The sequence below is a fragment of the Zalophus californianus genome, chromosome 16 (assembly GCF_009762305.2).
Source record: "Zalophus californianus isolate mZalCal1 chromosome 16, mZalCal1.pri.v2, whole genome shotgun sequence".
Taxonomy (NCBI): domain Eukaryota; kingdom Metazoa; phylum Chordata; class Mammalia; order Carnivora; family Otariidae; genus Zalophus; species Zalophus californianus.
The window spans coordinates 11,363,715-11,466,730 of record NC_045610.1 but is presented as its reverse complement, the minus strand read 5'-3'; the positions used below and the strand labels follow the sequence as shown (position 1 = coordinate 11,466,730).

At 55.7% G+C, this 103,016-nt stretch overlaps 3 protein-coding genes across 3 annotated transcripts; 1 reads left to right on the top strand and 2 right to left on the bottom strand.

The window, feature by feature from the left end:
* Positions 1 to 8,629: 8,629 nt before the first annotated feature.
* SLC5A10 (solute carrier family 5 member 10) lies at positions 8,630 to 66,313 on the top strand. Its single transcript, XM_027625020.2, is given in 16 exon segments — positions 8,630 to 8,761; positions 13,298 to 13,369; positions 13,634 to 13,738; positions 14,118 to 14,177; positions 14,699 to 14,803; positions 20,189 to 20,294; positions 20,567 to 20,647; positions 21,959 to 22,164; positions 25,763 to 25,898; positions 58,604 to 58,711; positions 61,106 to 61,256; positions 64,976 to 65,144; positions 65,335 to 65,550; positions 65,775 to 65,832; positions 65,945 to 66,013; positions 66,016 to 66,313. Coding segments are annotated over 16 exon segments (1,791 nt in total). The 5' UTR covers positions 8,630 to 8,647; the 3' UTR covers positions 66,051 to 66,313.
* Positions 22,185 to 49,971, bottom strand: FAM83G (family with sequence similarity 83 member G). Its single transcript, XM_027625019.2, is given in 8 exon segments — positions 22,185 to 22,360; positions 22,362 to 22,745; positions 26,486 to 27,115; positions 27,117 to 27,732; positions 28,435 to 28,559; positions 36,114 to 36,281; positions 48,742 to 49,404; positions 49,877 to 49,971. Coding segments are annotated over 7 exon segments (2,469 nt in total). The 5' UTR covers positions 49,264 to 49,404; positions 49,877 to 49,971; the 3' UTR covers positions 22,185 to 22,336.
* Positions 66,314 to 67,410: 1,097 nt separating the features above from the next.
* LOC113939256 (GRB2 related adaptor protein) lies at positions 67,411 to 87,197 on the bottom strand. Its single transcript, XM_027625021.2, has 5 exons — positions 87,001 to 87,197; positions 80,590 to 80,687; positions 76,017 to 76,139; positions 69,528 to 69,696; positions 67,411 to 67,747 (listed from the first exon to the last, which is right to left on the bottom strand). Exons 1-5 carry the CDS (start codon positions 87,076 to 87,078, stop codon positions 67,562 to 67,564), a joined length of 654 nt encoding a protein of 217 aa, XP_027480822.1. The 5' UTR covers positions 87,079 to 87,197; the 3' UTR covers positions 67,411 to 67,561.
* Positions 87,198 to 103,016: the final 15,819 nt, after the last annotated feature.

Sequence of the window (103,016 nt, the reverse complement as noted above, 5' to 3'; positions counted from 1 at the left end):
ATGAATCACAATTCCTGCCAAGAAAAGGTGTTTGGGGTGCCTGGGTGGCTCAGTTGGTTAAGTGTCCGACTTGATTTCAGTTCAGGTCACGATCTTAGGGTCTTGAGATTGAGCCCTGAGTCAGGCTCCATGCTTGGTGTAGAGCCTGCTTGGGATTCTCTCTTCCTCTCCCTCTGCCCCTCCCCCTCTGCTCTCTCTCTCTCAAAAGAAAAGAAAAGAAAAGCTGCTTATAAATGTAAATGAAATCATATTTAAAACAAACTGTCTCTGACACAAAATAAAAAATAATAAAGAAAGAAAGATCTAAAAATATACTACTGTTAACTTAAAAATGCTCTATAACATAAAGTCTTTAAAAAAAAAACCCCCACAACAACCATTTAGACTGGTTTGACCAAAAACTGGGTACCTAGCCAAGTCGACTCATAAAATAACCATGACATTAGGATATTAATTGTAATCCCCAGGGCAACCACTAAGAAAATAGGTAAAAATACATAACAAAAGGAGGAAGGGGATCAAAATGGTAGACTAGAATATATCTATGCGACACAAAAGAAGGGAGTAGTGAAGAAATTGTGGTTCAAAAAAGATATGACATAGAAAAACAATAGCACATTGGCAGAAGTGCTTCCTTATCAGTAATTATGGATTAAACTCTGCAATCAAAATACAGAGAGATTTGGAGACTGGATTTAAAAAAACATGATCCAATTATATGCTGTCTACAAAAGAATTACTTTATCTCCAAAGACACAAATAGGTTGGAAGCGAAAGGATGGAAAAAGATATTTGATACAAAGAGTAGCCAAAATAATTGGATGGTTTATACAAATATCAGACAAAATAGACTCTAAGATAAAAATTGCTGCAAGACAAAGACGGACATTACATGATTATAAAAGGGTCAATCCATTAAGAAGATATAATAATTGTAAATATATCTGCACCTGACAACAAAGCCTCAATATATTGAAGGAGAAACTGACAGAATTGAAGGGAGAAATAGACAATTCAACAGTAATAGTTGGAGATTTCAGCACCCACTTTAATAATGGATAGAACAACTAGATAAAAGATCAGTAAGGAAATAGAGGATTTGAACAACTCTATAAACCAATTAGACTTACTGAATATATACAAGACACACCACCCAACAACAGTGGAATATACATCCTTTTCAAGTGCACATAGAACATTGTCCAAGACAGACCATATGAGAGACCACAAAACAAGTCTCTAAATTTAAAGTGATTGAAATCATACAAATACCTTCTCTGACCATAACATAATAAAATAGAAATCAGTAACAGAAGGAAATCCAGAAAATTCATAAATACATGGAAATCTTAAAAACATTTTAAAGAGGATCACTGGGCCAATGAAGAAATGAGAAGGTGAATTAGAAAAAACTTTGAGATGAATAAAAATGAAAACACAATAGCAAAGGTTATATGATATAGTGAAAACACTTCAGAAAGACATTTATAGCTATAAATGGCTATATTAAAAAAGAAGAAAGAGCTCATATAAATAACTTCATTGAACACTTTAAGACGCTAGAAAAAGAAGAACAAACTAAATTGAAAGCTAGCAGGATGGAAATAATCAAGCTTAGATTAGAGATAAGCAAAAGAGAAAAGAGAAAAACAATGGAGAAAATAAATGAAACCAAAGTTGGCTCTTTGAAAATGTCAACACAACTGACAAATTTCTAGCTGGATTGATTAAGAAAAAAACAGCAAAGACTAAAATTACTGAAATCAGAAATTAAAGTGGGAACATTACTACTGACTTTACAAAAGCAAGAAGGATTGATTATAAGAGAGCACTCAGAGTACACCAACAAACTGGATAACCTATATGAAATGGACAGTTCTTAGAAACACACAGACTACAAAACTGACTCAAGAAGAAATAGAAAATTTGAATAGACCTATAACAACTAAGGAGATTGAATCAATATCCAAAAAACTCCAACAAAGAGAAGCCCAGTACCAAATGGCTTCCCTGGTGAATTCTATGAAACATTTAAAGGAGAATTAACACCAATTCTTCCCAAACTCTTCCAAAAAATTAAAGAGGAGTGGTATGGGTTGAATATTTGAGTCCTCCCGAAATTAATGTATTGAAGCCACAACCCCCACATATGACTGTATTTGGAGATAAGGCCTTGTGGAGGTAATTAAGGTTGAATGAGGTCATATGTTGGGGTCCTGATCCAGTAAATTAGTGTCCTTATAAGAAGAGACAGAATCTCTCTCTCTCTCTCCCTCTTTTTCTCTCTCTCCCTTCCGTGTGAGGACATAGTAAGAAGGTGGCCATCCGCAAGTCAGCAAGAGAGCTCTTGCCAGGGACAGAAACAGCTGAACATTTTGATCTGGGACTTCTAGCCTCCAGCACTGTGAGAAAATAAATTTCTGTTGTTTAAGCTACCCACTCTATGATATTTTGTCAGGGCAGCCTGAACTAACTAAGACAAGGAGGGGACACTTCTTAACTCATTCTATGAGGCCAGCATTACCCTGATACTACAGCCAGACAAAGATTTCACACAAAAAGGAAACTATAGACTAATATATTTTATTGAATATTAATGGAAAAATTCTCAACAGAAAACTAGCAAACCAAATCCAGTACTATATTGAAAGGATTATACACATGATCAAATGGGATTTATTCCAGGAATGCAAGGGTAGATCAACATACAGAACTCAATCAATGTCATATACCATGGTGATAGAATAAAGGGGAAAACGCCACACATGATCATCTCAATGGGTGCAGGAAACATTTGAAAAAATCCAACACCCTTTCATGATAAAAATATTCAACAAACTAGGAATAGTAAGGAAGTTTCTCAACCTGAAAAAGGGTATATATGAAAAGCCCACAGCTAAGGTACTTAATGGTGAAAGACTGGAGTTTTACCCTAAAATCAAGACCAAGATAAGATGTCCTCTTTCACCACTCCTATTCAACATTGTACTGAAAGTTCTAGGAAGAGAAATTAGGCAAGAAATAAAATAAAAGTCATACAACTAGGAAAGGAAGACGTAAAACTAACTCCATTTGCAGATGACCTAATATCATATATAGAAAATCCTAAAGAATCCCAATTAAGGCTAATAAACAAGTTCATCAAAGCTGCAGGATGTAAGACCAACAACAAAAAAATCAGTTGTGTTTCTATACACTAGAAGTAGTCCTTGTAATCAAGAGTCTCTTCTGCCTCCCAGCTCCTATATGCCTTCTACACCCCTTAAATAAGGCCCCTGTGGGGCTTACCAAAACCCTACCATTTATTTGTATCTTCTTCAGTTTCTTTCACCAATGTTTTAATTTTCAGAGTAGAGCCCTTTCACCTCCTTGGCTAAGTTTATTCCTAAGTATTTTATTGTATTTGATGTTATTGTGAATGGATTGTTTTTTAAAATTTCTTTTTCAGATAATTTATTGTTAACATATGGAAATTCTACTGATTTTTGTATGTTAATTTTGTATCCTGCAGCTTTACTGAATTTGTTGATTAGATCTAACCATTTTTTGATGGAGTCTTTAGGATTTTCTATATATAAAATCATGTCATCTGCAAAAACAGACAATTTTACTTCTTCCTTTCCAATGCTGATGACTTTTATTTCTTTTTCTTGCCTGACTGCTCTGGCAAGGATTTCTAGTACTATGGTGAATAAGATTGGTGAGAGTGGGCACCGTTGTCTTGTTCCTGATCTTAGAGGAAAGGCTTTCAAACTTTCATCATTGTATCTAATGTTAACTGTAGGCTTATCATATATGGCCTTTATTATGTTGAGGAAGTTCATTATGTCTCTAATTTGTTAAGAGTTTTTATCATAAATGGATGTTGAATTTTGTCAAATATTTTTTCTGTATCTACTAAAATGGTCATAGGATTTTTTCTTTTTCTTTTTTTTTTAAAGATTTTATTTATTTATTTGAGAGAGAGAGAGAATGAGAGATAGAAAGCACGAAGGGAAGAGGGCCAGAGGGAGAAGCAGACTCCCTGCTGAGCAGGAAGCCCGATGTGGGACTCGATCCCGGGACTCCAGGATCATGACCTGAGCCGAAGGCAGTCGCTTAACCAACTGAGCCACCCAGGCGCCCCAGGATTTTTTTTTCTTTTGTTCTATTAATGTGATGTATCACATTGATTGATTTGCCTATGTTGAACCATCCTTGCATTCCATGTGTAAATCCCACTTGATCATGGTGAATGATCCTTTTAATTGCTCCTAAATTCTGTTTGCTAATATTTTATTGAGAATTTTTCTGACTATATTCATCAGTGATATTGGTCTGTAGTTTTCTTTTCTGGTAGTGTCTTTTTTGGGCTTTGAAATCAGAATGTTGGCCTAATAAAATGAGTTTGGGAGTATTTCCTCCTCCTTTTTTGGAAGGGTTTGAGAAGGATTGGTGCTAATTCTTTAAAAGTTTGGTAAAATTCATCAGTAAAGCCATCTGGTCCTGGGTTTTTCTTCATTTGGAGCTTTTCAATTACTGATTCAATCTCCTCACCAGTGATTGGTTTATTCAGACTTTCTATGTCTTCCTGATTCAGTCATGGTAGTTTGTATATTTCTAAGAATATCTTTTTCATTTTCTTCTAGGTTGTCCAGTTTGTTGGTGTATAATTTTTCATAGTAGCCTCTTATGATCCTTTGTATTTCTGTGGCATCAGTTGGTTGTACTGTCTCATTTTTCATTTATTATTTTGTTGGTTTGGGTCTCCTCTATTATTTTCCCTAGTTAGTCTAGTTAAAGGTTCATCAGTTTTGTTTATATTTTCATAACCAACTCTTAGTTTAATCTTTTCTGTTGTTTTTCTGTTTTCTATTTCATTTATTTCTCCTCTAACCTTTATAATTTCATTCCTCCTGCTAAATTTGGGGTCAATTTGTTCTTCCTTTTCTAGTTCCTTGAGACATAGTGTTAGGTTGTTTATTTGGGAATCTTTCTCACCTTTTTTTTTTTTTTTAAAGATTATTTATTTATTTATTTGAGATAGAGAGAGCACGAGCAGGGGAGAGGGACAGAGGGAGAGGAAGAAGCAGACTCCCCGCTGAGCAGCAAGCCCAATGTGGGGCTCAATCCCAAGACCCTGAGATCATAACCTGAACCGAAGGCAGACACTTAACTGACTGAACCACCCAGGCACCCCCTTACTTCTTTTTTAAAAGTTTATATTTTAATTCCAGTTAGTTAACATACAGTGTTATATTAGTTTCCGGCGTACAATATAGTGACTCAACAATTCCTTATATCATCTGGTGCTCATCATTTTTTTTTTAAGATTTTATTTATTTATTTTGACAGAGGGAGAGAGACAGAGAGAGAGAGGGAACACAAGCAGGGGGAGTGGAAGAGGGAGAAGCAGACTCCCTGCTGAGCAGGGAACCTGACGTGGGGCTGGATCCCAGGACCCTGGGATCATGACCTGAGCCGAAGGCAGATGCTTAACAACTGAGCCACCCAGGCGCCCCCATTCTTACTTCTTAATGTAGGCATTTGTTGCTATGAAGTTCCCTCTTAAAACTGCTTTTACTGTTTTGGTATGTTGTGTTTCCATTGTCATTTGTTTCAAGATACCTTTTTATTTCCCCTTTAATTTCTTCTTTGATCCATTGTTGTTCAGGAAAGTGTTGTTTAATTTCCATGTATTCATGAATTTTTCGGTATTCATCTCATTACTGATTTCTAGTTTCATACCATTGTGGTCAGAGAATATACTTGGTATGAATTCAATTTTCTTGAATTTGCTAAGACTTGTTTTGTCTAACATATGTTTGGCTTAACATATGATCTATCCTAGAAAATGTTCCATGTGCCCTTGAGAAGAATATGTATTCTATTGTTGTTGAATATAATGTTCTGTGTATGTTAGGTCCATTTGGTCTATAGTATTGTTCAAATCTGCTGTTTCCTTATTGATTCTCTGTCTGGATGATCTATCCATTGTTGGGAGTTGGGCATTAAAGTCCCAACTATTATTGTATTGCTGTTTATTTGAAGAGGAACTTCTAAATGGATACAGGATTTTACCTTGGCTCAGCACATCTATACATACTATCAAGACCTCTAAAGCCTTTTAAATCCCAGAAATCTATTTTTATCAAGGTAAGATGTACATAACATAAAGTTCACCATTTTAAACATTTTAAAGTATACAATTCAGTGGCCCTTAGAGAGCTTCCGGATGGGAACTGGACACCAGAAAGACCAAGGCATGATGAGAGGGTTGGAACTTTTAGCCTTGAGTTAATCATCAGTGGCCAGTGATTTAATCCATCCTTCCTAGGTGATGAAATCTATGTAAAAACCCCTACATGATGAATAGCATTCAGAGAGCTTCCAGGTTGGTGAATATGCCCATGTCCTGGGACCCTTTTGGACCTCACTCTATGTACTTCTCCATCTGGCTGTTCACCTGTATCCTTTATAATAATCTGTATCATCTACTGATAACGACCAGTTTCCCTGAGTTCTGTGAGCCATCTAGCAAATGATGAAATCTGAGAAGGGGATCATGGGAACTTCCAACAATTATAGATGGTCAGTCAGAAGTACAGGAGGCTTGATTTGCACCTGAAGGGGGGCAGTTTGGTCAGACTAAGCGCCTAAACTGTGGGGTCTGTGCTCAGGTCATTAATGACAGAACTGAGTCAAATTTTAGGACACCCAGTTGGCATCCAGAGAGATGGAGAATTCACTGGTGTGGGGGAAAAAGCCCCCACACATCTGGCATCAGCAGTGGTGTTGGAAAACACGACATAGGGGCTTCCCCTTGGGACGGATGCAGCTTGCAGTGTGTGGTATGGCTGGCTTCTTGGCTGGACAGGTCTTGTCATTCCTGTCCTGGGTGTGTTGGGCCAGAAGAGTTTGATCCGAGTGTGGGTCATGTTGGATATGGAATGGGGATAACTATGGATAGGGAATATGGAATGTGATTGGGCTTAAGTGTGGAATTTCTCATGTCCTTCACAGCCACACTCTCCCTGTACCACCCATCCGCTCCTTGTGACTTCTTTTCCCCAGAATTTATATCAGAAGGAAGGAAGGGTTTTTTTTTTCCCTGATGGTTTATTTTCTCCTGAGAGGCAGACTGAGGCAAGGGGACCCAATACTGTTTTCCAACCACTTTATCCTTAGGAGACTGGTTTAATAAATCCGGATGGTCTCCAGTTGGGTCATTCCAACTGGTATAAGACCATCTTTTGATTCACTATATGCGTCTAGCAATGGCTTGGAAAGTGACCACCATCAGCGAGGCTAAGTGGCTGAAGGTGAGGGTAGTTGGGGAGGGGGCAATCTGAGCCTGCCTGAATTGACTAGAAACAGTGACTTAATTGTTCTTCTCCTTCTAGTTTTGCATGTAATCTTTAAACAGCCTACCTCGGGTTACCGAGTAACAAGCACGGTTGCTTTTTGCAGGTCAGTGTGTTCCCAGGGGTGGCAGCTCACTCATTAACACTTCTGTAAAAGCTGCGTGTCCCGGTTAAACTCCAAGTGCTTTGCAAAGCCACAGGCCTTGTTGGAGACATCCACCAGGCTGTGCGTAATGATTTCGTTAGCGAGGACGCATCTAAGACCCTATGGGCTCCAATGGAAACAGAACCATTACTGTCACCAGTGGGGAGCGTCTGGGGTCAGATCTGGAGCGGAATCCCAGCTCTGCCCCTTACAGGGCCAGACAACAGATGGCTCAGCCTCCTGGCTTCCATTCCTTGACTGTGATACAATATCACCTACTCTGAGTGAGCGCAAAATGGGACAGCGTGCAGAAAGGCTAAACATTGTCCTCAGCTCCTGGCGGGCACCTACTAGATGTGTCCTTCCGTGGATGTCCTGAGGAGACCACGGGGACCCGAACAGATGGTCAAACGAGGGGCTTGGGATTGTTTCAACTGGTTTAGAAAAAGAAAGCAGAACATTTGGCAACAGACCTTATGGTCCAATACTGGGATGTTCTGGGGCTGGGACAGTCGTGGCTGGAAGTGAGCCACGTGAGGCAAGAGCCACTGTCCCAAGTCCCTCTCGGTCCACTCATGGCTCGATGGCCACAAGACATGGTTGCTCGCCACAGTGGTGTCCCCAGAAGTGAGGCATCTGTCCCCAACCCTCCATGCTTCTTATACAAATTAAATATAGGTCGAGCCACACATCAGGTAACTGAGCCCTTTCTGGGACTATTCTGGTTGTCTTTGGACGCATGCAACTCCTTTTATTTATGATATTATTGGTTTATTTAAAGTAGGCTCCACACCCAACGTGGGGCTCAAACTCGCAACCCTGAGATCAAGAGTTGCATGTTCTACCGACTGAGCCAGCCAGGCGCCCCCTAAACTCCTTTTATTTTTCCCAAACCTCCTCTGAGTTTAGGGAGGTTGCCCTCCTCCAAGCCCCTTCCAGCTCTGCCCCCATCCTCACGGCCAGGATTTGCTTCCCCCTGGGGGGGTGGGGGACACCCGAGCTGCCCTTGGAAGCCGTTGCCCTGCACGCGGCCACCTTGTGGGCTGGAGATGCCACCATCGCGCTCGGTTTAATGATCAATTTATGGTCTGCCAGGAAGCCCTTTCCGACCTGGTTCGGCCCTCAGTTCCTCTTGCTCAGAGCCGGTGCCTGCTGCAGGATGGTGGCGGACAACTCCACCGGCGACCCCCACGCTCCCGGGCCGCAGCTGAGCGTGACCGACATCATCATCATCACTGTGTATTTCGCCCTGAACGTGGCCGTGGGCATATGGGTGAGAGGCCCGCGGTGGGTGGCCAGCCGGGATGGGCACTGGGGTGTGGGAACCGGGCTGCCCTGTTTCGTCTCCCCTGGAGGGAGGCCCGATGTCCGCTGGGGTCCTCCTCCCAGCCCTGGGGTGGATTTGTCCGAGACCTTGACCAAGCCCCTTTGTCTTTGGGCAGTAGCTGCTCAGGCTACAAAGGAGGAAGAAGAAGACCTCTCTAATGGGCAGGACTGGGGGGAAGCTCACTGGGCTTTTGCGCGGCCGACAAGCTGGGGGCCCAGCGCGGCTCATCTTCTTCCTGGCCTCTGTCTCCTCCGTGTCAGATGGGCTCGCGGGGTGAACATCTGCCCAGCTGCCCCCAACACCTGCTGGGTCAGAATCCGGAGAAGAGGGGTGCACACAGAGCCCGGGGATCTTTATTTTGCAAAGCTCCTTGTCCGCCCGCCTCTGCCTAGTTCCTAAGCCAGTTTCTCTCACTTTGGATAAGAAAAAGACGCGATTTAGGCTGTCACAGACTCCAGCGGCAGTGAGGTCCCTCCTAGGCAGGCCCTGTGCTCATCACCTGGCCCCCATAGCCACAGGGCAGAGGCCAGTCCCGTTTACGGATGAACCCCAGTGCTCTGCGGGCTGGGACTTCTGCAGTGAACCCTGGGTCCCTGCCCACAGGGGAGGCGTTCCTCCCGTCTACTCATAATGCTAACCTCGGAGGCCTTCCTGGTAGGGAGGTGAGCAGAAAAGCCAGCTTTGGGTTTGCAGAGGTCAGGCTCCTCCGCCTTGTCCCCAGAGGTCCCCGGAACAGCATCCCTGAGACGTGATACATAGAGGGCTCCATCTACTGGGGGAGAATGAGTATCCTGATATAAGCCCCCAGGGCCAGAGGCAGGAGACTGGTCACATTCCCAGCTCTGGCATTCTAGGAAGTCGCTCAGCATTCTAGGCCTTGGGGCTCTCGATCTATAAGGCAGACACACCACCTACTTCATCCCAAGCCCCGAGTGCCTGAGTCAGAGGCGTTCTCCTCCCTGAGGTGCCCACACGGGGCACGGACCCTGCCGCTGCTCTTGGTTCCATAGCAGGAATGGGTCGAGTGGTCCTGGTGTTGGTGGGGGTGCTGGGGGTTTGCTGATGCTGGTGGGAGTGGGGGGTGCTGGGGTTGCTGGGGGTGCGGGTGGCAGCAACAACAGTAATTGGAATTGATTCTTCGGTGATGGAATCGTAAACCACAAGCCGTTCAGAGCTGGTCCCCACTCTGTGGACTTGGAGTAAGTCACTTAACCTCTCTGGGCATGGCTCCTCAAACACACAACGCGGATCTGGGCAGCCCACTGCTCCTGGCGGTTCCAAGGAGCACAGGAGGCCCGTGGGTGTGAAAATCTGTTGCCAACCGTAGCACGTTTCTGGGAGAGTTGCTGGCTGGGAAGTCAGAGGAGGGGACACCCGCAATGGAGGCTTTCTGGGTGAGGTGAGGTGAGAGCCAGAGGCTGGAGGTCAGCAAGATCTGAAGAGGGAAGAGGAGCAGGTGGGGGATTTCGTTGGAAGCGCGCATCTAAGAAACTGTTTTGGCCACCCGAGGCCAGGCCACCCGGTGACTGGGGCCCGTTAGCCTCGCTGCCCGGGACTCACCTCTCCCAGCTTACCCTTTCCTTGCAGTCTGGTGCTGCGGGCAGGGGGTTTGTGGGAGTTCTGGCCTGGCCCTCCAAGCAGGCCATGCTGGCCCAGCACGATGCTGATGGCCGGATGGCTGTGAGTGTAGGCAGCAAAGAACAGAGCCAGACGAGGAGTGTGCTGGAGCTGGATCGCACAGGGATCAGATTCAGCTGTTCATCCCCCAAATGCAGACGGGACAAGCTGGGTTGGACAGGTGCACCTGCAAAGGTGTTCTGACAGTGGGGTTAGGAGAACCCAGGGGAGGGCCTTTAAGGAGGTGTTCCTGGACGAAGGACCTTGAGCTGAGCCTTTGCATCTATTAGGGTATCTGTTAACAAGTGACAGAAAACCTAGATCAGATGAGCTCGAACAATGAAGGAAATGTAATGACATCCGTCCTGAACGGTCCAACAATAGAGAAGGCTTCAGGTACAGTTGGATCCAGGGGTTCACAGTGTCATCAAGGCTATCGGTGCGAATTTACTTTGGCTTTCTCAGCCTCCACCCCTGTGTGGCATTGTCCTGAGCCCAGTTTCCCACATGGAGGTGAGATGCCCTGATTAGCCTGGGTTCAAATCCTGACTCCATCACTTACTAGCCACTTTCATCTCTGGAAGCCTTGGTTTCCTCATTGGTAATATGAGGATGATCATAGTACCTACTTCATGGGGCTAAACACTTCATACAGGTAAAGCACTTGGAACCAACTCTGCTGCCGAGCGGCCCTCAGTAAATATTAACTAGGTGCACATGGCTGCCAGTGTCCCGAGAACCCTGGCTTCCTCCTCACCTCCTGGGAGGCCAGGAGTGATCCCAGCCTAAGTCCACGACTGCCCTGAACCAGGTGTGACAGCTAAAGAATGTGATAGCCTCCGTGGCTTAGGTGGGTCAGGACTCCTGGAGCGGGAGACCCCGTCGGGACCACTCAAGCCACTTGCTAGGAAAGATGAGACCCCTTGAGGAAGGGAAAGGGCAAGAAGGAGGCAATTGGCAATGCCTACCATATCCTCAAAAGATGAGAAGACATGTTAGGAAAAACCACAGGGTAAGAACAGAGCTGCTCTGGAAGTTGCACAGTGCACAGCCTACACAGCTGGATGTGGCCATCCTGGCCAAGACCATGAGAGCTTTCAGACAGTACTGCATTCAATGTTGGCTGGATCACAGCTCACAGAAAGGGTTGGGAACTCAGGCAGGAGAGGCAAGCAGGACTCATATCAAAAGCTTTGGGTGGCAGATCCAGACATTTTCAGGTGAATCATCTTGAATATGATGGTGTGTGTGTGTGTGTGTGTGTGTGTGTGTGTGTGTGTGTGTGTGTGTATGAAATTAAAGTCAGGTAGAAAGAGGCCTATGTATTGATTGAGATCGTGTGATCCAGCCTTATGTTAGGATGTGTATGTTGCGAAAAAGGAATACAAAATATATATCTGAATACACCTGCTGTGTCCTTCTTTTCAAATTTCTCCTGCTTTCAAGGTCACGTCTTTTCATTTTCTCCTGTCCAGACAGCACTAAGTGAGGTCTTGAAAAATCCATATAATCAAAAAAAAATCCATATAATCATTGACCCTTATCAGACACGTACTAGGTACCAGGCACTTTGTCAGAGTGTTATGCGTATTAACTCATTAAACTTCACAGAAGCCTGTGAGGGACTTTTCTTAGGCCCACATCATAGATGAGGAAACCAAGGTACATTGGCGAAGTAACTTGCCCAAGGTCACATGGCTAGGAAACAGAGGAGCCAGGATTTGCCCCCAGGCATTTTGATTTCAGATTTTTAAAATTATATTACAGAGCACAAAATTCCATTCTCCCCCCAAAACAAAACGTATGCAGGAATACTTGAGTGATAGTTCTTGGAAATGTATCAGAGATTAAAATATTCAAAGTAAGAGGGGCACCTGGGTGGCTCAGTTGGCTAAGCCTCTGGCTCTTGATTTTGGCTCAAGTCATGATCTCAGCGTCGTGGGATCGAGCCCCAGGTCGGGCTCTATGCTCAGCGGGGAGTTTGCTTGGGATTCTCTCTCTCACTCTGCCTCTGCCCCTCCCCACCTCAAATAAATAAATAAAATCTTTAAAATATGAGAAGAAATCAAAGGTCAAAGCGTTCTCAGAATCCTTGGCTCAAAGTCCTCACCAAGAGGCAAAAATCTCCGCTTAGGGGCGCCTGGCTGGCTCAGTCAGTAGAACCTGCGACTCTTGATCTCAGGGTCGTGAGTTCAAGCCCCACGTTGGACAGGGAGCCTACTTAAGCCATGTTAAAGTGTATAATTCAGTGGTATTTAGTACATTCACAGTGTCGTGCAACCATTACCTTTATCTGGTTCCAAAACCTTTCATCATCCCAAAAGGAACCCCATACCTATTAATAGTCCTTCCTCCTACCCCCCTCTCCCCAGCCCCTAGAAACCACTACTGTACTTTCCGCCTCTATGGATTCACCTGTTCTGGACATTTCATATCCATGGACTCATACAATATGTGGCCTTTTGTGTCTGACTCCTTTCACTTAGCAGAATGTTCCCCAGAGCCACCCGTGTCATAGCAAGTGTCAGAACCTCATTCCATCCTGTGGTTGGGTAATCCTCCGTTGTGTGGATAGACCCCATTTTGTCCATTTGTCCGGTGCTGGGTATCTGGGCTGTTTCCACCACTGGGCTGCTGGGAACAGTGTTGCTCTTAGCTTCCAGGGACAAGCCTTGTTTTGAACACCTGTTTCCAGTTCTCCGGGAGGTTGGAGTGGAATGCTGGGTCATCGCGTAGGGGACTGAACGTTGAACGTGGAAGTCTTCGAGGGGCCCGAAGACTGTTTTCCACCGTGGGGGAGGGGGGCACCATTTTATGTTCCCTGCAGTGTGTGCGAGGTTCCAATTTCTGCCTCTGCTCTTGCAGTCCTCATGCCGGGCGAGCAGGAACACGGTGAGAGGCTACTTCCTGGCGGGCCGGGACATGACCTGGTGGCCGGTGAGTGCTGACACCCCCGGCTCCTCCTTCTGTGGGTGGTGGGGGGGGAGCTGCGTCTGACCCCCGGCGCAGGTGCCGGCTCGGGGCTCATCCCTGAGGATGAGGGATGCCCCAGGCAGGCAGTGAGGGGGCAGGGTGAGGCTGGAAGGGCGTCCCCAAGTTGGGACTGTCGGGACGGGGTGCTGGGAATTGCGTGAAGGGTGGGGGCTTTGGAGTCTGGCAGGGGGAGCCTGCCGCTGATCCCTTTTCCTCTCTGTCCTCCAGATTGGAGCCTCTCTCTTCGCCAGCAGCGAGGGCTCGGGCCTCTTTATTGGACTGGCGGGCTCGGGTGCGGCCGGGGGCCTGGCCGTAGCGGGCTTCGAGTGGAATGTGAGCTGCCGGCGGGCAGGGGCGGGTGAGGCTGCGGGAGGGTGCAGCAGGCCTTACAGGAGCTGGGTGGGCCTCCACTGGAGTCTGCCCTCGGCCCAAGGGGCAGCTCTCAGCAACTCTGGGCGGCCAGTGTCTAGATGGGTGGTATTCCTGGGAAAGGTTGGTCTCCAGAATGCCAAAGCGCTGGATAGGCCAGCAGGAGGAGAACTGTTAGCCTTGGCCAGGGGCCATCAGTGTACAGACGCGCAGAGAGGGCATGAGGCCACTTCAGCTTCTCCTGGCAAGCCGGGCCTCCAGACCGCTGGTCCCGGCTATGTCTCTAGGGCGGGGTTGGGGGGAGCTGCACCTGCTGTCCTCACTCAGCCTCTGTCCCCCTCAGGCTACGTATGTGCTGCTGGCCCTGGCTTGGGTGTTCGTGCCCATCTACATCTCCTCGGAGGTGAGTCCACTCCCGGGGCCCCAGGGTGGCCTCACCTGGGCCAGGGCCTTGGTCCGGCTTGGTGGTGCTGATGAGCGGGAACCCCGCCTTTGCTCACAAGTTGGTGAGCGAACCCACCACTCTCTGGGCTGGGTTATTCGTCCGACTAGTGTGCCTATAACTCATGAAGACAGGTCCCCAGGGACCTCGGCCTGGGGGCTTTGCTGGTCTCTACTGCCCCTGCCTGCTGCATCTGGGGGATGATGCTCCGTCTACTCAGGCACATGGGCAGCACACCTGGGCGATGCTGTCCCCGACTCTGCCCACTCCCTCGGGCCCAGCTGGGCAGTCACGACCCCCCAGTGACTCCCACTTGCTGGATCTCTCTCCGACCATCTCGGCCACCTTCCCCATTCAGCTGCGTCAATGGCTCATCCAAACTTGTCCCTCTCTCCCTAGTCACAGTCCTAGGTTCTGGGACGGTAATAAGTGGGCGTGGCCTTGTCCTTGAGCAGCTCCGGGTGCCCCCGTGTCTCCCCCAGATTGTCACCATGCCTGAATACATTCAGAAGCGCTACGGAGGCCAGCGGATTCGCACGTACCTGTCTGTCCTGTCCCTGATGCTGTCTGTCTTCACCAAGATATCGGTGAGTTGCGCGCCCCCCCCGCCCCACTCCCAGCGTCCAGCCAGCACAGCCTGGAATCATCCCTGCTCTGGGGGCCCCTCACACAGACCTGTTATCCTGTCGTCTGTCTCTTGTTCAACAGCTGGGGAAACTGAGGCCCAGAGAGGGACAATCATTGCTCACACGGTGAACCTGGGGTAGCTGGACCAGGGCTTCCAGAATGTCGGTTTGGCAGCTGGCATCGTTGGGGCCTAGATATGAGGGTGTTAGGGGTTCTCGCTATGAGAGGTCACCGGTGGGGGTGGGGGTCAGCCTGGCTGTCTTTCTGGGCCAGCGCGGAGGTGAGCCACGAATGCCCACTAGGGGGCGCTGAGAACCTGCACGGTCACTGGTGGTTCAGAAGCCACTGGGAGCCCATCCTGTGGCTGGTCAGCTCCTTCGCAAAGCTGACCCCTGGCGGCACCCTCCTGTTATTGGGGTGCCGACCTCGTGGGCGCTCCAGGCCTCTTTCCCTTGGGGGCCTGGGCTTGGTCCCCCTGGGAGGGTAAGAGCAGAAAGCACCCCTCGAATGTCAGTCAAGCCTCTCTTAGGGCTCATCTTGTCAGAGCCCCTGATTTCACAGGGAAACTGAGGCCCAGGGCGGGGAAGTAACTTGTCCCAAGCTTCCTGGTGACTTCTTGGCAATACCAGGTCTTCTGGCTCTCACTCCTGAGCCCATGGGCACCCTGCCCTTGACCCCCGAGGCCATCCAGCCCACTTCAGCCCCAGCTTCTGGAGGGACTCGGGAGGTGGGGACCAGGGCCCGAGTCCTACATCGGCCTGCTTCTGGCTGGGTGCACCCCGACAAGACCCGGAGCCTCCGTTTCCTTGTTCGTAAAGAGGGCAGGTCATCTGTGAGGGGGCGGTGAGGCTGTGGAAGCGCTCTTGGGCTGCTAGTTTCCCACTCCTGGCCTCGAGGGCTGCAGTGGGGGATGAGGCTGCCGGGTTCTGATCATAAGGGGCCGAAGGACCCAAGGGACCCTAGGGGCTCGAAGCAGGGGACTGACACAGATAGCTCTGCGTTTGTACCTCTGGCACCTCTCAGTGGGTGGACTGGAGGGGAGAGAAGCAGAGTGGGGAGTGCCCGGTGGGGCCCCACGGGGCCAACCTGTGTGCACGGGGGTGGGGTTCTCCTACCCGCCCCCCCCCAGCTTCATGCTGCTATATGTCTGCAGTAGAGTCGCATCTCACTCAGGGGTGGGGTGGGTAGGACTCCAGAAGGACTGAGCCTTAGGAGGCGACGTCCTAACAGAGATCTCATCCTGCAAGCCCAGTTTACAGATGAGACAATCGAGACCTAGAGAGCGACCTTGACTTGCTCAGGTGGAGAGCACGGTTAGAACCCAGGCCTCTGCCTCCCCGCCCGGGGCCGCAACCTCGGCTCTGTTGCACTGAAACAGCCGGGACTTGACATTGCAAACTCCTCACTGTGTTAGAGGATGACTCGACTGACCCTCCTATAAAATGGAAACCAGCCCACTGACATCACGGCTGGGGCTCCGGAGCCAAGACCGGGTCGCCGGAGGAAGCCAAGAGGAACGCTAATTGCTTGGCTTGGTTTGGGCAGGACTGGGGCCGCCCTGGCTGATGGCTTTGGGCTGGGACTCTTTGAAGTGCGTGAGCCCAGCTGGCCCCCAGAGGCCCTGACCGCACCGGGCCGAGCACTGGGAATGCCCCGGCTGTCTGCACATTCAGCACCCGTCCCAGTTGCAGTCTGTCCGGACAGAGACCACTGGGCTCACCTGCTCCCATCCCTCAGGCGGGGACACTGGTGTGCCGAGAGAACATTCGATGGCAGGGTGCAGACGCTACCGCCCTGACCCTCAGATGGGGACAGGGGCCACTGAGCCTCATTACTACGTGGCTCTGGGCTAGTCATTTAACCTCTGGAAAATAGGGAAACGTGGCACAATACCCTAGGTCACGTGGAACGAAGGCCAACTGTGGCCTACAAGATCCTCCAAGATGTGGCCCCTACCACCTTGCCAACCTCTCCCGTACCTCTCCTCTTGTCACACACATCATTCCAGCCACACTGGCCCCCTTGCACATCCATGAACATACCAGGCGTGATCCTGCCCCAGGGCCTTTGCACTTGCTCTGTTCTCTTCCTGGAACTTTTTCCCCCAGATATTCACATGGTTCACACCCTCATCTCTGTCAAGTCTTTCAGATTTCACCTTCTCAGTGAGGCCTGCCCCTCCCTGCTTTCCCTCTTTTTCATACTTGCACTATCTTCCGGTATGCTGAATAATTTACTTAGAATGTCTGTTGTCTCTCTCCCCCGTTTCTTCTCTCTCCTCATTGATGTGTCTACGGCACTCCTATGTGCCTGGCATACCTCATGGGACTGAAGGAAAAAACATGCCAGGGGCCAGCTAATTCCTTCTGGGAAGGGCCAGAAAGTCAGTATTTGGGGCTTTGCAGGAGACATAGCCGTTACTCGACTTTGCTGCTGGAGTGAGAAACACAATACCAATGCGTGTGACTGGATTTGGTCTGTGGGCTCTGCTGTGCCAAGCCCTGGTATACTTATGTAAACGTAGCTATTTGAGCACCTACTGTGTGCCAGGCCCTGGGCGAGCCCTGGGTGATAAACACATTCCTCACTTGCAGGGAGTGTAATGTTCCAGACAGAGAAGTACACAGGCCAATAAAGTCATAGTAGCAAAGTGTGGTGAAAGAGGCAAAGGCGGGGCTGAATTCTGGAATGATGACAGCAAGAGCAGAGATCAGCCTCCCTTCGGAGAGAGTGGTCTGCGTTGAAAATGCCAGGTTTGCAGCAGCAGAAGGAAGGGGTGAGGCTAGAGTGCAGGGAGCTGCATAGCTCGGAGAGGGGTGAGTGTGGAAGGGGATGGGAGGGGGCTGCCTGCCGGGTGGCACAGGGCCTGTGGACCTGGCTCGCTGGATCTTATTCTGTGTGCTGTGGAAATGCAGAGAACTTGATTTTCCTCTGGACAAGCCGGGTGCAGGAGGGGCCAGTGAGGGGCTTCCAAAGGGATGGGGCAGGGGGTGGGGACAGCGGACGTGGGAGTATTTTGGAGACAGCCCTGGCCAGTGGGTCAGGTGCAGCGAGTGTGGCAAAGGTGAGAAGTTTCTGGAGCCCTGAAGGGACAGTGATGGCCTCGACGGAGATGGGCAAGGTTTGGGGGCAGGACAGGCTCCCTTGGAGGTCCTGCCCGCCCTTCCCCCCCACCTCCCCGAGGGCAGGGGGATGGAGGAGGCTGGGCCTGCAACCGTGCCCTGTCTCTCCGCACCCACTTCCCCATTTTCCAGATGAGGGCCCCTGAGGCTCAGGAGGTGAGGTGACCCGCTCAAAGCCACGTGGCCAGGACACAGCCGAACAGGGACACAGACCCGGCCCGTGTGGCTCTGGGTTTAGGGCTCTTAGCTTGTACCAGGCCGCAGCTCTCCTGAGCCCACAGAAGCTAGGGCTCCGGCTGTAGGAGAGGTCAGACTGGGTGCCGTCGCAAGTTCCTCGCTGGGACTCCCCGGGAGCCTGCAGGCAACCTCATCTTCGCTGCAGCGGCAAATCTTTCCTGCACGCTCCGCAAGGTTCTGGAGGGAAGAGTGCAGCCCAAGTTCCACGTCCACACCTTTGCCTGTGCTGCTCCTGACACCGGTCTAAGTCCTCGTCCCTCCTTGGGGCCCACTGCCATGGAAGGAAGTCCCCGAGGAGGAGAGGTTAGGGGAGCAGCATCCGGGAAGACATTTCTGGAAGATGGGGCGTGCAGACAGGGCAGCTCCAGGGCACGGGGACCTGGCCAGCCAAGGCCCAGAGGCAGCGAAGTGCGGGGTGTGCAAAGGAGACCAGGCTGGTGTGACCAGAGTCACCTGGGCGGGGAGAGATGGGTGGCCGGGGCCTGAAGGCCAGCCACGCAGATCAGGGCTGAGCTCTGAGGACAGCCTCGGTCCAGGGAGGGGTCCTGAGTGCCGGCTGGAGGAGGAGCGGGCCGGGGGAGGGGCTGCTTCCTTCCAGAGACTTCCTGTTCCTCTTCTCCTGGCAGCTCCAATCTCTGATACCCGTGGAGGCCTGGCCTCAGGGAAGTCCCTCGCCTCCCCGGGCCTGTTTCTCCTCTGGTCTGATGGGGCAGGGGGCTTGAAGAGTCCTTCCTGCTCTGACGTTCAGAACCCTGGGCTTCTCTCCTTGGGCCGGAGGTAGACACACTCTCCCCAACACACTCACGTGCATACGCGCGCGCGCACACACACACACACAGACACACACACTCTCACACACACTCATACCACCAAAGCCAACAGCTAGAGTGAGGGGCCGCTGTTCTCCTGAAGGCACCTTGTCAGAGTCCACACTGGCTGATCTCTCCAAGAGAGGGTAAAGGGGGAGCCTGGAGGGAGAGGTACAGGGAATGCAGGCTTTGGAATCAGGGGGTTCACAAGCCGACTGAGCAGTGCTGCTCGGCTCTATGGTGGGCCAGGCGCTGTAGCTTGAAGGGGCCTGTGCCCCCTGGGCCTTGTGCTGAGCGGTCCCCCATATACACAGGCTCGGCTGACCCACTGGCCTTGCCCAGCCTTGTCAGGAGCCCATCAGCCCCAAAGGCTGTATTTCATTCAGGTCATCTCCCCTCCACTGAGCAGGCCCAGAAAGGCAGATCGGGAAACTCAGCAGGGTGGAGCCCCTCGTCCGGCCCCTAGGTCCCACAGGACAGAGTCCTGCCCTCCTTCCCTGGGCTCCCACAATACAGGTGGGGGTGGTGTTAGAATTAGGGTTGTTAAGGCTCACCCCAGGACGAGGACTCCAGCCCCATATGCCGCCCCGGGGTCTGGGATGACAGCTGCTGGATCCAGTCCAGCCCCTGGGGACCAGCCTGGGCCTGAGACATGGTCCTTGCTTCGGGTGCAGCCCCACCGGAGGGCAGTAAGCAAGACTGCCTGTCTGTTCCCCAGCCTGCACCCCCACCCAGAACACATCTGGTCTCTTTTCAGGGCCCCCTGTCTAATGGGGAGCAGAGAATAGGGGGCACACCCAGACGGATACTGGACTGCAGACCTGTTTCCTGAGGCCCATTGGTCTTCTTGAGCCTCCCTCAGGAAGCCCTCCTGGACCCCTCCTTTCCCATCCCTCCCCCCACCCCCCCAGCAGGGGCCAGACTCAATGACAACACTGCTCCTCGGTGGACATGGGCCACTTAGGACTTTATTAACATTAGCAACATCCCCTGCACACCGCTTGTCCACATCCAGGACCTCCTCCCACCCTCACGACAGTGCCGGCGGGGGTGGGGGGGGCGGGGGCGTCTCTCCCGCCTTGTCCACGGGGCACCGAGGCCACACAGCGCACGAGCGGTGCCCTGGCTCCTGCGGTTCCCCTCGAGCCTCCGCACAAGTTCCTCTCCCATTGCCCAGATCGACCTGTACGCGGGGGCACTCTTCGTGCACATTTGCCTGGGTTGGAACTTCTACCTCTCCACCATCCTCATGCTCGTCATCACGGCCCTGTACACCATCGCAGGTACGGCGCCCCGGGGGACCCCGCACACAGGGGACCTGACCGCCAGCCGGCCCGGCCATCCCTGCGGCGGGGCAGATGCGTGGGGGGCCGGGGGGGGGCGTGAGCGGGAGGCGGGGGCCCCCTCCCCCCACAGCCTGGCCAGTGGAGCCGTGGAGCTGGCGCTGCCGACCCAGCCGATTGGCCCCACAGCTGACGCACCTGAGAGGGCAGGGGGACACGTGTCGTGGAGCTGCTGCCCCTCCCCGCTCGAGCTCCGTGGTTTCTACCCGCAGGGGGTCTGGCTGCTGTGATCTACACGGACGCCCTGCAAACGCTCATCATGGTGGTGGGGGCTGTCATCCTGACCATCAAAGGTGAGCGGGGGGGTGGGGGGGGCTGCACTGCCAGGACCCAGGTGCCAGCATTGGGTGGGGGTGGGCTCACGAGGTCAAGCCACTCGGCAGTCGGCACCCCCCGCGGCGGCAGCCTCCCGTCGGCGGCCCAGCTGAGCGTGTCGCCCACCCTGGGCCGGCTCGGGGCTTGATGGAGAGTGGGCGCACCATCAGCGGACCACAGAGCCGCCCGGGCCTCTGGCCCAATTGTTCAAAATCCCTTGCATAATGGCAGAAGCGCCGCAACAGCCCGCTGGCTGGGGCTGGGGAGGAGGGGAGAGGGTTGAGACGGGTCAGTGATCCTGGCCTGGGAACCTGGACGAGGCTCCGAGGGCGGCCCCATTGGGGGCCAGCAGGATCCCACAGGGGTAAACCGAGGCTCAGACTGGAGGATCCCGTGGCCCGGCAATTTCCAGCCTTTGAATAGCGTTCGCACACCTGCTCGGAGTACTCGGCCCGGCCTGGGCTTGGGGCGGCAGCGAGGCTGGGGCCAGAGTCCCGGCGGCAGGCTCCCAGCCTGGCAAAGGCAGAGGAGAGGGGCGAGGAGCAGGCAGATGAGACAGCGTCCCCCGTATTCACACTTCTGTGTGTCTGCCTCCTTTCAGACAGGGGCCCATGTCCCTGGAACCCACTGCAGGGGAGGGAGCCAGGCAGCCAGGCCCAGGCTGGATGGGGGGCAGTGACTGCGGACACAGCAGAAGCCACAGATGGGCCGGGGCTTGGCCACGCAGGGCCCTGACCCTGAGGTAGACGGGGACAGTGAGGGAGCGCAAGGAGGGAAATGACTGCTGGCCCGAGCCCCAGCCGGCTGGCCACATGGCCTCGGTCACTCCCGTGCCCCCTCTGGGACTCGTTCTGTTCTCAGTGCTACATGACTGCCGGGCATCCTCAGCTCTGCTGAAGTCACATCCTTCAGAAGCCCCAGGTCAGGGCTTTAACACTTTAGACTCCTCGGGAAGGTCCTCGAATGCCAAGAAAAAGTACTTTTGCTCCCTTGAGTCGACAGTCTGACGCCTGGCAGAGAACCCCTCGCCTGAGGCCAACAGGCATCCAGGAGCGAAGAGGACACTGTGGTGTCCACGTGCAAAATGCTCATTTAATAGTCTTATTTTAAATACAAATAAAACAGTCATTTGAATCTCCCACCCCTTGCTTTTTAAACCCTCTACCCTCCATACCTTTCCAGACACCGGGAAAGGTGAATGGGAAAAAGTCAAGTTGGATGCATTGGGAAGTGGGGGCCTCGAGTCAGGGCCACCAGCCAGCAACCCGTCCCTGCCCCGCCCTCTCCAGCTTTCGACCAGATCGGTGGGTATGAGCAACTGGCGGCTGCCTATGCCCAGGCCATCCCACGCCGGACCATCGCCAACACGACCTGCCACCTGCCGCGGGCAGACGCTATGCACATGTTTCGAGACCCCTATACAGGGGACCTCCCGTGGACCGGGATGACCTTTGGTCTGACCATCATGGCCACCTGGTACTGGTGCACTGACCAGGTGAGTGTCAGTGTCGCCGGCCACCCCACCTTCCTGCCTTCCGGGCTGGGCTCTGGACGGTCCGGGCGGCCCGTCTGCCAGTCCCTGGCACAGCCCCATGGACACCTGCTTGGTGAGTCTGGGCTGGGGCGGAGACCACGGACCGCACGGCTCCAGGCCCGGGGATGGGGTGCTAGGGGTCCTTGCGGTCCCGGGGGGGCCTGAGCCCTCCGTTTAGAATCAGAGGAGGCCCACTGGCCACTGCCCGTCCTGGCCTTCAGGTGCTTCGACTGGGACAGTTTGGAGTACGGGATTCCGAAAGGACTTGGCTGCGCTTCAGGGCGCCTGCCATCGGCCTGGGGGCTGGTGTTTCGGGCCGGCCTTGGGGTCGCGGGATCGGCCAGAGTGCGGGGCCCGGGGCCCTCCTTGACCTGCCAGGGGTATGGGCCTGCCACGGCCGGGCCCGCTTTCCTGGCAGAGCTCTGGGTGCCATCAGCAGCAGGGCGGTACCGTGGGGGTCCCGAGGTCCTCATCGGCCGCAGGAAGGCATCTTTCTCCCTGGTCCCTGAGGCAGGGACCCTATAGTGGGGTTTGGGCTGGCCCTAGAAGAGAAAGAGCAGAGACAGTGAACCCCCCAAGGGCTGGGGGCAGGCCACAGCTAGCACACCTGGGTTTGCCTCCTGGCCTGGCCACTCACCCGCTGGTGGTCCTAGACAAGTCTGTTTCACTACTTTGTGCCTCAGTTTCCCCGAGTCCTATGGGAATAATCCTGCCTTTTGTGGTTATGATAAGGCAAGTTCCTGCTGTGCCCGCCCCAGCCTCCTCCATCCGTAAAGAGGGCTGGATGGGTTTGTTGGAGGGAGCACCTCGATGCGGGCCGGGAAAGTTCTGATGAGCGCAGGGGCTGGGTCTTCTTCTGGAGTCTGACTCTCGCTCTCCCTGGGCTGTGAACACACCAGGGGACTGTGGGCAGCTCCAGGCGGCCGCCTGGTGGCAGAAGGTCTTGTGAAGCAAGAGACGACCATCTTGCCTCTGCACCTGGCTCCTCAAGGGCCCCACCATGGGGCTGAGGCAGCGAGGCCCACGAGCCACCCCAGCCAGCCACTAGGGGATGAGTGAGGAGAGCCTTCCCTGCAAGAGAGGCCTGGCCAACCCCAGTCCCAGGCCACAGCCCCGAGGCCTAGAAGGTAGACCTGGGATCCACACCCAGAATAGAGTGACCTCCCCTGTGGCCATAGCTCCCGCCCATGAGGGGAGTGTTCAGCGGGCTCAGCCTTGGCTCTCCCTCTCCCAGGCAGCAGGAACTCAGTGTGTGTTCGCTTAAGGACCGTCTCTGGGCTGTGTCAATGGGAAGTAATCCAGGATAGGAGGCTTCAGGAACCTTGGGAGGCTGGGCCTCCGTTTCCCCAGCTGTAACACGATTCTGGCCTCACACGCGGGCCTCTGGGGCACACACTGAGCTGACAACGGGTGTCTGCCCAGCACCCCGGGAGAGCGGAGGGCCCGCCCATGCCCCTTCACCCCAGGACACCTGTCATTTCCTCCCTGGCACGACACTGGCATTTCTGGGCGGGGTATCAGTCAGATTTTCCCATGAAGGCCAAGTGAGTCAGCCCCCTGCCAGGCCACAAGGTCAGGGCTGGATGCACCTTCCTGCCTGGATACCGAGGCAGTACGCTGCTGACCCCAAGGTGTTCCCGGGCACCACTGACATTGGAGCCTCACGGCCTGGCCTGACTTCCCTGTCATACTTTGGCTCAGGCTGGGTCTGCCCAGGGGTACGGCCAGGCCTTGGCCCAGAACCTCACAATACAGGTGCCTTTGCACTGAACCCCACGTGGCTGGCCCTACTCCGCCATGACTCTCAGCAGCGAGCGGGGGCTTTGCAGGGTGCCAACCGGCCACCGGGCCAGGGCAGCCCTCCGAGACGCCCGGTCTGGTCAGCACCAGGAGGCGGCTCTGCGCGCTGCGACCCCGGGGCTTTTCACCGGCTTTGGACTTTTCACTACCTCCTGGCTCGTCCGTAATGTGTAGCTGACGCTCTCAAACTCAGGAACAAAGCAAACCCAGGCCCAGGAGGCAAAAGGCCCCAGGGGCAGCGAGCTCGGCCACGCCCCTCCCTGACCTCGGTGGCCCTGTCTGAGCACCATTTTTTTTTTTTTAAAGATTTTATTTATTTATTTGAGAGAGAGAGAATGAGAGATAGAGAGCACGAGAGGGAGGAGGGTCAGAGGGAGAAGCAGACTCCCTGCCGAGCAGGGAGCCCGATGTGGGACTCGATCCCGGGACTCCAGGATCATGACCTGAGCTGAAGGCGACTAGTCGCTCAACCAACTGAGCCACCCAGGAGCCCCTGAGCACCATTTTTTGACAACCAGGCCAGCTCAGGACCTGCCCAGAGAGCGGCAGCAGGGTCCCTGCGCTTGCCGGCCAGCCCTGCACCGTGGCTGACCCTGAAGATGCTCCCCAAGGAAGTCTGAACTCAGGGAACCTGTGAGCAGCCAGGCACAGGTTCGGTCCTCTACACAGTGCCTCACTCAGTCCTGCTGGCAACGCTGTGGGTCAGTGGTAGTACCCCATCTTGCAGACGAGGTCCCATAGCCTCGGGGAGCTTCAGTGGCTGGGCCTGGGGAGTGAGTGTCAGCTTGGGGCCGAGCCCGTGCTGAGACGTACTGGGGAGGCGGGTGCCCGCTGAGCCCGCAGGGAAGGTCCCGGCCTTGCTGCCCAATGCTCGCTCTGCTGGGGGGGAGGGGTGAGCCTCAGCTTCTCCAGCTGCAGAATGGGGGGACGGCAGCTGCCCCCCCGCCTCCCAGGGCTGGCCACCGTGAGCACAGAATAAAATGATGAGAGTTGATGTGCGGGGTTTTAGGGAAATGCTTTCTCTCTCCCATGAGGAGTGCAGCCCCGGGCTCTGGCAACCACAGGACATCAGAGGGGAAGGATCTACGGAGAACTGCGTCTAACCCCCTCCTTGTCCAGACAGGGAAACTGAGGCCCAAAGTGAGGCAAGGACTTGTCCCCAGTCAGAGGCAGCTGTTGGAGAAGCAGGATGGAAGTCAGCCTGTCCTGCACACTCGGGGTCACCACTCCGGCACCCTATAATGATTGTTCTACCAAGAGCCATGTCTTAGAGGGAAATGCGGGGAGCTCTGCATGCAGCTTGCATGTTTGGAAAATAAGTTAAAACCACAGATTCTTACTTCTGAACTGCAGCTGGTGATTTCAACTGCAGAACACCAAACACAAACTACTTAAAAGTTGCAGATCGTCTAACCCTGTGAATGTACTAAAAACCACTGAATTGTACCATTTGTGTGGCTGAACTACACATGAATTCTATCTCCGTGAAGCTCTTTAAAGTTACACTTAAAAAAAAAAAAAGAAACAAACAAACAAAAGGAAATCATGTCAGAGCTGGGAGGAATCTCAGATGCCATTGGTTCCAACAGAAGCTTCCGGTTGGAATGCTGTCAGGAATCAGGCTCAGTTCTCTCAAGCAGCTCAAGGGCTAGAGGGATGGCACCCTATCTCCTGCCGCTCCCTGAGGCACAGCAAGGAGAAAGCCCCCCACAGGCGCCCCTGAAGGGGCCTGGGACTCACCCCCTCCTTGTGCCCCTAGGTCATTGTGCAGCGGTCGCTGTCGGCCCGGGACCTGAACCACGCCAAGGCAGGCTCCATCCTGGCCAGCTACCTCAAGATGCTGCCCATGGGCCTGATGATCATGCCAGGCATGATCAGCCGCGTGCTGTTCCCAGGTAGGACAGGCACAGGGGGCTGGGCCGGGGCTGCGGGGGGCCCGAGCTTCTGGGTCCTGGACCTGTAGTGGTCACCAGGAGGAGAGGCAATGATGAATGTGAGCTAGGGGAGAGGGGAGGAGAGTGGTCCCCGGGGCCCTCATCAAAGGGACTGACATAGAGGTGGCTTGACATGAGGTCCAGACAGGGACCACTTACTACTGGGTGACCTTGGGGGGTATAAAGGACATATCTGTGCTGTCAGCAAATAAGGGAGTGGACCACCCACACGGCAGGGCAGAGTCAACTCCTTGTAACTCCAGTGCCTGAAATCTCTGGGTACTTTGAGCACGTTTCCTTTCGGCTCCCAGTAGCTGGCTTCGGTTGTCTTTATGGGGCATAGGGGCTATGGGTCCCCAGCATCAGTAGGGACCAGCCACATGTGTGGCCCTGCATTGTTGCTACCTGCCCCCTGCCTCCGTTCTTCAGTTTCCCCATCTGTAGCATGCAAAGCCATCTGATCTGGGGAGCCGGTACCCTAGCAGACGACCACTCCGGCTGCTCAGGCCTGGGGGAGGGACCCCTCACGGGCAGGGACCCCGACTCACCTGTGTCTCCTTGTCCGTGGAATTCGGAGCCTGCGTTCTCCTCGGAGTACCCGTCTCTTCTCTCTCCCAACCCGGGGCCCACGGTGAGCCACCCGGGGGTCCACCAAAGGTCCCGTGGGTCACGTGGGGGGCACTCAGCTGTCGGTGGGGGGGCTGGGCCAGCCCGTTGGCTACCTGCTCTGAGTGGCGCCTCTGGAGAGGGGCTGAGCGCCCCCTCACCTCAAAATACTCGTCTGACACAGAAGACGAGGCCACCGAGGGCCGCCGGGGGCCAGGGCCATGGCCAGAGCTGCCTGAGAGGCTGTCCTGGTCACTGAGGGTCACGTAGTCATCATCATCTTCTTCCTCCTCCGCATCTAGCCCATTGGGGACCACTGCTCCCTGGCCGTCAGGGTCATCCTGGGTCACAGACAGCTGCCGCTGGAGCGGGGCGTGGCCTGCGCCCAGTGTCCTGGGCGGTGCTCCCTCTGTCCCATTCTGGGGCGTCTCATCTTCTGGGGTCTCCAGGGCCCAGTCAATACCGCCGCTGTCCCGGGCGAGCAGCTCTGCCACAGGGACTGTCCGGGGCTTGGGCACAGGGGGCTGAGGCTCGGGGTCCCCCTGCGGAAGGCCGTTCTCTGCTGGGCCCCCCATCCTGGGGGGCACTGGGCCCGGGGCTGGGAATGCAGTCCTGGCTCTGCCTCCACAGTTGGGTGCTAGCTTGGGACGTGTCTCGGATCTTGATGCGGTTCATCTGGCTGGGCTGGGGGTTCCAGATGTTGGGGTCGATGATATTGATGTAGCCCAGGATGTCACTGCCAGGCTCTGGGTCCGGCTCCACCCACGTGGGCAGGTACTCGAACATGTTGGCCCGCTCCAGGTTGAGCAGGCCGGGGTGGACAGGCGGGGGCGCCTCCGGGGCGTCTCCGGGCCGCTCGGCCAGGGTGGCGCCCCGCAGTCCGGGGGGTTTCTTGACCTCCTGCTTCTCCGAGGACGTCTTGGCAATTTCGTCGGCGCTCTTGGCCTTGACCAGCGCGTACTTGGGGTTGACAAGCTTCTTGGCTACGGTGCCTGAGGGCACCAGTGGTACCACGGAGGGCAGCACGATGGGCTCGGGCTCGGGCTCCTTCTCCATGGGGATGCCCTTGAGGCTGACGCCGTGGGACATGAGGTACAGCTCCTGGAACTGCCGGTCGAACATCTCCACCACCTGGCCCGACAGCACGGAGATCATGTTCCGGTCCGTCCTTGCGGCTGACCACGTGAAGCTGCAGCACAGGGAGACAGGGCAGCCCAGTCAGGCACAGGGAGGCCTGCCTCCTCCCTCCAGCCTCGGGTCCCCAGTCTAGGGAGTCTCCAGCCACACCAGCGGGCGTCTGAGCAAGGCCCCGAGCACCCAGAGGCTGGCGCTCATCAGACTGGCTACGGGGGCCTGGATGGACTCGAGAAGTGAGCACAAGCCTCAGGGTCAGGCCTGAGTCTGGGACAGGTCACTTGCACCGGGGCTGCTCCCACCTGTGTAAAATAGCACAGTGTGGTGCTCCTGCAGGCTGTTAGAGGGCCCCGTAGGCCGCTCATGGGATGCACAGTACAGCGCTGTCCAGCACACAGGGGCTGGCTTGGCTGCGTGGACGGGCGTGGGGTTTGCAGACCTGGGCCACGGCCGTCCCCGTCCTGGCCCATCCTTGAAGTTGGCTCTCTGAGTGACCGCCCCATGTGCTTGGCCCACCCCCACCCCCAGGCCGGTGACACCTCTAGGTTGGCACAACAGTCTTGAGGACAGGAGCCCTCCCCTGACTGTTTCCGGAGACAGGCGGCGTGCAGGCGTGCCCCAGCCCCGCTCACACCTCAGCAGTTTTGGGACCCACGAACCGGAATAACCAGGGTGTCATAAGGCAGGATTAAGGGCAGAAGCCAGCTGGGAACAGGAGCCACCTCTGTCCCCGGCCCCCAGAGAGCTGGAGAGTCACCTGTAGGAGCCACAGATGGCCCGGTCTCCATCCACGAACATGAACTTCTGGGCCAGGGCACCCTTGAACTTGGTGGCCGACCGTGTGAAGAACTCCGTTCCCCCGCTGCTCCGCACCCTGAGATTCTGTGTTGGGGGAGAGGACGCAGAGTTACATGACCACAGCCCTGACCACACTGGCGGGGGGGGGGGGGTGGGTGCCAACCTCTGCCCAGGCCTCAGGCAGGGCTTCGGGGAGGGGACGCGGGGCAGTCTGGAGGCACGGGGTGGTGTGTGTGAGGACCACGGGGTGCCGGCCAAGGCGGAAAGCGGTGGGAAGACAGAAAGGAGGGTGGGGCTCGTGACAAAGGGCGCGGCGCAGCATGGCCTGGGCGTGGCCTGAAGGATGTCCACGGAGCCGACGTGGGCAGGACCAGACCCGCGAGGCCAGGCCAGCATGGGACAAGCTGTCGCAGGTGGTGGGAGGCCGTTGCAGGGTCTTGGGCAGGAGGGGCGTGCAGACACGTTTTAGAAAAGTCCCACAGGGGCTGTGCAGCTGGGGAGGAGCGAGGCCGGCCTTCGGGGATCGGGGTATTGCTGCCAGGCAAGCGTGTGGCCTTCCCAGGGCGAGTGGCCGGCCGGGCCTCTCCCCCTGCCTTCCCTGCACACAGCTGCCTCACTGTCCCTGCTGAGCCCTGCTCACTGAGGACCAGGCTCACAGCACACTCTCCTACTTTCTCACGGGCCAGGTCGCTGCCTGCCACCCAGCAGTGGTTCAGTAAATGGTCAAACCCCACTCCTCACTGGGCTGGTCGTGTGGCTCAGGGCAAGCCAGAAAGGGTCCCTGCGCAGGTGTGAAAAGCCAGGGTTAGGGCACGGCAGGCCCTGGGAAGGGGAAAGAGACCCAGGAGTGGAGGGGACCCCAAAGTAGAGCCTCAAGATAGGAAAGACACTTGGGCTCATTGGTGCAAGTATTGCCCCGGCAGTGTGTTAGAACCCAGGCTCCCGGGCCCCTGCCCCCTCCCCCGGAGACGGCTGGCCTCTGGAGGACTGGCGGCAGGCCTGCGAGTTTCAGGTTTACGGCAAGCCCCAGTGAATCTGACACCTGCCCAGGGCAGAAACTCCCTCGGCAGCATCCTGCCAGTCCGTCTGCAGGTCCGTGATGGGAGTCACCTCCCCTCCAGAGGGGATCTGTTGCCGACTTCACTCACTCCTCGACCCCTGCCCAGGCCCCAGCTGCAGACCGAAGGGATGGTGACGAAGACCCTGCCCTGGAGGTGGGGGAGGAGGCAGAGTAGTAAGAACCCCAGCTCTGGGGGAGGGGCTGGGGAGGCTCCCAGGTAGGCTGACGTCTGGAAGGCAGGGATGAGTGGGTCGGTGGGAAAAGGGTGCAGCATTCCAAATGTGGGAGCACAAAGGCCTGGCAACAGGAGCAGCATCTAAGACCTGCGAGGACTTCCTTGGCGGGAGGACGGTGGGCGATGGAGCCTGCAGAGCGGGCTCAGCCACATGCCGATGAAAGACCCTACCCCTGCTCAAGGGCTGGCTCTACCCCGGGGGCAGTAGGGAGCCATGGAAGGATTCAGAGTAGGGAGTGATGGAGTTGGAGCTGCCCCTCCAGCATAGCGCCAGTCCTGGCATCCAGCGGGAGGGTGAATGAAGTGAACAGGGGGTGCTGGGGGGGGCAGGAGGTGGACAGGGAGGGGGTTTCTGTGAGTGACGGGGTGCACGGCCTGAGTCAGGGCAGGGGCGATAGGGAGGAGGGAATGGGTCTGAGACAGCCGGAGCCCGCCCTCCACTCGGGCCCCAAGCCCAAGGGTGCTCCTGTGTCTGTTCCTTCTGTGACAGGTCCCAGACCCCTCTCTGCTGGGCAGCCCCAGGGCGGTAACCAGATGTTACCCGGCCGGCATGGAGGCCCACCTGGCCGTGGGGTGAATAATCGTCTGTTGTTGGGCCCAGCCCAGTAGGTAGATAAGCCTCTACTCCCAGGGCCGGCTCCCCTGCCCCCCAGGCTGCCTGTCGGTACACAGCCAGCTCAGCAGGAAGCTGGCCATAACCCAGGACAATTAGTGCCCATGCCTTTGTACCCAACACAGAGCACGCTCGGGGACCAGAAGCTGGAACAAAGATCCTGGAGGCGGTTTGAGGCCTTCCCCTGTCACCTGTGCCCGACCACAGCCCAGCTCTGTGGCTTCTGTGGCTCCCGGCCCAGAGCTCTGCCTGCTGGGGCCTCAGGCCTCTCCTTGGCCTTGAAGAGCAGCCACAAGCCTCAGTACCCCTCTCACCAGTGTCTGCCCCCACCCACCCCAAAGCCTGTCCCCGTGAAGGGCTCAGAAGGTCACCACCTACATATCAGAGACTCAACTCCAAGTGAGAGGCCTTGGCTCCCCAGATTTGTTGTGTGACGCTGAGCAGGTCTCTGGGCCTTCATTTCCCTGTCTGCGCGCTACACAGATGGCCTCGGACTCTAAAGCCCATCCGATCCGGGGGCCAGCAGCAGCAGGTGGGGGCTTGCACCCCCCGTTCCCATCATGGCAGCTCCCCTGCCTGTTTGTTCCTAGGTGGGCCCCGCCCCATGGGGCCTGGCCCAGATGAGGTCACGTCTCAGGACTCAGGGCTTGGGTGCGCAGAGGTAGGGGATCCCACAAAGCCGCATTGTCTCTGAGCCCTGGGGCACCCCCAGCAGAGCATGTAGCAGGCAGGGTGGAGGACACCCAGGCTGGCTCCCGTGGGGCGCCTGGGGCAAGGCCCTGGACTCTGGCATCTCAGCTTCCTCAGGCACAAAAGAGAGGCAGAGATCAGTCCCTGCGAGGACCTCAGGGGAGGTCAGCTGGGCAGTGCTCCGTCCGCTCCAAGAGTGGCTTTTGCCGCAACCATTGTGTGGCACAATGGGGTGGGCACTAGGCCGGGGCAGACCTGCAGGTGCCCTGGCTGCGCCCCCCACTGGGCCTCCTATGCTCACACAGAGGCCACCTGACCCCGTACCAAGCTGCCCAGCGCCCCACGTGGGCCGGGGGTAGGCGAAGGGGACAAGCCCAGCCCCCCGCTGGAGCAGGGTGGGTCACTCGGGCTCTGGTCAAACATGGCTCCAGTCCCAGCTGGGCCTCCCTGTGCCTCAGCTTTCTCACCTGTGAAGTGGGCCCACCGAGCCTTCTGCTTCAGGGCTGCTGTGAAGCCGGACTAGAGCCACAATGCAGGGGGGTGAGAACCAGCAAGGTGCCCGGCGCTCGACGGGTGCTCCACGAATGGGAGGTGACAAAGGATGTGACAGCTCGTGTTGCGCGACAGGGATGTGACCCCTTCTGCTTGTGGGGGGAAAGAGGGGACCGACATGGAGGAGCAGAAAATACCTAGAATGTCGTGGGTCAGGCCCAGGGAGGCCAGGACCGCCAGCCATATGTGATGGTCGTCGGGGGCTCAGTGAGGGGGAGGGACCGGCCCACAGTCTCCCAGTCGGCGGGCTCCAGCCCCCCACCTGTCCCGTGGGGGCTCTCTGCAGGGCCCTGCTGGCATCTCCTGGGCCCAACGAGGAGTCGGGAGGCCCAGAGGCCCTGACCAAGCCTGGCTGGTGACAGCGAGATCAGGCCAGCTGTGCGGGCTGCAGGGGACAGAGAGCCCATGTCCCTGTGTCCTGGGCAGCCAGCCAGCGTCCGCGCGCCTCTAAAGGGCCTGTTTCACTCTCTGTGATGGGGGACTGGGAGCCACACTCTCCCTGGCCTCCCCGTGCCATCACGAAGCTGGGATGAGGAGGGGACGGGGCAGCGCTGAGCCTGCCCAGCTCCAGGGCCTTGACGTCTGAGGGGCTCCTGGCTCCTCCCCCAGGCTGGGTTGCTCAGCCCCAGCACAGCTGATATTCTGGGCCGGGTGATGCCCTGTTGTGGGGGCTGTGCACTGCACACGGCACGTTTAACGGTGTCTCTGGCTTCTACCCACCAGACGCCAATAGTCCCCTCCCAGTCGCAAACCATCAAAAATCCTCGGAACGTTGCCAAGTGGCCCAAGCCAGGCAAACCCCGCTTGGTCGAGAAGCACTGGCCCATTACAGAGCCAGGCCAGGATCAGAGACGGCAGGACAGCAGTGGGAGAAGCCCCAGGCACCGGGACGGGGCCAAGGCATGGAACCTGCGCCACAGGCTGAATCCCTGCATCCTCACCAGGGTGGCTGGAGTTCCCTCGTTCATCAGACAGAGGTCCGGCCTTAGCCCAGTGGCTGCTGGTTTTTCCAGTTTGGCAGCACCAAGCCGACTATCTTTTCAGACCAGTCAGGCATCTCGCTGCTCCGGTCCTGTCTCAGCTATGAGGCTCGGTCCCGTGTCAGCTATGAGGCTCAAGGCCCAGCCTAGCTTCCCCTAGCTCCCCCTGCCACTGGGGCATCCGTCAGCCCTCAGTCTCACCCCGAATGTGACCAGGTCACCTGGTGTGGCGCTGGGCCCCATGGGGACCAGAGGGCTGGGTCCTCTTCTCCGGGCCTATTCTCTGTAATACAGGGCGCTCATTCCCACACTCCCTGCCCGAAGGAGTCAGGGGCCAGCTAAGCCAGCAGGCTGGGGTACTTGGGGACGGCTGGGACCCTCACACCCGGGGAAGGTGCTGGTGCATGGCCTGCCACCTCCCCTAGGAAGCAGGAGTGGGCTTGACCCAAGCAATGCAGCAGCTGTTTGCAGAGCTCAGGGCTCAGGAGGCACGAGGCTGGGGTGGGGGTGGCAGGCTGCCTGGAGGTGAGCGCGTGAGGGTGGCCCCCAGACAGAACACAGCTGGAAGGAGGAGGGAAGCTCTTAGACCAGAGCTGGGGTCTCATGAGGAGGGCTCAAGGACAGGTCAGGGAGAGAGTTCATTACTGAGTGCCCTGCCCCCACATGGCTTCCTTTACTCTTCAGAGCAGCCCTGCCTAATAAATGGGGCAAATTCCCATTTCTCAGACAAGGAAACTGAGGCCGACAAAGATTCAGAATCTTTGCCCAGGGTCATGGTGCAGGTGGCAGAGCTAGGGCTCAGGCCTGGCTCCCGGCACTGCCCAGACCAGTGCCTGACACCCCCATGGTCACAAGGATGACCCCACCAGGCACAGGCTACCCCGGGCCCGTAGGAGCTGAGGGCAGGTCACTGCAGAGCCGGGCAGGGGCAGCGGTGGCTGAGGGCGGGCCCGGGGATTACCGGCAAAGGAAGTGCTCCTGAGACAGGCCCGGGCCCAGCCGGCCCGCAGGCAGTCAGGTAGGCGGAACAGGCAGGCCCTCGACAAGGTGACACTTGGCCAGGGCCGGGCTCACAGGAGCTTCTGGCCACCTGCCCAGGCTGTGGAGGGGATGGGCCCAACAGCAAGAATGAGGTCAGGGTCACCCATTCTTTCCCATGAAGGGGACCGACCCTCTGTGGCGTCCGGCTCCTGGGCACATCGCTGCAGGGAGGGGGTGAGCAGGGACCCCTGGTGCGAGCTGCCCTGCCCCTGCTTCGGGCTATGGCCTCATTTCAGCCTAAAGTGTGGGGGGAGGCCGCACACCGCACCCTCCCCTGCCCGGGGCCTGGGGTTTATAATTCCTTAGAGCCAGCAGCTGGGTAACTGCCCTTACTTAGCACGCGGAACGCTTTTATAACCATTGTCTCCTCTAATTTCATCCTCAAACAACCCTATGAGGCATCATTATGGCCACGAGGCGCTGGAGGCTCAGGCAGGTGGAGCCACGTGCCCCAGTCCCAAAGTGGGTCGGCACGGTGAGCCCCCGTGGGCAGCACTGGGGCCGCCCCAATGGCAGGTGCGGCCTCAGCCAGGGGCGTCAGGCACCGAGGATCGTGCCCTCCTGGTCCGTGCCAACCTCTCATTTCTGGCGGTCAGGCTCAGCCGCTGACTTGGCAGCATGCCTTTGGGCAAGCCACAGCCTCCCTGAGGCCTCAGTCTCCCCATCTGCCGCGTGGGAGCCTAGGCCGGGGGGGCCCTCAAGCCCAGCTTGGGCATTCCAGGCCCCTAGGAAGCTGCGGGGCTGCAGCAGATTCTGAGCCCCATCCCCCATCACACCAGGGAAGAGAGGGCAGGGTAGGTGGGCGGGCAGTGAGGGCCAGGAGCCAACCTCCCAGGGAGGGAGCCGAGCAGCCCCTGGGGCCACGTTCTCCACCCTGTCCGGCCTGCCTCCCACTTCCCAGGAGCTCCGAAAGCTCAGAGCAGGCTTAACACTTGAGACTTCCCTACCGAGAAGACACACCGGACAGGGGTGAGGCCAGTCCCAGGTTCAGATCCCGCTCGGCATGGACAAGCCCACTCCCTGCGTCTTCATCCCACACGAGGCACGCGTGCGGGGGCTGAGCCACGTGACGTGTGTAAAGCACCCACTGGGCTCACGGCAGGATGCGGGGGTGGGGGGCATAGGTTCTCTGATCTGCTGCCCATGGGGCAGAGGCTTCTGCAAGTCACCTTTCAAAAGACGCCTTTTCTACACTCCGGACCTCTCCAGCATGAGCTGTCTGTCCCAGGAGTCCATTCTCCGTGCTAATTACACGGCGGGCAGCGTGCGGGGTGAGCGTGGGGCTTGGGGTCAACCCACCAGGGAGACCACATAAAAATGCCCCAACAGCCACAGACTCGCCGCCCGGAGAGCTCATACCCACTTGAAAGGGCTCAGCTGGGATGGGTGGGCATACCTGACGAATACCAACAAATTACAGGCGCAGGAGCCCAGCCCCTTGTTAACCAGCCTGGCGTCGCCCCTTCTCCCGCGATCGTGTTCAGATCACAGGCCGGAAGCCCAGGGAAATCTGACCCGTCACCCACTCCCCTTATGCCTAACTTACTGGCAGTGAGTGATACCTGGACAAATTACCCAGTCAAGTGCCCGGGATGGGGCTGACCCAAGCCAAATTCTGTGAAAGTATTCGCTCTTGTCGTGCATACTGCTTCGTACTCTCTGGGGACCGTGCTGCACACAGCAGGGGCCGAGCGACAGCTGGGTGGAAGGAGGGCTCTTCCTGCCCCCAAACACGGGATCAGATGCAGGCTGAGTGCACAGCCACAGTGGCCCACCCGCCCCTCTTCGGGACCAGAGAGATCCTGGAGCCCAGAGACAGGCGGTGATGAGCTCAAGGACACACAGCAAAGCGGTGCTAAGAACCCAGGTTCATCCTGATCCCTCCACCCGTGCTCCATGGTGTCCTTCCCTAGAAAGCCCTTTCTACCCTGATCTGCCTCCTCAAATTTATTTCAAGTCCATAGCCGTCAAGGCAGCCTTCCCTGACCTCAGCCCGAGGAAGCTGCCTCTGCCAGAGCCAGATCCTAAAATCGGCGGGTAGAACATCATACAGAGAAAGATTCTGGCTTAAGCCCAAGAGGTAACTTCCTGGGAGTCAGAGCTCTCCAGATAGGATGTGAGCCGCGGGAGCCTGCGTGGTGAGCACCCTGTCACTGGAGGTGTGGAAGCAAAGACGGGGAATCAACATGGCCTGGGCTGCTCGGAAATCACTGGTGATACAGCACCTTGCATCGGCTCCAGCACAGGATTAGCCCTTAACCAGCGTTTATCTTATCTCTGACGGTCAGAGGTGGTGTCCTGGCCCTCTGGGCAGTCAGGCAGAGGTCAGGCGACCGCTTGGCAGGAGGCTCTAGGATGACTGAACTCTCTGTGCCCGGCATAGGGCTCCATCCCTAGGAGGCAGGTGCTGCAAGTGTTTGTGGACCCACCGAATGACCGCTCAGTCATTCCGGACCAGCCAGCTCACCTTGAGGTGCCCCAGGTGCATGCGGGCCCGCTCACACATGTGCAGGAAGTACTTGACGTTACTCTCGTCCACGATGATGTACACGGCCACCTTCCTCTTAAAGCCGGCATCCAGCAGGTCCTTGAAGATGTCCACGTCGGTGAACATGTCCATGACCACGGCTATCACCTGCGAGTGGGAAGAGACCAGGGCTGTTGAGCGGCGTGGCAGCGGGGACTGGTGCTCGGCAGGACGCACAGCCTTCCCACACCCACTGCCCTCTCTGGGCGCCCCTGCTAGCCCTGTCCCACCCCCAGCCTCAGCACCGGGACTGGGCAGCGATGGGCTGGGGGCCTCTCCGGTCCCGAAGTTCTAGGGCTCAACGCTTAGGGTACAAGATTCTCCATCGGTGGCCCAGACTGGACTTCCCGGAGCTGCGAGCCTGGAGAAGCACATTCGGCAGGCCCTCTATCTCTGTAGTACAAGACGGCAGAAAACAAAGCCTCGTATCCTGGCCAGTGAAGCCCGTGGAGGGAGGAGAGAATGCCTGGGAGCCAGGCAGGGTCTGCATCCTGAGGTTGGGAGCGTGCCAGGGCCAGCCCCCAGGGCAGCCTGCCTTCCTCGTGGGTATCAGAGCTCAGCACAGGGGCGCCCTGTTTTGGTCCCTTCCCGGCTTGCATTCCTGAGCCAGAGCAGCCCACACCTTCCCCTGCCACCGGCCACCCTGGGATGCTGGGGTGGACCAGATGTGTCAATAGCCAGGAGGGCAGCAGCTGGTACAGGTGTTCTTGAGGTCACGTGCGCGTCCCCGGGCTGGCGTGGACTTGGCCAGGCTTCCCGCTACCACCTCTCCTGTCTGTCTGAACGGAGCCCAAACCAGCAGGTGTGCTCTATTATGTGACAACAGCTGACCTCCAGCCTCCTGGACCTGGCGCAGGGTGGGGCCCCAGAGGTCAGAGTGCGTCCAGCCCAAGCCCTAGCCCCACGTGGGCAGTGACAGGCAGAGGAGAAGAACAGGGTGGTTGGGATGAGCTCACCTGCCTTGGGGGTAGTCAGCAGATGCCTGGGATGGCTGGGGCTCAGTGACCATCTCTGGCCCTCTCTCTCGTCCCCCGCTCCCCGTCCAACTGGGCAGCCAAGGGGAGCATCTGGGGGGGGCCTGGGCCCGAGGCTGACAACCAACACAGACATCCAGCCCCTCCAGCCCTTCGAGACCGGCGCCCCTGCCCTACCCAGGGCCTGAGAACCTTCTGGAGAAGACTTAAGAGGCCAGGGACTTGGCCTTACAATGAGCTGGGAGTGGTCAGGCTAGAACATACCCAGGCCCACTAGGGAGCCAAGTTCACCCCCCACCCCCACCGTGAGGGTGGCCCGACGGGCTCCCCTCACTGGGATCTGTAGGCACAGGGTGAAGGACAGGCAGCCTGGGGCCTGCTGGGGATGAGTCTGCACCCTCCGGTGAGCTCACCCAGCTGGCCTCTGCAGGCCCATGTGGGCTCCGCCCTGCCCTGCCCTGCCCTGGACACGATCTGTGTGACCCTGAGCAAGACACCTAGCTTCTCTGGGCCTAGCTCTCTCTGTGGTCCAGCGGGGGCAGGGGAGCTGCAGGACCAGCCGGGCTCCATCATGGCGGAGGCCCCGGATTCACTCCATTCTCTGGGGGACAACCGCTCGCTGGCTTTGGGTCCCTGAAGGGCTGTTTCAGGTGGGCAGAGGGCTCGGGTACAGGCTAGGCAGGGGCTTGGACAAGCAAGGGGAAGCCAACAGAGGCAGACGTTGGTGCCAGTTGAGGAGGCACTTTCTGACCCAAAGTGAGGCAGGGGTCTTGATAGGGAGTGAGCTCCCCATCCCAGGAGGTGTTTAAGGAAAGGCCAGAGATGGCTTAGCAAGGAGGTGGCTGAGGTGACAGATGAGAAACAAGGATGGCTGGGTGGGCTCACGATGGCCTTAGATTTCACCAGTTGAACGTGAGACCTTGAGGTGGCTGGGGTGGTAGCGGGGACTCCCTCACCTGGGCCCCCCCAGCCCCAGAGCCAGCCCTGGGAACCTGTTGGATAAGGCACTCCTGGAGGCAAACAGCTTCGCGAGCCACCCCGGGAAGGGCGCAGCCGACACGTCTCTCCTCGGAGGCAGACATCACCTCACCCCTTGCTCCCTTGTCACCGCCGTCCCCCACCAGATTGGTCGGGTCCGCTTCCAGGCCCCACCTGCCGCGGCAGATGGGGACTTGCCCTGGGCCTGGGCTGGGGGACGTGCCCCAGCAGGACCCACTCCTCCTGTGTCCTTCCCCATGTCTCCCTCCAGCAGGTAGCGGCCCAGATCCAGGGACCGTCTGCTGTTGGGCTGGATCTGTTGGGGCCTGCCCCCCATGGCGGGTCCCTTCCATGGGGTCCCGGGGCTGAGCGCCGGCTCTCCCGGGGCACTGGGTTCGGTGCCAGGGGGCGGTCAGAGGAGGGCTTGTAACAGGAGCCAACAGATGCTGGGAGCGGGGAGGGGTGCTTGGCGCTCCCTAGGCACTGGGATGACGCTGGGGGAGGGGGCCTGGTGCACCCCATGGAGGCCCCCGCAGCTTGTCCAGTCTGAGCCACAGAGGTTTCTTGGAAGCCCCCCATCATGCATGCTGTTCCCCGTTCTGTACAGGGGAGAGCTGGGGCTGGACGCACGAGGCTGGAACCCGGGTCCCGCGCTGCGGGATGGTGTAACGTTCAGTCCTCAAACACGTGGTGAGGCAGCGGTCGCTGTTCCCATTTCACAGATGAGGAAACTGAGGCGCGGAGGGATTCACTCCCTTGCCTAATTATCTTGGGTGGCCCAGCTGGCCCGTGACACTGTGACTTCATCCAGAGCAGAGCCCCCATTCACAGCCAGCATGGGGCCTGGTCTACAGGGGGCCTTGGGGGGCTGCTGTCAGCTGAGAATGTGACCAAATGGTCTGAGTCACGGGAATGAGGGAGGCCTGGGACAAGCCACGGCCCCTCTCGGGCCCTCGGTTTCGGCATCTGCCCAACGGGGCTGTCAGCCTGGCTCACTGCTACGGTCTCTCCCGCCCACACATCGTGGCCGGAGCACAAAGCTGCCGGCCAGGGGGGTGCTACAGCAGCTGCCCCCTGCAGCCCCATCTCGCACAGACCCCGCAGGGGTCCCGGGCGAGGCCAGGGCCAAAGCCGTGCAGACGATGAAGGGGAGGCTGGAATCTGGAGACTACCTTTGCCCCGCCGTGTGTTAAGAGACTGCATTGGGCAAGAGGCAGGTGGCCTGGGTCCCCGCTTTGAAGCTCACACCTCATGACCACAGGAACCGGTGTGTCCGTGTGAGCAGCAGGACAAACTGCCCAGTTGCCAGGGGGTGGGGTCGGCAGGCACGTGCACATCCTGTATCCCCAGCCGGGTGCACTGGGGAACCGATGGGGCAGCGCCAGCCCAATACAGAATCGGCACAGAATGCACAGGCCAGCTCCCAAGGGAAGGTCGGTCTCCAGGGGTCCCCATGCGTCTTACGGATGGGAAAGTCCTTGCTTGAAGAAAGGCACAGAACCAGGAGGGGCCAGACACCCGTGACAACCATCCTGTTTCTCAGCCCCAAAGGGCAGCGCAGTGGGGTCTGGATGATACCTAGGGGGAGCCAGAGGATGGCTGTGCCCCAGAGGGGGGCCAGCTACACAGTATCGAAGTGGGTGAAGCTGCAGCAGAGGGGAACATGGCAGGATCAATATAGGCACTGGGCTTGAGCGCGCTTTAGACCCAAATGACCCCTTGGTTCTCTGGGGGCGGGGGGCGGCGGCAGTATATGCAAGCTCCCAGAATACGTCCCTCCAGTGGTTCCCCACACCCCCTTTTCCCACACCCTCCCCATCCAATCTCTGGCACGGCCTCCCATGCCCCCAGCACGAGCACTTCCATTGTTCAGGTGGGTACTTGGGGGGACTTGTAAAAGAGGGGGGGGCAGCGTCTGAGCCACACTCCCAGCTGCTCCCTGCCATTCGGGCATGCACCATGTCTGTATTTCTGGAAATGCCGCGGCAAACCGACCGAGTGGCACGTGTCTCCTGAAGGCCTGGACTCTCAGAGCCAGGTCAGGGTCCAGCAGGTTCCCACCTGGAGCTCCCTCTCTAACACCTTCCCCACCCTCCCTGGCCTCAGAGCTGCGTGGAGGAGGCTCAGAGGGAGGCAGCCCCGGTCTCTCCCTTCAAAGTGCTCCAGAGCAGACAGGGGAGACAGACAAGCCCCATCCACCCTGCAGCCCAGAAGCAGCCACGGAAACAGGGCACTGCAAGCACACAAGTCCCTGACCCTCCATGGGCCTCGTGTCACCACCTGCAAAGTGACGGAGGTGAAGAGAATCTCAGAGCTCTGGGTCTGTGCCACTAAGGCCCTGATGGACACCCCAGTGGTGGTGGCATGGGCTGCAGAGTGTCCTGGGAAGATGTGTGACCTCGGGCAAGACCCTTAGTCTCCTCAGGGGGCAGTAAAATGCCCACCTGCACAGATGAGATCAGCCCCAGGATTGCCTCAGCTACCTCCGAGTCCAGCAGTCTCCCTGAGTCGAGGAGACAGGGTGTGCTCAGAGCACAGCTGCCAGAATTTTCAGGACAGAATACTGGAGGAGAGAGGGCTGCAGGGAGCGAACACCAGACACCTACACAGGGTGTCCCCCTGAGCCTTCAGCTGGTGACTGAGCATCACATGCATGGAGGAGACCATGCAGGCTGGGACAAAACTGCTGGAAAAAGGCAGCTGGAACAGTCATCGGTGCTCACGCAGGATTTAGGAGTCATTTACAATCCCCCCACCCCACCCCCACCCCGCTAGAGTGCAGACCCCTCTAAAACTCAGGGCCCGCGGGAGAGTCCTCAGAAGGGTATTACCTGAGTAGTGGGCAAATAAGCCCTAGACCAGAGGCCAACAAACCTTCTGTAAAGGCCACGTGGTAAATACTTCAGGCTTTGCAGGCCACATGGCTCTGACACACTCAACTCTGCCGTGACAGCATGTGGTCCATGGTCCAACTCTGACCCTGGGCTAAACCTGCTCTGGTCCCACCTAATAAAGCTTCAAAAACACCAAACTGAACCTCAAGATGTGAAACTAGTCAACAATTAAGATGAAAAATACACCGGATGGGATGAATACCAGATTAGACACCGTAGAAGAAAAGATGAGTGAACTGGAAGACACATCAGTAGAAATGATCCAACATGACCCATGGAAAGGGACTGACAAACCAGGACCGGCTCAGAGCATCAGTGAATGGGGGCGGGGGGGGGAGTCCACCTAGAGGATCTAGGATACACATAATTGGAGTCTCAAAAGGTGCCGAGGTGGAGAAGGGGTGGGGAAGACAGAAAAAGGAAAAGAATAATGTCCATCATTTTTCCACATTTGAAGAAAACTATCCATCCATGGTCGGGGAAGTTCAGTGAGTTCCAGGCAGAAGAGACAGGAAGAAAACCTCACCGAGGGACATCAAAATCACATCTGAAAAGCAGCCAGAGAGAAAAAGACCTTCACATAACGAGGAACAGAGATAAGTAGACTTCTCCGCAGAATCACTGCAAGCCGGGGAACACGGGAGCAACATCTTTAAGGCCCTAAATGCAAAAACAGTTACCCTAGAATTCTCTGCCCCAGGAAAATAGCTTTCCAAACCAAAAATGAAATAAGGACTTTTTCAGACCTACAGATGCTGAGAGAATGCATCCCTGGGCATTCCCCGTGCACAGAAGTGATTACCAGCCCCGCACAGACATGGAGGGACTGAGACTCCAGAGGACTACAGTTGTCTCCCTGGTGGAGGCACAGGCCCCCGTCCCTCACTGGAAGGGCAGAGTTACTCCCCTACCCGCCCCCACCACATACCCCCACACCCCTGCCTCCTGGCTGCAGTGTCCCTGTCTCCCATGTCCTCGACATGGCCCTGCACCCCTTCCGTCCCCTGGTGCCAGCAGGGTTAAGGAGACGGCAAGGCCTAGAAGGTTCTCCAGGCACTGGGGAAGACTCCTGGGAGCCCCTGGCCCCACCGTGGGGGGCACTGCTCCTGACTTCTGACACTCTCCAAACCACTTTGCCCATCCTCTGGGTTCCAAAGGCCTGTCCCTGAGGGAACAGCCTGGTCCTGCCTCCCAGGGAGGGAGTCTGCGTAGGTCATTACACCTGCTGACCCAAGCCAGGGTCAGGATAACCAGGCCAGCTTTCTGACACTCATGCAGGTGTCCCTTTTCCAGGGACTAAGGATGGGCAGCAGTGACCACTCCCATTTTCCAGAGAGGGAGTCCCTGTCCCAGAGCCGCACGGTCAGCCAGTGGCAGAGGCCTCCTGCTTAGGGCTCTTCCCTTGGTAGGGGAATCCTGTGTACATCCTGGCTGACTCCACCCGCTGACCCCCAGAGCCCACCCTGGGTCCTGAAACAGACTCTTGATCATCAGCTCTGCCTGGAAGGTAAATACCCCAGGGCCTCCTGGCTCTTCCACTCCTTCCCAGGGTGGCCCAGGGCACAGCCTCAGCTTCCCTTCTCGGTAACATGAGGGGGTGCAATGGATAACCCGAGTCTCTCCCCTCTGACATTCATCAACCCTGGCGCCTTCCCCACCCTCTGGACTATTAAAACAGAAGCCTCATTAAGGCCAATTAAAGGAGGCTCGGGCCTCCTGAGTGCCAAATGGCTGCAACAGGATGGGGTCAAGAGGCGCATACTGGTCACGCCCAGAGCCCTCTGTCCAGGGGCCCAGCCCAGGCCAGCCCAGCAGCGTGGGCCGGGCCCTGAGTCTCCAGCCTTCCCCAGATAGACATTGGCCCCCTCACCAAGGCTCAGCAAAGCTGCAAGGGAAAGGGGCCCTGCAGAGTGTAGGGGAGGGCTGTCAGGTGACCGGGGCTGTGCCCATGATGAGCCGGGAGGACAGGCCTAGCCCCCTTCCCCTGCGAACTTCCAGACCTGCAGGCATAAGGTCCAGCCAACCAGACCCCCCCAGAGTCATCAGTGAATGGCACCAGCTGAGGATTTTCACATCGGAAAATTCGAAAACCTGTAAAACCTCAGTTTCCCTAAGGTCCAGGAGGGACAGACACTGTGGTGTCATTGAGTAGCCTAATCCCCCAGGAAGACTGGCATGGAAAGGGCTTGCCCAAGGTCACACAGCAAGCCAGAGAAGGCCTGATGCCCCTGGGCCACCTGATGCCCACTCGTCTCTACTGCATTCCAGCAAGCCCCTGCTTGAACTCCTCCAGGACAGGGAGCTCACCACTTTGCAACCCAGACTGTTCTCAAAGCGAGGCTGTCAGGAGAGAGGGGAGGGTGAAGGAAGAGAGGGGGGAACTCGCGTTTACGAAACGCCGGCTCGGTGCCAGACACCACACTGCACTCTCTCCACAACTTTGAGGCGGGTATTGGCAACACCGTGGCAATGAGGAGGCAGGAACAGAGCATGAGAGGGGCGAAGTGACTATCCTGGGGCAGCACGGCAAGGTAACAGCAGAGCTGAGGCTTGGCCACGGGTCTGCATGGTCTGGAAGTCCCTCTTCCCACCGCCCTGCACTGCCTTTAGCCTGGGAACACACCTAAGCCTGGAGAGCACCCAGAAGCCAAAAGGAGCCAGGCCAGAGCCTGCCAGGATGTAGGGCAGGGTCCTGGAGTGGAGGGGCGGCCCTGCCCCGCACTCAGCATCCTCGGATCACTCGGGAGCTCGTGGGTGCTCACCACTGTTACTGTTGCAAGACAAGTGTCCAATCCCCATTTTGCAGACAAAGAAACTGGGGCCCGAGGCCATGCAGCAAGGGGGTGGCTGAGCCGGACAGGAGAACCAGGGGACTGTGAGAGGACCGGCCCCTTTCTGCTGGCCCAGCCGGGAGGACTCTCGGCCTCAGGATGAGCCTGCTGAACCCGGGAGACCAGGAGTGCCATGCAGGCCCGCCAGACCAGAGACCCTCAGGTGAAGCCTAGCAGGTCCTGCAGGTCTTAGTGCCCTAACCTCAGTATCCTCATCTGGGACATGAATACGACAGGGTCCCGGGAGGGAGGGTGGCTGCAGGAGGCTGGCAGCGTGCGCCAGGCCCCGAGGTGCCCGCCCTCCTTCCTGGCAGCTGCTCCTGGCTCTCCTCAAACTCTCAATTAGATGCAAACACCATTGGGTAGAAAGCCTTTGGAGAGGATGGAGCTGACACCTGGGATTATGTTATCAGATCGTTCCCCACCTGGCGGGTGAGGGCCCCGGGCCTGGGCTGGGAATTCCTGGAGCAGGCAGGATGCACCTCCGTCGCTTCGCGGCCTGAGCCTGGGCCCGGCCCCTGCTCCTTCCGGGCTCCAGCACGCGCCACATGCGCTTTGGGAACAGCTCAATGGGCCATCCCTGGGGCCTCTAGAGGACAGCCTTGGTGCCACCGAGCTCAGGGGAAATGAGAGCCCTCCCTCCTGCTCCAGAGGGACCTGCAGGGGTCTCAGCCTCCAGTCGCCCTGTTCTCCCTAGTCCCGGTGTGGTCATACCTCTACCGGCCACCCCACTGCCCTCCCCGCCCCGGTCGGGAGAGCCCAGTGTTTGGGAGCCTGATGGGGACAAGGAGCCTCATGAAAGGGCTTTTACTGTCCTGAGTCAAGCTGGGGGCAGCAACCAGGCGCCAATGCTCCCATTAGCGGCAGGGCCCCAGAGAGTAGAGCCAGGATGCTGCTTCCCCTGGGGACAGGAGGCTCAGAGCCTGCAGACCTCGGTTCTGGGCCCAGTTCCTCCAAGACGTCTGCCGGCTCTGAGCTCCACCAAGCCTCGGGCTCCTCATCTGCACTGAGGAGGCAACACCTCCTTTATGCAGTTGCTGGGAGGGTTCCAGTGTAGGTAAAGTGCCCGCTCAGCACCTGGCATATACCTGGCATTTAATGAGCACCTCATTAAGCTGCTTTTATTCTCCGGGAGCCAAGCCGTGAGCCAGGACGTCAGCGTGTGAAGGCAGGGGGCTGACAGGAAAGACTGTGAGGTTAATCAGGCATCAGGAAACCTGGTTCCAGTCTCTTCCTGCTGTGTAGCCCGAGGCAAGAAACTGAACCTCTCTGGGTCTCCGTTCCCAAGCCCGGACCCGGTAGGCACGAGAAGTGGGTTCTAGTCCAGCCTTGCACACTCACGCTCCCTCAGTGTCCTCACCTGTACACGATTCACCCCTGCCCCTGGGAGCTTCCCCGGACTGTCTGGGGTTGGCAAAGCGATACCACTAGGGTCCTGCTGGGGGCACTCCGCCCCCCCCCCCAGCCCCCTCCAGGACCCAGCTCAGCCTCACCCCTCTCTCTCAGAGGCTGCAGTCAAGCAAGGCTGGGGCTCATCCCTCCTAGGCATGATGCTACAGGCCCGACCTCTGGTATGCAGTTGGAACCCCGAAGCAGGTTTTTCCCCAGGTAAATCACTGGTTCCGGGGAGGAGGGCGGGGGGGGGGGGGGGCTCTGTCTCAAACACTTAGAGCCCACTGGGGCTGGAAGACAGCTCACAGAGCACAGGCTGCCTGCTCAGCGCCATACAGCCAGTACAGTTAGACCCAGGACCCAATCTTCGATGCCCGTACCCATTTTACAGATGAGATGACTGGGGCTCCAAGAAGAGCTGGGGCTCATCCTGGGTCCCCCAGCAGTGGAGGAAGAGCAGGGACTCTGGGCTCCTCGTACTGTGGCCCACTAGTTTCGTTCTAGTGTTTTGGGAAAGGGGGGAGTTCAGCAGCCTCGCCGGGAACACAGCCGCTCCCTGGTGGCCACGCTGGGACGGGCTGTGTGCTGTGTCATTTCCCTGCCCCAGGGTCTGCCTGCCGTGCTGACGGGCCAGGCAGAGGAGGAGGAGGTGGTGGGCCGGGCCACCCTGAGTCAGCACCAGCAGCCCCAGCCCAGGTGCCCCGGTGGGAGAGGGGGTCAGTGTTCGGGCCAAGCAACCGGACAGCGGGCCCCCCATGCCAGGCCTGGGGAGGGGGGCGTGTTCTCACATTGCTGCTGGGGTGGCAGGGAGGAGAAGACACGGGGGCGAAGGGAAAGAAGTGATTCACGGGGAGACATAAGGCAGGGAGAGCTCCCGGGGGCGGCGGGCGGGCAGGCCAGGCAAAGCACCTCGTCAGCATCCGCCGTCAGCATCCGTCAGCGGCTCGGCCCAGTGCTGGAGCCTGGGAAGCCGCAGGAGCAGGGCAGATGGGAGGGTTGCAGGCTGTGTGGCTGAGCTGCCCCTCCCTGCCCTGCCTGTCACTGTGTTCTGTCAAGGCCAGGATGGGCAGGGGACCCGTCCTGGAGTCTAAGGACAACACAGGCCTGGTCCCCACCCCTCCACCCAAGAACTAGCTAGGTGACATCGGCAGGGACGAACCAGTCCGGCCTCAGTTTCTACATCTGGAAAACAGGCAGATCCCACTAGCTGAAATTATAAAGCGCCTCGCGCTCAAAAACCAGTAGCTAGTGTCATTACACCCGCCCCCCCACACACACACCACGCTGGCCTCTGGTCCCTAGATGATGTGACAGGGAAGCACAAAGGATGGAAAGCAGAGGTGTGGCTCACCATGGCGCTTGGGGTGTGAACAAGCTCCTGTTCTCCGTGCTCTCATCTGAAAGACCCCAGATCCTCCTGCTGGGCCCGAGGGTAGCGGGCAGTCTCAGCAGTGGGCCCCCATTCTCAGAGGGGTCAGACGGCAATGCCAGCTGGTCAGGGGGCCCCGCCGACGGTGGTACCACACAGACCGGGGTTCTAACCCGAGATGGACCTCACCCTGGCCATGTCACCTTAGACAGGCGACGCCAACAGCCTGGTGGGGCTTTTGTGGGGAGCAAATGATGTTACAAGAGGTCCATGGGACTGCATGGGGTGGCTGGGTCTCAGCCCTGGCCATAGACACGTGGGGAGGATGCCCTGCTGCCCAGCCTGGCCCCGGGTGCCCCTATCTGGCCCCATCACTGGGCCAGGCCATCAGTCTTCCTGTCTGGGGCAGATTAGACTTGCTGGCCGTTCCCATGCCGAGCAGGGATCTGGTGCCGGTCTCCTTCCTACTCCTGGTGGGGAGGAGAGGGGTGGAGGAGGCAGAACCCTGGCACAGCAGGTCAAGACCCACCCTGGGCCTCAGTTTCCCCATGTTTAAAAAAGGGGTCATGGGATCCCAACAGGCCCTCCCAGAGGACTGGGTTCCACGACCTCAAGTCAGACATGACGTCAGCCGCGCCTGCCTACCCCCTAGCAGGTGTGGGGCGGATTATTCAGCCCAAGAGCTATGAAGGCCCCTTCTTCCTCCCGCTTTCCCTCCTCTTCCTGCAACTCTTCCTCACTCTGGTCACCCGATTCCATCTTCACAACGGCCAAAGATGCAGCTCCATCCTCACGGCCGCTTTACACACCGGAAACCCAAGCCCCAAAGCTGCCTGGGATCAGGCCGAGAGGCAGGCTCCGAGACACAGGCTCTCCGACTCTGCCAGCCCTCTCAGAGGACAGGCACTCCATCTTTCTAGAAACCTAACCCATGGCCACCTTGTCAGCTCCTGACCCACTTCTGGTTCCTCAGCCTAAGAGTTTCCCCAGGCTCTGTCAGCCAGGATGGTCCCCAAAGCCAGCGTTCTGGGCTCGTGCGCTCTGCTGCCCCACTCTGGGCCTGGCAAAGGGTTAGACTCTGCTAGAAATACCTCCGCCAGCACAGACGTTGCTAATCACTCACCACCCTCTACTGAGCTCAGACCTGGCCTCGGAATCTTTCTCAACACAGCTCACTTGGGCAGGCTTTATCAATCAGGTCGGGATGTGCTCTGAAACCACGGGAAGGCACTTCCCCTCGGCAGGAAGATACACCAGCTCATGGCCTGGCTCAGCGAGGCAAGTGGTGAGCACCCCTTCTCAGGATGTGTGTCAGTGTGTCGCCTGAGAATGACTACCCACACCAGGGATGCCGCCCGTCGCGGCCGGGGTAGAGGAGAAGCAACCCTTGAGGTCCTTTCACCGGCAGAATTCAACCCAGGTGGGCAACCCTCAGCTGACTTCACTGCGCTTCCACCCAAGGACCATCCCCGCCCCCTACATCCCAGCCTGGGAAGATTCTGCATTACAAAGCTCACAAAGAGGCTCAGAGAGGGTGAGCAAGTCACTCTCCGTTGCCCAGCGCAGCCAGGAAATAGACATATTTGAACTTGGACCTCCAGGCCAGCCTCAGAGGGACCCAGGCTACTTTTTAGTCTCCGTGCCTCCTCCACCACTCCCGACTCTCTCCACCACCCAAGAAAAGCAACAAGTGTTTCACGGTGTGCGTGAGAGCTTCCTGCCTCGCAGGAATGAATCAGAGTCGTGTGGAGGGACAGTGAGAGAAAACCCCGAGATTCCTCCCTGCCCCACCCCATCACAGCACTTTCTTCTGGAGAAGCTGCTTGCCTGCCGGGTCTGGGGAAGTCAGAATGCATGCCCCTCCCCCCAACAACGCACAAGGGCCCTTTGAGATGGGGCAGCCCATGGTCACCCGCCAGAGGACCCAGGTACCCTATCCCTGTGCAAAGACACTGAGGAATCCCAAGAGGGCAGGGGAGGAGGCTGTGAGGCAGCACAGAGAAGCACGGGGGGACGGTGTTGCGGTCTCCGTACTGGTGCTGTGAGTGAACGCGCACTGAATTGGCAGGGATGCTGGGGGCCGGCTTCCCCTCGGGGGACACCCCCCCCCCACCTCGGCAGCTGGCTCACCTTCTGGGCCTGGCTGATCATCTTTCGCACCACCTCTTTGATGTGGGCCTGCCCATCGATGGGGGGCTGCATGTAGACACTGGCCCGGGTCACACCTCGGTAGGCAATGGTGTCGGGCCAGCCCAGGTCCAGCTGGGGGATGGATCGGTCGGACTTCTGGGGCCAGTACTCCAGAGAGGGCAGTGGCTCGGCCTCAGTGGGGTCCCCACCGGCCCTGCTGGCCTCCTCGCTGTCGCCAACGCCATCGTCCTCAGGACCCCGGGGTCGGCCGGCACCCCTCGGATCCTCGGAGCCTGGGTCATACACCTCAATGGTCTCCAGGATGCGCTGGAGCTCCAGCTCCGACAGGAAGTCCCGAATGTTCTCCCGCTTCAGCACGTCGTAGAAAGCCTCCCTGCCGCGCGCCACCAGGGCCTCCAGGGCCAGCCGCTGCTCCTCGCTGTAGAAGAACTCGGGCTTGGACTCACTGGAGCGCCAGTTGACGTGGCTGTCGTCCAGACACTGCACCTGGGAGAAGGCCATGTTGCCACTGCCCCGACGCCTGTGCCGGGGTGGGCGGGCGACAGAGCACTCGGCAAGGTCAGGCTCCGAATTCCGGCCCGACGTCGGCAGGGCGCACTCTGGGGCTCCACCAGTGCCTCAGCAGCTCTGCCCATAAGGAGCCTGCGGGAGAGCCCAAGTGAACGCAGAGGTCAGGTCAGGGTGCGGGCGGGACCGGGGAGGGGCGACGGGGCGACAGGGCGGGGGTGGGGCGGCAGTGGGCGAGACGGCGGGGCGAGACCCACGCCTGGGCGCGGAGTGCCTCTATCAGTAGGGGCCGGGGTCGGGGGGGGGGACCCACATCCCAGAGGAACTGTGGGGCTGCCTAAAGTCCTAGGCAACTTCTGGGAGGAACCAGGGCAGGCAGGGAACTTCCCAGAAGTTTCCAAGAGTGGGGGAGGCAGGGCACAACTCGGATGGCCGCTGGCCCAGCTCGGCGGCGCCCCGCATTCCGACGGCTTCCGGGAAGGGCGCGGGGGTCTTAAAATCTGCGGGCGCCACGACCCCGCAACCCGAGAGGCCTGCCCGGAGGAGGCTCGGGGAAGCGCAGCTGGCGGGCCCGGGATCCGGGGGCCGCCACCCGGGACTCGCTTACCGGGCGGGCGCGGGTGCGGGGCAGAGCCGGCAAGAAGAGCCGCGCGGGCGGAGCGGAGCGCACCCGCGGCGGCTACCGGCTGGTGACTAATGCCGCCCCGCCCACCCCGCCGCCGCCACCTGCGGTCACGTGCCGCCCGGGGGGCGGGGCCGGAAGCTGATTCACCACCCCTCCCCCCAAACCCCCGAGGGACATCGGCGCGGGGTGCCTGTGCACCGCGTTTCCTCCGCTGCTTCCCGCGCCGGGTGGCGGAATTCTGGAAAGCCCAGGGACCAAAATCCAACAGCTCCTGGAACATTGCAGCCCAGAGAGGGACAGTGTTCTTACTGAGAACACACAGCAAGTCAACAACATTTGCACCGCCCCTCCCCCTGACCGCGGGGCCTGTTGGTAAACTTGGTCCAACCCTACCAGTATCCAGTTTCCGAGGTGGGACGGGGAGTCTGTGCAGGTACCCAGCTGTCGGGTTGTGGAAGTAGAGTTGGGGTACTGGACTCGGAGAGGCCCCACGGCAAGGATAGGGCACCGTCTGACCCATACTCAGGATGGAGCCTTTACAGAGCCTGGTGTGCAGAGAGCAGATAGATACCCAGTTCTTAGTCACTAGCCCTGCTCCCTGCTGGGAGGGGTAACCCCCCAGGACTGGTCCCACATGATGAGCAGCGCCCTCCTGAACCCTGGGATGGGGAGAGCCAGAGAGGGCTGCTGTGGGCTGGAGTCAGGCCCAACTCTTGCGCACACACCTCCATCTTCCCCACCCCACTCAGCCACAGAGAAGAGGCAGGCGGTCCCAGGCGGCCAGCGCTGCTTTTGGGGTCCTGAAGCCTGATTTATATAGCCTCACTGCCAAGGATCCAGAACGAGAGTTTCCGGGCCTCAGCTTCTCCTTTTGCTCTTCTGACTGCACGTAGGCCCTGGGGCTCATGAAGGGAATCCTGGCTCTCAGGGCTGAAAGGCATGAAGCCCTCCAACCTTGCAGTTACGTGACCGAATTTACAGATGCACAGGAAGTTGTTAACAACACCACCACCACCACCACACCAACAGAGAGGTCGCAGGGATCCTTCTCCCAGTTTCTCCCTGTGGTATCATCTTGTAGAACTCTAGTACAATAATACAATAGCCAGAAAATTGACATCGGTGCAATCCAGAACTTGTTCAGATTTCAGCAGTTTACAAGTGTTCTTGTGTGTGTGTGTGTGTGTGTGTGTGTGTGTGTAACTTTACCACATGTGTAGATTTGTGTGGCTGAAACCTCCCTCACTACCCACACCTCCATCCCTGACCCCTGTCAACGACAACATCTGTTCTCCATCTCTGCAATGTTGTTATTTCAAGATGTTATATAAATGGGAAGTACAGCATATAACCTTCAGGGATTAGCTTTTTCTCCCACTCGGCATAATTCTCTGGCAAGTCATCCAGGTCATTTGTGCATATCCGCAGCTTGTTTGTTTCTGTTGCTGGCTAGTATTCATGGCATGGGGGGACCAGAGTCTGTTCAACCATCTCTCCTGTTGAAGGACAATGGGTTGTTTCCAGTTTGGGGCTATTATGAATTTAGCTGCTATGAACGTTCATATGCATATTATACATATTCATTTGTATATATGTTGTGTTATGTATATTTTACATTCCTACCAATAACATACAAGCAATCCAGTTTCTCCACATCCTTGCCAACATTTTATGTTGTCACAATTTTTTTATTTTAGCCACACTGATAGGTGTGTAATAACCTCTTCCTATGGTGTTAATTTGCACTTTCCTAATGACTAATGATATAGAACATGTTTTCATGTGCTTATTTGCCAGCTGTCTGGCCTCTTCAGTGAAATGCGTGTTCATGTGTTTTGCCCATTTTCTAAGTGGATTGTTTGGTGTTTCCTGTTGAGTTTCGAGAGCTCTTTATACTTTTCAAAAAAAATTTTTTTATTGTTATGTTGATCACCATACATTACCTCATTAGTTTTGGATGTAGTGTTCCATGATTCATTGTTTGTGCATAACACCCAGTGCTCCACGCAGAACGTGCCCTCTTTAATACCCATCACCAGGTTAACCCATCCCCCCACCCCCCTCCCCTCTAGAACCCTCAGTTTGTTTTTCAGAGTCCATCGTCTCTCATGGTTGGTCTCCCCCTCCGATTTCCCCCCTTCATTCTTCCCCTCCTGCTATCTTCTTCTTTTTTTTTCTTAATATATATTGCATTATTTGTTTCAGAGGTAGAGATCTGCGATTCAACAGTCTTGCACAATTCACAGCACTCGCCATAGCACATACCCTCCCCAATGTCTATCACCCAGCCACCCAACCCTCCCACCCCCCACCACTCCAGCAACCCTCAGTTTGTTTCCTGAGATTAAGAATTCCTCATATCAGTGAGGTCATATGATACATGTCTCTCTCTGGTTGACTTATTTCACTCAGCATAACACCCTCCAGTTCCATCCACGTCGTTGCAAATGGGAAGATCTCATTCCTTTTGATGGCTGCATAATATTCCATTGTGTATATATACCACTGATTCTTTATCCATTCATCTGTTGATGGACATCTTAGCTCTTTCCACAGTTTGGCTATTGTGGACATTGCTGCTAGAAACATTGGGGTGCACGTACCCCTTCGGATCCCTACATTTGTATCTTTGGGGTAAACACCCAGTAGTGCAATTGCTGGATCGTAGGGTAGCTCTATTTTCAACTGTTTGAGGAACCTCCATACTGTTTTCCAGAGTGGCTGCACCAACTTGCATTCCCACCAACAGTGTAGGAGGGTTCCCCTTTCTCCACATCCCCGCCAACATCTGTCGTTTCCTGACTTGTTAATTTTAGCCATTCTGACGGGTGTGAGGTGGTATCTCATTGAGGTTTTGATTTGGATTTCCCTGATGCCGTATACTTTTTTTTTTTTTTTAAGAGAGAAAGAGAGCGAGTGAGAGTGTGAGCGGGAGTGGGGAGGGGTGGGGGGGAGAAGCAGAGGAAGAGAGACAGAAAAATCTCAAGCAGGCTCCACACCCAGCACGGAGCCCAACATGGGGCTCTATCCCACGACCCCAAGATCATGACCCGAGCTAAAACCAAGAGTTGGAGCCTAACCAACTGAGCCAGCAGGGTGTCCCTGCTCTTTATATATCCTAAATACAAGGTCTTTGTCAGGTCTATGGTCTGCACATATTTTCTGCTGATCTGTAACTTTTTTTTAAATATAAAATACAATATTATTAACTATAATCACTGTGCTGTACGTTAGATCTCCAGAATTTATTCATCTTATAATTGGAAGTTTGACCCTTTGACTAATATCACCCCTTTTCTTCACCCCACAGCCCTATCATCTACTCTCTTTTTCTGAGTTCAGCTTTTTTGGATTCCACTTATAAGTGAGATCATATAATATTTGTCTTTCTCTCTCTGACTTACTTCACTTAGCATAATGCCCTCAAGGTCCACCAGTGGTGTCACAAATGCTAGGATTTTCTTCTTTCTCAGGGCTGAATAATATTTCTGTGTGTGTGTATGCCACATCTTTATCCATTCATCTGCTGATGGACCCTTGAGGTTATTTCCATGTCTTGGCTGCTGTGACTAATGCTTCAATGAACATGGACTACAGATATCTCTTCAAGGTAATGATTTCATTTCCTTAAGGTAGATACTCAGATGTGGCATTGCTGGATCAAATGGTAGTTCTATTTTTAGTTCTTTGAGAAATCTCCATACTGTTTTTCATAGTACCTGCACTGATATATGTTCCTATCAGTAGCACACCCACACACACAAAAGGATTCCCTTTTCTCTACATCTTTGCCAACACACGTGATCTCTTTTTGATGATAGCCATTCTAACAGGTGTGAGGTGATACTTCATTGTGGTTTTGGTTTGCATAGCCCCAATAACTAGTGATGTTGAGCACTTTTTCGTGTACCCGTTGGCCATTTGTATGTCTCCTTTGGAAAAATGTCTATTTAGATCTTCCGCCCACTTTTTAAATGGTTTTGGGGTTTTTTGGGGAGGGGTTGCTATTGAGTTGTACGAGTTCTTTATATATTTTGGCTATTAACCCCTTATCAGATCTATGGCTTACAAATACTCTTCCCAATCCATAGGTTGCCTTCTCATTTTGTTGATGGTTTCCGTTGCTGTGCAGAAGCTTTTTAATCTGTTGTGGTCCCATTTGGGTTTTTTTCTTTCTTTTGGTGTCAAATAAAAAAAAAAATCATTGCCAAGATCAATGTCAAGGAGCTTACCCCCTATGTTTTCTTCTAGAAGTTTTACATTCAAATCCTTAGTCCATTTTGAGTTGGTTTTTATGTATGGTTTGAGATATAGTCCAGTTTCTTATTTTGCATTAGCTGTCTCATTTTCCCCACACCATTTATTGAAGAGACTGTCCTTTCCCCATTGTGTATTCTTGACTCCTTTGTCATAAATTAATCGACTGGATATGTGTGGGTTTATTTCTGTGGTCTCTGTTGTGTTGTATTGATCTATATGTCTGTTTTTGTGCCAATACTGTATTGTTTTTGTTACCATAGCTTTGTAATACAGTTTGAAATCAGGAAGAGTGATGTCTCCAGTTTTTCTCTTCTTTCTTAAGATTGCTTTGGCTATTTGGGGTCTTTTGTTGTTCTATACAAATTTTTAGGATTTTTTTTATTTGTGTGAAAAATGCTATTGGAATTTGATAGGGACTGCCTGAATCTGCAGATGGCCTTTGGTGGTATGGACATTTTAACATGAATTCTCTAATCCATGAACATGGTATATCTTTCCATTATTTGTGTCATCTTCAACTTTTTTCATCAGTGTCTTATAATTTTCATTGTACAGGTCTTTCACCTCTTGGTTAAATTTATCCTAGATATTTAGTTATTTTTGATTGCCATCATGAATGGGATTGTTTTCTTAATTACTCTTTCTGATGGTTCATTGTTAGTGTATAGAAACACGACCATCTTTGTATTGATTGTGTATCCTGCAACTTTACTGATTTGTTCTGTAACTTTTCTTTTCATCCTTTTTACAGGTGTCCACACTGAACTTTTCATTTTGATGAGGTCTGTTTTATCCATTTTCTCTTTTATGGGTAGTGCTTTTGTTGTCAAGTCTAAGAACTCTTTGCCTAGCCCTAGGTCCTGATCTACTATTTTCTCCCCAAAAGTTTGATAGTTTTTACATATTACATTTAAATCTGTGATCTATTTTGAATTAATTTTTGTGTCAAGTGTGACTTTTAGGTTGAGGTTGAGTTTTGGCCTCTGGATGTCCCCCAGAAGGACTTTACAGGGGGAAGAAAACAGCTCAGAGACTTAAATAATCACCCAGGATCATACAGTAGGGCGTTGGGATAGTTGGACTTAAACTCAGGTCTGTGTGCTTTTCTCCTGCTCCTTATTGCAACATCCACATCTGGACTGTCTCCCCAGGATGGGCCAGGCCTGGTTAGGGAGTGGGGAGCAACTTGATTAGCCATCATGGTCTTATGTCCAGTGGCCCTTGGGAAGGGGGTCACTCAGTCCATCAACAGACACTGGCAAAGGCTGTCACGGGTCACAGAGTTATTGGTGCTGTGAGGATATTGCCAAAGCCTGCACAGACATCCATAGGTTGAGAGTATGAATCCATATGAATTCCCTGAGTTTCTGAAGGAGGGAAGGGTATTCTAGAGAGGGAACAGCAAACACAGAGGCCCAGAGGTGTGGCTAGAGGGTAAGGGGCCATGAATGGCATATTTAGAGGCTTGTGATCCCTCCTGCAGGGGCTGGAGAGCCACAGAAGTGTGTGAGCAGGAAGGATGGTAGACAGAAATGGTGTTTTTAGAAGTTCCTTCTGCTGCATGCAGGGAGGGTGGGTTAGAGGGGGCAAGGTGGTGCAGTAAGGAGATGGTGCAGTTCACCTGGTCACCAAGCCCAGTGGCTGGACTTGGTATCGGCCACAGGGAGGGAGGACGTGGGGGACGAGGAGAGGGGCAGCTCCAGGTTCTGGTGTGGGCCTGGCTGGATGGAGGTGCCGATGCAAAAGTAGATCCCAGCTGGGGAGCTCCCAGGCCCACAGAAGCTGGTTCCTGTCGAACTCAGAAGCCCCCCCCCACCCCCCCCCCCCCCCCCCCCCCCCCCCCCCCCCCCCCCCCCCCCCCCCCCCCCCCCCCCGCTGCTCACCACTGAGTGTGGCACATTCAAGGGACTTTAATGGCGCGCCTCTGCTGCTGTCATAAAGGAGAGGTTGTTCTTTCTTGCTGTTCAGCACAAACTCAGGCAAGCGAGCCAGTGGTGCCCAGAGGCGGAGGCCCATGCCCAGAGCCTGGAATGGGCTGAATAAACTTGGCCAGAATCTCCTGACTCGGGCTTTCTGAGCCATTATGTGGCTGTGACTCCTCACCTGTCTCTCCCACGAGGGCTGGGTCCGGGCAACAGAGCCAGCCAGTCCAGGCCCAGAACCTGTCAGCAGGGGCCCAATCACCTGCCTTCTGTATGCTGGACCCCAGTGCCCTGCCACCCCGAAGTCCTGCCATGGGGCCTGGGGCTTTGTCCTGGGTCCAACTGTGTGTCCCGGGCCAGTCATGCCGTTTGTGGTCCCAAGTTCTCATCCGCGCACCGCTGGGCTGCAGCTGGATCAAACAGTGCCCGAATTTCATCATGACTGTTTTCTGGCATCCTTTCTCCTCCTCCTGTCCTCCTGTGCCTTGCCTCCTTCTTGACAACCATACACTCCATTACTCACTCATTCATTCACAAATGTTCCGCAGGATCTCTTTTCTGGGCCCAGCCCTGCACTGAGTGATACCGGGGACCTGGAGATGATTCAAACCCAGTGTCCGCCCTGGGGAAGCTCCCAGTCTGGTAGGGGAGGTAAAATGCGCATACAAACTATCATGATTCAATCCTCGGCCATAGGAGCCTTTGAGAGGAAGCTGCTTTGCCGGCTTGGGGTGTGTGTGGTGGGGGGGAGGGCAGAGGGAGTCAGAGAAAGCCTCAGAGGACCAGCCCTTTGCAATGGGCCAGGGAGCAGGATGTAAACAAGGGTAGGATGGAGTCCTGGGAGGAGGGGACCTCGTCTGTGAAGGCCCGGAGGTGGCAAACTGCTGGGTGTGTATGAGAAAACACCAGCAGGTCCAGGCGGTTGATGCATGCACACTGGATGGGAGGATCTGGGACCAGTTGACGAGGACCTGAAAGGTCACGGCAAGGATTCCACCCACCCCACCCCACCCCTGGAAGCTAGGGGCTCCAGCAGTGTGTATGTGTGTGTGTGTGTGGGGGGGTGTTCCTGAGAAGTAAGTAGTGTGAGCAGAGGTGTAATTTGGCAAGGATGGGGAGGATGGAAGGGAGGCGGGGAGGGGCTGGTGCCCAGGAGCAGGGCAGGGAGCCAAGTGAAGCAGGCAGGGGTGTGGCAGGAGAAGCCATGGGGCTGGGGGGCTCTGGAGCTCCAGAGAGGGGCTGGGCTAGAGACCAGGGATGCCAGGTCATTGAGGATGGGGGCATGCTGCCCCAGCTCTGCTAGCCTGGAGGAAGGGTTCTGAGACCCAACTGCCATGGGTTGGGCATCCGTGGAGGGACTTTTCAGAAGGGGCATTTGGAGGGGACAGTGGTTAACTCAGGAGTGCCTGGTCTGCAAGGGGAGCACTGTGGCCGGGGAACGCCGATGCCTGCTGCCGGATCGAAACGTAAGCGCCCACACTGGCCTCCCTGCCCCCTGGAGCTCTGGTCCGCGGCATCCGTTTCTGAACTTCCTCCACCATCAGCTATGCACTCTGTGGGCCCCCTGCTGAAATTCCCAAGGGACACGGGCAGCCCATGGGGCATGGAGAGAGTATTTCATGGGAGGAGCCCGAGAACATGGGGTTCACCACTGTTCCCCACACTGTGTTGGGGAGCCCGGCTGCCGTGGGCAAGCTCTGGGAGTGAGGCACCGTGCTTTCTGCCCCCCCCAACAGGGTTCTGCTGGGGCAGCTTGCTAGGGAGGCCCAGATGTAGGGCTCAGTCCGTTCACTCCACAGATGAGCAGTGTGCACCCCTCCTGCTGTGGGGAGCCGCTTCTGAGCCAGTCCTCCTGGGAGGGCCTGGGCAGAGGGGCTGGTGGGGAAGGCCTCAGGTGACAGGGAGGCCCCTGTGGCTGGAGCAAGGTGGCGGGTCGGCAAGGAAAGGGACACGACTGGAGGAGCCCGGCGTCTCGATGACTGGAGGGTCTTGTGGACAGCAGAACTACTGGAGAGTTCTGACCAGGGTGTGATCTGGCTCCCCTGTATTTTAAGGGTCTTCCAGGAGCTGCTGGAGATGGCTCCAGGTGGGGGGTCGGGGAGACAGGACCCGGCCTAAAGCTCTGAGCCCAGGGGTGGGGGAAGGTGCCCCTCTAGCCTGCATTTGCCCCTCTGGGGAGAAGGGATGGGGGCAGGAGGGGGGTGAGGGAGACCAGCGCCCCAGATGGCTTCTAACAGCGGACTGCTCACGTGGGCAATGCCACACCGCAGGTGAGCCCCCTGGCCTGGTCTGGGAGAGGGAGAAGACATTATGACGGAGGACACCAGGCAGGAAAAAAGTCAAGGCTTTAGGGACCAGAATAGTTCTGAGGCCAGCGCCCTCCTTGTGACCCAGGACCACGTAGCTCCTGGTCAGAGGAGGTGACAGAGCAGGGCTGGACCGGGGTCCTGCCCACCCTCAGGTGCTCGCGGCTGTCCGAAGGGCGGGGTGGGGCAGCTGGGATATACTGGGCATCCCTCTGACGCAGATGACGTGGGCTGTGTGGTGCCGTCCGAGTGCCTTCGGGCCTGCGGGGCTGAGATCGGCTGCTCCAACATCGCCTACCCTAAGCTGGTCATGGAACTGATGCCCATCGGTGAGACTCTGGGTGGGGTCCCGGCAGGGTGAGGGGTGGAACCTCGGGTGGGACTGGTGAGGGCGAGGGGCACCGGGGGCTGTGGAGGCCACTTTGGGTCCAGTGTGACATCCGAGTGGGATGTTCACTCATCGGGAAAGAGAGGAAGGTAATAATACTGGAAAATACATGCCCCCCCCCCACCATGGGCCACGCAGGATTCCAAGGACTTTGCATGGGACTACCTTCCATCGTTCCAAGAACCCTAAGTGCTGCTATTATCATCCCCGTTTTAAAGAGGGGGAAACTGAGGCCCAGAGAGGTTGAAGAGACCTGCCCAAGGTCACGTGGCCGATGAGCCCCAGAGCTGGGTTCTCAACCCGGATAATCGGCCTCCAGAGCTTCTCCTCTTCCCCTGTGCTGTGCCATCCCTTGAGAGAGGTCAAACTGCTTCCCACTTCCGGCTATGAGGTAGTTGTTAGCTCCGTTTTACAGATAGGGAAACTGAGGCACAGAGCGGGGAAAGTGACTTCTCCATGGTGACAAGGGTGGCTGAGCCACAGACCCCGGTCTGTCTGGCTCCAAGCCCACTGCCGACTCCGCTGGGATCAGGAGCTCGGGCCCCCATGAGCCCCACACCTCCTGCCTCCCCCAACAGGTAGAACATGGGGGCAGGTTTTGGCCTTTCCCACATTTCTGGTCTCAGCTGAGCAAAAAGAGGAGCTAGCCTTCTGAGACCCTCTGCAGCCTGGATTCACCTCCAGATTCTCAGACCCTGAGTGTCTCCCTCCCTCCCCGTGGCTTCCCCTCTAGAAGCTTCCAGGCCCTGCCCTGCTTTCCCTCCCTCCTGGGGTGTGGAGGCCCAGGGGATGGATGTGAGGTCACAGACCTGGGATCAAATCTCAGCTCTGCCACTCGCTGGCTGAGATATTTGGGGTGTGTCATTTCCCTGCTTGGAGCCTCAGTGTCCTCATTTGTAGATTCGAGATAATGACGCCTACCCACCCCTCGGCGTGTTGTTGCTGGGATTAAACATAATAATGCTGGGACCCTGCCTGGCGCAAGGCTTGGCCTCGCTGTGGGTTCCCACCTCTGGGCCTCACCTTCCCCTTCCGTTCTGGGGGGCGGGGGTAGCTCGCTAAGCCCCCGAGTGTTGACACCCAGCCATTGTTGGGCCATAACCACTCTCTGGGCCTTGAGCTCCCTGTCTGAAAAATGGGTGGAGAATAAGCCCCAAGTTAATCCACCTCCCTGAGCAAGAGAAACAGGATGGAGAAATGTTTGAGGGAAAACCGTGATCTAACTCACTTTTCTTTGGGCCCCAGCCCTGTCATCGTGATAACTGAACAGAGAGGGCCATGGGATGTCTGGAAGTCACACAGCGGGTCAGACACAGAACCAAGGGCCAGGCAAAAATAGCACCAGGGAGGCTGAGCCCTCAGGGGAGCGGGGGCGGGGGGGAGGGCGTCAGTCAGGTTTAAACTAGGGCAGGGAGTGGAGGACAGACAGACAATCGGCAGACATGGAGAGGAGGTGCTTAGACACTTGAAGAAAAAGTGTAAGAGGCCTTGGAGATAGAATCAGACCGAGGCCCAGAGAGGGGAGCCGACCAGCCTGACGCCACACAGCACTGAGTTGGAAATTGAGCATCCTTCCATCTCTCCGGGCTCCCCACCCTCAGCCCCTCTCAAGCCCACGACTCCCAGAAGACTCTGCAAAGCAGAGCCTCGTCCACTTCGATGGGGACCCCTCCCTTGTTCACAGCCAATGCCTGGGTAGATTTTTCTCTCTCCCCCCTGGGGAACCGCATCTCCTTTTCCACAGAGCCAACAAGAAAGGCCCCCTCCCCCTCCCCCCCATGCCTCCTGGGGCCGGCCACACACAGGCCACCACGCCCTGCCCAGGTTGTGACCTCTAAGCAGAGGGTCCCGTCCCAGGCCTTCCTGTCCCCACCCCACCCCAGAGTTTTGCCGCTGGCCACCGTGAGTCCCTGGGCACCTCTCCTCCCGCTAGGAGCTCCTACTTCCTCCTCTGTCAAACGGGTTAATAATGCTTCCGTCAAATGAAGGCCTCGGTGTGAAAGTGCTTTGTCACCTGCACGGTTCTGTAGAAACAGGGTGCTCCTAATTGCACCCAGAACAACAGAAGCCGTCACGGTTGTGACGGTGGGGCCAGCAAGCCGCAAATCCAGAAGTACCCCCCTCCGCCCCGCCCCCTGCACTTGCCCTTGGCCTCCAGCGTCTCCCGTCTGGGCCTTTCTCCTGCAAACACCTCCAGCCTCCTTCCTCCTTCCTCCTGGGGCTCTGCGCTCGAGGGCTTGTGAGTGGCCGATGCTGACAGTGGGGCCTCAGACAGGGGGACGCAGGCAGGAGGGGCTCCCGGGCAAGGTCACAGCGGCCCTGTCCCCGCCCCCAGGTCTGCGGGGGCTGATGATCGCAGTGATGATGGCCGCGCTCATGTCGTCGCTGACGTCCATCTTCAATAGCAGTAGCACGCTTTTCACCATGGACATCTGGAGGCGGCTGAGGCCCCGCGCTGGCGAGCGGGAGCTGCTGCTGGTGGGCCGGTATGGCGGCTGGCGGGGGGGGGGGGGGGGGGGGGGGGGCAGGAGGGGGCCTTGCCGGGCACCAGGGACAGGCTGGGACATGGGCTTCCCCAGCCGCACGATGGATGGCCCGGGAGGCCCCACCAGAGGGGCCTTTGAGGGGTAAGTCTGAGTTTGCGGGTTGGAGAAAGGTCCATCTCACCTCCCATGTGGCTCTGCCCCCCTCCCCCCACGGTCACAACAGCCCTCAGCTTCGCTGTATCTCTTCTTCTGAGCTGCATCTCTGAGCGAATCTCTGCCAGGGACAGTCCCCCTTCCCCAACCATCCCAGAGATCTCTCTGTTTTCCCCCAATTTGAGCCCTTAGCCCCCCTGATAGAGGGGGCCCAGAGCCAGTTCTCCGGGGGGCCACACTCAGGCCACAGCTGTCCCTGGCCCCCCTGAGCTTCTGCCGTTTCCTCCTAGCGCTGCCTGTGCCCCCCTTATCACCTCAGCGACTCACCCCACGATCTTTCTAGACTCTGCCCAAGTGTTCCCTCCTCCATGGAGCCCTCCCCGATACCCCCGACTAAGGAATGAGCCCCTCTCCCCTCTAAGCCTCCCACAGGGGATCATGGTCAGACTCCTCCCACAGCACATGTGTCTCCCTGATGCCCCCCTCTCCCCCCACTCCCACGAGGACGGGCAGGGGCTGTGTCTGGCCCAGCCCTCCATCCTGGGACTCGGCAGAGCACCTGGGAGTCCTTTGGGGTGAACTCTGCAATGGGTGACAGGAGGTTGGCGTGTGCCTGCCTGCTTGGGTCCTCTCCCGGGTCCTACCGGCCTGTGTCCCTCCAAGCCAGGCAGCCCCCCACTCCGCTGGTCTAGGGGCCCAACGGCCGGTGCCTAGCTTGACCAACAGCGCCGCCTCAGGTTCTGGGCCCATGGCACCCAACCTCAGGGCGGGGTCTCCCCTGGAGCTCCGAGCAGTTGTCCAAGTGATGCAAAACAGCCGAGCTTCTGTCAGAAGGTCCCTGTTGGGACACGCCACTCAGCAGGCGAGCGTGAGCTCATCTGCAGGCTCACCGCCTCCTCCAAAACAAGGAGCCTCTCCCTCCGGCCGTACGGGATGCTTCTGTGTCAGCGGGGCCTGGCCGGCCCCTTGACCTCCGCTGCCCGCCATGTGGTTCCCCGGCCTCTCCTCCGTGGCTGTGTGGCCCTGGAAGCCCACCCTCGTCTGACAGACTCCTCCAAAGCCCTTCCAGGCTCAGCATCTGGGGACCTGACGCCCCAGTGCCCCCGACTTCCCGCCCTCCTCAGAAGCAGGCTTCCCTCCTGCCTCCCACCTGAGACCAAAGTCCTAAACTGGCCTCCCCTCTCTCCCAACTCACCCCCAGCCAGGGGGCTCTTGACCCTCCTTCCCACCTCTCCTACCAAGTCAAGCCCCAGCCAACCCAGGCCCTGCCAGCCTGCCTGTGGGCACGCGGCTGTGTGTTGTGGGGCAGGTTGCTCACCCTCTCTGGGTCCCAATTCTCTCGGCTGCCAGTTTGAGCAGGTTGGAAAGGATCCAAGGCTAGGTGTTGGGCCAGGGTTCAGCTCTAACGCGTCTCCCTCTTGAAACACCCGGACCCCTGCCAACACCTCCAACCTCCTACTGCCCTAAAACAACACTATTTAAGCTGTGTTTCCTGGATTGTGTGGGGTCTTGGGTCTCTGGAGCCTCCTTCCAAGGGGATATGGGACGTACAGAGAGAGGGGCAGCAGAGCATGTGGGAGGAGGAGGCCTGGGGAGGAGGCCGCTGTGGGGCAGGGACAGGCAGGGGCATGCCGATGACCCTGACAGTCTTATTAGGTGCGGGTGGGGCCAGAGAAGCCATCGCAGGCCTGGGGCAAGTGACAGTCCCACATCTGGGGCCCTGATCTTTGCTGGGCCCCACCGCCTGGTACTTTTCTGCTCCTTCATTTCCCTCCCCTGCTACCCCCGTCTGTCTACCATTCTACCTTCTGTCTGTTATTCGGTCCACAAATAGTGCCCGATGCCTCCCTGCATAGAGCTGAACAAGATGGGGGACCCAGAAAGATCTCAAAGCCCCCACCTCGAGCCCTTGAGGGGCTCCCCTGCAGCCACGATGACAGTCAGTCATCCTGATGGCAGTGTGTGTGTGCACGCGGGAAGGGATGGGGTTGGAAGGCTTCCTGGAGGAGGAGGGCCTTGAGCTGAGCCTTGGAGGAGGAAGGGGTCAGCCAGGGGAGGAGTTGGGGAAGGGTATTCTAGGCAGAAGGAACAGCCTCTGGGCTTTCGGTCCCTCTGGACGGGGAAACCTTAGAGGGCAGAGGGAAGGCAAGGGCCCCAGTCCAGGCCGCTCTGGAGACACCGGGCCCTGCACAGAGATGCTGAGTCCGGTGTTGGACACAGGAGCCTATGTGGGGAGGGCGGGGTGGGCCGGGTGTTAATGGAGCCCGCCTATGCCTTTGAAGAGGGCAGTACCCGCCCGCCCGCCTGCCAGGCTAAGGGTTAATTAGCCTTAATCAAGGTGGCACCTCCTCCCTCCACCCTCCCCCTCAGGCTTGGAAGGGACGAAAGGGAGGCAGGCGGGTAGGCAGACAGGAAGGACCCACCCCAGTGGCACACATGGCCTCGCTCGCCCTTGCTGTCCTGTGCAGGGTCTGGGAGGCCTCGCCCACCACCCACCTTGGGGGTGAGCGGTGTCCAAGTGAGCCGGGACACAGGGGCGAGGGGTACTCAGCCAAGGAGGAGCAGATGGGACGCCTCACCCCAGCTCTGTCTCCTTAGCTGGCCCCCACAGCTCTTCACGACTGGAGGAGGTCCTCCTCTGCCTAGAAGCCTTCCTGGGTTACTGCTTCCTCTGGGCCCCCTCAGCCCAGACCCCTAGCACAGGGTAACAGGCTCATCTGCTTTCTTTGCTCCGCTCTCAGTGCTGGGAAGGGACCGGGGCCCACTCGTTACTGAGTCTGGGCTTCTGGCCCAGTGTGCTGCACTCGGGTGGGCTCCCGACGGGCGGCTGCTGACTGCAGGAAGCGTGTCCCTGCGGTGGAGGGCTCCCACCTAGAGGGGAAGCAGGCAGGAGCCAAAAGGAGGAGTCCACACGGGGTAGGGAGGCAAAGGGGCTCCTCTGGCCAGAAGTCTTGGGCTTCAGAGCTGAGGAGTCCACGTCCCAACCGAAACCCAGACCCAGACCACCTGGCCCCAGCCCTTGCCCTCTTAGGACAGAGGTCACCTGCGATGGGTGCAGGTCAGCAGCCCTGGACTATGGGCGTGAGGAGTGTGCCAGCCACAGGCCACCGCTCCTGCCAGGTCCCACCAGTGTTAGAGAAACCGCCAGGGGGGAGGTCTGGCTGGAATGCGAAGGCTGCAGGTCATTCTCGAAGCCACCAAATGTTTACGGGGCACCTACTGTGTGCCAGGGGCTGGTGCGTCCAGCCCAGACGGGGAGCCAGACAGTAAGCAAGTGGGACGGGTGCTTGAGGACAAAGGGGAGAGCCTGGGGGGGCTTTGGGGGGGGCAAGAAGGAGGAGAGAGGCTGAGTCGGGGGCTGTACCTGCAGGCGGCAGGAAGCCACAGAAGGGTTCGGTGCGGGGCGGGGCTGGCCACATTCCCGGAGGAGGGGACCAGAGGCTGGGGAAGAGGCTGGAGCTGGGGTGGCAGGGGACAGCTGGAGAGCAAGTCTCAGTGACCGTGGGAGATGGGGGAGAATGAGAAAGGGTCTTGAGGGACGAGCACGCCCCACCACCTGCCCACAGGCTGGTCATCGTGGTGCTCATTGGCGTGAGCGTGGCCTGGATTCCCGTCCTGCAGGACTCCAACAGTGGGCAGCTGTTCATCTACATGCAGTCAGTGACCAGTTCCCTGGCCCCCCCGGTGACCGCCATCTTTGTTCTGGGCATCTTCTGGCGGCGAGCCAATGAGCAGGTGGGTGGGGATGGGGAGAGGGGGGGCAGCAGACTGGACGTGGGGGGCAGGCTCTGTGCTCTTCCTACAGATGAGCTGTCTGGCTCCCATCTCCCACCCCCCCACCCCCCCCCCCCCGCTGGCTGTGTGTGTGCTGGGGGAACCCTGGCCTCGCCCTCACGGTGCACCTGCCCTGCCTCCTCTTCCCCAGGGGGCCTTCTGGGGCCTCATGGTGGGGCTGGCCGTGGGCGCCACAAGGCTGGTCCTGGAATTCCTGCACCCTGCCCCGCCCTGCGGTGACCCGGACACCCGGCCGTCCATCCTTGGCAGTATCCACTACCTGCACTTTGCCGTCGCCCTCTTTGTGCTCAGTGGAATCGTGGTGGTGGCCGGGAGCCTGCTGACGCCACCCCCCCAGGGGGTTCAGGTGAGCCTGCCCTGGCCCCTGACCCCGACCCCTGACCTTGAACAAACGTTTGACGCTGGTCCCATTCCGACCCCTGACCCTCTGCGACTCCGGCATTTTCTAGCTCTTGACCCCTGTCCCTTTTTGAACTTAGCTGCTCATTTTCCATCCCTGACCCCTGACCCCTGACCCCGTCCGAGCCCAGCCCTGTCCTGCCACACCCCCATCCCGATCATTCTCTGCAGATTGAGAACCTTACCTGGTGGACCCTGGCTCAGGATGTGCTTGTGGGAGCCAAAGCAGGTGGGTGTGTGACCCTCGGCCCTGACCCTAACTCCCACCCAAGGAGTCCGGGAGGTGGGGGCGCTAGGTGTGGCCCTGTGGCCCTCATCTGTCTCTCTGCCGCCCCCCCCAGGTGATGGCCAAATACCCCAGAAGCACGCTTTCTGGGCCCGTGTGTGTGGCTTCAATGCCATCCTGCTCATGTGGTCAACATCTTCTTCTACGCCTACTTCGCCTGATGCCGGCCCCGGCAGGAAGGCCAAGCCCTTGGAGTTCTCAGGTCCCCCTCGCTTTCGCTAACGAGGACACCGAGGCCTAGAGAGGTGTGGACTCCCCTCACCTCATGACTACATGGCCAGTCAGCATCCAGGGACGGACTGGTTGAGCCAGCAAAGCAGAGGCCCTGGAAAAGTCGGGGGGCAATGAACAGAAAGAACGTGGTATTTCAAAAATCATACAAAGTAGGCTTGACGGCAACGAAAATTAGATTTCTGATGAACATCCTGATACTCAGTTTACTGTTTTTATTTTGAAAACACAGGCCCAGGTCAGGAGCAGCTCAGGACTTGAAGGGCCACTGGCCAGCCCTGGGCAGAGGGAGAGCCTAGGGCCCCCTCCCTGGGCTCTTGCCCCCATCCCATGTGCTCCCAGCTGCCATGAGATCTTCCTCTCCCTGCCTTCCCGCTCACTACCCCCTCCTCCACCAGCCTGGCATCCAAAGCGCTTTCTGAGTCCCCCTCACTCTTCCTGCTCCCAAAGGTGCCAAGGCCCTGGGCAGGTGCCCCTTGCTACCTCCTGCTGGTTGCACATTCTGTGTGGACACCCCACCTTTCCTCAAGCCAGGGTCCCATTCCAGATGCCGTTAGACCTTCCAGTCCAGCCGTGGCCCTGACTTCCCACCTGGCCTGTAGTTTCGCTGAGCTTGGGGGCCTGGGTCTGGGCAGAACTTGGACCCCAGCAAACGAGAGCCAGGGTGGGCAGGTCCTCCAAGGGTCCGCGCCCTGGGCCTGCCCCACGGAGCTTGTCCATTGTGTTGCGCCTGCTGGAGAGGAGGGCCTCCCTCTGTGTCCTTCATCACTGCCCACCTCCTGTGGGTCTCCACAAAGTGTCCGTGGTGGGGCGGGGGTGTGGGACACCCAAGTGGAGCCCAAAGTTTCATGGGGCTGCCGAGAAGTCGGTCTCCACCTGGAGTCAGTCCATTGGTCCAGGCCACCAGGTGTGCAGCCCCCATCCTCTCCCTCATCACTAAGCCACCTTCCCAGTAGCCAGCACCCCTCAAGGGGCCATCTGAGGGTGGAGCAGGTGGGCCCAGCAGATGGTCAGCCCAAGGTGAACCCATGAACCACACGCATGGTTCCTTGGGCAGAGCCCCCAAAGCCTGCAACCTAGGAGTCCTCAACTCTCCCTGAGGTTGGGGCCAGTGATGGCCGGAGGTGGGGGGGGCTTCTTCCCCCAAGGGCACCCTGCAGCTGGTAGCCAAGAGGAAGAGACCAGCGGGAAGCCCCGGGAGCTCCCCTTGCCTGCTGGGCACTGAACATCACAGTGGTTCTTGGGCCCCGGGGCCCATTCCAGTTTCTGCAAAGCAGTGGGCGCCTAGCCCGGCAGTGAGAAGACCCACGTTCGGGTCGAAGACCGTCGGCTGAGTCCCGTGGGCCCCGGGGACGGGGTGTCCACGTCTTCTCTCTGGACCTCAATGTCTGGTGGATGGATGATCTGCCGGCTCTGCCCCCGCCCCCGGGCCCCACTGCGGTCACAGCTGCACTGGCTGGACGTAGCTCCGCGGGAAGAAGCCAATGCGTCCGCACAACCGGCCCCGCCACCAGTGGGGGTCAAGGCGCTCCAGGACCTCGATGATGTCACCGCGGTGGAAGCTGAGCTGTGAGGAGTCCTGGGCCGAGAAGTCAAACTGGGCCTGGGCAAAGCAGGCCTGGGAGGGCTGCAAGGGGAAGGGGTGGTTAGTGGGGACTTTTCAGGAGGCCCCAACAGGAGAAGTGAGTGGCTGCGGGTGGGAGAGCAGAACTGAGCTTGAACTTGCTTCTCACTCCAAATCCAGACAGATGGCCACCCCACCCCAAGAGTCCCCAGCTGCCTGCCCCCTGAATGTCTGCCGCACAGAGACTGTGTCTACACAGACCAACAGGACTGTCTGGTCTGCAGGAACAGGCCCTATAAACTGTAAAGTGCTGTGTAGCTGAGAACAGAGTTGACGGCTGTTGCCCTTGACCAGGCTTTGAGGGAGAGGGTGTCACCAAAAAGAGCTGCTCCCAGCTCTCAGGCCTGGGTTCTGGTCCTATCTCTACCCCAAGGTGACTTTGGGTAAGACCCTGCCCTTGTGGGACTTAGTTTCCCCAACTGCAAATGGCAGCAGGACAAAGCTTTCTGCAGGCACGTCAGCCCGGCGCCGAGACGATTATACCCGGTGTCCCGGCCCTGCCTGCCCCACCAGGATCTCTGTTCTGAGCCTGTGGAATCTTATCCAGGATGGGTGATAGGATCAGCAGACAGGTCCTAATTAGCGGTTCTCTGCCCAGGAAGGAGGCGGCGGTAGCATGGATCCCACAGGGTGGGTGACCCCAGAGCCCAGGCCGGAGTGAAGCAGTGGGTGTGGGGAGCCCTCAGGCAGCCCCCACCCTCCCCAGCTCCATCTTGGCTCCCTCACATTCTCCAAAGGCAGATCTGGCCGACAGTGGAGGGGAGCGAATGGAGGTCGGGGACAGAGGCCTAGCGGGGGCAAAGTTCGCTAAGACTGAGCGCTCACAGCTAAGCCAAGCCCCCACGGTCAGGCTGAGGAGGCCGAGCATCCTGGGGGCAACAGAGAGGACACTAATGGGGGTCTCCCAAGGCACTCTTTGACTCTCCTGGCACATGAGACCCCGGGGCTCATTCTCTTGGACAGCAGGGAAACTGAGGCCCAGTTGAGGACTGAACTGACCGTGAGGTCACACATGGTGGGGGGTCTAGAAACAGGCAGGAGTAGAGAGCTTCTCTGTGGCAGCCCGGCAGCCCCTCCCCAGGATACGCACCCTGTATCCTTTGCAGAGCCCTGGCTCACCTGGGCGGTCCTAGGGTCCTGACTTCTAGCCCCAGGCCTTGCCGACAGCCCCTTCCCAAAGAAAACAGTACCTGTCCGGAGCTAATAACCCTGTTGGCTGGTGTCATCATTCTAATCACACCCCGAGCCCGGCCAGCAGGTCGCCCACGAATGCTCCTCACACTGCCCCCACCCCACCGAAGGCCAGCTCCTGGGGGCACAAACCAGGACGGAGCCGACCCCGCAGGTGGTCTTGGGGGAGCCTCAGTTTCTTCACCTGTACAATGGCGACTATGAGGCCCCCAGCGGACTAAGCCCAGCTCAGTGCATGGCACCCGGGAGGCTCCGCAGGGTATCAGGACCCTCGTGCATTCAAAACGCATACCTACTGTGACCACGCACGGCGCCGCCGCGAGCCGAGAACAAGCCAGACACGGGGTGGCCCCTGCAATGTCCACTCCGTTCCTTCCCTTTCTTTCCCTCTGCGTTCCCACCCTTGCTTATCCTACTGCGGTGCCACCAGAATGGGACTTCAGTGCCTGGCCTGGCCCCCTCCTCCTGGGACACCGGGCTGCGAGGGGCGGGGCGGGGCGGGAGGCCACGCCCACCCCCGGCCCCAGCAGGTGTCGAGGCCCCTGTGGAAGGCAGAAGGCGCGGAGAGGCTCCCGCGGGTCCGCCCGCCTACCTTGAGCAGGGGCTCCTCGTCCCGCAGGAAGACCTGCCGCTGCTTCGCGATGGTCGTGGTGCGGTAGAAATCCACCAGCTCGTTCAGGGAGTTGAACTTCTCTTCCCACAGGAAGTACTTCCCCGAGGCCTCGCGCAGCACCTTGAAATGCTGCACCTGGTCACCGTAGCTGGGGGGAGAGGAGCCCCCTGAGCCGGGACCCAGGGTCCCCCCCGGGGGGCCCTGTCCCTGCCCGCACAGCCCCGGGGGCCCCCCTCCTCATCCCCACCGGGAAGCTGGTCGCTCTGGCTCCCGGAGGGTGGGGGGACACCTGCGGGCAGGAGAAGGGGCAGGTCCGGGAGGGCAGGGGCCGGGCCCACTGACCCGGCGGGACGTGAGACCTGGTGAATCCCCCTCGGCGGTGGGCTATGGAATTAAGGGTGTGGGCTCTGGAAGAGGCCGCTGGGCTGCTGTGTGACCTTAGGCAAATCCCTAGGCTTCTCTCCCAGCTGGGAGAGGCTGAACTCGGGGAATGGAGCTCAGGGCCCGAGGCTTAAGTGCTCATCAGGGTGGTTTGTTTCTGAAAACCCTCTCCTGTTCGCTCTGAGCTGTGATTCCAGCCCTCCAGGTGTCCTGGCCCGGAAATAGACCCAACCGCCTCTCTAGGGCGTATCCAGATCTCGGGGCAGCTTAGCTCCAAAGGGAGCCAGTACCCCCCCCCATCCCCGCTCCCAAGAGGCTCTGGGAGGCGGTGGAGCAAAGATCCCCAAACCTGAGACAAAGCCGCTTGTGTGCTGTCAGCAAGCATTGTTCCCAGGTGACTAAGCGGGCCGGTGCTGTCAGCTGGGGGACACGCAGGTCTATGTTCCTGGGACGGAACTAGGGCGGGCAGGCGGAGGGTGCTTCCTGCCCTGTCTGGCCTGCCACAGCCTCCCAGAGGCCACGCACTTTCCTTGAGGCACCTCTGAGCCCGGTAACTCCCGAGTGCCCTGTCCCAGCCAGATCGGGGTGGCCCCAGCCCCTACCTAGACTTTGGCAGGGGTGCATGGGGAGGAGTGTCTCTCAACCAGACGCTGGGCAAGTGAGCATCTGCCAGGAAAACAGGGACCCCAAGGGCTCCGTGTCCGGGCCCCCCAGTGCAGCAGAGGCAGAGGGCTCTGACTCGGGGCTGTCCCCAGAGAGGAGCCTGGGGTATGGGCAGCCCGGCCCCTCTGGGTAAGGGGGCGGAGAAGCTGTGGTCAGGTTTGTGAACGAGATCTCCCCCAAGTGACCACCTGGAAAGTTAGCCAGAACGAAGTATTCCCTGATCACACAGGAGGATCAGCGAGTAGAGAACGGAAGATGAGACGGGAAAGGGGCAAGTGCCCCAGAGGAGGTTCGTGCGTGTGTCTTGGCCTGTATGCCCATCTCCATCGTATCGGAGTGTGTGTGTTTGGGGGGGTCCTCCCTCTCTCTGGGGGGGTCCTCTCCCTCTCCGCTCTGCCACAGTGACTTCACGTGTGGGTCCCTTTCTCTGCAGGCATGGGTGTGTCTATCTCTGTGTGTGACCCCCACAGCCACCTCCCCAGGGGGCCGAGGGGCAGGGCCTGGCCTCTGGGCTGTCACAAAAGCCTCAAGGACCAAGTGAGGCCTGATGCTAGCAGCAGCCTGTCCTGCCCAGCAGGTTTTTCTGGCCTGGTGGTGCCGGCAACTGAGGGGACAATGGCAGCGCAGGGAGGATGAGGAAGGCTGGGGTAAGGTCAGGAGCCCCAGGACTGCCCCAACTAGGGCCTGTGGTGGGTCCTCCTGGGCAGAGGCCTGCATGCTAACTGCCGGCGGGGTGATGGCCATGAGGCATGGTCCTTCTAGCCTCCGTTTTCTCATCTGTGAAAAGGGCAAGGGTAGAATACATGGACTGCGGCAGGCGTGAAACAGGATCAAAGTGACCTTGGCAGGGACCCGTGGGTCTCTGGAACTCAGAAAAGGTGGATGGAAGGTTGAACGGGTCTGCCCGGGCACAGAAGGTCAATGGCACTTGCTCTGCGCTTCCTTGCTGTGTGACCTTGGGTAAGTTACTGCACCTCTCTGAGCTTCAGTCTCCTGCAAACCAGGCTTCTGGGGATGGCTTCCTCTCCCTTTCGGTCTTTGCCTGCATAAGGTAGCGCCCTCCACCTTCTGCCACCTCTTCTGTCCTGCTTCATTTTCCCAAGAGCCTTTATCATCTCCCAAGATTTTATATAATCTGCTAATTGTTTCTTGTCTGTCACCCCAGTGGAAATGAGTGCCTAAAGGACAGGGAGCTTTGTCCGATTTTGTTCATGGCTGCATCCCAAGCACCTGGGACAAGGCCTGGTGCACAGTAAGTACCCAGGGGCCAGAGCAAACACACATGCATTGACTCCAGGGCACCTCTGGCCTGAAAGGAAGCAAAATACCTCACTTGGGAACCAACTGCCATTCACAGCAGAGGAACCTGGATGGGAGCGTGGGGCAAAAGTTACACAGCCCAGGCACTGCGCCCCAGCCGTGCTCACTGGTCTTGCTGGCTGCCCGCTCAGACGTGCCCCTGCAGGTGGAGAGGAAGTAGCCCTCTGTAAGCTCGTAAAGGGCACCCAGCGTGGCCACTATCGTTCCACGAGGCAGCCCGAGGCCCATAAACCCCACCTCTGACAGCTTTATGGAGCTTGGCATGAGCATGTGGGAGATGCCACGTGTCATGGGGTCAGAGTCCCCAAGAGCCAAGTCAGCGAGGGCGGAAATGCTTTCACACATGGATTTGCACAGCTGTCACTTTTCTGGAGGGCCGCTGGGTCCTCGGACTACGTGACACCTGGGGTTATTGCCTCCATGCTGTAGATGAAAACATTACAGCCAAGAAGAAAGCCAGGACCTGCCTCACAGCAGGTTCTGAGCAAAGTCAGGACGAGAACTGGGTTCCCTGGCACTCCGTGTCACTGCCCCTTCTCGAATAGCCCCGGATTCGTGGGCAGGGGGCTAGGAAGCACTGTGTGGCTCTTAAAGGGTAATATAATGATAACTACTATCGCCGGCATTTTTGGAGCACTTACCCTGTGCTAGGCAGCATACTAAGCACTTGACTCGGATGTTCATTTTACAGATGAGGAAACAGGCTCAGAAGGTAACTCGCCCAGGGTTATACAGGTAGGAGGTATCAGAGCTGAGATTCCTGCTCAAAAGTCCACATTCATAGCCATATATGCCCTCTGAGTCTGTTTCCTACTCTGTCCCTGCCCAGTGATCCTCCAAGGGCCACTGAAACGCCCCCATGAGAGACAATGGACCAAGAATGGGAGCAGGACCTAGGAGTCCTGGCTCCACCGGGAGGAAACCAAGGGTGGAGGACGCCACCTGGTGGCGCTGTGCGCAAACCACAGCTAGCTGAGCCCCGGAAGCTCCTGCTGGTTCTGACCTGGCTTGGCCAGAACGCCTTGGGGGAGGCGCCGAGGGGCCACTGTCTGAAGGACACTCCCAGACCTCTTCCCAGGACATTGGTGCTGGCTCCCCTGCTCACCAACTGCATCCTATTACTGCCTGTTGTCCCTCCTGGTCAAACTTGTTGCTATCCAAATTCACCCCTCACTGTCCCAACTCCGGATCTTTGCACTTGCTGGTCCCTGTGCCTGCATACCGTCTCCTCTCTTTGTGCACCAAACTCTTACTCAGGCTGCAGGGTCCAGCTCAGATGTCACCTCCTTCATGATGAAGACCCCTGGGGCGGGCGGTGTCTACTTTCCCACCGCACTCCTTGGTTTGACTCCGCCCTGTACACACACTCACACACACACTCACACACTCTCTCTCGCTCTCGCTCTCTCTCTCTCTCTCTCTCTCTTTGGGTCTGAAGCTGCGCATGTGCAGAGGCGGGGCTGCATTTACAGAGAAACGCCAGAAGGGGGCAGTGCACAAGGACTTAATGCTGGAAGTTCAGGCAGTGTGATCAGTCAGCAGAGGAGGGAGGGGGGATTAGGGGGGCCGTTGGGGGCTGGTTGGGAAGGCCACCACCTCCCCTCAGCTTCGGCTGCAGAAGTGAGTCCCCTGTGTCCCTGCTTTGCTGGATAATCTTGGACTTTGGAACTGATTCCAGGAGGTACCTGAAGCTGGCCCAGCCCGCCTGATGGGCGCCATTCCCAGACGACCAAGTCCTTGGACAGCCAGCACATGGAAAACTGACATTTCCTGCTTTTGCAGGGACCCCAGAGGGAAGTGGGGGCTGGGCTGTGGAAGTGGGAAGGTGACCCGGAGGAAGGGCACTCCATGTGTCCACGACCATGGGCAACGGTGGGGGTGGGGTCAGGACTAAGAACTCACAGCATCTCCCTGACCGTGCTCCCATTTTTAAGATGGGGAAATAGAGGCTCAAGTCCGGCCAGAGCCACTCCCATTCCCCCAGGGTAACCAGCCTGTTCCCCATTGGGGAGGGATTGCGGGGGAAGGAAGCAAAAAGAGCCCATGGCTGCTTGCAGAGCTTGGAGGGGATCAGGTAAGTGCCGTGACCTCTCATGATGTTGGATCATTTTTATACGCCCCCCAGCCCCCCCCCCCCCCGCCCAGCAGCCTTCCTGACCAAAGCAGTCTGTCCTACACGGGTGCCGCCAGGCCCAGACGAGGAGATCACCACCACGCAGCACTCTGGTGTGCACATCGCACACCACCATCCGGAACACAAATGGACCAGTCAACAGTGCACCAGTCACAGAGCTCACCCCAGAGTCTGGAAGAGCCTGGAAGGCACTGACTTACCTCCTCACCCCCAGCCCCTGCATTAACCATCAAAGGGGTCCCGGGTTCATTCATCCTTTGGACAATCAAGCCATTGGCTGCAAACCAACCCAGTCCTAGGAAAACGGCCTCTTAGGGGCCACACCGCCAAGCTCCAGAGTCCAGCACCTGTGCCTCCTTCCAGCTGCAAGCTTGCCACCCCAAGACTGCTCTCAGTGACAGTGAGCGCCTCCTCCATGCAGGCTCTGTGCCCACTGCCCACGGAGACCCTAACCGCTGGTATGGCTGCTGGCCCTGACTTCACAGATCTGTGGCATTCCCTGATCCAGCCACTTTTCATGCCTTCAGTCCCCACCACAGTCCCTGATACCGTCACCTCCCACCTGGCTCCTCCCTGGCCAACCATCCTTCCTCCTCGTAGCAGTCAGAGGGATCTGCTGAAAAATGGAAGCCCCTCACACCTCCCCCTGCTCCAGACGCTCGGTGGTTCCCTGTTGCTTGGAGAGAAAACTCCACCTCCTTGCCAGGATCTGTCAGCCCCGTCTCTGATTGTATCCCCCACGTCTCTCCATCTGGATTCTCTGCTCCTGTGGATGCCAACATGCCCCAAGTGCATCCTACCTCAGGGCCTTTGCATTTGCTGTTCTGTCTGCCCAGAAGTCTCCCCTCCCAGGTCCTCATTCCCTGACACCTGGGTAGCCTCCTCTTCCAGGTTCAGCTCTTTGTTCAAATGCCACCTCCTCAGAGCAGCCGTCTCTGACCACTTGACTCCTGCTGGATGCTTTTGCTTCCTTGTTCACTGTCTGTCTCTCCCACTCGGACATAAATCCATAAGGGCAGTTTGTACTGTCATTTCCCCAGCTTCTAGAATAGCCTGGCCCATGACATGTAGCTTAATGGATAGTCCTTGAATTTCTGCATCTATATCTTACTGTTTCAGGCACCGAGAATAGGAAAGACAGACCATACCCCTTCACCCCCGACTCCTACTCCTGTTTTCTACCTTCCAGCCTGGGTTCCTGTATTTCCCCAGTTGTGGCCTTTGGTACTGGGTTCCGCACTACCCAGAGGCTGCCGCACTACCCAGAGGCTGCCGCATGTCACAAAGCCAGACCCTCCCAGCATGGCCACCCCGCTTCAATGTCGGGCACTATTCTAATCGCGCTACATCTGTTGACTCAAAAAATATACACACTGACTCATGTATTCCTTGTATTGACTCATTTCACATCAGAGAAAACAGGCACAGAGAGGTTAAGTGACTCGCCCAACGTCACACAGCCAGGAAGTGGCAGAACTAGAATAGGAACACAAGCAGCCTGGCTTCGTAGTCCGTCATCTTGTTTATGGCACCCGTATAGCAGGACCCTGTCCGCAGCACATCCTGGACACCTGCCCTGGGTGCCTGGTGCTCTCCCACCTCCTGCCCCCAGCTGTTCCCATCACCTCAAACCCCGGCATCCTTCTTCCTCCCTTCACGATGAGTCCTTGATGGCTCCTTACTGCTCACACAATACCAGCCAGACCCTTCACACTGGCACTTGAGACCTTGCAGTGGACCCAAGCCTGCTTTTCAAGCACGGTCCCATGGCTCTGGGCCCCACCCTGGGGTGCGTGTCATTCCCCGATCCCCAGACAGTCACCTGCTTCCAGGCTTGGGCTACTTCTCCCTCAAGGATGCCACTCCCTGCACCTCGGTCCGTGAGCCTGTGTCCTGTGCTTCCAGGATCAGCTCCAATGCTGCCCCCCTGCCCACCCTTCTCTGCACTCCCCCCACGGGTCAGAACTCACTTCACGGAGACGGAGAACTCCCCAGGGGAACTCTCACTCTCCCTGATCAGGAAGGCTCCCAGGTGGTTCCGCTTCATCAGAATCTCTTCGGCCAGCTGCCGGGAAATCCTGCCCGAGTACCACCTGCAGAGAGAGGGGGCCGGTGAGGGCAGTGGGAAGGCCAGGCTGCCCCTTTACCCATGTGCCAGACAACCAACGTCGCTTGACCCTCACAGCAGTCCCCAGACACAGGAGGTATGATTTGCACCCATTTCACAGATGAGGAAGCCGAGCCACAGAGAGGCAAAGTGACAAGCCCAAGGTTACATGCTGCGCAGGCAGGATCTGGGACCCAGTCCTAGTATTTTGGCTCCCGAGCCCAAGCCTTTCCCACCGCGCCAGGCCAACATCCCCTTAGGAAAAGAGAAAAATCAAACCTTAGTGAACCTCCACCCAGCCAACCCCAGCTGAGCTCTTCCGTTTTAGATGATAGATTCTTATGAGTGAAAAAACATAAACATGGATGACAAAAGCAATTGCAGCTTTGGTCTGATGAGGAAGGATCGCTCCCTGCACCCATTTCACAGATGCACAGACTGAGGCCACCTGGATTTTTTTCATCCCAGGTACAAGTCCCTTTTCTGGCTGACCACATAAACTGGGAGCGCAGAAGCTCCTGGCAAATGCTTAGAGTCTTGCAAGACCCCATTGCCCCCCCGACCCCCGATGCCTTGGGGTGGGGGCGAAAGGCCAGGACCCAGCTTCTCTGCCAGTCCTGCTCATCTTGCTGCGTGGCTCAGGCAAGCTCCCCGGCCTCTGTGGGCCTTGCCGGCCCTCGCAGCGTCCAGGTGGTCTCTGACTGGGCCCTTTATTGTGCAGATGGGGAAACTGAGGCCCAGTGCAGCCCAGGGGTGGGGTCTGGAGGCTCCTTTCCTTGTAAAGCTTCTCTTCCCTCTTTCAGCAAATGCTTCCTGAGTCTGAGCTTGGCACCCGGGGCGGCTGTGAGGTAGGACTTTTCCTGTTGTCTCAGGATGTTGCTGAGCCCTTGAAGCCGGGGGCAGAGGCAACAGGTGCAGCGCCCCGCGGTGTCCTGCCCTGTCCCCGCTCCCTACGGTGTCGCCTGCCAAATGCGAACACTGGGATCCTGCCCTGGGGCTTTTTTTCTAGCGACTGTGCACAGGGTGGGCTGAGCCCCCAGAACACTGTGATGTGTTGTGTTTATCCCCTCGGAAGCAGGTGGATAAACATTCAGCTCCCCTGCCTCCGATGGAACATTCTGGGGACACTGTGCTGTCTCCCCACCCTCCCCGGGTGCCTGTCGCCCGCCCGCAGCTGCGCCGGTAACACACTCCTAATGACCGGCTCCTTCCCTGCCCACTTCCCGCTCCGAAATAAAGTTCTTATCCTCACACTGTCTCAGGCCCTGGTTCTGGGAAGCCCACACCCAGAAGTGCAGCTTAGCCCGTTGCTGTCCCCAAACTGGTGGGGACCCCCGGAGCCCGTCTCACGATGGATTTCCTGGGAGGGAAGGCGGTGAAAGATGGTTGCTGAGTGTGGGGGCTCGAGGCAACCATCTGGAAAGCTCAGCACAGGTCCCTGGAGTTTGGGAGGCCTGCATGGAGGCTTCCAGGCCAGAGGCTGAGCTGGGGGGCCGGGGAAGGGAGCTCCTCCACCAGGAAGCCCCCAGCAGGACACAGGTGCAGGCACCGTGAGGGAGCAGGGGCCCAGTGGGGCCCCGAGTGGGCGTTTCCTGAGGGCCTGGGTGTCTCCAAAGAACCCACAAAACCCCACAAGAGGCGTCAGTGTGTGGGCGCCCGTCACCCTCAAAGGCTTTTGCAACCACACCCTCTGAGGGGGCCAGCTCCGCCCCCATCGGAGCAAGGCAGGGCTGGTCCTCAGGGGGCTTGAAGGACAGAGTGCAGACATTTCCCAAAGCCCCCAGAACCCGCCTCTCTCCGCCATGCCAGTGCCACGCTTCTTGGGGCCACCTCGTACCCTCTCCCATTTCACTCATGTGGAAACTGAGGCTCGGAGGAGGGCAGGGATCCCCAAAAGGTTGCCCAGCAAGTCCCTGGCCTCAGGCCCTCCCCCAGCGCCATGGTGGGCACAGCCCCGGGGGAAGGGGGGACGCACACACAGCACAGGGCTGCAAGTCCCATGCTTCCTCTTGCCGGCTGTGCACGCCTGGACAAGCCAGCCAACCTCTCTGTACCTCTCTCTCCTTGCCCATGCGACCGTGATGATGGCAGCTGGCTTGCAGGGCCCTGGGAAATTGGGGGCCCTGAGGAACTAGCTCACGCCCCTCCCCCCGTAGCACTCCCTTAGGCCTGTCTGCTGCCCTCCCTGGCAAACTTCTAACTCCCAGGCCCAGTGAGCCATGCCCTTCTGGAAAGCCTCCCTGCCGCCCACTGGCACATACCGCCGGGTGGGTGCCTCTGGGGGCCCCTAGTCTGCATCACGCCCTCCCCCCCCCCCCAGGGGCTCCCTGGTCAGGCAGGGGAGACGGTGGGTCCTCAGGGAAGGAGCGGGGCCGGTGTCGGGGACCCTAGGGACCCCTCTGGGACCCTAGTCCTCCCCCCGCTGTGCCACACCCCGGGGCCTGACAGGCTGAGTCAGATGCTGAGCTGGAGTTCCCCCCCTTGCTATTTGGGGCCAGGGCAGGTGCTGAGGTTAGCCGAGGACTAAACCCGGGCATGGCCTCCGACAGGTTTGGTTGGGGGGCCTGAGCCCTGTCCCTGCTCTGTCCCAGACACCAGTGACCAGAATTGACCCCAGGGACCCCCAGGGCTTCGGACACCGGGACCCTCCACAGCTTCCAATGGGTAGAGAGTCTTGTCTCAACCACCAGCAGTGCCCAGAGACGCCTGGCCTTGCCCTGAAATCTGCTCAAGGCTTCCCAGCACCTTTGGGCCTTCTGGGCTTCCGGCCTTGGCTGGGACATTCCCTGCCCCTGGAGGCCTCTCCCTGACCCACCGGCCCGCGGGGGGTCACTCCGACCTGTGGTCGCTCCCCGAGGCGCCTGGCACCTCCCCCTCATGCCCTCCCTTGATTGGCAGAAAGACTATAAAAGGCCAGAGGGGCAGACACCTGCCCCCTGTCACATGGCCCCGGGGGTTGGGGGGGGCCGCTACGGGGCCTGGATCGGGAGCTGTGGCCCAGCATGGGGCGGGAGGCCGCGGGCCTCTGTGTGGGAGGCCGGGGATGCCTGGAGCCCAGGCAGAGGACCAGCCGGGGACCCGGGTGGGATGGGGCTTGCCCAGCACAGGAAGCTGGAGGCGGGGGCAGCTTTGGAAATAACTCGAAGACAGATAAAGAGGAAACATCCCCCCCCACCAGACACCGCCCTGGCGGTGCACCTCCCTCCTCTTCCACCCCACAGTCACACACACCTCATGGCCTCCAGTCTGCCCCCTCCAGCCTGCGAGGCCCTGCCCCCGCCCTCCACATCTGACGGGAGGCCCTCCCCCGGCTCCGCCATCTCCGTGCTCCCCCCCCCCCCCGGCCCCACCATGTGAGGCCCTCCTGCCGGCCCCACTGCCATGGGTTGTGCTCGTCTTCCTTGTCCCCTCTCCGGGGAGTGCCTTTCTCCTCTTCTACCTGGCTAACTCCTACGCGCCCTTCAAAACCTCATTCATTGCTACCTCTTCTGAGAAGCCTTCCCCGGTTACCTCAGGGCTGACTGCCTTCCCATCTTGTGTTTTTTTACATCCTGTCTCTCCCCCAGGATGGGGCTGTTCCGACTCCCCGGCGCTCCTCATGCGTCTCCAGCATCACCCAGGCCGGCCCCCCAGGGGTGTGGCTAGTGTTTGATGAATGACTGAGTGAGAGGCTACCTCCACCACCATCCCGAGGAGATCCAGTTGTTTTTTTCATAGGTTCTTGGCCGCCGGGGCCTGTTCTGGGGCTGGGCTCTGCCCCAGCCATTCCCAGGGCGGCAGGCTGGGGTGCCACCTGCTATGAGCCCGATGGGGGCTTCCCTAGGCCCCACATGTGACTCCTAATCTGCCCCAGTCGCAGGGCATTGGTCTGCTCAGCCAACGTCCAGCTCCCCAAAAACCCCCAAAGGCAGGGCCCACAGGATCTGCTTCCCACCCTCCCGTCACCCCCCCCCATTGTCCCCTTCACTCCTCCTCCTCACACAAGGCTGAGCCAGCCTCTTAGAGAGAGCTCTAGAAACCTCTGCTGATTGAAGCGCCAGCCCTCCTTGTGTTACGGATAGGGAAACTGAGGAATAGAGAGACCATACGGCAGCCAGTGGCCCAGCCAGCGAGAGCCCAGGGCCCTGTCCCTCCAGCACCCTCCTGGATGTTCCCCGGTGTTCCAGATCCTCAGTGTTGTGGCCTGGCTGGCCCTGGACTCTGCCATCACTTTGGTCTTCACATCTCTGTCCCCTGCCCCTGCTCAGGGTAGAGACAGGGGCCCCAGGCAGATGAACGGAAGCCGGAGCAAGGAGTCCCCTTGCCTAAGGCGCGCGCCAGGCGCCGAGCTCGTCAGGCAGCTCGGCTCAGGCTGGGCCAGGCCAGGTGGGGACACTGGGCTGTAGGGGCTGGGGTGGGGGTGCCTTGAGCACAGGGCTGGGGTGGCAGCCACTCACGGATGGGGCTTGATGCGGATGTAGTTCTTGGGAATAAAGCCCTCAGCGCCTCGGAGCTCAGCCTTGTACCAGTTCTGGTCATCTTCCATGTTCAGGATCTGTGGGCAGGAGAGACACGGTCACCCGGTCACCAAAGAGGGACAACTGCCACCTGCCGAAGTCCTGCTGCTCAAGGACCCCAGGTCGGGGATCCCAGGACCCATTTCACAGAGGATGGTTGGGGACCTGCCCAAGCTCACAAGGACCATGTCTGATGTCTCAGTCCTGCTTGCTTTCAGGCCCCAGGACAGCCTGTCCCCAAGAGGGTCACAGACTCCGCAAGGTTGGACAGCTGGGGACCCAGAGGAGGTCAGCGGGTTGAACTTTGTGGGGGCTGGAGCTGGACTCTCAGGATCTGTCCCCCAGGCCCCCAGCAGACCACACGGTCTTGCGGGGCAGATCCGGGGTGCCTCAGTTCCCAAGCTGTGCCCTTGAGCGTGGGGACTCCACGGCATTTCGTATGCCACGCACTGAGCCATGGGGTGGAGGTCTGAAGTCCCCCAGAAGGTCGGGGAGCCCCAGCCCAAGCTTGGTGCCTCCTGGTGGTTCACCTGGGGTCACTTGCCTTTAAACAGCCCTTATAATCTGAGCTGGGGGGGGTGTCATATCAGGGCGGTGGGGATTCAGGCACCAGGGAGCAAATAAGGGAGGCCTTTGGGCTACGATGGGGCTGCAGCCCGGCCGGCTCAGGTCACATGGGCCCCTTGTCAGCAGCCGCACAGGTGGGCCCAAGAGGAACTGAAACAGCCCGAGCGGGGGTGGGCCTTGCAGGGGCTGAGCAACCAAGCGGCCGCAGGGAGGAACCGGCCGGGTCTGGGGACTGGGTACAGCATGAATCTTGGGGCTCCTTCCTCCTTCCCCTGGGCCAGCCTCCCACATGGGACAGCTCATCACCCCAAAGGCTACTTCACAGATGAGGACCCTGAGGCCCAGAGATGGGAGGTGAGCAAGACCACACAGCAGCGGGGAGGCAGAGCCCATAGAGCAAGCCAGGACTCTGGGGTCTGGGGTTCTTGGCCCAGCTGCTCTAGGGGAGACCGTGGCCCACGAGTTTTTAACCTCGCTCCCCCTCCCACTTGTGTCTGGACCCAAGGCCTGGAGAGCATCTCTCCTGTCAGTCCTGGAGCAAATGCCAACATTGGCTCAATCCTAGTGGGTATTTGTTGAGGGGGGGGCGGAAATCAGACATACAACAGCATCCCAAGTAGAGGGCATTGGAAGAGCAAAGACCCCGGGGGCAGGCCAATGCAAAGCCATCAATTTAGTTTGATTTTGCTGGGAAGAGCTGAGATTTGCTCCCTTGGGCCCAGGCCTTGCAGGCAGGCACCCCCTTATCTGTCTGCCAGGCCCCATTGAGCTCCTTCCTTCCTGACTCTGTAGCCTGGGCAAGGTCAGCAGCCCCAGGGTCGGACGGAAGCAGGTGGCTGACTCAGGACACCTTCTGCTGAAAACAAAACAATTCCCCAACTTAATAGGACACTTAAAGCCTGTCAGCTGCCTTCCATGGCCATGGGTTCAAGGAAGATGCCCGGGAGCCTGGGGCTACCCTACTCTGTCTGCTTCTGACTCTCTCCATAGTCCCGGCCTCAGTTTCTTCATCTGTGAAATGGGCACATTTGTGGCCTATGCTGAATGTGGCAGTGTCTTGTAACTACAAAGTCCTGCGTGGCCATGTGACTGTCCTATCTCGAATAGAATCTTTATTTTGTTTTGTTTTCCTGTCATCTGCGCTCTGAGGACCCAGAAATGTTCTCAATGGTTCCATGAGCTGAATTCTTAATGTTCACATTGTTCAAAATCTACAGGCCCCCCTGAGAAATGAGAATTCGCACGAAGGAAAGAGACCAACTCCTCCCTGGTGAAATCCACACCTTGGTCTGCCCGCAAGGCTTTGCTCCCACCGCACCCTCCACCCGGGATGCCGTGTGGGGACTGGGAAGGCTGGGAGCAGGGGGAGGCCGGGTGGCAAGGAGCTTCTGCACTGGCCGCAGGTGAGCGAGGGAGGCCCCGACCGGGCAGGCAGTGCAGGTGGGGTGTGGAGAAGTGGTCAGGGTCGGGATAGGGGTCGGCAGAGTCGCTGACGGGACTCAACAACAGGCCGGGCACGAGACAGGTAGGGAGCGGCCAGGACAAGTCCAGGGGTTGGCACCTGCTCTCGTGGCCATCAGCTGGTATCCCACAGCCGTCGGGGAGCAGATTGGGGGGCTCAGGGTCGACTCCCCTGGGTCAGAGGTGCCATTGACCATCCCTCTGGAGACGCTGAGGAGGCTGTGGGCTCCCTGAGTCTGGGTCTCGGGGGCCAGGTCATCCACGAAGAGATGGCGGTGAAGCCGCCACCACCTCCCTCCTCCAGCTGGGAGCGATGGAATGGTGTGCCCCGAGAAGTGCCTAGCCCGACAGGCAGGACGCTTTGTTCTAGAGAAGTGATGTTTGGGGCCATTTGTCCAGAGTGGGTGCACCTGCCACCTAGGCTTCGTCCAAGACCTGAGCTCAGATTGCTTTATCCACGGGGGCTCCCATGGTTTGGGAATCCACCTGCGGGCACTGCTGTGACAGGGTCCCGCCTCCAGGGAGCTCGTGGGAAACACTCGCTGGAAGAGTGAATGGAATGGCTCTAGGAGCGACCCCCCCACACCGACCCCCGACCCCCCCAGCCCTGCCAGGTGAAGGAGGGCCAGCAGACCCACACACCGCCACCCTGGCCCAGGAGAAGAGGGGATACAGCGTGACATGGCAGTCACGTTTTCACGGTTCTACAGAAAGAGGGCTTCGCAGGAGTGAGATGGCTGAGGCACCTCGGGGACTAAATTTAAGGGGGCGTCAAGAAATTCAGGAATCAAGGGTGCCTAGGTGGCTCAGTTGGTTGAGCGACTGCCTTCGGCTCAGGTCATGATCCTGGAGTCCCCGGATCGAGCCCCGCATCGGGCTCCCTGCTCAACGGGGAGTCTGCTTCTCCCTCTGACCTTCCCCCCCCTCCTGCTCTCTCTCTCTCTCTCTCTCAAATAAATAAATAAAATCTTAAAAAAAGAGAGAGAGAGAAACTCAGGAATCAAGATAAAGAATATTTTAAGACAAGATGTTAAAAAAATCAGATCAATGCAAAAACTCTGATTACGTTCATGAGTTAACAATAAGGTATCAATACCAGTCCATTAACGGAAAAGCGGTAGGGTGCTAATCATGTAAGATGCTACCCACTGGTGCGAATGGGTCCAGGTCCCCCCGTGCTATCTCTTCGATTTTTCTGTAAATCTAAGACTGTTCTGAAAATTAAAAAGCTAATGCAAGGGGTGCCTGGGCGGCTCAGTCGGTTAAGTATATGCCTTCGGCTCAGGCTCTCTCTCTGTCTCTCTCTTTCAAATAAATAAAATCTTTAGGAAGAAAGAAGGAAAGGAGGAATAGCTCATGGCCCACCTCCCAAAACCAAACACTTCTAGCTTTTCAGATCATTTCTTTCTAGAAAGGTCTTTTTTTTTTCAGAGCACAAATCCAGTGCATGATGGGTAGTTTTCCTTCCACAAAATTAATACCTATTGATTATCTATGTAGAGTTGACCCTCCATGTGGGTACATCTGCATTCTGCCCTTTGCCACTTAACGCTGCATCATGAGCGTTTTTATGCCGTTAAACACCCTCCCCAAATAGCATTTTCAGGGCTGTATGATATTTGGTACCATCTCTAGGTGGGCAGTCTAGGTTGATTTCACACTCCGCAAACTTGCACCCATATTCCCCACCCCTCGCCTGCTTCATTCTTTCCCATGCACTGTCTCCATCTGACAAACTCTATGTGTTACTTATTAATCTGGTTTGTGGCCCTTGTCTGCCACCAGAATGTCAGCTGCATGAGCAGTGCCTGTGCCCATTTTTTTCCTTGCTGAGCCGTCACTGCCTAGCCGAGGCCCACGGACATACAGAGTGCTCCCCGAATCCCCATGAGAGAACACACATACATCTCTGATCATGTTCTCAGTTTCCCAGAGGCAGAATTTCTGGGTCACAGGACATGGAGATTTTTATGGCTCTTTATATGTTCTCCAAGTTCTCTGCAAAATGATTGTGTCACTTTACCTGTCCACCACCCCCACGTAAAAGTGCACATTTTCCCACACCCTCAATAACCTTGAAAATTCTTTTTAAAATATAATTTTGCTGATCTGGCAAATGGAAAACAGTTACTTGCTTTAAGTTGGATGGTTTTGTTACTGGTGAAATTGGGCACTAACTTGCCTACATTGCTTCTTTGGCAATTTCCCCATTCATAGCCTATGCCCATTTTTCTATTATGCTGTTTGTGATTTTCTTATTGATTTATAAGAGCTCTTTACATATTAAGGATATTAATATTTTGTCATGATTTTTTTGTCTGTTTAAACCACCTTCATTTCTTACCTAGGAGACTGCAAGAGCCCCTCTCTGCTTCCGTTCCTGTCCCCTCTGTTATCTTTTGAAAATGTAAATCTGGTCAAGTTTTTTTTCCCCGCTGAAAACTCTTCATAAATTTAGAATGAAATACAAATCTCTCACAGGCCCTGATGCCTGCCTACCTCCAACATCATCCTTACCCTCTCCTTCTCACCCACTGCCCTTCAGCCACAGACCTTTCAACTCTTCAAATACACTAATATGGTCCTGCCTCGGGGCCTTTGCACCAGCTGTTCTCCCCGCACCTGGTGCTCTCTTCCCCCGGCTCTTTGCATGGCTGATTCCTGCTCATCCTTCAGGGCTCAGCTAAAGGTGTCATCTCTCTCTCTCTCTCTCTCTCTCTTTTTTAAGTAAGCTCTTCGCCCAACGTGGGGCTTGAATTCATGACCCCGAGATCAAAAGTCACATGCTCCATTGACTGAGCCAGCCAGGCGCCCCTAGGTCTTAACTCTTTTGAGAGACTGTCCTGACCACCCCATCTAAAGCTGTCTCCCTGCCCCCTCCCACGCACCGTCACCCTCATTCCATCTTGCTGTGTTCATTTCTTCAATCCATTCATCACCTCCTGATGTCACTCACTCTCCGGAATGTCAGCTCCCACAGGGCAGGGACTTTGCTTCGTTCCTTGCTATATCCCCCGCACTTAGGACAATGCCTGGCACAGGGTATGGGCTCAATCACTTGACAAATGTTTGTGGAAGGAAGGAGTAAAAAGGCAGATCTTCCCACTGCCTGACATTCCTCCATCAGTCTTTGAGCCTGAAAGGTCCCCTCCTCAGTCTCTGCGGACATGAGGTGCAAATCTCCCTGGGCGGGATGCCCCCGTTTCAGCTAACACGTTAATCCTTCCGTCCTTCCTTCTTTCCTGCAACATTCCCCAGGCTTTATTAGGAGCCTACTGTGGGCCAGACACTGCTTTATGTCCTGATGCTCCAGTGTGGTCCTGGCCTCGTGAGCTCACCCCTTCCTTAGCCAGAACCTCTGTTAGAAGCAAACATGCCGGGAGTTGCCTAATGCTTTAGCAAAAGTTAGTGGAAAACGTGACTCATCTTGGGGTGGGGGTCATGGGCACAGGAATCCGGGAGGGAAGTGGAGATGTCATAGTCTTTACTATAATTGCCTTGGGGGACCCCCAAAGATCCATCCTGTCCACCGCTGGCTGATCACTCTGAGCCTCAGCTGGAGCCCAGCACCTACCCCATTCCTATGTCCTCACTTTCCCACTCCCCACGAAGCCCCAAATCTGGGTCGAGAGACCCCAAATCGCTCTCAAAGCAGTCAATGAAGCCTCTGACCTAGACCCAGGTCTCCTAGGATGTCTCATGCCCTGGCTAGGTGGTGCTGGGGCTAAGCCTGCCCCTGTCGCCCGCGGGCCACATGTCCCCAGGGCCCCCAGCCAGCAGGTCAGGTGGAGAGAGGAAGGGGATTCCTTAAGGGGACATGGTTCCTCTTGGGGAGCATATCACGCTCCTGCACCCCAACCCAGGCTGTTCAGTCTCTCGGAGACAGAATGAAGGTTCGAGAATCAAGCCGTGGTATGACTTTCTTTTCCCTTTCCCCCACACTGCTGGGAAGCTCCTTCTCCACACTGAAATCACAGTTCTTCATCCTGAAAGCTTTTCTATCCCTCTATCCCTCTTTTCAACTGTCTCTTCAAACTCTTCCCGGGAAAACCGGGCGTTGAACCGACTCCTGCCAGGCACTAAGCTAACGTCTCCTTGAATCCTCACAACGCGCCCCCTGAAGCCCGGGTCACAGTTATCTCCCCATTTCCAAGATGGGGACACTGAGGCTCAGCGGGAGGAGGCGGCTTGCCCAGAATCACACAGCCAATACCTGGAGAAGCGGGGCCTGTCCTCCTCTGGAAGCTGGACCCTGTTTGGGGGGCTGTCCTGGGCCCCTGATTTTTAACGCCCTCCCAACTCAGCCCATCCCCGTCACCCTACCTTGAGTGTGTCCCCCTTGTTGAAGGCCAGCTCATCACTCTCCGTGGCCTGGAAGCTGTACAGGGCCACGGACTCCATCCCGCTGGTCCCAGGCCCGAGCAGCTGGGCTCCGAGCAGGGTCGGCTCTTCCTGCTTCCTCTGCAGTCGAGGACTGTCTTCCTTTGTTTTGAGAGCAAGCTGTGCTTTTGAAGCAGCCCCTGAGGGAGGAGAAACAGGAAGCTGACAAGTCACAGAGCACAGCGAGCCTGTGAGCAGCCCAGGCCCTACCTTAGACCCCGAAGGCCGGGTTTGGCTCTTGGGGAGTCCCCGGGCAGCCCTGGGAAGGGGTCCCCTCTTCTACCCATGTCACAGATGAGGTACAGAGGTTTCCAGAGAAAAAGTGCCTTCTTGGCAGCTTGGGCCATGTGTCTCATGGTCGCAACCACCCCCACCGGCTTGCCAATCTGCCCCTTCACATTTTCTGAACTCTGAGGCCTCTCAGAACTCCCCAGGGCCTGCCTCATCCACCCCGATCTCCTTGCCTGACATTCAAGGCACTCCCAAGCCATTACCCCTGCCCACCACTGCTCCTCTCCAGACCCATCCTTTGTTATCCTCTTGCCCTGTGAACAAACACTGGCCTCCAGCCATGGTGTGGGGGGTGGGGGACACACCGCTCTTTGATGCCCCTGCCTTTTGCACATGCAGGTCCCTCCCCCTGTCTCTTCCCGGGAGACTCCTATGCATCCCTCAAAGCCCATTTCAGAAGGTGCCTCTTCCAGTTTTAAACACTGGGCATCCTCCGGGCAATTGAGATCCTTAGGTCAAAAAGAACTGCAAATAAATCTTGACCTCTCCTTAGTAGGTTTATTACGGGTCGTGGTATCAGGATAGCGATTCTGCAACAACGGCATGAGTATTACAGGAAAGAGCATCACTGGATAAATGCGGTGGCATTGCTTCAAACCCTGGTTCTTTCCAGGAAAGAAAGGAGACACAAACCTGGAAGGGCAAAGCGAGGGAGAGCCCCGTGGCGTTGGATGGGAACTGGATGGCTCAGTGTGAAGGCATGCTGTTTTTTTTCTATAAAGGAGTTTTTCCTCCTTTGTTTATATCAGTATGGTTACATCCTGCTTTCCTGTTTTCGTCAATGGGTTAGAATCCATTACTGCAACGATTGATGTAGGATGCTCAAACTGTCCCGGATTTGGCCAGTGGCACCCCTTTCAAGCTGCCTGCTTGTCCTTCTGCCAAGTGCCTGTCATTCTCTGAACAATTCCCTTCTGCCGGTATGTTCCAGGCTCGTTGAAGCCTTCTCCTGCGTCACCCTGGAATCAGCGTCCTCAGAGAGGTGCAGGATAATGTTTATCCAGGATTGAGCCGGTGTTAGTTGGGTTTATTACCCTGGAGCTGTTAGAGTTTCTAGACCCACGACACAGGCAGAGAAAGGGGGAAAATACACACACACACACACACACACACACACACACACTCATTATGTGTAAATAAACTCATATATAAACTCATTATATATGTAGATATAAAAGAGAGACTCATTCATATGAGTCTCGAGAAATAGATTTCCTGGTGGACAGAGTATGTCCATATTTCTAAGTTTACTTCTCTGCGTGTCTATATAGGTCTGGGTAATAGATTAAAAACTAGGACCTCAAGCAGATACAAATGGGTGAGTGCAGGTGAGGGGTCCATGCGTGTCCTGTGCCCTCTTCTCACAGCTTTTCTGAAGGCTTGAAATTTTTCTATGTAAAACACTGAGAAGCTGTATGTACTCTATAGTCGTCTCAAAATAAAAGGTTTAGTTTAAAAAAAAACAAAAAACAAAAGCCGTGGGGCAAGAAGAGGAACATGGCAGAAGCCATGGCCCGTTCGGAGCCCCTAGGCCTTGGCCAGCACCCCACAACCCCTTCCTGGTGTCTCCTCCAGGCCCCTCCCTGTCTTCCGCCCAGACCCCAACGTGACAGGATGTTTTAAGGCTCTTCTTTCCGGCTCAGTTTCAGCTAAGGTTTCAAAGCCTCAGAATGGTGCAGCCAGGGGGTTGGGATCCACCCCACCCCAAATCTGAGGTGCCTAGAGGCAGGTGTGGGGACGGTTCTCCTTAGGAAGCCGAGCATGCGTCCCCTGGGGCTTGGGGGCCAGCTGGCTGGTTTAGTCAATGTTTTTCAAAGTCCTTATTCTGTGCCAAGTCACACACGAAAAGATGAGTAGCTCTCCAAAGGGCCCATGGCTAGTATGTGGCCAGGCTGGGGGGGCGGGGTCAAGCCCAGGCGGACCTGAGCCAGGCCGGGCGGTGACCCCGGTGCCACGCGCGACCTCAGCCTAGAGCCCGGGGAGCACACTGTGAGTCAAGAGAGCCATGCTGGGAGTGAGCCACAGATTGGAGGAGTACAAAGGCACCCAATTCCCAGAGACCATGCAGGACCCCCCCAAAAGGGACTTGACTGAGAGGACCCTCGGGGACTTTGGGCACCCCAGCTGAGGGTAGACGGTGGGGCTTACAATGAGGGGGCATCAGATCCGGCAGCTGGGAGCATCAAGCCCCTCAGGGGAATTGCAGCTGGGGTCCCTGGGGAGGTCCCTCAAAAGGTCCCCCTCCCAGGCAGCCCCCACAGGAGGAAAAAAAAAAATCAGCATTGGTCACTAGCCACGCCAGGCCACAGCAGAGCCAGCCACGTAAGACTCTCTGTCCTTAGGCCCTAATTCCCTGTGGCAGGCTGATCCATGGCCCCAAGACATCCAGGGCCTCATCCCTGGACCCTGTGAATGTTCCCCCGTCTGACAAAAGGACCTCGCAGATGCGGCTGAGGTCAGCACCTTGAGGTGGGGAGAGGATCCTGGATGGTCCAGGGGCGCCCCCGATGTGACCTCAGGTATCCTCGGAGAGGGAGATGGAGGGCGCTCTGACACAGAAGCAGCAGGTATGTGACCGAAGCACGATACTAGGCTCCCCGCTTTGAAGATGGAGGAAGGGGCCACGGGCCCAAGGATGCGACGGGCTCAGCTCTGGAAGCTGAGACAGGCCCCGCATGGATTCTCCCCTGGAGGCTCCAGAAGGAGGCAGCTTGCCCACGCCTTGACGTTAGCCCAGTGACACTGATTTGGGACTTCTGGTCTCCATAAATGCAGAGAATAGTCTTGCGTTGTTAAATCAGCCACTATAGCTTGTTACAGAAGCCACGGGACACAAATACACCCCATCTCCCTTGGGGGCTGATCCTACGGGGAGGACATTCGGAAAAGGCAGCTTGAGACCTGGAGGCTGGGGGGGTGGGCAGACAAATGGATCACTCCAGGTCCAGAGCCAGGGTCGGGGGTCAGGAAACCACAATTTTCAATGCAAGTTGGAGTTCTGTCATTATGAGACTGGATTATACCCTTGACACTGCAAGAAGGCAGGACGGAGGACTTTTTATCATCAGATGTTAACTGAGAGACAGCTGAGGGACCTCCCTGAGTTTTCGTTCTGGGCAGGGAGGGAAGCATTTGTCAAGGAAAATTTAGCAACAGAGGGGAGAGGAAGGATCAAATTGTTTTCTGAGGCCCGTTCACTCAAGAACTCTTTCTTAATCGGGTGCCTGGGTGGCTCAGTCGGCTCTTGGTTTCGGCTCAGGTCCTGATCTCAGGATCGTGAGATCGAGGCCCGCATGGGGCCCCAGGTTCAGTGTGGAATCTGCTTAAGAAATCTCTCTTACTCTCATTCTGTCTCCCCTCCCCATGCTCTCTCTCAAATAAATCTTAAAAAAAAAAAAAAAAAACAAAACTTGGGCACCTGGGTGGCTCAGTCGGTTAAGCGTCTGCCTTCGGCTCAGGTCATGATCCCGGGGTCCTGGGATTGAGCCCCACATCAGGCTCCCTGCTCAGCAGGGAGCCTGCTTCTCCCTCAGCCTGCCACTCCCCCTGGTTGTGCTCGCTCTCTCTGTGTCAAATAAGTAAATAAAATCTTAAAACAACAACAACAACAACAACAAAACTCTTTCTTGAGCCTCTATTCTGTGCCCAGCTCTACATAAGATTTTGTATGTGTAACAGAGAGATGGAGAAAACAAAACAGAACAGAACAAATCTCTGCCTTCAGAGATAGACAGCCAGCAGACCCCCGTGAAACCGGTGAAAACTAGTGAACAACGCCTAAAAAATATTTAAAGCTTCTGAAAAGGGTCCAAAGGATGAACAGAAAATGAAAAATCATTTAAGAACACTTACAAAAGGGTGCCTGGGTGGCTCAGTTGGTTAAGCGACTGCCTTTGGCTCAGGTCGTGATCCTGGAGTCCCGGGATCGAGTCCCGCATCGGGCTCCCTGCTCAGCGGGGAGTCTGCTTCTCCCTCTGACCCTCCCCCCTCTCATGCTCTCTATCTCTCATTCTCTCTCTGAAATAAAAAAAAAAAAAGAACACTTACAAAAATTTGGTAATAAAAAGGTGAGAGTCTGTGGTATTTGAACCAAGACCGCTCCCTCCCTTTACTCTCCTTCGGGTTCAATGAGGTGAAGACTCCACTCCAGACCACTGCGACCAACAACACAGCGCTCTGCCCTGCAGACCAACGACACAGGGCCCTGCGCTCCCTAGACCAATGACATAGGGCCCCTGCCCCCACCAGACCAACCAACAACACAGGGCCCTGCCCCCGCAGACCAACAACACAGGGCCCCTCTCCCCCCAGACTAACAACATAGGGACCCCCTCCCCCCAGACCAATGACACAGGGCCCCTGCCCCCCCCAAGACCAACGACACAGGGCCCCTGCCCTCCCCAGACCAATGACATAGGGCCCCTGCCCCCACCAGACCAACCAACAACACAGGGCCCCTGCCCCCCCCAAGACCAACGACACAGGGCCCCCCTCCCCCCAGGCCAACAGCACAGGGCGCCCCTCCCCCCAGGCCAACAGCACAGGGCGCCCCTCCCCCCAGACCAACAACACAGGGCCCCCCTCCCCCCAGGCCAACAGCACAGGGCGCCCCTCCCCCCAGACCAACAGCACAGGGCGCCCTCCCCCCAGACCAACAACACAGGGCCCCTCTTTGGGCTGACCCAGTAGGGTGGAGGCCAGGGGCGTGGGAGGTGGGAGAATTCACTCAGGGCAGAAGAGAGGAGATAGAAGTTCACTGAATACACTGCAAAGGAGCTGTGGGCAGGACAGCAAGGGAGAGACCATCGGCAAGGAGGCAGTGGGGGCCAGGGGGGGGGGTGGCTGGAGTTAAGGGGGAAGTGAGGAGGTATGGGAATGTATGGAATTTTCCTTTTTGGTGTCTGTGTCCGGGTGTAAGTAGCCCATTGGTCAGTCAGCCAGGTCTTAGGATATTTTGAGGTGGGTCCCCTAGTGAGCCTGTTTGTACCCAGCCCTGTGGTCACTGTGGGCCCTTCCTCCTCACTCAGGTTCCTAGTGCTCAAGCCTGGGGCCTAAAAGCAGTCTCTACATTCCCCCCCAGACAGATGGACAATGAAAGGTCTTTGACATTCGGGAGGAGGTCTTCAGTAGCTGTTTCAGGCTGAATGGTGGGGGGCGGGGGCATGCTGTCTCTACCTAAACCCCATCAGGGGTCCTGTGCAATTGTAGACAGTAGGGTGGAGGCCAGGGACATGGGACTGTCGTTGGTCTGGGGGGAGAGGGGCCCTGTGTTGTTGGTCTGCGGGGGCAGGGCCCTGTGTTGTTGGTTGGTCTGGTGGGGGCAGGGGCCCTATGTCATTGGTCTGGGGGGGGCAGGGCCCTGTGTCGTTGGTCTGGGGGGGCAGGGGTCCTGTGCAATGGTAGACCAGGGCATGGTAGTAGATTAACGTACTGATAGGCGATTTTGAGTGACATTCCTTGGTGGACAGGTCCGTGAGATTTAGGGGGAGGGGACCCTCTGATGGGATGAACTGGAATCCTTGTCAAACCATCATCTGTATATGGAATTGTTGGATTCTAGAAGAGACAAATTTAACCAAGAGATTAAAAGAGAGGGGGACCAGTAATTAGGAGTATGTGTATGGAGGCCAGGGGTCCTAAGAAGGGAAGAAGCCAGGAGAGCCAGGGCAGGGATTCTTTCCAGGAAAACCATCCTTGTGCTGAACGGTCCCAGAGGGAGGCTTGTTGAATCAAATTATGGACATTTTCTTGTGTTTGCCCTGATTGATTGACGTAAAACAACGTTGTCCCTTTTAATGAAGGATAATTGGAAGGCAGGCAGGGACAAGGGGACCCTGCCCAAGAAGAAACTACCCTTAGAAGGATTTTACACCACCCTGGAAGGAGCCCTCCATCCTTTTCCATATGATAGATAGGTGACAAAAATCTGATTGGATGACAGGCACAGGGAGGGTTAATCAGATTAAAACAGTCCGCCAACAAGCCCATAAAAACCCCTAGACTTAGAAACTCTGGTGGCAACCCCTTCGGGTCCCCTCCCTCCTTGGGAGCTTTGTATTATCACTTTGCTATCACTCTATAAACCTTGCTTTGCTGCCCACCACTCTGTCTGGTCTACCTCTTCATTCTTCAAAGTGGTGTGACCAAGAACCATGGGCACTGATGGAGAAAATCCTGAAACACTTTAGCATGGCACAGATACCCCCTGGGGCTGCAGCTAGGAGATCTAAGCTGTGTCAGTTGGGCTCGGGTGTGGCTACTGTATAGTTAGGATGGATTTAGCTATTGTCTAGGCCTTTTGCAACCTCTAGAGATAGATGACGATAGACCACGGATGATGGTCTAATATTATAATACCTCCCACCCCAGTGTGATTCTTGCAGTTATCTCACCACTGAGAAAGGTGATTATGTGAATAGCACGCTTCATTTGGGGTGAGGTGTCCGATTAAAGGAAGGGCCATTGGAATGGCCCTTGGGACTATAAGAATATCTGGGAGGAGCAGCTGGGAGGCTCAGTCAGTTAAGCATTCTGACTCTTGATTTCAGCTCAGGTCATGATCTCAGGGTCATGAGGTTGGGCCCCTGCCGTTGTGTTCTGCACTGGGTGTGGAACCTGCTTAGGATTCTCTTTCTCCTCTCCCCGTGCCACCCCCACCCTCACTCATGCTTTCTCTAACTCTAAAAAAAAAAAAATCTGGAGAGAGCATTGCATCTGGAGAGTGCAAGTTCCAGTCCAGTTGGCAGGGAGACAGATGTGGACAGCATTTCCACAGAGGAAGAAGTATCCTGAAGGGGTGGATAAGCCGGCCTACCTGCCAGGAAGGGAAAAAGAAAGACCAATACCATCGTAGTGCCCCAGCTGGGGTGGCTGCGGCAAGGGGCTCCTGCAGAATGATTTTCCAGAAAAGCATATGTCCAGTGACATCTGTGAGTTTTCTGAATTCGAGAGAAATTGGGGAAAGGATTGGCAGGGTCCCCATTTTGTGGGCTGTAACCAAAGTGAAGGAGTTGGGGCAGTTTTGAGGTCTGCCTTAGCAGAACTGTGATGTTTCCTGCATCCAAAGGGATTGAGGGGGAGCGATTAGACTGAGGGTACTAGAGAATCTAATTTGTCCCTGCGACCCTGGAGTAGAGGTAGTGTGTTGAGAATCTATGATAGTGAGGGTGAGGCGGCATTTTTTGGGTGGTCATGTTACCACTAGTATTCCCTGTGGTCTTGTGGTCACAATGCAAATGGGTGCCTATAAGGGTAGCTGAATAAAAAGAAGGGTCCCAAGATGGATGGGGTTGGTGCCCATAAGGCTTGAAATCTGTTTGAGACTGCTGTAGATAATCTAAGGCTGCCTGGGGCATATTAGTTTTGGGAAATGTGGTTACAGTGCACGGTAAGGAGGCCTTTACTGCCGTCCATTCTTTAGGGGTGGCCGGGTAAGGGGATCCAAGTCCCCCATTGGAGGTATCTATGCATAGCCAACAATTAGAGGAATAGGTTGAATCGGCTGTTTGGAAGAGGCATTGTGCCTCCTTGAGGACCAGGAAATAGGGAGTGGGGAAAGCAACAGACAACAATATAAGAAGAGTAGAACAGGGGCCATATTTAACAGTGGGAAGGTCTTTTTGCTATTTAGCTTTAGAGCCAATTATGTGAGCATGGAAATCCACGTTTAGGACCAGATATGCACCATGTTACGATAACAAAGACAGATTATTTTTTAAGATTTTATTTATTTATTTATTTGAGGGAGAGAGAGAGCACACAAGCCAGGGAAGACACAGAGGGAGGAGGGAGCAGACTCTCTACTGAGCAGGGAGCCTGATGTGGGGCTCGATCCCAGGACCCCGGGATCATGACCCGAGCCAAAGGCAGCCCCTTAACTGATTGAGCCACCCAGGTGCCCCAATAAAGACAAAGATTAATCCAAACAGGGGTGTTGATTGTATTGTGAGAACAGGACATCAAGGGGGGACAGCTCCAGGTAAGTTATGATTTCCGACCAAGTAAATTTGGAGAGGTCACACCAAAGGAAGAGGTCAAGAATGAAGTCTTGGATTTGGGAAGGGGAAATCGTGAGAGTTTGGGGAGGAAAAGTATTCAGGGAGTTTTTCTAAGATAAAATCATAGAATGATTGAATTTGAGTGAATGGGCATTGGTAATGGGCCAGATTTCATGGGTCTCTGGGCCTCTAGGTGTATATCACCTGAGTCTCGTTTGAACAAAAATCTTCAATGGGTTTGCAGCCGTACTTGGCAGAGGGCTCCTCACCTGGGGCTGGTGCAGTCTTGATTCTGGAAAGATGGATCCACAGGGAGAAGGCGTGAAGTTTTACCACTGTTGGGGTGGTCAAGAGAACTTGATAGGGCCCAGTCCAGACAGGTTCAAGTGGCTTTTTGTTCTGTGAAGGAGACTTAAGATGCACCCAACCCCTGGATGTAAGTTCTGGATGTATGTTCCCTGAGAAAGATGGGTCAGTTTGGGACTGTACTGGTTTTGGTGGATATTAATGGCAGAGACAGTTTGCCTGAGGGACATAACATAGTGTGTGAGATAGTGGCTTTTGGGGTCTAATAGATCTGTCTAGAGGAAGGGTTTCCCATAAAGAACCTCAAAGGGATGGAGATGGGTTGTAGATTTTGGGGTGGTATGATGACTTTCATCTTGGCAAAGGAACCAAGTTTTGTTTCTGAGACAGATCAGATATCAGAAAGGGAACGTGGACCCTAATGGTCCCTGCATCCCCATTCACTGCCTCACCAAGGGCATGACATCTCGTGGAGAAACAGAAGTCAGGTCCTTAGGCTCATAGTTAGTGCCAGACCAAGTATGGGATCAGGGAGAGGGGACCTTTGTAGGGTGGTACAGTGGTGGCAATGGCAGAGGCCCCTAGGCCTTTAGTAGGAACCAGGGGAGCCCCTGGGTCTTCAGGGGGAGGGGAAAGACAACAGGGTGGAAAAAGAGGGGTCATCTAGAATGTCCATGGGTGAGATGGGCTATGAAACTGAGCAAGACACATTCTAGTTCTTGCAGAGGTCAGAGTTTTGGGACAATGCCATGAAGGCTTGTACATAGGAGACCTCCGACCATTTGGAGGAGTTCCATCAAAAGAGCTCAAGCTGGAAAATAGTATAAGAAAGAGTTCCACCGAGGGGCCATACCTCTCGATCTGGGAGTTTGTACTGAGGCCAGGAAACGTTATATGAAAAGATGAGACTTTTTTTTCCAGTTGGGGTCAAATTTGTTCCAGTTTTTAAGAATACAGCCCAAGGGAGAGTCTGAAGGAATAGAGGGGGTTTGTCCCATAGTGGGAAAGACCAGCTGCCAAGTCCCAAAGAGGCGTCCTGCCAAAGGGAATGGAGCTCCAATTCATGGTCATGATTTCAGTCAGCGTGTCCCACTGACCTGAAAAAGGACCAGGCCTTATGCGGGGCGAGTGACTACTGGAATGTCCCACCAAGGGGAGGGTCATGGCAAATGGCAATAGCAATTCCTGCTAGTTACTGTGGGCCCTTCTAGCTCAGGTTTCCAGTGCTCAAGCCGCTTGCCTAAAGTGGCCTCTGCACCCTCCCCACTCAAACCAACAACACATGGCCCCTCTTCCCTCAAGACCAAGAACACAGGGCCCCTCCCCACAGACCAACAACACAGGGTCCCTTCCCCCAGACCAATAAAACAGGGCCCCCTCCCCCCCAAAACCAACAACACAGGGACCCTCTCCCCCTAGCTCCCAGTAGGAGGACTTTCTTCCTGGGAGGAGCAGAATGTCAGCATTTCTCAAGCTGTTCCAGCTACCTATTGCTGAGGCTAAGTGGATAACTGTGTCTTTGAGGTAGCAGCTCCCTTCTGCTCAGCCTCCATTCATGGAACAGAGGCAGTACCTTGAGTGCAGTGTGTGGAGAATACTGGAGCCCTCTTACCCCTGCCTTGGCTCACAAGGTGGTGGTTCCACACCAAGAAAGACAAGCTGAGAGGACCTCAGGCTGCTCCCTCCCCCATCTCGCCACCTAAAGCAGGGGTATTATTCAGAGAGAAGCTTGCCATTGTCCTCATCCCTGGTTCCAGAACCCTGGCTCAGAGGTTTGCCTGGGGTATAGAAACTGGCCATAAAACAGCTCCTACTCTCTTCCTCGGGAACTGACGTCATCTACACCAGAGAGTGAAGACGTTCAAGCCTAAAGGTGCTCTCAAGAATAGTGGAGGTTCTGGGGGAAGACAATTGGGAGGAGATTCAAGACACAAGCTGAACTGTAGTCTGGCTGGTTTGCAGGAGAGAACAGGGAATAATACAGGTAGGAGGAGCCCTTCTGGGATCAGAACAAATAATCACTTATGGACCCTACACTATTCCTTCAAAGGAGCCAGAGTTGATTGGATTCTTTGTAGAACAATGTATGCCCCAGGGTACTGTTGAAACAATAGAAATATCAGTTGGAAATTAGTGGAGCTTAACAGCTGGGCGTGGTCAGGGAAAGAAAGAATGAGAGACCTGCCAAAACCACTGTCATCCCAGGGTGCCTGTGAGCATTCCAAAGCTATGCCTCCCTGAAAAAAATATCAGAGGTTGAATACTGTGGGATGGAGAGACTTCCCCAAAATTATCCAGTTGTCATGAAGCAAATAAGAAAATAACAGTAACAAGCCCCAGAGTAGGGAAACCCATACCCAGAGTTGCTACAACATATTATCCAAAATGTCTCTCTCTATATATATGGCAAAACAAAACAAGGAAGCGTGACCATACACAGGGAAAAAATCAGGCAACATAAACTTCCTGTGAGAGACACCAGCTGTCAGATTTACCAGAAAAACTCTTTAAAGTAGTCATTTTAAACATGTCTACAGAACAAAGGAAACCATGATTAAAGAAGTAAAGGAAGGCATGATGACACATCTCATCAAATAGAGAATATCAATAAAGAGACAGAGATTATGAAAAGAACCAAAGGGAAGTTATAGAGTTGGAAAGTACAGTAACTAAAATGGGAAATTCACCAAAGCTCTTGACAGTAGATTTGAACTGGCAGAAGAAAAAATAAGTAAACTTGAATATGGATTGATAGAGATTATACAGACTGAAGAATAGAGAGAAAAAAAGAAGGAACAAAAATTAAGAGAGCCTCAGAGAAATTTGGGACACCATTGAGCACATCACCATTCACATAATGGGATTACCAAAAGGAGATGAAAGAGGGAAGGGTGCAGAAAAAATATTCAAAGAGAGAATGGCAGAAATCTTCCCATATTTATTGAAAAAACAGTAGCCTATACATCCATGAAGCTCAACAAACTCCAAGTAAGTTAATACAGAGAGAACCAACAGACATTACATCGCAAAATGCTAAAAGTCAAAGACAAGGAGACAATCCTTGAAGTGGCAAGAAAAACCCCAAGTTCTTACTTACAAGAGAACCTAAGAAAGACTAACAGCTGCCTTCTCAGCAAAAACCACGGAGTATAGAAGATAGTGAGATAACATCCTCAAAACACACAAAGGAAAAGCTGTCAACCAAGAATCTTATAACCAGCAAAGCTATCTTTCAAAAATGAAGGTGAAATATAGATTTTCCCAGATAAACAAAAAATGAGAGAATTTGGGCGCCTGGGTGGCTCAATCGGTTAAGCATCTGCCTTCGGCTCAGATCATGATCCCAGGGTCCTGGGATCGAGTCCTGCATCAGGCTCCCTGCTCAGCAGGGAGTCTGCTTTTCCCTCTCTGCCCCTCCCCCCTGCTGGGGCACACACACTCTCTCTCTCTCTCTTTTAAATATTTTATTTATTTATTTGAACGAGAGAGAATGAGAGATAGAGAGCACGAGAGGGAAGAGGGTCAGAGGGAGAAGCAGACTCCCTGCTGAGCAGGGAGCCCGATGTGGGACTCGATCCCGGGACTCCAGGATCATGACCCGAGCCGAAGGCAGTTGCTTAACCAACTGAGCCACCCAGGCACCCACACACACTCTCTCTTAATAAATAAATAAAAATGAGAGAATTTGTTGCTGGCAGACCCACCCTACAAGAAATACTAAAGGAAGCTCTTCAGACTGAAAGCAAGTGACTCCAAATGACAATTTGAATCCATAAAACAAAAAAGCACTGGTAAAGGCAACTATGTAATTACAAAAAATAGTATAAGTGCATACTTTCTCGTTTCTATTCCTAACTGATTTATAAAGTGATTGTATAAAGTAATATGTATACAATGTATTGTTGGGGCTATAACAGGTAAAAATGTAATATGTGCAAAAAAATGTAAAAGATGTAATATATTTGTCAATGACAGCACAAGGAAAGTAGGTAGGAGCAAAACTGTATTGGGCTAAGGAAATAACTATAGATAATAAAATAATAATTATAACAATGTACTGTTGGGTTTATAACATTAATAGATGTAATATAACAATATACACAATAATACCACAAGAAGTGGAGGGGGGAGACTAGAGCTATATAGGAGTATCATTTCTATATATCGCTGGAATTAAACTGATATAAATCAGAAGGTGATGCTGATAAGATCTATGTGGTAAATCCTAGAGCAAATGTTAAAATAAAAAAAGTGAAAAAAATTTAAAGGAATTAAAATTCCACATTAGAAAATAATTCTCTTAATGCAAGAGAAAGCCATAAAGGAGGAATACAGGAACAAAAAAAGAAATGAAATATAGAAAACAAGTTAAAAAGCAGACATAAATCCAACTATGTCAGCAATAACATTAAATGTAAATGGATTACGTTAAGTAATGCATTCAAAAGGCAGAGATTGTCATATTGGATTAACAAACAAGATCAAACTGTATGGTGTCTATGAGAGACACACTTTCCAATTCAAAGATACAAATACAATAAAAATAAAAAAGTTTTAAAGATATATCATGCAAACAATAACTACTAGAAAGCTAGAGTGGCTATAGTGCTATCAGACAAAATAGACTTTAAAACAAAAAATGGGGATGCCTGGGTGGCTCAGTTGTTAGGCATCTGCCTTCAGCTCAGGTCATGATCCCAGAGTCCTGGGATTGAGCCCAGTGTCGGGCTTCCTGCTCAGCAGGGAAACTGCTTCTCCCTCTCCCACTCCCCCTGCTTGTGTTCCCTCCCTCATTGTCTCTCTCTGTCAAATAAATAAATAAAAATCTTTAAAAAAATTTAAAAAAATAAAACAAAAAATATTACTAAACAAAGAGGGACCTTAAATTTTTTTTAAAGGCTTATTTATTCATTTTAGAGAGAGAGCAGGGGGAGGGGCAGAAGGAAAGAGAGACTTAAGCAGACTCCACGCTGGGTGTGGAGCCTGACACAGGGGCTTGATCCCACAACCCAGAGACCATGACATGAGCTGAAACCAAGAATCAGACACTCAACTGACTGTGCCACCCAGGCACACTCAAAGAGGGACTTTTTCTTTTAAAAAAAGTAAGCTTTACACTCAATGTGGGACCTCTACTCATGATCCCAAAATTGAGTCACATGCTCCACCCACTGAGCCAGCCGGGCACTCCAAAGAGGGACATTTTCATAATGATAAAAGGGTATATCCATTAGGAATGTATAACAATTATAAACAAATATCTACTAAATAGCACATCAAAAGAAAATTGACCAAAATGAAGGGGAAAATAGAAAATGAAAAAAATATTTGGAGACTATAAAAACTACTAAAAATAATCCACTTTCAGAATGAATAGAACAATTAGATCCTAGATCAACTAGGAAATAGAAGACTTGAATAACACTATAAACCACCTAAATTTAACAGGCATCTATGGAACACTCCATCTAATATCAGCAGAATATACATTCTTCTTAAGTGCACATGGAACTTTCTCCAGAATAAACCATATGCTAGGCCACTAAACAAACTTTAACAAGCTTAAAGAAATAGAAATAATACAAAGTAAATAAGAAATCAATGGCAGAAGAAATTGGGAAACTCACAAATATGAAGAAATTTAACAACGCACCCTAAAGAACCAACGGATCATAGAAAAAATCAAAAGGGAAATCACAAAATACTTTGAGGTGAATGAAAATGAAGATCTATGACACCAAAATTTACAATAAAAACAGTGCTTAAAGGACCACTTATAGCTATTAAATGCTTATATTAAGAAAGATCTCAAAACAATAACTTAGCTTCCACCTAAGACACTGGAAGAAGAAGAGCAAACTAAACCTAAAACAAGCAGAAGCAAGGAAATAATATAATTGGAAAAGAAATTAAAGAAGTAGGGAATAGAAAAATAGAGAAAATAATTGAAACAAAAAGCTAGTTCTTTGAAAATATCAACAAAATTGACAAACCTTTAGCTAGACTGACCAAGAAAGAAAAAAAAGAGAAGACTCAAATTACTAGAATCAGAAATGAAAGAGGGGGCATTACTACTTACCCTACAGGGGAAAAAAAAGGAATATGAAGGACTACTATGAACAATTGTCTACCAACAAATTAGATAACAGTTCAAATGGAAAAATTCCTGGAAAGGCATCAACTACCAAACCGAATCAATGAGAGATAGACATCTGAGAAACCTATAATAAATGAAGTGTTTTAAGTAGGAATAATTAAACAAACAAACAAACTAGGGGCACCTGAGTGGCTCAGTCAGTTAAGTGTCTGCTTTTGGCTCACGTCATGATCCCAGGGTCCTGAGATCTAACCCTGCATCAGGCTCCCTGCTCAGCGGAGCGCCTGTTTCTCCCTCTCCCTCTGCTGCTCCCCCTGCTTGTGTGCTCTCTCTTTCTGTCAAATAAAATCTTTAATTACAAAAAAAAAGCTATCCCAAAGAAATGTCCAGGCCTAGATAGCTTCATCACTGAACTCTACCAAATATTTAAAGAATTCATACCAGATCTTCAGAAACTCTCCCAAAATAATAGAAGAGGAAGCAACACAACACTTCCTATGAGGTCAGCATTAACCTGATTAGCCAAAACCAAAGAAAACTACAGACCAATATCTATTATGAATATGGAATCCTGAACAACATATTAAGACACCAAATCTAGCAATGTATAAAAACAATTATATGCCATGATCAAGTGGGATTTAATACAGGAATGCAAGGTGGTTCAACATCTAAAATCAATCAATGTAATATATCATATAAATAGAAAAAAAACCCCAAAAATCACAAGTCATTTCAATAGACTCAGGGAAAAAACATTTGACGAAATCCAACACTTCTTATGATAAAAAACATTCAACAAACTAGGAATAGAAGAAAACTTCCTCGACATGATAAAAGTTATCTATAAAAAACCCACAGCTAGCATCATATTTAATGGTGAAAGACTGAATGCTTTAGCCCTAAGATCAGGAACAAGAGTGTTCACACTCACCACTTCTGCTCCACATTATACTGGAGGGTCTAGCCATTGCAATTGGGTAAGAAAAAGAAATAAAAGAAATCAACATTGGAAAGGAAAAAATAAAATTACTTATAGATAGCATGACCTTGTATAAAGAAAATCCAAAGGAATCCACTAAAAAAAAAAAAAATTAAAACTAACAAATGAGTTCATCAAAGTTGCAGGATAAAAGATAAATATATAAAAAGCAACTTTAGGGGCACCTGGGTGGCTCAGTCAGTTAAGCATCTGCCTTTGGCTCAGGTCATGATCCCAGGGTCCTGGAATCGAGCTCCACACCTGGCTCCCTGCTCAGCGAGAGCTT

Coding starts and splice junctions, on each gene's coding strand:
- LOC113939256 (XM_027625021.2), bottom strand. CDS start 87,078: ATGGAGTCCGTGGCCCTGTACAGCTTCCAGGCCACGGAGAGTGATGAG. Junction 80,688..87,000: donor ACAAGGGGGACACACTCAAG/GTAGGGTGACGG, acceptor TCCTGCCCACAG/ATCCTGAACATGGAAGATGA. Junction 69,697..76,016: donor GAGTTCTCCGTCTCCGTGAA/GTGAGTTCTGAC, acceptor CTCTCCCCCCAG/CTACGGTGACCAGGTGCAGC.